Below are 144,179 nucleotides of genomic sequence, written 5' to 3'. Positions count from 1 at the left end.
CGCATTATCGGTTCTCCTGCAATTCATCCTCAAAAAGTGCAAAAAAGCGTTATTAGCACAGAACCTCATTAAGGTAGTTGTAAGATCGAGGTATACATTCAACAGGGCATAACTTTTTTACCATTGGGTAAAAATCAATCAAATTTTGCACACTTTCTCCTTGATGTGTATTGTTTACATGCTGTCAAACTCGAAGTCGTGTTTTTCGATTCATCGAAAATGGAGGTGAACCAACGCGAGTCGAGAGAACAAATTCTTTCTAAACACCTGGAATTTCCTGACCTGTCGCACCGGCAGTTGGGAAAAATGTTGAACATTCACCATTCAACCGTCTCCAGAGTGTTGAAGCGGTTCCAGGAGCGGTTGACGTTGGACCACGGCAAAGGAGCTGGAAGATAACCGGGACCGGAGAACAAAAAGACGGAGGGAAAGATGAAGCGGATGATTAAAGCAAATCCCAACGTTTCAAGCCGTGATTTGGCTAAAAAGATCGGCATGTCGCAGAGCTACGTCCAGAATGCAAAGAAGAGAGCTGGATTACATACATACAAGGTACAGAACTTCCCAAACCACGATGAGCGGCCAATTCTGTCCATTTTGTTCCAAAGGACATGAATCCGCAAAACTGTCCGGAGCTGCGCCCGGTGGAGCAGTACTGGGCAATGATGAAGCGGGAACTTCGGAAGAGCAAGAAGACAGTCAAAGACGAGAAGGACATGTTAAGAAAATGGAAAAAAACTGAGATACTGGTACCAGATGACACTGTAAAGACTTTGATGGAGGGCATCAAGCGAAAATGCGTTCAATTTTACACTCAAGGCTCCATCGATTAACTTTTCTTTTGATTTTTGAACTAAATATATGTATAAAACTACCCTAAAATTTTGGTTTGATTTTAAACATTATAAGAAAATTGGCATGACATTTTCGGTGTCGCAATAATTTCGTGTTCGCCCTTTACCAAACCGGGTTTCGAGTCGACAGATCAACGATGGACCAAATGTTTCTCCTGCGACAAATTCTGGATAAATTCTAGAAATGCAACCTACGAACTCACTTAGATTGTGGATTTCAAGGTGGCGTACGATTCAGTAAAACGAAACAAACTGTGGCAGATAATGTTTGATCATGGCTTTCCGATAAAGCTGATTAAGCTGATTCGTATGACGCTGGATGGGTCATAATCAAGTGTCAAAATAGCTGGAGAGACATCCGACTCGTTTCTGATGCTAGATGAATTGAAGCAGTTGTTCAACATAGTACTCGAAGGTGTGATACCAAGATCTTATGTATAAAGGAATGATACCATTATCACAAGATCGCATATGATTCATAGCTTCGTGGATGACATCGACATCATTGGCATTGATCGCAGAATAGTGGAAGAGGCATTTGTGCTTTTTAAAGAAAAGTCTGCGAGAAACGAACGTGACTATAAACTCTAACATGACAAACGACATGGTAGCTGGTAGAGAGTGACATAGTCCGAACGTTTCTGAGGTGGATTCATAAAATTGTTCCATAACGATCAGATGCAGTTTTCTGATGAACTTCCAAGAATATCGACAACCAAATTACTGGGATTCCAATGAAATTAGTGAACGGTATGCCAGTATTAAAACATTCACCGAGCCTAAAAGAATACAAAACATTCAGTGTTAAAATATTATTCTTATGTGCATTTAAACCTTGCGGGTGACTAGGTAGCCTTGTCGGCCTGTTAAAGGGGATAAATGCAGAAGCCCTTTCCTCAGTATCCTGCTCACTGTATTCTCAAATTTATCCCTAAAAACCTGTTTTAATCCACCTAGCGGTGCAATTGTGCCTTTCTCATTTCTCTAAACTATGGCACGGAGGCTTTTTATGTTCAACATAATTGTGGAAATGTCCATTACATTCTTAGTACACTTTGCACTTATACACAATGGCATGCCAGCCACGAACTTGATGAGCTACGTGTCGACGGTGAAACATTTGAAACAAAAAAATATCATACTCCATTAGCCTAATCAGCATTAGATCAATGTTATATGCTTGCTAACTCATTTTGTCATGTCATGGGGGTGGGTATGTGAGGAGGGCGAAAGTCCCATGAACGAACGACTCCCCAGCTTAAATTGGTATGCTTTGTGATATAGTGGTGGTTTAAAGATGATGGGGTTGAAAGGGAGGGGTATGAGGGCTGGATGGGGAGGTGGTCTGAGGGGTGATTTAAGGAGATTTTTAAGGGAGGGGAGTGAACAGTAGAGGGGGGTGTAACCCCTCTCCGTAAACCATCAACTGCGCCCCTGTTAAAATCCAAAAACCTTATGCGAGTCGAAAAAAAAATTTGGCCGGGATTAGGTTGACGTTTTTCAGAGTGATTGCATAACCTTTCTATATGAGAAAGGCAAAAATGTGCCAAAATCCAAAAAAGTGAATGGTCGTCAAATTTTTTTTCGAGTTTGCATCAAATCTCGACGTTTCATGCACCTTGAACACATTTAGCATCAAAAATAAAAATTCTATTTTTAATTTTTCCTATAGTTTATATGAGAAATTTCTGTGTGGCCGCACTCTGAAACCCGTAATTCCGGAACCAGAATTCTGATCGACCCAAAATTCAATAGCAGCCGATGGGAAGGTTGCACCTTTCATTTGAGACTAAGTTTGGGTAAATCGGTCCAGCCATCTCTGAGAAAAATGAGTGACATTATTTTACACATACGCACATACATACACACACACATACACACACATACATACACACACACATACAGACTTTTTCCGATCTCGACGAACTAAGTCGAATGGGATATGACACTCGGCCCTCTGGGCCGGGATTAGGTTAACATTTTTCAGACTGATTGCATAACCTTTCTATATCATTTCTGGAGATCTTTTATAATATTTTATGGCAAATAATACAGGAGGAAGTTCCACTCACGAAAAAACGACGAAATCATGCATCCAAAAATCCAGTTTGGTTCAACAAGGAAATTATTAATTTGAAAAATCGGAAGCAAAAAGCTCACAAAATTTACAGAAAACACAATAATCAGGATAATTTGGAAAAATACCTTAACATTCGTGACCAACTAACTTTGGCTATTTCTTCGGCACTAACTGTATATAATGCAAAAACTGAAAATGAGATCAAGTCATGCCCAAAAAACTTTTTTAATTACATCAAAACTAAGTTGAATTCATGCAACTTCCCATCAAAAATGTCTTTAGATGGGAAAGAGGGTGAAACTTCAAAAGATATTTGTAATCTCTTCGCAACATTTTTTCAAGAAACTTATTCTAACCATTCAGACAATGATCGTGACTTTGAATATTTTTCTTATTTTCCTGATTATTCAAGGGATGTTGGTGTCAGTCACATTAATGTTCAAGATATCTTGTCTGGTCTCAATGATCTAGATGCCACTAAAGGCTCAGGACCTGATGGAATTCCACCTGCTTTTATAAAGAATTTAGCAATTGAGCTTACGTCACCTTTATTCTGACTGTTCAATAAGTCACTAGAATCTGGTATTTTCCCAAAAGATTGGAAAAAATCTTTCTTAATAATTTATAAATCGGGTAAAAAATCTGATATTCGCAATTATCGTGGAATTGCCATTCTGTCTTGCTTTCCCAAACTTTTCGAATCCATCATAAATAAAACCATTTTCAACCAAGTCAAACATAAAATAACAAATTCACAACATGGGTTTTTTAAAGGCCGTTCAACTAGTACAAACCTTTTAGAATTTGTTGATTACTCGTTAAATGCCATGGATAAAGGAAATCATATAGAAGCTCTTTACACTGACTTCAGCAAAGCTTTCGATAAGCTGGACATTCCCATGTTAATATTCAAACTTGAAAAATTGGGAATCGAGATGAGACTCCTCAATTGGATTAAGTCGTATTTAACAGATCGTCAGCAAATAGTAAAATTCTATGAGATGAAATCTGATATAATTAAAGTTACTTCGGGGGTTCCTCAAGGTTCACACTTAGGACCTCTTCTTTTTATTTTATATGTCAACGACATCTCTCTTATTTTAAAAAACATTAAGATTCTCATATATGCGGATGATATGAAGCTATTTTTAGAAATCAGAAATAATAATGACTATAATGTTTTTCACAATGAAACACAAATCTTTTATACATGGTGTTGTAAATGTTTACTGGAGTTAAATGTTAAAAAATGTAATCTCATGACTTTTAGCAGAAAACAAATCACGGCTTCCGTGTCAATAACATTAGGTAATCAAACCCTACAGAAATGCGATAAAATAAGAGATTTAGGAGTTATCTTAGATAAAAAATTAAAATTTGTGGAACATTACAACACAATTGTTCATAAATCTAGTAATATGCTTAATTTTATAAAACGCTTCGGATATCACTTTCAAGATCCTTACACAATTAAAACTCTTTACGTAGCATATGTTCGGTCTATTTTAGAATATTGTAGTATTGTTTGGTCACCATTCATAAAAAAACATGAACTGAGAATTGAGTCAATCCAAAAACAGTTTCTATTATATGCACTACGCAAGTTAAGATGGACAGTATTCCCTCTTCCATCTTATGAAGCACGTTGTATGTTGATAGATATTCAAACATTGAAAGAACGTCGGGACTATGCAATGATCTCGTTTCTGAACGATATCGTCATGCAGTGTATTGACTCATCTTACATATTGTCAAAATTAAATTTATATGCTCCCACTCGTCAATTACGCAATAGAAATTTGTTCGCGATAGGTCATCACCGTACAGACTATGCTAAATTCGGACCACTAAACCAGATGATGGCTGTGTATAACGAGCATTGTGAAAGTATTGACCTTACCATGCCCCGAACAAGTTTAAAACAGTTCTTCAACTCTTTACGGCATCATAGTACATAGAAATAGTTTACAGGATAGTATATAAGCAATTAATATTTGTATAATGTAGTCTACACTTGATTGACGAAATAAATAAATAAATATGAGAAAGGCAAAAATGTTAAAAAGTATATTTTACAAGGTAATTGAAAATGCAAACACGCTGCAACAATAAAAAGGAACATCAAATTTGAAAAAGTCGATCAGCTTTTTTTCGAGAGTTGTCCTACTGGAGCTGTAGAGCTACGATCTCGAAAGGATTCCCTGTCAGAATCATTCACTACACTTGCAAACGAGACGAGAAATGTCACCCGCCAAAACACTGGTTAAGGTCAGCGGACCGTGATTCTGAATGTGATATTCATTGTACGGAACATATATGTGCGGGCGTAGAAACTTCAAGATCGCGTGTATCATCGCGCAGGACTCGAGCATTTGTACGTTAACATGTTCGATCGCGTGTGTGTTTTTATATCCCGTGCGCTAACGTCTATATAACTTCGCGTGTATAAATTTGATTTTATAACCGTGTGTCCACTGTCATATTCGCGTGTGTTCTTGGATCGCGCACGGACCGTGGATCTACTGCTTAATTTTCGGTGTACGGTTCAGGGCTAAAAGAAAGTGGTTTCTTCCATATCACTAGATTTCTCGGTCGTGTCGCCATGGAACGTGTTGTCTAGTGGATATGAGAGCTTATTTTTTTAATTGGTCCATTTGAGAGCATGGACATAGACTGCTGATACCGAGGATAGAGACTTTCGGAAGTGACCGATTCAGGATCGCGCGAGCGCGGGAATTTGTAAGTTCACGCTGGAGATCGCTTTTGAAAATTTATAAGTACTGAGCACTGGTGGCTCCAGGGGGTGGCACGAGGAGGTACGTGCTTCCCCTATTCAACCAAAAAGTTTTCCATCCTTAGAAGATTCCTTAAGAAATATAGAAAATAATGTTGCTTTTTACAAATTTGTCGCCGCACTCTAGGCCTGAAATGCGTTTACAAGATCTGAAATTTAATTTTACAAATCGTGCATCAGACACAATTTTCCAAGAACGCGTGCCCCTTTACCATCCGCCAGGAGCCGCGTATGGTACTGAGACGTTTACCTTATCACCGGGGTTTTATCATGTTTGTGAGATCGCGGGTGTAGGTCACGTGGATGATCGCGAAGAACTCAAGCATTTGTATGTTAACGTGTTTGTTGGATGTATGTGACTTCGTGTGTATAAATTTGATTTTATAACCTATGTCCATTCGCATATTTGCGTGTTTCTAGATGATCGCGCGGACCGTGAATCTGATACTATATTTTCACTGTTCGTTTCATATGCTGGAAGAGAGTGAGTTCTCACTACAGTTCCCAGTCATGTCGCCATGGAACGTGTTGATTAGTGGATATGAGCGTCATTTTTTGTCTGATCCACCTGAATGCATTGAACCTACACACAAAAAAAATAATGAAATTTAAACAACATGTAAATCAATTTGAATGTAAACATACAAAGATTGAATCAAAACTTTGATTGAAAATTACGTTAAAATCAATGCACTCAATTGGAGCATCAAAAAGCATACAACTTTACACTTTCATTCGTGTAATATTACATGTCATTCATTTGACAGCAAAAAGCGTGTAAAAATAAATTGAAGTGCATTGGTTTTCCGTTTGAAGAAACTGTAATTTTCAATCCACATGTAGAATTATAATAAAATTGAAGTTGAAGAAAGCACGACAAATCGTGTGGATTTTTGATGGAACTTAATTTTACATTTAGGGGAACTGGTGGTAAAATGAACACGTTAAGCTAAGTCATTATTTTCTAACTAATAAGTGATTGAGATACTACAATCACCTTATACGTTTCTTGTTAGACATGTTTTGTACATATTTGGTGAAAATATTTCGACATAAACACAAATTTTCAAACATTATTCTTGATTTCAAAACATGTCCAAAAAAGAGACATGTTTATAGCGTGTGGGTAAAATGAACATGTGCTGGTGGTAAAATGAACACCTTCTAGTGATCTGCAAAATGTTCTGTATGTATGCAATGCTTAGCGTTGAAAAGCAATTTCCGAGCAATGCTGATGTCCCAGCGGCGCATGAGCATTGCATACACACAGGGCATTTTGTAGGCAAAAAAAACTTGTCACGCAAAAATTAAATTTTCATGTAATACTAACCAATTTACAATTCTGTGACATGGAAACACATCTACAAACTTGGGGTTATCCATAGGTGTTTAAACTTTAAGGATCTGTTGGAGAACAGTGAAGATATAGCAACTTGAACTTAGCGATTAATTTTGAGGCTTGGTACTTGGAGCAGCAAGATGGTTCATATTACCCCCACTACAACCTGTTCATTTTACCCCCTAAGACATTTTATTTTCAAACAGTCGTTCCGATTGAGCCGATTTGTCCTGATCCCTACTTATTGCTGTGAAATATCTGCAAGAGGTTCAACTACTGTCATGTAACACCATTTTCACATTAAAATTAAAATTTCACCACAAAAGACCTTATATTCTACATGCCGAATTTAACATCAGCGACAAACATGAATGTCGATTTTGGTTTTCATCATATTTATTTCACATTCGACAGCTTTTTATCAAAAGAAATTATTTCAATATCCTTTGAATACTTGGCAGGTCACGTTTCTGTGAAGTTTGTTCTAAATTTAACTAACGTTGACTTGATTTGGCTACCTGTTCATTTTACCCCCCCCCCCCTGTTCATTTTACCCACAAGTCCCCTATATTCATGCACCAAATATGTGCATGAAAATAAACTTAAAATTTCAAAATATTTTTTTCTGTGTATGCTACTAAAGCCGAGGGTAGGCATTTACGGACGTAACCGATTCATATTCGCGCGAGTTCGGACGTTTGTAGGTTCACTGTTGATACCGCGTTCGTGAATTTATAAATGCTAAAACGTTCGCATATTCGCGTGTGTTCTTAAAGATCGCACAGACCGTAAATTTGATGCTTCATTTTCAGTGTGCGGTTCAGGTACTAGAAGAGAGCTCCTCCATATCACAAGAGTTCTCGGTCATGTCGCCATGGTACGTTGCGTCTAGTGAATATCGCCCTTTTTTAGTTCAACTGAAGGCATGAGTTTAGGCCGCTAGGACCAAGGGCAGAGACTTCCAGACGCGACCGATTCGCGACTGGTGGATTAAGGACATTATACATGCGAGCCACAACATAGCTCCTACGCCACACACACCCCTCTCCCCTGCCTAGCCATGTATCTGACATGAGCAAATATAAAAATACGTTTTTCAACACACTAACCTTGCTGGTGTGCCACGAAACTACTACTTAAGGAAGCTAGAATATTTTCCTATGCAATCAACCCGAGTTTTTGACGGAATGGCATCTGTAGCTCCTGTTTTGTGCGAAAATATAACCCCTCTTCACTTGGGGTTCCTTTCGAAACACTCTTTTTCTCGTTTTCATTGCACTTTTTCAAATGCACTTTTTTCACACACCACTGCAAAAACACTCGCGAAAATTTAATCGTTTACTAACAAAACTTCAAATTTTCTGCCAATGTACAGATGACCAAAGGAAAATGTTCGGAAACTCTCATTTGTGCGTTTGAATTTTCACTTCAGATTTAAGTTTTTCCTAATGTAAACAAGCCAGTCGGTGCCTAGCAACGTGGCTTCCACATATCTTCACCTTAATGCTTGAGACCGCGTTTGTATATTTATAGATGCTGTTTACTTAATTACCGTGGTGCCAAAATGTTGGCGAGAACGCGAGATGTACAGATGATTGCAATTGCATGTTCGCGTTTGTGTTATCGCGAAGGCCACGAGCGTTTGTATGTTTGGAATGGGAGAGATTGTGAGTATATTTGAGAGAATATGCAAATAATTGTGTTAGTGAGTGTTAGTATGAATCTAATACAAGAAATAATAATTAAAGGAAACACAACATACCGAATAATGAAAACAATATACAAAGAGATTAATTAGAAGTGTATAAATTGACCGATAGTATTTTTGGTAAACATGAGGAGTGGTAAAGCAAACTCATAGAAGCACAACAAAGACAGACTAATGAAATAGAGAAGAAAAACGCAAGTAAAATGCAATCAAACTACTTGAACTCGTCTAAACGCCAGCAAATCATGTTTATTTAATACTAACGAATTCAGTTAGAATGTTATCATGCTATGCTGACCGGCAATGGAATCGAATTGACCCCCTATTCTATCATATACGCCAGTTCTGCATCCATTATCTGACCCAGCTGTCACAAATACTTAGACGAACGCATACACACACACTCATACGATTAGCACATAAAAATTGTACACTAGTACTAAAAACTATGATTATTAAAAAACGACTCTTTATAGCCTTCTACTTTTAAACTGTGGAACAATGTTTGCAAACACGGCCCACAGCAAAAGTCAATCCACGTCGACCCGCCAGTCGGCCACGCCAGCACGCACAGGCTAACGGTTGATCGTTAGTAAGGGGGCTGGTGCAGAGTATGTGAAAACACAAAACATGAAAAAGGCCCATAAGCCTCCTCGGTCTCCACGATGCACCAGTATCTAGGCGTAATGCAATAACCATCTTAAAGCAATTGACTGTCAGAGTTTCTTTAGCACTGATGCACTAAATATGCTTGATGATGTTTGCAATACCTACCATCAAACTCATAAACCTAGGGGAAGGGATTCTGAAAAACTCGATCACCTTGTGTCAAAAAAGGCAAAATATGATATTTGGTTCTGCGGTTCATTGCAATGGTCGCTGTCATTAGAACGCAGTTCCATATCATGTAGCTTTATTTCAATAGTGTTGTAGTCATTCAAGTTATTTTGTGAAGTCTTATTGTAGAATTGATATGTAAGAATCTGCCCTGGTTGCATGGTTGGCATTGTCTTAATGAATATCCTGTTTTCAGTTGATCTGCATACAATGGTTACGTACGAAGGGATGGGACTGATCAGACGCATTCTCACAACACGAACACCGTTAGGAGCACCCGGTAAAAAGTTCCTTCAAGTGTCGGCTGTGACGGAATTCACTTCTGTGTATCTTGACATGAATGTTTTAATCATGATGTCAGGGGTAGACTTTTGTCAACTTATTCAATTTTGTTTCTAACGTGACATACTTTCTGAAGTTGCTAGGCGTTCCGTCCTTCAGAAAACATTTATAAAAGGAGACTTCTGAGCGTTCACAACTGACTTGTATTAATGTAAATCCTAGTACAATGTAAGGGATAATAACGATTGAATAAATATTATATCGACATACGAAAGCATCTTCTTTGTAATTTACAACACCGGATCCTAAAAACTGAATCTATACCGATTTTGTCTACATTCCGATATTGTCACTCACCGTTTCTGCATTTTGTTGCAGATCTTTGTTGTATCTCGCATAGACATTGAGTGGAATAAGTACTTTTTTGGAACTCTTGAACTTTCGTCAATGTTTGCTCCTACATTGTGACATTTACAAGTCAAGTTCAGCAATAGGACTAGAGGCAGACTTTGTTATGCAAATGGCGACCCAAACAAAGATGACCAACGCACACCCTCCCCCTAGATTAGTTCATTCTCTCGGGGACCCAGACGGTCCAACGGCAATAATAAAAAGGAAGTCCGGGGAGAAATGATCGCTATCAATCGCTGCCGCATTTCGTGTTTCTCGCATAAGACGGCAGCTTGTGAAGCGCTTGTGTACAGTTTACGTATATTTACCACCCAGCAGCTAAGAAAGACAATAACCGACAAAAAGACAAATAAACTCTCCTTCGAGTTGTTTTTGTGCTGGTACATTAGGGTGATACAATTATTAAACTATATAATCAATCGTATATGTCCTCATTATTTTTGTAAAACCAATCAATATTTTTTTGGCTGTTCACCAATTATTCTTCTTTGGGGTACATTTATTATCACTGATCCGACTACAAGATATAACTTGTGGATCACACTATTGTGCATATGTTGTGCTTACACAGTTGCCAAGGAAGTTCTACCATATAACGAGATTGATGTGTGTCCGGTCGTCGTCCACATCTTCCAGACCGCGGTAGTAAGAGAAGTGCACCTACATAGCGAACAGTTTGGAGTGGAAAGTCACCTAAAATATTGGAACCCTTTAATACCTAGCGTTGCAACAATAAAAAATTATCCGTGTACATAGAAGCATTCCGCATACAATTCCCAAATCTATTTGGGATCCTAGAAATACACTGTCACGTTTCACACCACTGTAATACATTTGGTAGCTATTGTGCACCGTAATAAAATTAGGTCTGGTGATGCTGGTGAATAATCTAAATTAAAATATTAAATTATTTGGGCATGAAGAGGTTAAAAGGATTCCCGGAATACATGGAATCGACCGCTCGGTTTGGAAACATCGAAAAGAAAAAAAGCACACTAGTATGCTTTCGCCATGCAGGCGAACATCGTGTGGGATCAGTCATGCTGTCTTGTGGGAAAATTTATTTCGGTGGACAAATTGCAAGCGTATAGTCGATTAGATATAGGGACGACATTATTGAAGAGAGCGTTGAACTTCTCCACCGTAGCACGATAACAGGAAAACTGGGGTGCAGTTTGAATCAGTCGCAGCAATGCAGAACCAAAACAGAACCATATCCATCTTCTTCAGTAGGAAGCAAACCGCAACCGACCATGATTGGGCCCAGTCCGTTGAATGCGAAGCCGCGCATGGTCTGAAAAAATCTGCTACAGAATCTGATCAATGTGTGCAGTACGTGTCAGAATGCAAGAAATGCTCCCGATGATGGTGAGCAATGAAATGAAAATTGTTCATCAACACTAATTTATTGGCTGCTGATCCGAGGCTGCACAAGTACTGGAAATGGGGAAGAAAGCAATATGAATCCAGAATATGTTGTCCGCAAAAATTCTGTCCGGAACGCTAATGTTGGAAATGATAATCAACCGGTAGATGAACGTGAGAGGAGCCGTTTGCCGACGAAGAAATATATTGAAGGAGGAAAAAATATTCGGGACCACTTGTTATTAGGTAGTTCCTTAATTTATGTCATTATTTGTGGATTCTGGGCGGCTGATTATGTCAAAAGTGCAGATTTCATTATTGACAAACCGGAGTTCTACGGTGTGTGACATGTTTTTCGGCTCCACTTCAAGGCGTATACCATCTATGGAGATCTGAGTACCGGCAGGGTTTGTTTGCTGTTTCTCTGATATGCCATTTTCCCTTGTGAGTACGATCGATTTAGCTATGTTATGAGGAGACTGCCAATTATTACGGCACTTCAGGAACGATACCATTGTCGAGTGTTGTAGGAATTTTTCGGTCTGATTAATTGCTTTATTTCGGCTGCTGGTGTCTTCTGGGGAGGCTGTATCTTTGGAGATGCCGTTCACAATTCGAGCAGGACCTTCTAGTATCTGCTTCGTTTTTCTATTTACTCTTGTAGTTGAAAATAAATTTATTTTGCGATTTCTTTTTTTATTCAATTTGTTTATTTGATAAAACATATTTTCGTTAGTAGTAGTACAGTAGACAAACTGGCAGGGGGAGAAAAATAAAAACTTTCAGTTTCAGATATCGGGTCATCAACAGCATGGTTTACAGACTCGGGCTGCCTTCATCAGCAAGCATCATATACTGGGACGCCGAGTGGTCCTCCTCGAGCCGGCAGGAGTTCCTCCAAACGATTTCGTTGTACAACTTTGATGTGGATCGGTAGCACACCGAGTTGCGCGTGTGATGTTTGTGCTGTAGGTCTCGTGTTTGTTGGCTTCCGTCGACAAAGATGTTTCGTGTCAACTTGAAGTCGCATTAAATCATCGTTGGCTAACGGTACAGTTGAATCTGTATATTGTTGGTTTTTAGGAAACTATATACGAGGGGCATATAGAGGAGGTCGCGGCTTACCACTACATCTCTAACCGGGACATTGGGTGATCTTTCTCGGCCACGAATAGTAGAGATCTGGCAGAAAAATACTCGGTGCATGCCCCGACAATATGTTCGATATTGCGAGAACCATTGCCACTAGAGTAGATACCGCTATTTGCGAGCACAATACGTCGGAGATGAGCGTCTAGCGTATAGTGATTGGACATGAGCCGAGACATAACACGAACAAAATCTCGACCCGCATCCATTCCTCTGAACCAAAATTTCGTTGATACCTTCGGGATGATAGAATGTAGCCACCGTCCTAACTCTACATTGCTCCAGTTCGTCTGCCAAATTTCTAACGTCATCTGACGAGGGATATTAAAAAAATCATTGAAGCAGAGTGGTCTTTCCTAGATGTCACCTTCTAAACCGCCCAACTTAGCTAAAGAGTCCGCTAAGTCATTACCTGGAATGGAGCAATGCGAAGGGAACCAAAACCAAAAGGTAATCTTGTGCGATCATGCAGACAAAGCACGCAGAAGCCCCCATATTTTCTCCAGAAAATACGGAATGTGCTTTCTAGGTTTCACCAAACAGAGAGCCTCTATTGAGCTAAGGCTGATGATCATTGAATTTGAATGAGCTTTTGATTGAATATACTGTAACCAGTGGAGTTGTCGAGACTTGGCCCGTAAAACATCTTGTGCAGTCGACTTCTTGAAATTTACTGTGAAGGATGCTTAGGATCCCTTGCGGACGTATGTGATCCGAGATTTCACGAATCTCGTCCTGCATGGATGTGTCGAAGAATACAGTTGAATCAGAAGCATTGGGGAGATTGACACGGTTGGGTTAATATGAAGAAGGATTGATATTTTGTGCCATATAATCGAAGTACAAGGACATACATCGGGTTTGAGAATTGTGCTCAACAAGCCTCTCGAAATTTAATTGGAAATAACGGGTTCAAGATATCGCATCGGATGAGCAATCGATATGAGAGGTCCCAAAATCGATCGTTGGTGCAAGGACACCCGCCAGCACTTCTTGACTGAGCGGAAACAGAAACTCCCGTAGTCCATCACCGACGATATCGTTGTTTGTTACTGCCTGATCAGGTCTACTGAGTGTGCACCCCATCATGTTCCGGTTATTGTACGGAGAAAGTTGAACCTTTGTTGGCACTTCTGTTTCAAATCCCTAATGTAACAACCCCAAGTACCTTGAGAGTCTAACCATACCCCGAAATATTTGAAAGTCGATATCTGAGCAATAATTTCACCCATTAATTCAAGCAGTAGTTGCGCTGGTTCACGCTTCCTTTAAAATGCGACCATCTCAGTTTTCTCGTGGAGAATTCGATACTCAGCTGGAGGGCCCAACCAGACAAATTGTCCAAGGTACCTTGCAATGGTCCATGCAAATCGATAGGACATTCGTCTATGTCATTCAACTCAAAACGGGCTAACTAAAAATGAGCCCTGGGGAAGATCCTTGTAACTAATTCGTGATGTCGATGGATCACCATGCAAAAAATGTATGTATTTTTCAGACAGCATGTTTAGTAAAAAGTTGTTTAGAGTCGGTGAAAGACCATGCTGATGCAGCTTCTCAGAAAGAATATAAATAGAAATCAAATCAATTCAAACTGACGCCATCTGCTTTTCTAGTATTGGCCATTTCAATTTCTGTTGAGAGCGACGCAAGACAATCGTTCGCCCTTTACCTTTGCGAAAGCCAAATTGTGTATCTGACAGTAAGTCATTTTCTTCGACCCAATTGTTGAGGCGAAACAAGATCATTTTCTCGAACAACCTTCAAATACAGGACAGCATTGCAATCGGCCGAGACGAGTTGTGGTCAGAGCGTCAATTGGCAGAGCCTGGCAGATTCTTTAACAAGTTGATTCTGTCTGGCCCTGAGGCTTTATTGTAACATGATAAGGGAGCACGTGACAACTCCGCCATCGAAAATCCAATCGAAATCGGTGTTTCGTTCGCGTTATCGTGACGTGGACGTGATGCTGTAGATCTTCTGTGCCGGGGCAGAATCCGGATAAACCTTCTTGGCAAAATCGAATATCCAACGGTTTAAATATTCCACGCTTTCGTTAGTACTGTTTCGGTTTCGTAAGCGCCGGGCCGTGCACCAAAGAGTGCTCATTGATGTTTCTCTCTTGTTAGCCCGTCGACGAACCGGCGCCAGTAGCTACGTTTTTTGGCTTTCATCAAATTCTTCTTGCGCGTTTCCGCCTTCGCGTACTGTCGGTAGCTAGCTGACAGCCCGTTGTCCCGGAAGGTGTTATACGCTGCGGCCTTCACCGCGTACACGTCTGAGCACTCTTTGTCCCACCATGGATTGGGAGGACGCCCGCGAGAGTTCACGTCTGGTATACGTTTAGTTTGAGCTTGTCGATTCTACTTTTCCGGATATCGCGGACGCGTACCTCTTCCAATCAATATTTCGTGTGAGGTCATACGAAACATTGATTGTATTTGGTGGTCCTAAACCGTTAGCAATATTAATTACGATTGGCAAATGGTCGCTGCCGTGGGGATCAGAGACTATCTTCCACATACAATCTAACCGTAGCGATGTCGAGTAGAGGGACAGGTCTAAGGCGCTCGGACACGCTGGAGGGGCAGGAATCCGTTTTATATCACCCGTGTTCAAAATGGTCATATTGAAGTTGTCGCAAAGCTCATGAATTGAGGTAGATCGATTATCATCATGAAGGCAACCCCATGCCGTACTGTGGGAGTCACCTAAAACTAGCCTCGGTGCGGGGAGGAGTTCTACAATATCGCAATCGTCGGTAGCTAACTGAGGCTTTAGGGGGGAGGTAGGTGGAAGCAATGCAAAGGTCTTTTCCTTTTATTCTAGTTTGGCAAGCGACAACTTCAATGCCTGGTGTTGAGGGGAGGTCGATTCGATTGAAAGAATAGCACTTTTTGATCCCCAAAAGTACTACTCCGTACGAGTCTTCTCGATCCACGCGAATAATGTTAAAATCGTAAAAATGTTGGCATATTTCTGAAGTAAGCCATGTCTCGCATAATGCAAATGCATCGCATTTCAAGTTATTTAGTAATATTTTAAAGGAATCGATTTTCGGAATAATGCTTCTGCAATTCCAGTACAGTGATTAAATCCGATACCTCTTTCGATGAATTAACCATCGAAGGGCACAATCGCTGAAAGGAGGGGCCATTTCACAGTGAACTACATCGAAAATGTGTTTACTGCGGGGAGAAAGCTTATCAAGATGCTTTTAAGAGGGTCAGAAATATTTAGTGCTGTAAAAATACGATCCATAATGTCAGAGAAATTTATCAAGCCAGCGCTGGTTTCTTTCTCTGGCTGAGATATGGGAACACTTGGGGTTTTTGATATTCCTGGAGGTGCTGGGAACTCCATTTCTGAGCTCAGGTGTCTGAGACCGGGAGCGACTTACTGCGCTTTTGCACCAGTACTTCCTTGAGTAATAGTTAATTTAGGGGGGGGGGGGGGGGTGGTTCATGAAGACACACCTTCTGGCCTTTACGACGAAGCTTGGGAGAGAAAATGTTCCTCATTTTTCTATTACTTCTAGGCACAGCAGACGATGTTCCCTCCTGGGGTTCATCACAATCGCCTTCGTCAGTAGACAAGTTGGTATAGATGTTCGTAGAGGTAGGTGGCGTAGCTATCGTAAGCATTTCTGCAAAAGATCGCTTAGAGCGTCCCTGAAGGGAACGCTTTAGATTCTCCTCGCGCTGTTTGTACTCGGGACATGAAGGGAGATCATGTGGATTTCCCCCACAGTAGAGACATTTTTCGGCAACCCTTCCACAGGAATCATCCGCATGATTTCCACCACATTTTCCACAACAGGCCTTATTGCTACGATAGGAGGCTGTGTGTCCCAAGTGTTTGCAATTAGTACAGTTCATGAGCCGCGGCACAAAGAGGCGAACAGGTAGACGAACATTGTCAAAGAGGAGGTAGTCGGGTAGAGCAGAACCGGCGAAGGTCAACCGATAAGAGTCTGAGTTGACGTATGTTTTCTTCCCGTCAGCTGCGACTGATGCTGAATGCAAACGTTTGCACTCCAGTATCTTCACTGGCTTAAGCATGGGGTCTATGAAACAGCCAGTCCCATATTTCAGCAGGTCCTCGCAACTCAGACTCGAATCGGAAACGACCCCACTGACTTCAACCCTGTTAGCTGGAATATACACTTTGTGCTTCCTTCGTAAAAGGCCCGTAACCAGCAAGATCATTTGCCTGTTTTAAACTTTTTACAACCACCCGAAGCTTATCAGGGCGAATTTTCGATATTTCGGTCACGGCCGAATACTGATCCGTCAGAACTCGAGAAATCTGCAACAGATTCAAACACTTTTTATCTTTGGTCCGGAAGAAGATCACGAAGGGCCCGGTGGTCGAGCTTGGATATACTTTGAGCTGGGGAGCCGATTTTGTTTCGACGTCCATCTTACCTTGAGATGATCCGCCGTCAAGGAAAGTCATTTTTGCACGGGCCTATTGCCCAGTGCACGTTAGTCAAGGAACCAAGAATAATATACTACCCAAGCAACACATGCAACATGTAATGGCCGCGGTTTGTTGCATAACCATAAACTTTTGCTGGTGCGCTTTTTCAGTTGCTAAATCAGTTGAATAATGGTTTATGTACGCTTCTCTTCAACAAGTTTTGTTGTAGAAACTGCTAATCAACAAGCGGTGCTGCTCGGGTAATACTTAACTTGTGTATGTAACGGTATCCAGACGGCTTACTTGAAGAACACTGCTTAACTGGTCACTGACCGGCTAATGGTACTCAGAAACAGAAACACAAAAGAAGTAAAAAAATACTGAAAGCTCAACGAGACGGATAGTGTGCAAGATAAACTTGAACGCGGATTAGCACTATTCTTTGTCGCTATATACTACTCGGACTGGCAATAAACACTTCTATCTCGACCGAGTGTTCGAAAACAAATGATCAAAGTAATCCTTGTTGTTAACTATTTTGCAACAAATTTCATCTATTTAACTTAAGTTAACTATTTTGCAACAAATTTCGGAAAACTGCATTGATGAGATAGTTTGGTTAGTCAAAAATATGTAAGAGAGTGGCAAATATAACTTTTTGTCCCGAGCGGCAGAAGGCATAGCGCCGACACTTCTTGGCATCACAGCTCTAGCGGAAAACAACCAGACTAATTGCAAAATTTCAATTCTACGGATAATACTCATGATTGTCAAACTTAATAAATGATATGTACGCATTCTAATCAAGTATTTTCTTGCAGTGCTAAAAGCAATTTTTACCTACCGATACTCAATACAATTCTCCTCGAATTTTTACAGTAGTTCAATTGATTGGGAAAGTTAGTCAAAAACAATCAAAATTTAAAGGTATTACCAGTTTTCAATAATAGTTCAAGGCAATGAAGATACAACAAAATTCCATTTTTCACCGTTAACCTAAACTGTCCCTGGCAGCACTGCTCCATAGGAATCCAACCACAATATAATTACAACAACTTCAGTTCTACAGATAATACGTTGCTGCTCAAAAGAAAGATAATAGTCACAGTTATTAGTTTTTGTGAGCAGAATCTTGCCTATATCAAAAATTATAGATATTTAAAAACGTTGCTGTTTATAAACAACATGAACATGAAGTGTTTAAGAAGAGATATAACAAAATGAAAAGCTCTGCTTTGAATTGATTTTTCAATGATATTTTCACAAGTTACATTTGTACGGTTGTGATTTTCTTGATGTCAAGGCTCTTCGCAGCCAGCTGGTCAAACGGCACAGCGTATGACGTCAATAACTACTGTGTTGTTTCGCAGCAGCTGGTTATGAAATTCGCAAATTTAGTCAAAATCATATTCATTAGTAGTTGTCAGCCACTTCCTGAAAACAGCACAGGGGCCTTCCAGAGTGGGATGTAATTACTTTGACGTTTTCTCACGCCTACGTCAACCAGATGTTACCAAAAACTTTAAGCTCTAATTTACTGTATCTGTAAACCAAGTTTGGTGATCCAACCAACCGGATAGCGTATTGGTATGGACATAAAATAAATAAAACTAAAACTGTTCTGTAACATAGATAATAAATCAGACAGTAATTTCAGAGATTTTACACGAACGGAATAGCAACCGCGTTCATATTGTCACATCTTTAATCCTGTTCCACCACGATAAATTCGAAAAATTCCCATCAACAAGATTGATTCCATAAAATATTGATAATAAACATTGACCTGATTTTGATCACTTCCACGAACGCGGCCTCCCGGCATCATAACTCATTTTCATTGCCCCCTATATTATTCACCGACTTTCAATCAAAAGCCGTCGATGCGATGGTGGCACGGACATCTCTTCCAGTTCGATCGATTCCGTAGCAAAGATCAGATTACTCGATAGGGAAAGTGAAAATGTTTCGCCGAAGGGCTGTATCAACACTTCCTATGCAAATCAGTCACCGGTTTTCTTTTTTTTATCAGCGGTTCATTGCCAAAAGCTTCGAAAGATTGCCCATTCCTGTGCGAGAGTCTGGGGCATAGCAGTTGAGTGCGATCGATTGGTGGTCATTTTTTAGCGAACTCCGTCAAGCCGACAGGTACAAGGCGATAGGTTTAATAAATTTCCTACATGCGAGCATGACCGTATGAAAATTAATATGCACCTAGTCAATGATAATGTTGATAGTAGCTATCATTAAGATGCCTTTATATTTATGACGACATCCTTCTGCAGAAAACGGAACGGCCAAGAGATGCTCGCTGAAGGTTGGGGCTAACCTGGATTTGCATATTTGCGTCGTGTGGGTAGGTATATGAACGTGGCAGCTGAAGCGGTGGTGAAATCTGAATTCTAGCCCCCGGGGATTTCATCGTGCAGGCAGCATAATGTATGCAAGGAATTCAAAAATGTGGCAAAAGTCGTAAAATTATCGAAAGAATTTAAACGATTAATTATTATGATATGTTGAATTATAAAACAGACGAACGGGAATCTCAAACAAACGGTCTGATAAGAGCAGAGTCGGATCGTAGCGGAATATGGTGCATTATAGTTCAAGATCGCCGAATTCGTCCCTGGCCATGCTCACAGTTCCGGCTGAGGACACCGAAGGAGCATGCTCGTCCTCGCTGTTCGATGTGGAAGGTATGCGGCTGAGTGAGCAACAAGATATTATATAATTAAGAAAATTGCAGGGACCTCAGCAGATGCTACGCAACGTGCCACGAACTGAGCGCTACTAGCATCGGCGGCGGCGGTGGCCACGACGCATGGCCGTCCTGATGATTACCCACCGTCGCAAAAAAGCTTCTGAAGTAGGTACCTGCCTGCACAGTGCTAAATGAAAAATTTGCGACAATCTTTTTGATATTATTTTTCCTATGATTTGTAGTGAGTTTGAAGAAGTTTTTCCGATACTAATGCCGTTAACTTCTGTATGTCACTAGAATGCTCATGGTTTAGAAATGTTCTCATACTTTTCGCCGTTAGTGTAGATGTCTGCGGTTGCATAGCCCGGAACCTTCGTTATGATTGTTTTTCCATACACTGTACGTTTCTGGCAGCACAGGTCGAGATTCGTTTATCAGCACATAAAAGTGCGTAATAATATGCGCTAAATGCCTAATTGATTTGTGATTGAGAGTGGTGGGTCGCGAAAATGACTGCCCGTTGGAAGCAGTGACACAAAAAGCCTCCAGGCGAGAACATTTAGTAAATAATGAAAAAAAAATCAACCAAGGGGAAGTGAGAGTGCATGTTCGAGTAGCTACCAAGTTGCTTCACCCCGATAGCTGTGAGGCAGCCGGCGCTTAAAAACAAGTTTGCATTTGTGCTAATAATGCAACCTCTAGCAGGTATGTGGCAAAGCGGATCAGCTGGAGTACGAAGCGACGAGAAATTCAGCTGAAAATGAGTGCCTACCGCGCGTCTCCATTGAATGAGATTACTTTTGAGTTAGAGATGGGCTGGTACGGGTATTTTTACCCGATACCCGATCTGAACCCGTACCCGTAGGAATCGGGGCGTGTTCGGGTAGGATCGGGTATTTCAAAAAAAAAATTGATACCGGGTAAGATCGGGCTATTTCGAAACATTTCACACTTACCCATTTAAATGTTTTTAAATATAAGGATGTCCCCTTTCCATAAATATCAGAATGAGATAGGGTATCCTCGTAGAAAAATATTGTACCGTGTTGACCGTAAATTTTGAGCTGCGGAAGTCAATCTTTTGGAAAATCGAATTGTCGAAATTTTTTCTGTATTGTGTAATAGGTAAACATTTATTAAGTCGCGTGAAGTTACTCGATTTTTTGAAGATTTTTTAGAATTTATTTAGAAATTAATAATTTTTTAGAAATTAATAACACTTATTATTATTTAGATTATTTAGAAACTAATAATACAAAAAATCCATTAACGTCATTCAATTTCGGAAATAAGGAAGCGGCAAATGATGTCAAAAATCATTAAACCGCGGAAATGTTGAAACAACGTTTTTCAGCAGCTGCGTCTGGTTTTATACCTGCGAATGACTTCTTCGGTGTCCTCGTCGTCGCCAGAGTATGGAATGGATGTTGTGTATCCCGACTCACGTGGTTGTCTAGCTACGGGACAAACCACTTTTGTGCTTCGGAGCATTTTTTGGATTCCTTTTCCTTTCTTTTTCACACATGTTTTTTTTTCGATTGTCAACAACAACACCATGAATTATTATATAGTTACCTCATGCGAAATATCTAACGCGTTTTCATTGGTGACGAACTCTTTCCTTTCATACGAGCAAGCAAAGTTTAGAACGGAACCTTGAATTGTTTAGAGGTTGATCGCATGCTGGCGTCATCTTGTAGAGATGCAATTGCGTTCTTTATGTCCTCTTCACTTCGTACAAAATTATGCACCATTTTCCTGTCAAAATAATTCAAATTTATATTATAGTCAAGCCCTATAATGCCCTTAAAACGGCTGACCTATCGAATCTCCAAGGGTATGTTTCTTTTTGATGTCCGTATTTTTTCAAACCCAAAAATTTCGAAAAACCAACACACAACTTGTTTTCAGCATTAATTTTTACGTCAGAAAAAATCACTTGACGTATTAATTAAATGTACTGTACTGAGAACGGAAGGCAATGTGTTTTCGCAGAGTAAAACGCGAAAACATAAATGACGCCGTAACTAATACAGATGATCCAAGGTAACAGTCGTCAACAATGTTCTCTAATCTCATTATCTAATCTAATGCATGCAACACGAGCGACCTCTGCAATATCGTAGCAAAGATAATGCCACAGTGGCCTAGCCGGGGGATTTGTGAGCTTTAATCGTGAAAAAAGTAATATTACAGCTCGAAAAAAAAATGTTTACGGTCACGATCACATTATTTCGGAACTATCAACTTTGGATGTTTAGTATCTTTGAAGTAAAGCAGCACATTCTGTAATAAAAAAAATGTAAGTTAATCCTCCTAGAAGTAATTATGAAGTATATTTTCTTCAAACAAATTTAGTTGGAGAGTTAATGCCTTCAGCAAAATTTTCGAAAACAACTTTGTTGAATGGGGCGGGCAAAGCGTAGTTGGTAATTCGATTGCCTTGTACGCATCTCACCTAGATTCAATTCCCAATACATAAGGTTAGAAATTTTTACAACATGAAAAAGAGCCGAAAGACCCTATGGCCCCTACAATCAAAATGAAAAGAAAAACTTTGTTGAAGACATTCCATAAATAAGTTTGATGAAGACATAAATACTCCGTGTGTTCAGGATTTCGAAATACATTAGACTATTTGGTCGGCGTTAAGTCAGACCGGACTAAGTGACATTGTATTAATTTCGAGAAAAACGAGTTTAAAGTTTGAATCGCAGCATCTTTTACATTATAATTTGAAATTAATTTTTGCTATAATTCATGCTCAATGAAACATACTTCAAATCAGCTAAAAGTCGAATGTAGCTGAAGAATTCTTTATCCAGCGCTATTTTTATCTCATTTTAAAATGACATCATCAACAACTTTGCTGAAGACACTAAATTTCATACTATTTTTGAAGAGTTACTTCTCCACAATCGCTTCTAGGAGTTATCAAAATTATTATATCAAAATATGAGCTTTTTTGGAAAGCTTCTTCGAAGTTGTTAAACCTTCAAAGTTGATGATTCCGAAATTGTGTGATCTTTACCGTTAGAAAATATTTTGAGCATTTAAAATTGCACTTTATATTTGAATTCTTTGACTTTATTGACATATTACAAAAAATATAAAAGGCATCTTGACTAATTTTGTTTCTGAACTACCACTAATTTATCCAACTTACATTAAGTTTTAGCGTTTTCAAAAAAATAAACAACGACTTCATATGAAAAAGAATATACTGAGGAGACAATTTTTACGAGCTGTCACCTGATTGGTGAATTCTTGTATACGGTACATAATATTAGAGTTTAATTGCCAGTCCAAATGCCCTGACGACATTTTTTTGCATAAGCGAGGAAAGCAAAGATGCTTTTATGATCTGCTGCTTCTAAAAGTGTCTACACATTCGTTTCGCCTGCTGTTATCGGTTTTGCCCTTTGATATCGGTAGCATCCAGTCATACATCAAGAAAAGACAGGTTTTTTGTACTACGAAAAGACAGGTTTGTTGTACTATCGCCTCATTCGTCTTCCAATTTCTTACATCTTCCGTAATTTTCGTCACCTCAAGTTGTCACTTTGTGTCGAACGCTAGAACAATGAAAGAATGACATTATTCACGACAAATATTTTAAGAAGGACTATCGTGTATACATCCCCGCCCACAAAGTAGAGATTGATGGAGTGATCACCGACTTTTTAAATGCCATTTAAATGCAGCTTTTTAATGCTGATGTGCATTTAAAGTACTGTCCATTAACAAGAAGTTTTCAAATAGATTTTCGAATGCAGATTAACAACAATTAAGCATACAAAATGCTAAGATACTGCAAGAAGCATCTGAAGTGCAAATACTTTACAGCATATATAAATACTTGTTGGTAACGCGGGGTAAAAATTCTGAAAAGCGTGCCTGTCGTGAGGAAAGTACACATGATGTATTACCATGCTTCGCGTGCAAACAGTACCCGGAAACGTTCCCTTGAACGATACTGAAATGAGCTACATTATTCACTATGATAAAATATTATGATCTATTGACTCAGCAAAAGTGCAACTCTGATATTCCCTTGTTACGGCACCTAAAATCTTTAGGCAGGTGAGATTCCCTGAAAAGGCTAAACATTTTTTCTTCTTGGGAGCAACCAAATATAACAGCTGGAGAAAGCACTGATACAAAGCCTAACCAAACCGCTTCTGATCTTAGTAATTCGCGATCAAACAAGGAGTAACACTTCCAGGAATACCAAAAAACCTCAAGTAGCTCAAAACGTCAACCAGAAATTCAACTTAGCACAGAACAGGGTAGTCTTAGGTTAGTCACCGGTTTGTGTTATTGCGGAACTTCGACTTGCGAACAATAATTTAGTGAGTACCTGGAAATAGCACACTGATTTTGATTTTATCCGATTATTTTAACAAGTAGTTCAAGAATTCAGCGCCCCCTAGGGTTGGCACCCTTGGTGGGCGCGAACCCGGCCAACCACACGCTATGGGCTTGAAAATAGTCTAAATTAACCATCAATCTACAAATGGCCTGTGTTAAGCCAAAGAGGACCAAGCGCCATTTTGAGGTACTTTATCTAAAACCGCCTTTTCCAATGTAACACCAGGATCTCTAATATCTATTATGTTTTGAGCAAACGAAAGCAAGCGAGTGTTCTTTAACTTTCTACGTAAATGGTAAGCTATCGAAAAATGAATTTTAGTACGAAAAACACACGAAAAAAATTATGACGCTTAGCTCGGTTTGGCTTAACGCAGGCCAAATAATGTAGAGTTTTGTAGTTTTATAGACACACACCTTCGCCTTTACTAAAAAATTTTAGTTTAACTAAAGAGGAAACTTTTTTTGTTTATAAGTACACGGGATTATTCCAATTGTTCAAAAATATGCAGAAAATTTTTACCATAACTACAGAAATTGAGCGCGTTTAGAGTAATCAAACATTAACTGATACTGTGGTATAAGTTAGTTTTCTAAATTTGAAAGATTTTGTGTTATTTACAGTGAGTAGTTGTCTATTAAATGAATGATTATATTAGTCGACGCTCTATAGAAGTCAAAGAAATAATAAATGAGCCCCCGGATTCCCCTACTGCTTGAAATCAAATACGGTTGAATTTATTAAATGGAAATCGGGTTTGAGTCCAGAACGGGTTTTATTTTTTTAAACGCGGATACAGTTCTGGTTCAGAGTTTCGGGTGCGGGTAGGGTCGGGTTTTATATTTTTTACGAATCCGGGTACGGGTCGGGTTCGGGTAAACTCCCAAAAAAAATTCGGGTTGGGGTCGGGTCCAGGCACGAAAAAAACCCGTACCCGCCCATCTCTAGTTTGAGTGAATAAAGAATTTGCGGTGGTCTTTTATGTCCTGCTAGACCTTAGGGCATGTTCAGGAGCGTTTTATTTTGTATAGGAGTTTCAAAGTAGAACTGGAACTGAAACATTCACATCCCCAGCAGAGCGTTTTGTTTTATAATTTCGAACAGTTTTGTTTTAAAATTTGAAACTGTTATACGACGCCGTTCTATTTGTTGCTGATTTTAAAACACGTTTAGAAGTGTGTTTTAAATACTTGCAAAGTTTTCAGCACAGACACTTAGACCCGATAGACTGGGGAAAAATAAATTTGAATGCAGTAACGCTGAGGGCATGGCGAGACATGAATTTTAAATTGAATGGAACATCCGCTAAAACTGCTGCTGGGGAGAGCAAGTTCTAGTTTTAAAATTTTCAGTTTTATATTATAGAATTGTCAAAATTATGAATCTAGAACTGAAACACTCCTGAACATGCTCTTATGTTTTGAAACAAAAAAAACTTCAAAAAATACTAGTATTCTCTTCTTTTCTAAAGAATACATATGACAGAACCACTCTTTCAAAATTTCAAACATATGGCTCAGTTTTTTCATTTATCCAACTACCATCAACCACTGGGATAGCGTGACTGCTAGATGGATTTTAATAAATGAAACCAGTCGATTTTTCCACCAAACACTACTCATTTTATTAAGCTTACCACCAACACACACACAAACACCGATTACCACCACACCACGTTCTGTGCCAGCAGAGCCTGTTGTTCCTCCAGCAATTTGCGCTGCTGCTCCAGGAATGCTTTCTGGCGTGCCATTTGCGCCTTCTCCTTCTCGGCCATATCACGCATCACCTCGAGACGAGCTTTTTCCGACTCTAGACGTTCCTCCTGGATCTTCAGCACATCCCTCAACTGACCCACGAAGGTTGCCTGGGCCTTAACTTCTCGCTGTTGAAGCTCCACTTGGCTCTTGGATCCGGACTGAACCGTCGTCGTTGTGGTCTGATTTGTAGTTGAAGATGGTGTTTGACCTTGACCTTGATCTGTGGTCTTTTCCCCGGCTGGCAAAGCGGCCACCAAGGTAGATCCCAAGAGTACTATTAACACGATACGTCTCATTCTGAACGGGACCTGCTTTTGATATTGGTGACCGGTTATCGATATGTGCTTCTAGTATAAATCGCGAACGTTTTATTCGCTGCCAATATTTATAGGAAAGCAGAGATGGTTCGAAAATAACCCTGATCGTATGAACACTTGGATAAACAAATGACACAAAAACGGATGGCTCAGATGACGACTTAGCAAAAAATGCATTCGCCGGGATGGAGATACGTCTGAAGATATCAATCTCATATATTGCGCAAATGTTTAGGATTGTTCCATATTTCAGCAAGGTACAAGAGTTCCGAAACAATACCCAACGGTAGTCTTAGGAGGAAGAGGAGACGGCGATACACGAGGTTGAAGTTTAGTCGGTAGGCTTCCTAGAGAAAGAACTGCCGAAAGAATCCGACAGTACCACGGTCACGTCGGTAGTGGTCTCTTTTGAAGATTCCCCCTCGATAAAAAATAGAAAAACCCACGTCGATAAATGAAAAATTTCTTTGTACTTTCTCGATAATTAGAAAAGAAACACGTTTACATTTTTTACTTTTTTACATTTCATACATTGTTTTACATTGTAATAAATGTAAAAAATGTGAAAAATGTAAAAAATGTAAAAAATGTAAAAAATGTAAAAAATGTAAAAAACGTAAAAAATGTAAAAAATGTAAAAAATGTAAAAAATGTAAAAAATGTAAAAAATGTAAAAAATGCAAAAAATGTAAAAAATGTAAAAATGTAAAATAATGTAATAACTGTATAAAATTCAAAAATTGTAAAAAAATGTAAAAAATGTAAAAGGTGTAAAATATGCAAAACATGTAAAAATTACATTTTTTACATGTTTTACATTTTTTGCATCTTTTACATTTTTCCCATTTTTTCATTTTTTTACATTTTTTACATTTTTTGCATTTTTTACATGTTTTACATGTTTTACATTTTTTACATTTTTTACATTTTTTACATTTTTTACATTTTTTTCATTTTTAAATTTTTTACATTTTTTACATTTTTTACATTTTTTACATTTTTTACATTTTTTACATTTTTTACATTTTTTGCATTTTTTACATTTTTTACATTTTTTCCATTTTTTACATTTTTACATTTTTTACATTTTCTCCATTCTTTATATTTGTTGTTTTTTCCGTATTTAACATTTTTTATATTTTTTAGCCTTTTTAACCTCTGTTTTTGCATTTTTTTATATTTTTTCACACATTTTTTTTCTTTTTTAAAAATTGAACTAGAGACAAAGAGAAAACGAAATTCCCGGTCTACAGTGCGCGTTTTATCTGTATTATCTCATTAGTGAGATCACATCAGTGCTCCCCGCCACGCAACATGCTACATCTATTTTAAAACATTTAAGATTTAAACTGGACGCTACAGACACGAGTGAAATACGGTGAAAACGGGCTCAACTCCCATCATATCAAAATATGAACATCCTCCTCGTCATACAATATGCCGAATATTTACGTAGCTGGTTTTGTATTTGGTAGCCTCTCACCAAATCATTGTGACAAAATCTGAATATCAAGAAAACGACAACCAACTGCCGGTTGATACTGAAAAAACTGTTTCAGTTTCTAAATGAACAGACCAACAGTTTCTAAACCAACAATGCCACCTTCGTTTCTGCTTCTGAGTATCGTGGGTATCCTGTTCGCTATTGCCGCGACGGAAGGACAAGCGGTAAATAAATCGATCACCGTTTCTAGCCCAGAAGAAACACCAACGTTCAAAAAACAGACCACCTCTAACACTGGAGGACAAATCGAACAGCAGGTGCGAAATATCGAATATTTGGGAAAGTTCGTACAGAAATTGAAGGAATTCATAGTCAGTCAGGAAGCTCGGTTGGAGGCCGAAAACGCGCGGCTAGCTACACTGAAAGAAATGGCCGAGAAGGAACGCGCTGCCATTGCCCGTCAGAAGGCATACTTGGAACAGCAACGTAAATTACTTGAGGAAGAGCAGGCAGCGCTGGCTCAGAATGCCGTCTGGTACTGATAATTAGGTTTTTTACTGGCGCATTTGTGACGTCAGTATAAAGTATTCAATGGGTTTGTTATTCAAAAACATGTAATAAAGTAAGGTTTTGTTTAAAAAATTAACCGATTATTTTGATTCCGTTTCCCTTTGGTTAGAATATTCCACTATTTTTCTTCAAAGGTCATACCAATCATAACTTATTTAACACTTTTAGGGGGGTGGGACGCCACATAGAGTCGGGAAGGTTTCGTATAAAAGCACAAATCAATTGAAATTAGAATTGTTTATCCAGTCATGGTACATTTCTAAGAGGAGAAAACCCCCAATTTCTATAAAGTTCGAAAAGCTAGATAATAACTAGTCAATAAAATAATAAATGAAAAACTGGATAATTATTGTCAAATCTCCAAGCAATTTCTGAAAATCTTCGATTCTGTGCATGCCACTGCAGTTTTAGCTGGATTAGTCAATAATTATTTTTTAGTTTATTTTGAGTATTTGCTAAATCAGTAATACTGAGGGACCTTTCCAGACATTACCTTTGCAGGTGATTGTTGAAGCCTTTTACGAAACATAATTTCAGTTTTCAATTTTATAGCAAATTGCTTTCTGGTTCCCATCACTAGAGGTCCCTGAACACGTTTTACCGTTCATAGTCTTTTTCAGTGTCATTCATGACATAATGTCAAAACACCGTACAATTACGAGAGAAACCGCTATCTGCTTTACGTTCTCTTAGCATGTTTCGGGTTTGTTTTTTTGCTCTCTCGCTTTGAATCACTACTTTTATTCCTGGCAAAACAGTACTGTTTAGGAAGTTCGTTCAGCGGGAGCTTATAGAAACGGAACAAAAACTGACGTTTCCCCTCGGTCGGAAACGGAACAATGTGATCCATCTTCGCCGGAACTGCAAAAATGTCCGAAAGTCGTAAAGTGTAGCAAAGAGTGTTGTAACGGTTTGAGGTTTTACTTTGCTTAGGACACTTCTGTCGCTTTTTTAAACTGCTCTGCACTGCAACACGGGATCGGACATCTTGGATCAGCTTTTTGCATCTTCTGCGTAGTACAATGGCATCATACGGAACCGGTTCGCCAGCAGCTGCGATGTTCAAAAACCCACCAACCGCGCTTCAGTTGCTGCTGGAGGAAATCAACTTTCAGCGTACCAAGGAAATGCGCCAGCTGCTGAAGGATGGTAAGATTTTATCGATCTCGGGTTGTGGTCCATTTTTCATGAAATCATAATGGCTGGCGATTATCGATTTTTACACGGATGACAACTCCAGGGGGAAAGGCAGCCGGAAATTGTTCAACATCAAACCCCCTGCTAGTGTTCAGCTAGGAAGAGAGCAACATACGGAGAATAGTGAGCGCAAACTATTCTCCCAAATTTCCAACAGCTGATCTATGTTTACATGTTATGTTTTGTATACACACCCTTCCGGATTAGTAATATTGTCGGTCATGGTTAAACTGGTTAAATTTTCATTAGCAGTGTGGGTAGTGTTGGTGAGCGACATATAACTGGCGCGATTATAAACTTCGGAAATCCACTCACCGGTTCAGCGATGCGAAACCGGCGGCTTTATTTGCTATTGCATTATTCATCACCTTAGCCAATGGATTGTTTTCAGTCAATCGTCATGGTGTTATGAAATGTTACCTGTGGGAGTCCCCTGCGACACACAATGTAAATCTTGCACACGACGAGCTTCAATGTGTTGCCGATGTATGGAATGATGTTTCAATCTTTAGGTGAAATATTCACTATTGTCTTATCAATTTGTCTTTATTGCTTCTACTCGTTCTACTATGAAGTTTGTGTGTCATCGAGCAATAAAGCGTGTCTACAGCGGATAAAAGAGCTTACTGCAATAAAAATTGTTACTAGTAGTTTGGTAATGATGGTTAAATTAAACAAAAAGTCTGAGTTTTTAGGTGTCCTCTCTTGCGTTGATTTGGTATGGAACATAAAAGTGAACTTATTTCTAAATATAAAATATACTGTCTACTTACCAATCCAGCATCTTTCCCGAATCTTATGTGCCTGAGGTTATCAAAAATGAACTGACTTTATAGCCTTCATCCTTCGTAACCATGATTACAATTTCCGCATCACATAGTCAGAAATATTACACATACAACAAGGTTTTACGCCCGAACAATTAGTGAGCACAAATCTTCACGACAATCTGCGTTGCGTGGATAGAGAAAAATACATCGATTTCAGCACAAAATTTGACCAAGTATATCACTAAAAATGCAGATGTGCGGTGGTGCAACTAGAAACTTTCATTTCCTCTTGATGCGCGAACGAACCCGAAAGTCTACAAGGTAGCATTATGGGACCTCTTTAGATTCAGTAGTTCTTTGTTTACTGTTGGATGCAAACTGGTTTACGCTAATGATTTGAAGCTGTAATTTGTAGATGGCTCTCGGCGAATGTGTCCGTCTTCAGTAGTTTAGTTAAACTAGTGCATTATCAGCTTTGTGAAATGACAAATTAAAATTTTACACCGTGAATGGACACATTTGGATTACTAAAATGAAGAACAAAAGCTGATCAGAGTTAATATCGTTAGCGACCTCGGCGTCTTTTTGCATGCCTTCTATCGTGACACTATTTTCAAATTAGACAAGAGATATCCGAATACGAATATACACGCTAGTTACTTGAAGGGAGATATTGCTTTTTGCCTGGCTAAATGAAACAGTTATTCCCATCTGGACCTAAGGCTACATGTAATTGCTAGACACGCATAATAATTGCAAGCTCACACGGTAGGACTCGATGGAACTCTATTGCGCAGTCGGTGCCGTGTGTGATTTTTGATGAGATGGCATGAAGACATGGAGTCCTAGAATATTAATCGACGCTAAGTCCCGGGAATCTGAAAATTGCGTTATGTTCGAACACAATTTTAAGTTCATCAAATACAAGTTTACCGGATGGAAGCGTGGAATCTAATCGGTTAGGTTCATTCATTTGGCCGAAATTGGTGATGCGGTCGATACCGTACGTGATTTTTAGCGAATGAACCACATCAACGAATCACCACTCCGTGACTTCGAAACATGCATGAGTCGACGCAGTTCGTGGTTCTTTTTCTGGACTCTAAAACAAATTTTAGATTCGTAACCCAACTTTGTACCGGGAAACAAGTGCTTTTTGTTCTCTCCGGTGTGGTTTAGTTTTTTCGGTGGTACGAAGGTGCTTGCTGTGGCAGAGGCTGCAGTAAAGCATTACTAATAAACAGTCCCGCGAGTGATAATTGTTACCTGCGATATCAGTTAAAGTAGTGCAGTGAAGTGCGTTACTAAACATTTTTCTTGCCTGAAAGACGGCTTTGTTTAGACGAGCTATATCAGCTCTAATGTGTGAAGGTCACGCGGGTGACGAATAAAACAAACGAAGGATCAATTCACCTACCAGCTCGTCAGGAACCAACTGGTGAAGTGTTTCGTTTTTTACTTTTCTTATCGATTTTTTTTCTTTTTATTGCTTTTGATTTTTTATTTTGATTTAAGTTAAACAGTGCGGTCGAGCGTGTTGCTCCCGCAACAAAATGGAACAAACAGAAGGATCACCCTCCGAAGAGGAATATTATGAAGAAGAAGAACGTATATCTGATACTGAGACAGATAATGTTATGGTCGATCCACTTCCCCCACTTTCCCCCAATGTCTCACAGCCCCCCCGAGTCAAGGTTTACCAGGATGGATCCGCTGGTCCTTGGGTGGTATACTTTCGGCCCAAAAATAAACCGTTAAACAGCATAACTGTTGCACGGGAGCTGACAAAACGTTACTCGGCCGTAACCGAGATTAAAAAGGTTCAGTCAGACAAACTGCGCGTAGTCGTTACTGACTTGAAACAGGCCAATGATATCGTTAGAAATAGCCTCTTTACGCTGGAGTATCGCGTCTACATCCCTTCTCGTGATGTGGAGATCGACGGTGTGGTAAGTGATGCGGGTCTAACTGTCGATGATCTGATGAATGATGGGGCTGGCCGCTTTAAGGACCCTAACCTTCAATCAGTTAAGATTTTGGAGTGCAAGCAATTGCACTCAAAGTCCATCGAAGATGGTAATTACTATCCATCAGACTCGTTTCGCGTAACCTTCGCCGGATCTGCACTTCCGAGCTACGTTGAAGTGGGAGGAGCTCGTCTACCTGTACGCCTGTTTGTACCGCGGGTCATGAATTGTTCCAATTGCAAGCAGCTAGGTCACACGGCCACCTACTGTAGCAACAAGCAACGGTGCGGTAAATGTGGGGAACGCCATGCGGATGATACTTGCAGTAGCCCTGCTGAGAAGTGTGTTTACTGTGGGGAGAATCCGCATGCACTTTTGACATGCCCAACGTACAAACTTCGCGCGGATAAACTGAAGCGATCCGCCAAAGATCGCTCCAGACGCTCTTACGCAGAAATGCTTAAAAGAGCTGTTCCACTTATCTCCGAAAACCCATTCGCTCTCTTGCCAACTGACGATAACGCCTCTAACGACCCTTGCGAGGGGCATTCTTTGGCTCCGCTTGGAAACTCTAGGAAAAGACCTAATCAAAACTCACCTGAACTTCCTCGTAAGGGTCCTAGGTTGTCCCAAACAAGGGTACAAAATAAAAATAATTCATCAACTGGAAGGGCTGGTACAAATCCGAAGATAATACCTCCTGGTTTTGGGAAATTGAGATACAACCAGGAGTTCCCAGCACTCCCCGGGGCACCAAAAATCCCAAGTGCTCCAATTTTACAGTCAGAAACTCAACCTAAAACGGGATTCCTTAAATTTTCTGACATTGTGGACTGGATATTCACAGCTTTCAACATTACCGATCCTATGAAAAGCTTGCTGGTTGCTATTCTACCAACAGTAAGAACATTTTTAAAACAGTTGACTGAACAATGGCCCCTCCTTACAGCGATCGTATCCTTCGATGGCTAACTTATTAGACGGAATCAGGGATCTGATCACTGTTTTACAGTGGAACTGCAGAAGTATTATCCCCAAAATTGATTCATTAAAACACTTGCTAAATTACAATCATTGTGATGCATTTTCCCTATGTGAAACATGGCTAACTTCTAATATAAACCTCAACTTCCACGATTTTAACATTATCCGCTTGGATCGAGAAGACTCATATGGGGGGGTACTTTTAGGGATCAAAAAGTGCTACTCCTTCAATCGAATCAACCTCCCTTCGACGCCAGGCATTGAAGTTGTCGCTTGTCAAACAACAATCAAAGGCAAAGATCTTTGCATTGCTTCTATTTACATTCCTCCTAGGGCCATGATGGGATATCGAAGATTCTCCAACGTGATTGAACACCTTCCCTCGCCCCGCCTGCTTCTTGGAGACTTTAACTCTCACGGTACGGGGTGGGGCTGTCTATACGACGATAATCGATCTTCGACAATTCAAGACCTTTGTGACAACTTCAATATGACAATTCTGAACACAGGAGAAATGACACGAATTCCTAGACCACCTGCGCAAGCAAGTGCACTGGACATATCTTTATGCTCGACATCACTACGGTTAGATTGCAAGTGGAAGGTAATATCTGATCCCCACGGTAGTGACCACTTACCAATTGTAATTGCAATCACCACTGGTTCAAGACCATCGACACCAATCAATGTTCCCTATGACCTCACACGAAACATTGATTGGAAGAGCTACGCTGCTGAGATATCCAAAACTATCGATTCAACACAGATACTTCCCCCGGAGGAAGAATATAAGTTTTTGTCCAACTCGATTCTCGATAGCGCGATTCAAACTCAGACGAAACGAGTACCCGACGTGAACACCCAAAAACGTTCTCCCAACCCGTGGTGGGACAAAGAGTGCTCAGACGTGTACGCGGAGAAAGCTGCCGCGTATAAAACTTTCCGGAACGACGGGTTAGTTGCTAGTTATCGAGTGTACGCGATATTAGAAAAGCGAATGAAAAATTTAATGAAAGCTAAGAAACGCAGTTACTGGCGCCGGTTTGTCGACGGGTTAACAAGAGAAACATCGATGAGCACTCTTTGGGGCACGGCCCGACGTATGCGAAACCGAAACAGTACTAACGAGAGCGTGGAATATTCAAACCGTTGGATATTCGATTTCGCCAAGAAGGTTTGTCCGGATTCCGCCCCGGCACAGAAAATCTACCGCGCCGCGTCGCCTTACAATACCGCGAACGAAACACCGTTTACGATGGTGGAGTTCTCACTTGCTCTCTTATCATGTAACAATAAAGCCCCGGGGCCAGATAGAATTAAATTCAACTTATTGAAGAATCTGCCAGACTCTGCCAAAAGACGCTTGTTGAATTTATTTAATAGGTTTCTTGAGGGTAACATTGTCCCACATGACTGGAGACAGGTGAGGGTCATCGCCATCCAAAAACCAGGAAAACCAGCCTCCGACCACAATTCGTATCGTCCGATCGCAATGCTGTCCTGTATCCGGAAGTTGTTCGAGAAAATGATCCTGTTTCGGCTCGACAATTGGGTCGAAACAAATGGCTTACTGTCAGATACACAATTTGGCTTCCGCAAAGGCAAAGGGACGAACGATTGCCTTGCGTTGCTCTCAACAGAAATTCAAATGGCATATGCTAACAAAGAGCAGATGGCATCAGTATTCTTGGATATTAAGGGGGCTTTCGATTCAGTTTCGATCAACATTCTTTATGAGAAGTTGCACCAGCATGGTCTTTCGCCAATTTTAAATAACTTTTTGCTAAACCTATTGTCTGAAAAACAAATGCATTTCTCGCATGGCGATTTATCGACATCACGATTTAGCTACATGGGCCTTCCCCAGGGCTCATGTCTAAGCCCTCTCCTCTACAATTTTTACGTGAATGACATTGACGAATGTCTTGTCAATTCCTGCACGCTAAGGCAGCTTGCAGATGACGGTGTGGTCTCTATTACAGGTCCTAAAGCCGTCGACTTGCAAGGACCACTGCAAGATACCTTGGACAATTTGTCTGCATGGGCTCTCCAACTGGGTATCGAGTTCTCCACGGAGAAAACTGAGCTAGTCGTATTTTCTAGAAAGCGTGAACCAGCGCAACTACAGCTTCAATTAATGGATCAAACTATTGCTCAGGCTTCAACATTCAAATATCTCGGGGTATGGTTCGACTCTAAAGGTACCTGGGGATGTCACATTAGGTATCTGAAACAGAAGTGCCAACAAAGGATCAACTTTTTCCGTACAATAACTGGAACATGGTGGGGTGCCCATCCAGGAGACCTAATCAGGTTGTACCAAACAACGATATTATCAGTGTTGGAGTACGGATGTTTCTGCTTTCGCTCCGCTGCGAACATACACTTCATCAAACTGGAGCGAATCCAGTATCGTTGCTTGCGTATTGCCTTGGGTTGCATGCACTCGACCCATACGATGAGTCTCGAAGTGCTGGCGGGCGTTCTTCCGCTGAAAAATCGATTCTGGGACCTCTCATATCGATTGCTCATTCGATGTGATATTCTGAACCCATTGGTGATTGCAAATTGCGAAAGGCTTGTCGAGCTTAATTCTCAGACCCGATTCATGTCCTTGTACTTCGATTACATGGCACAGAACATCAATTCATCTACATATAACGTCAACCGTGCTCATCTCTTAGATACTTCTGATCCAACTGTATTTTTCGATACATCCATGAAGGAAGAGATTTGTGGAATTCCGGATCATATTCGCCCACAAGTGGTCCCAAATATTTTCTATAACAAATACCATCAAGTCGACTGCGCCAAAATGTTCTACACTGACGGATCAATTCTCGACGGGTCCACAGGCTTCGGTATCTTCAACGAAAATCTTGCTGCCTCATTCAGACTCAATGATCCTGCTTCAATTTACGTCGCAGAATTAGCTGCCATTCAGTATACTCTCGGGATCATTGACACCCTGCCCTCAGACCATTACTTCATCGTTTCGGATAGTCTCAGCTCCATTGAGGCCATCCGTGCGGCGAAGCCTGGAAAGCACTCACCGTATTTCCTGGGGAAAATACGGGAATATCTGAGTGCTTTATCTGAAAAATCTTACCAGATTACCTTGGTTTGGGTCCCGTCACATTGTTCTATTGCGGGCAATGAGAAGGCGGACTCTTTAGCCAAGGTGGGCGCATTAGAAGGCGACACTTACGAAAGACCAATTTGCTTCAACGAATTTTTCAGTATCTCTCGTCAGAGGACGCTCGATAGTTGGCAAACCTCATGGAGCAATGGGCATCTGGGACGGTGGCTACATTCCATTATCCCGAAGGTATCAACGAATGCTTGGTTTAAGGGGTTGGATGTGAACCGGGACTTTATTCGTACGATGTCAAGGATCATGTCCAACCATTACTCGTTTGACGCGCATCTCCGTCGTATAGGGCTTGCTGAAAATAATCATTGTGTTTGTGAGAACGGCTATCACGACATCGAGCATGTTGTTTGGCTGTGCGCAGAGTACTGTGTTGCCAGGTCCCAACTAATAGATTCCCTTCGGGCCCGAGGTAGATCACCCTATGTGCCAGTCCGGGACGTCCTGGCAAGCCGTGACCACCCCTATATTTTTCTTATCTATATCTTTTTGAAAACCATTGATGTCCAAGTTTAATACATTTTACCCTCTCTCATTCACAGTAGAATCTCACCAACCTATCCCTGTATCTACAATATGGCATTGCTTCACGAGTCTTCGGTGCACACTCTTCTTGATAACCGTCTATCCAGAACATCATGACATACCGCACATGCAGATGATATAGAGTGCCAATAATTATCCGAAATATCGACCCTCCCCTCGCCCCTGCGATTACAGGCTGGAAACTACAACACTACAACAAAGTGTGCATATCCGCCACAATGATCAATCAGCAAACGACGATGTCAATTACACAATATGTATCCCACTTCCTACCTTTGTCCTTTACTTACATAAGAGGGGAGCAAGCCGCCCCTAAATACGGCTTTCCCTTCCCCCACTAACATGTGACATGTAATATAAAAAAAATGAATTATCGGCCTCGTTAAGCTACAGCATTTGGGCCTAAATAAACGTATTTTAAGATAAAAAAAAAAAAATAACAAATTTTAAGACTGAGGGTATTTTAAAATCAAATTCAACTTTGCCACCTTTAATAGATGAATGCTTGGAGTCGCATTGGTCAGAATCTATTCAATTCCGTTAAATCAAACGATGAAATTCATGCTTCCGGCATAGGAATTCAATAGATGCTTCTTTGTTTCACACGCGAAAAACGTCCTATAAATCGATAACCTTTACTCCTACAAGCTCAAGTTCTTCAACAAAATTCTTCACTATGAGCATTCCTAAAACTTTGTCGAAGACACCAACTTTCTATCTCGTCAGTATAAAAAGTTAACTTTTTTTAGTTAGATCATAGTAAGCCATGCCTAATTTCAATTGTTATCAGATTGTGGGGAATATTCATACGAAAAATTCCTACAAAGACACCCTGTGAATATATTCGATGGTTTGGCCTCTAGTGAATTAATTTCACTTTTTTTGGCGTTTCCGACCACTGTGCGACGGAGAGTTCCCCGATGAAAAAAGTTCTCCCGATCCGATTCTTCTTGGTTTTCGCTATATTTCTTTCGGATCAACCCGTAGGGTGCCATGGCTGGTCCGACGATTCCAGGTGGAGCGTGGCGTCCGTTTCGCTGGCGCCTCGGCGACCCATACCCGGTGCTTTATCGCGGTTTACTCGACTAGTCTCCGGCGGTTAATCTATCCTACTCTAGCGGAGAGCTTTCAGGCGGTGATTGCTCTCCCGAAACCATTACTCACTGTTCATCGCGCCATTTCAGCAGTCATGATCTGTTTACTGCGTACCACGTGTTTAAGTCGCTTGTCATTCCGTGGACGATATTAACGGGTATCCCATATCAAATTACAACACGGAAAAAAACACTGTAGAAAATTACCTAGTGGACCGATCCTTTTTAAACTTTCATACTATAAAATATAACCCATTAGTAAGCTTTTGGCATATTTATTTCATTCCACTTCAATATCATAACCGTACGCTCACACCTTATGCTTCACTCCACCTATTAGGTTCTGTACAATATCTGGCTGCAGCTTTTTCTATATGGAAACCCACTTTTTCTTCATGTTTTCCTCCTATTTGACCTCCTTGGGATGCTTCTGTAGTGCCTGCTTCATTATTGCCCATTATTTTTCGATGACCCTTAGATCCGGTGCGTTGGGGTGATTCTTGTCCTTGGGTACGAAAGGGAGCCAGTTGGCTTCGTGCCACTCCAGGACAACATTTGAATAGTGGCACGAAGATAGGTCCGACCAGCAGATCGTAAGGCTCTCGTGTTGCTTCAACGGAGTAAGCAGACGCTTCTGTAGACACTCCTTGAGGTAGATATTCCCTTTATAGTCCCGGTAGTCATGAACGGCGTACTCCGTTTGCCGCATGAGCAGATCGCTTGTTAAATCATGTGTTTATTGGCAAACTTTGAAAGTCTCTGCTTCCTTACTTACTCCGGAACATTAAACTTGTGCTGGGCGGCGAAGAACAGTAGCCCTTAACATATGTCTTATCATTTATGTTGAGACAATGAGGCTTCGTTAGCATATGGGTGTATAGTTTCCGGGCCCGTGACTTTCCCACCACATTTTGCCGTCACGATTTGGAGCTTTCTGGACTTTACGTATGCAGTCTCTCCCGGTCCTTGGTCCTGCACGAAAGACTTGGACAGATTCAACTTTTTGACAACGTCCCTGACTGAACCATTGGAATTCAGCTTAAACGCTTCCACTACACGATTGTAACCCTGATTACTAATAAAACATCCATTCTGACCGTCTTTCTCCTTCCGTTCGCTGCTCAGAGTTTTGTAGTAATATTTAATCACACAACTCACCGTTAACTGCACGATTTGTTTTCTGATGTCCCGATGAGAGAGTTGAAAATTTTCCACCATTCTTTCCAATTTTCGAAAAACTGACTGCGATAAAAATACAGTGTAAACAATACACTCTAAACTACTGATACCCAAATTTTCAAAAAAAAATGCTCAATGAGTTCTACAGCGTTTATTTCGTGATGCAATTTGATTTGACACACTTTATACGGCTCTCTAACCATCAGAAATGAAAATAATGGTCTCTGCTAGCAGTAGGAAACGACACAAACTGATTCATCCACCCGACGTGCACAGCTTACAAATATTTCCTTCTCAGTATTGTATAGCCCTTTGAGAAGACGGTCTGTACGCTCAACATGAATCATAATGAAACAAATCTGTAGCGGTTTCTGGTTACTGCCCGAACTTGAAGCCCTTGTATCCAACCTTTCTCAGTCTAGCATTTGTTTGATTTTGCTAAACCAGGAAGCTTTAAAAAAATGTGTTTGTTGTAGATTCATGAAGATTGTTGTGAGATAGATTGAACTACTATATAAATTACTCTTCCAGATGGCGGTTTCGTGGTGCTGCAAGGCACTACCTACTGGACGGATCTCTTCGTACGGCACTTCCTGTTCCAAACGGAAAAAGTACACAGCATAGACTGCGATGATTTGCTATTCTTCGTGCGCAAAAAGCACGTCAAAGGATCTTCCCGAGTGATGCCAAAGTACGACACGGAGATAGAGGTATTTCGCAAGGATTCCCGCAAGCTTCCGATCGGTGATCCGGACGTAGACTGGGAAGAGACCGTGTATCTCAATTTGGTGATTCATCAGTTCGATTACACGCTAACGCTAGCCATCTGTACCAGAACGTCTCCGAAGGAACTGCAGGTGCTGAGAAGACACTCGCAGAAGGTCTACGCGTCGCCCAGCCGGAGAAAGATGGATACCAAGGGGGAGAGTGAGGAGATCACGTACCCGCACATTTGCTTCATGGTGGATAATTTCGATGAGGTGTTCCACGATATCTTGGTGCGTGACGGGGAGATGGTTTGCGTGGAATTGGTGGCTTCCGATCGGGATGGAAGCGTGCAGGGGGTGATTTTTCTCGGATCGATACGTTACGATGCACTGAAACGGGTTTATGACGCTCGGGTAAGCTGGTTTTTAAATACCTATCGTAATACAAATAATATATCGTTCGTGATCCTTTGCAGCAATCTAGTCTTAGTTCGAAGGTAGCACAACGTATGTCCTTCGGTTTGTTTAGTTCCGGAGGACCGCAGACCCGTTGCGAGTTCGTGCGAATGAAAGGACCGCAAGGGAAAGGTCATGCAGAGATGGCTGTTACCAAACCGAAGGGATCCGGTGTGGAAACTCCAACAAGTGAACCTGGGTAAGATTTATTATTTTTTTCTCAGAATTGAAGATTGAATGATAACCCTACTTTTTAGGTTCTGTGCTACAGATATGTGGGACTCGATGTGGGAGGAAGACTGCGATGAATACTACAACTATCGGCATCAAAGACGCCTGAGTGATCCTAGTGCGAATCTCAACAATTTCAATCGATATGGTTGGCGTACAAAAACTACAAATGATTCTTCGTACGGTGGCAGTAAAGCTCGTTCGGAAAACGAAGGGCTTGACTGTTTGGCCAACGAAGTTTCCGAGATCGAAGCGGGTGATTTGAGAGATGGTAAGTGGGGAAATTGACTATTTTGCATGTTTGTGAACTGTTCTGTGTTTGTTCTCGTGATACATTTCCCACATTTTGTGTAAATTGTATATCTTCACTAAATGGCTAGAATGCGCATGTTTTATTGTTTGCCAATCTATCACTACAGTGCCTTTATTGTTTCAAAGATTCTACCCAATTATCAAGCTCGAGATGCTTATAACTAGCAATATTGTTTTGCGTTTTGGAGACCTTGCAGTTTCTTCTAGGCAACAGCAGGATGGAAATTTAAATGGTTCAAATTTAAAAAAAAATCAAATGCTAGTCATGGAAACGGAAAAATACAAGGAAACGATGTGCATGTGATTATTTCGTACGTGAGTGACGGAGAGTTTCGATGCACTACATTTTTCAAAATGGTTTATATGCAACCCATAAGAACAATGTTAGTGATTTTCTTTTTAACATATATTTTGCTACAATCTATCGGTGTGCTTTTTTACAATTCAGTTCAAAACTCGAATGTATAGATTTTAATTGGTATTCACTTTGGACATATACCAGGGAGGCAGGACGATCGCTCAGATGTATATTTTGATTTCGTTCCTTTTTTGTATGTTAGATGAAACCCGAATTCCAATGTAGCTAATCCTATCCTCATATAAAATCGTTTAGAACACTTCGCGGGTAGAAAGTATAGCAGTTTTTTAGCAAAGAGCGTTGCTTGATGATCACTTTTACGTTCCCAATCCCAACATTAATTTTATTTTTCTTTATTTCTATTCTCCCGTAGATCGTCCTGCTTCCTCGGTGTCCGATTCGAAGCTCGCTGCGTCTGCCGCCACCCACGGATCGTTGGGTATGGTTGCCCATCGTTCCACCGTGGAAACACGGAAAACCAGTCGTAGCAGCTGCTGTAATTGTTTTGGGCCACGCAAACGTTGGAGTGACTCCGCTTCAGCTCAGATGTCTGACGTGTACTACGTGCAGTGTCCCAAATGTGAAGCTGAGGCTCTGGAGACGCACGATTCACCCGCTTGTCTGAGTACGGTTTCCAAGGGACGGGTAGCCACCAAGCACCGCAGTTTACTGATAGTGGAGAGTGAGATTGAGTTCGGGAATGAAAATGGTAAGAAGAAAACTGTTGTCCGAAGTGGAAGTTGTGGTTCGGAGAGGAAGAATCCCAGTAATGAGAAGCCGGTGTTATCGCCCTGTCTGAAAAAGAAAAACGAGAACAATAATAGACGTCGAAAATCTCAGGAGGAAGCGGTCGAGTTTGAGATAGCGGATGATGCTGTCTCGTTAAATGGTGACTTGAGTGATGATGTCGTAAAATTTGGAGTGATGAACGAGTACGATGCACAGAAGATGATTCGTGTGAACGGCCGGGAAGAGTTTCCTGCCGAAGAAACCATAGGTACTAAAAACAAAGCAATAGCACAGAAAAAAGTAACTGATAAAAATGGAAAGCCAACCAAGGAATGTATTAAAGAACGTAATGGAAAGAACTCTAGCAAATCGCCAGTTCTTTCAGTAAACACAGGCAAAAGTAGCAATTCTACTAGTAGATTTTCCCTCATCTATCGCAAAAGTAGCAATAAATTAGCGATAAAGAACAAATGTGCTTCCGTGGACAGCAGTACTGAAAACGCCAACAACAAGTCAATAAACAAAACTAGTCACAGTAAGGAGGATGTGAATGGGAATACGGGCTGCAAAAGTGACCCGGAACGTTCGGAAGACCAAGAATCGTCGCCTGAGCAAGACCAACTGGACAGTGCACATATTATTGCGGCACTTCGCGAGCTACGGACGAAGAAAGCATGCTCCACGCTACCGAAGGTCAAAAAATTAAGCTACAACAGTTTCTATTTAAGACCCCACCACCTTGGCAGTCGAACGACCGAACAGGTGCCGAAGCGACGTACGCCGGACGGAACCGATATCTACTATTGGTGCGATTATCATCCAAAGAAGGGAAAAGGTGAAATGTGTTCCAAAATCCAAAATTTTATACTTAAGCGAAGACAATCGATTTCAAACTCTTTATTCCTCTTTTTCTGTATTTCTCGCGTAAAAATCAGATGAATTTTAGCTGTTGCATAAATTTTGTACTGACCAGATAATATCTTCTTTCCAGAACTGGACGACGGAGCCTACAATCCGCTGTGGACAACGAAGGGTTTCACGCAGACATTCCACTTTTGGAAGGAGAACCGTCGTCAGCAATCTACTCCACTAAACGCATTCCTAACATACGTAACGCTGCCTTGGTGGAGCATAGCTAAAGGTAATCAAAAGTCAGCATAGTAAATGTTCTCCCAAATACAATTGTCATTTTTTTAGATCTTCTAGATCATCGGGAACAACCCATCCTGACATTCTAAAAGGGAAGCTCTCGTTATAGATTGTTAGCAGCCACTGTTGTACTACACTAGTAATACTACTTAATTCTACCTTTCATATTTTACTGCGAGCAGAACAACTAGTAACCAGGCTTATACCGTGCTAGCAGAACAAAAGTCAACACTACTTAGTATTACACAGCTCTGGAACATAATTCCGTTGTTATCGAGGACAACATTTCACTGTGCTCGATCAAGATTATTCTATAGCTAGGATTATTACATCTGATCTACTTTTCCATCAACAAGTCATATTTTTGCAATCATTCTTCATGTTTTTTGTTGTTTGAAAATTTGCCTGCAAAGTGTTGTCACGATTGAGGGATCGCTTTAAACATGCGTGTCATAGACTTGTTCGGATACTTAGAAATAACGTGCGACAAATATTGTGATTTTCTTTTATATTTTGTGATCCCCACTTATACATGCAACTACATATTATAATCTCATGAACTTTTTTTAAACACGTACACCAAAAAGACGCACTAGGGGGGATCTCCAAGAACGAGTCGAAAGCCAGGAACAAAATATATTATTCCAGCATCGTAAAAAAGCGAGTTTCCTTTCCCTATCACTAATCGTTCCCCCATTAGACGAGATTCACTTGTTCGGCAGCATCTTTCGTTCACCGACGAGGCAGTCAGTCAGTAGTTAATCAGCCGCGGCGCTTTGTGGACGGACGTTTCTTTCTCCAGTGATAATCTTGTCCCGTAGACAATAGTAGAAAGTGGAGTTCAGTGAAATTGATAACCGCCTCTGTGGCAAGTGATAAGGGTCTGTGCGTGTCTTAAAGTGAAACGACGAAAACAGGAATATGACTTCCATCAAGTTTCCATTTGGAATTATAGTTCTACTAACAGCACTAGCTGTGGTGCATCAAAGTTCGGCTTGCAGTAAGATACCGGCGTTCAACGGTCGTCCAGTAACGAAAGAAAAGAAACCAGGCGATAATGGATACCGGCTGGCGGTTCGAAACGAACCGAGCGGTTATGAACCGGGGAAGATCTACAACTGTAAATTGAAGTTCATTGATTTTGTATTTATTTGAAAAAGATTTACCATCATAATTGCACAAGGCGTTTCACCGAGGTCAAGCATTATCTCTGACCAGCGCTGCCGTCTTGCGATGATAGAACAAGCATGTCTGCTATAACTAGTCTAATCATGCGAGATGATAGTTTAATTATTGATGAGTACGTGAAACGCTATGCAACTAGTTCATCGTTGATAATGAATGACACGAAAGCGAGCTTGGTGGTGTACGAGCGCTGAAAGCAAAAGTTTATGTTGCAGTTGTTTGTTGTTGTATCGACCGGAAACAGAAACTGTTTGGTATTTCTAAGTCAATATTCTGAGACGAATTTTAACGCAAAGTTTTGATGCGAGTTTTGAGAAGTGATAAGGTATTGAAAATGGGAGTTCGGTTGGCGCACGAGTATGTTATATTGTGTCAACTCAAAAATTTAAATTAAATTTCAGTTTTGATTTTTATTTATTTGAAAGAAATATATTTTTTAAAGTCATAAACTATGTTGGTAATCGATTGAGTTTCCATTTGCCACAATTACAGCCTCAATACGCTTCAGGAACGCAAGACAAGTCCTAATAATGTAGCCCATATCTCTTCAGGTACGTGTCAATGTTTTGAGGCTTGCTATACTTGAGTGGAGTTTTGAATAAGTCTTGGTCGTCATGACGCGCCATACTGAAAAATCCAATGGATTAAGAACGTGCTGGATTGTGGTCGCATATTTTCCAGAACGACAAATGTTGCCACAATCATTTCTGAAGTGTAGCACGTAGCTCCATCTTTTTGAAATACCACATTCGGTTTCGATTCGCATTTATCTTTACTAGATCTTTACACCCTTATTCTTGTTTACAACGAACGCGAGATTCGTTCGAAATTGGTTTGTATTCCCGTTTACGACAGCAAAATCAAATAGTAAGCCCGAATCGCTTTCGAACGAATGTAGCATTCGTCGTATACAATAATAAGGGTGTTAATCCACAAGAAGGACGACATACTTACCGAAAATGCCGACCTCCGTGATTACTTTTGGGGTTTTCGATTGATTGACACCGGTGTAGTGGATTGCACTGGTTTTGCACTAGCAGAAGTGTCAATGGAACATACCCAGTTTTCTGCACTTCTGCTAGAAAGTGCAAAAACGGTGCAGTTTCAGTGCACTCCACTACACCGGGGTGTCAATCAATCGAAAACCCCATTTGTCGCCTGCGGGAATGAACGAGTCCACCTTTTTACCTTCCGAAGCAACACTAGCGGAATGCTTTGTACAATACTTTTTTTACTCGTCGATTTACCGAAAGAGAATTTGCCTAACGGTTGGTTCTGGAATTCGACACGGGGTCGACGGTAAACATGCTTTCGTCTGTGACCAGATTTTTTCGCCTGAGGAAGTTCAAAATCTTCTTTCAGTATTCAACTCGTAGCTCCCGAATGCGGTTATAGTTCGTGCCCTCAAACTGCGCCCCGCAATCTTACTTTACAATCTTCCATGATGTAGAGTCACTGATTCTATATTCCTTCGTTGTTTTCCTCATGAAACGCACAAGATAAACCCGAATCTTCCATTTGATGGCCGCGAGAGCTCTCGGAATCCGAGCTGAACTCGGACGATCTGACGCCACCTTCACGGACAGTTGTCCTTTCTTGGTCTAAAGCCCACTTACGATCCACTGGTACACTTCTAGTGATTGAAATGTCTTTTTGCGGCATTCGCTCGCAGGACTTCTTCATGTCTAGTTATTTTCCGTCGGTTTATTTTCCATACGAAGCCGCCAAACACCGACGCCAGAGGGATGACTTCCCCCAAACTATCTGGACCGATATCGACCCATCAACTTCATGGACTGGGCTTACTTCCCTTCCGAAGGAAGGTGTTACCACAGATTTTTTTCACCTCAGAAAAATCTCAACGATCTTGGCTGGGATTGAACCCAGACCAACTGGGGTGAGTGGCGGTCGCGCCTACCACTCAACCACCGGCGCTCACGGGACAAATCCCGAAGACGCTATCACTTCCTCATGATGCAACTGTCACAGCTTTCCTAAATTCTATGTAACGTGACAGTACGAACTGGATCGTGAAAGCGGTCGATCTTATGATTTGAAGATCTCATTCACCTACCCGATTTGTGAATTAGAAAGTTTTTTTGGAACGCAGTCTTTGTTTTCTTCCCGGACATCACACTGAACCTCATTAGGCGAATAACGATGATTAAGGTCCCAACTCCTACCCAGTAAAGTTCAGCCGGAAATGAACTGGAATTCTGGCTGGTTCCAAGTCGTATTCCGGCTCCAGTGACAAAACCGACTCTAACTAGAATCGGCTGTGTCACTGGAGTCGGAATACGAACTGGAAGCAGCGAGAATTTCGGTTCATTTCCGGCTGAGCTTACCTGGGTAATAGCTTTCTTGTATCTATAAATAGTGTTCGTACATACGAAGACGGTCTTCTTTTTCCCTCCCGATATTGATGTTATTTTACAGGGAAAAATCAGCTTATAAAATAATTTCAAGCAAATGCGGCATAGCTTTCCGCCGATGAGGTACAGATTTGTGCCAAAAATAATAGAGCTCAAACCTGTCATGAATTATGTTATCGTTTGTCTGAGCTAAATCCCACACTACTTTTACAGTAAACGGCTAGTTACGGCGGATAGCCTAGAACAAAGTTTCAATAGCCCATCGATCGCCAGCACCTAGTTTAACCCGCCTTTTTGTTTACTGGGATGTAAAACAACATTCACCATAACTGTTGAGCAGAATAATAAAATTGTACGTGCTGCCGTTGCATTTTGCATATTTGTATCTGTGCATGTACATGCATCTAAGCAACATGTAAAATATACACGGTGCGCCACCTGGATGTATCCTATTTGATGTACATTGATCAACTCCGCCATTTTCCAGCCCATTTTGACAGATAAACACAATTCTGAAACGTCATTTAGTGCCGTTTTAGCTATGAGTCAATTTTCACCAAAAAACGCGCTGAAATCGTAGCGCTTTACATTGAAAACGGTCGCTAAATAGTGAAAACTGTGCGTGCTTATCGTAAAAATAATTTTAATGACAGACAAAGCTTGGTGGTGTACGAACACCCTTTTCGGCGGAGTAAATATACAAAATTGTCGAATTTAGGGGACGCAGAACCCACATATTATACACCACTGCACGGCCAGAAAGTAACTGTTTGGGCCGGAGTGTGCTCCAAACAATCATCGGTCTTTATTTTTACAGAGAGAGATCATCGACGGTGCACGTCACCGTTGGATTTTGGAGCACTCTGTCTGTTCACAAATACAGAATAAAGGTCTGAAATACTTCTATTTTCAACAAGACCTTGCCACATCGCAGCCGCTACAATCAAATCCTTGCAGAGCAAATTCCCAGGACGCGTTGTCTCAGAAAATGGTGATTTGGAATGGACTCCTTGTTCTCCGGATTTAACGGTACTAGACTTTTTTTCTGTGGGGTTACTTGGAAAGTAAAGTTTATTCTAGTAAACCTAAGAACCTTGGCGAACTCAAAGAAAATATACGAGCTAAAAATGGTGCAATTAAGCCCGAAATGCTGTCCAATGTTATGCAAAATGCCCGCAAAAGAGCTGCTTTTTTCCACCTTCTGAATTGTTTGTGTAACAAACTATATACACAGAGAACAGACATCCATGATCGAACAAAAATATTTATAAAACGTGTGTAAACATTTGAATTATACGATAAACACTAGTGCCGCCAAACCAACTTATCCCAACTATCCGTCAAATCCATTCCGGAACCGGTTCGAAGTCCTGAATGGATTCAGTATGGAATCTTGCTCAAAGAAAACAACCGATTCCGACTCTATCGGCTCATGCATTTGTGCTGGATTTCATACTGGAAGTCCGAACCGGTTCCGGACTAGTTTAACTACCCTCTAAGAACGGTTGGTTTCAAAATCGCCCAATGAAGGACGTTCGTTGGACCAATTTGGACGACGTCCAAATAACCGTTCAACAAACGTCCATCGTTGGACCCGTGTTGAACATTTTTTTGGTCGTCTCAGTGGGTAGGTAGAGGAATAACCGCTGTCAATTCAGTCGAACTCAGCTACAAAAAAAACATGACAGTAGCGCACCTGGTTTGGATATTCCAACTACCTTCGAAACCGTTAGAGATTTTTACACAAGTTGAATGCTGAAGATGGACGTCTGTGCTATGTATTTGACACGGCGTTAGCACAACTGAACCGTGGATCTTTTATGTTTTTGCAATTGGTAAAGATAAAAATACTAAGAATGTGTGTATGCCAGATCTTGTTGACACAGTTTACTGCAGCGTGTTGAGATAATTTTCCTTGGCGGTGAAGCATTAGTTGCCTTATCCGTCGCAGTTTGGTAGCTTGGGGGGCCATTCAGACTGCCTTCTCTCGCGTTATCGTTCACGTCAATGTCATCATCGGTAGGCGAGACAGGAGTTAGTTGGCGGTGTTTTCAGTTTTCATCTTTTACTGCTTTGATTTAGGTGGATCTTGCAACATAGAACACGTTACATGAAAGGGCAGACTCTTGGCAACATCTCTGAATTTTAGGAAAATGATTGATACGTTGTTTTCATTTCTAGAGACAAAAATATATGACGCGGAAAAGCCGCCAACTAACTCCAGCCCCGGGGTAAGTTGGCGGTATGTATGGGGTAAGTTGGCGGAACGCCTGAAAATAAGCAATCAAATAGAAATTCAATTACATCAGAGGTCCTTATGAAATGTGGCGATTTCAATAGAACTACATATTATTCGACACTTTTTATTATATTTCAGTCTCAAATGATTAATTATTAATACCCCGTCATTTTGACTTCGACGCGTACTCCATATTCAAAAGCAAGCAAAAGAACTTATTCAGGCGATAGTCCGAAATAACTGTCCACTGCATTGAGGAGAGACACAAGAAAAGTTTCTCTTACTTTGGAGTGAATTCCAGAAATGAAATTTGATGACTATTTTTGCACTGTAAATACTACCGCCAACTCGCCCCGTGTGCGTCACCGCCAACAGCATATTTCATGAAAAGGGATTTAAAAAATTACTTTTGTGTATAGATAGGTGTAATATTTATACATATACTGAAAGCTCTTTTCACGCACCATCGAAAAATATAATCATTCGAGGAATAGATTGAAAAACACCTTAAATAACACAAAATGTTTAAAATTAAGAAAATTTAAAAAGTATGCTCAAAAACACAAGATCGCTCACAGCTTCTACTAAACAAAATATTTGACAACAAAAACACATTGGATGATGCGTTTCAAATTAGTTGAGGTTCACAACGAGAGGCAGCGCTTTATGTCTATTAGAAACGGTGAAAAGGGGATTCCGCCAAATTACCCCAACCGCCAACTACCCCACTGCTTTCTTGCTATTCACGGCAGGAGGTTCTTATTTGTTTCTTGTTCTTACGGGTTGCTGTTGTAAATCCGTCTTCATCGATATTTGCTTCTGTATTAGTATTACTAGTTGCTGGTTTGTCATGGTCGTATTGGTTAATTGGGTCGTTGTTTTTGGTTTATCTATAAGTGTCGGTGGTTGCTTGTTAGTTTGCTGTTGTAGATGAGGTTTGACTAGTTGCTTCGGCGCATGTTTTTCCGTAGTGGTCAGGTCATTTTCCTTGTACACAGGGATTGTTATTAAATTTAGCTCCATTTTAACTTTGACTAGTTGCTCCAGTTTCTGAACAGTTGGTCTAACATGAGCTTTATAAAAGTCGATCGCAATCGTGTTATCCCGTTTTGTTTCCTTTGGCAGACTCATTTAACTGCAAGGGTATAACTCATCCCAAGTAACAATTTAGGACTACAATCTTGTGCAACTAGTTTCACGATCTTTTGGATTATTGTTCCAGAGCCCATTAACCTTGCATACCGTCACAAAAAAAATGCTTCCTGTCTCTGGAACACATATAGTGGTTTTATGTTCAAGAGTGCCTCTAAGGCAGAAGTAGGACTTGGTCGTTATTAGAACCACCCTCTGAAGATGGTTTAACTTTGACTGGATTATCGTGACTTCAACCTTTTGCCACCATAAAAGTCACCTGTATTCCAGTATTGGTCTAGCAATTGTTGTAAAGATCCACTGTCTCACTGTTCCTAATGTCCAATCATAAACCATTAAGAAAAATTCATTCAAAAACGTTTTTTCATATCTTTTCTAAACACCCCTACTTACGAACGATTTGTTTTGATCCATATTCACAGTATTTCTGGTCGGTTCCCGCACCCACGTGAAACTCCAGCAGTTCACCCACTTCATGTTAACGGCACAGGCTAGCAGTGGTACGGCCAAAAATGCCCGCACTTTCATTGCCGGTCCGAAACGAGTCGGCCGCTTTCAACTGTTTAGCGATTCACTGACCAAGTTTTACGACCATTGCGTGAATACCGTAACCCAGGCGGATGATTTCCCGAAAACCGAAATCCAAGTGATGTGGGTTGCTCCAGCTAGCGGTTCCGGATGCGTGAGCCTTTCGGCAATGGTATTCGAAGGTGAGGATTCCTGGTACTCGGATGATGGTGCATTGACGAAGGTCTTGTGTGAAATGAAACCAGATCCTTCGGTGGTGAAGGGTGAATGCTGCGCTTGTGATGAAGCTAAGTATAGCGTATGTATTTTCTCACTACCTCCCATGATTCGATTTAATTCAGGTGGTACTCTTTACAGTTCGTATTTGAAGGCATCTGGTCCAACGAAACCCACCCCAAAGACTTTCCATTTGCGGTTTGGCTTACTCACTTCTCCGACATCATTGGGGCCTCCCACGACACAAACTTTTCATTTTGGGGAGTAAATCACATTGCCACCGACGGATTCCGTTCACTCGCTGAATGGGGTTCGATACGTCAACTTGAGCAGGAACTACGTGCCAAAGGTCCACGATTAAGAACGCTGATTAAAGCAGCTGGTCTTTGGTACCCCCGTGTTAACTCCAACACCACATCGAACTTCCGGGTGGATCGAAAGCATCACAAAGTATCACTGGCTTCCATGTTTGGTCCGTCTCCTGACTGGGTTGTAGGTGTTAGTGGACTGGATCTGTGCAGTGAGGACTGCACCTGGGTTGAATCCGTGGATGTCGATCTGCACCCTTGGGATGCTGGAACTGATAACGGCATAAGTTACATGTCGGCAAACTCCGAGACGCAACCAAGAGAAAGAATGCATCGCATCACAACGTTGTATCCCGAGGACCCTAGAGCCCCCTTCTACAATCCTAAATCTAAAGAGATGACTCCATTGGCAAAGGTCTACTTCCGGCGGGAAAAAGTCATTCATGGGAACTGTGACGATGAGTTTCTCCAAGCTCAGGTGTTGGAGTTGGCGGAGAACACCGAAGAAGTTACCAGACCGGAGTGTGAAACAACCAGTTACAGTGAATGGACGCCGTGCTCTGTTAGTTGTGGCAAAGGGATTCGCATGAGAACACGCGAGTACTTGCTACCGGAAAAAGCAGCACGGTTCCAGTGTAATAGGCAGTTGATATCCAAGGAAATGTGCGTAGCAGATATCGCTGAATGCACTGATGAGGGACAGGATCAAGATGACAGTTCAGAGGATATCCGTAAGACCGTTGCAAATGTGAATGACGAAGGAGAAGGCATTGGAGTTTGCAAAACTACCAAGTGGAGTGAATGGTCCGAGTGTTCCGCTAACTGTGGAATCGGGATTAGCATGCGTACAAGAACCTTCATTGACCATATGGGTCGGAAGAAGTGTCCTCATATAACTGTCGGTAAGTTAATATATGTTCTTCCAATATGAGTTTCGTTACATCTAATCACTTTTTATAGTTGAGAAAGAAAAATGCATGAAGCCGGAGTGTTCCCTCTATGATCTGGAAGTTCCCGACTCAATGTGCCCCGTAACCTCATGGAGCGATTGGAGTCCTTGCAGTGCCACTTGCGGTAAAGGTGTTAAAATTCGAACTCGCCTTCTGCTGGTTGGGCCAGAACTGCAACAGAAATGTTCACAGCGAGTGGAATTAAACCAGCAGCGCGCCTGTACTGAGAAGGCAGACTGTTTGTTCGACGTGTTTACGGCCCGGGAAATTTGCTCGCAAACTCCGGAAACCGGTCCCTGCAGAGGAAAGTACCAGCGTTACGCATATGACGGCGCTAAGGGAACATGTGCGCCGTTTATCTACGGAGGCTGTCGGGGTAATCGGAACAACTTTCTGACAAACGAAGATTGTATGCAAACTTGTCAGTTGGCTAGAGGTAACAGATTTAGTACTGTTTAGTTGTATTTATTTTAATTAAGTCAATTTTGTTTTGTTTTAGAGCAATCTACCAACCATGATGTACATCGTCATCCAACTGCTGGACCATCCAGGCGGCTGCAAGAGCAGGATGACGATTTGCCAGTGGATTGTGTCTTATCCGATTGGACTGAGTGGAGTTCGTGTAGTGTAACCTGTGGAACGGGGAGGTCCGAGAGGTACCGAAATGTAATAGTGCAGGCTCAAAATGGAGGACAACCTTGTCCTAGCAGAGTGGTCAAGCGGCGAAAGTGTACCGGACCTCCATGCATCTGAGTAATATGAATACCGCGAACAGAGAAGAGAAGGGCCACTCGAAATAAAAACTTCTCACAATTCTTTTTAAAATCACTAGCGGCACGTGGTGTCGAAGCCCTGCAAAATACACTGTTAATCAATACATTAGTTCAAAATTATACGACGTTACTGGTATAAAATATCTAGCAAATTCATCCCCGATAATCCGACAAGTGGTTAGAATATGTTCTTCCAAATAAAAATTGTCATGCAATAATTAACCCATCTTTCAAACATTGAGTGCATTTTTGGGTTGCAAGCGGATATTTAACTTTAAATATTAACCTATCCTTTTCCATCGAAAAACGAAAGATTTAATGATGAAGTATGTAAGCATACAATTACGTTTAAATATCGAAACTTTTGACTGCACAGTTGACTGCACAGTGATAGCGCACTGACCAAGAAAGATTTTCAATCGATATCTTCCCAATGGTTATTGTGCATCCTTTCTTTTGAGAACTACCACGCAAGGATATTAAATTCAAACACAAACAGCATTTTGTTAGCCAGCCATTTTCCTTTTTCAGGATTCGATATGTTTTTTGGTCCTTATGAAAGTGGAGAAAATTAGTTTATAATTCTTTTCAATCTTTAATATTAAAGGCTGCTTTGTATAAATTCTCATGAGTACCTTTTCAAGGATTTAACGTCGCATTTAAATTTTTACGAAATGTCACCAAGGTCTGTAAACCATGATGGGCTCGAAAACTTTAGCGGATTGATACGTATGAAAAATGCAAACGACAATCGTTCTGACTACTCACCAGTGTTGCCACAAATAAATCTGTACTGGAAGTTGAAAATTCTTCGTATTCTGTACCAACACAATGACAAACAGAATCATTTTATATAATTCTTTTTCATTCGAGATAGTGATATATTGAGTTGGTGCTGATGCTGATATTTGGCTACGAAAAACCAAAAATTCCGACTCGGAATCAGTTGTTTCATTTGCGATAAACTTTCGCCAGAAATCAGTTCAAATTCCGGAGTATTTGACTGGGTAATGTCAAAATCAGCTCCCGTTCAAATTCTCGTTGTCATTTTGTTTTCAGCCTAAGCTGAGCTGCGGCCAGGGCCAAATTGGAAGCTGTGTTTCATTAGGCAATCTAGGAGAGGTTTGTTTGACAACCTAGTGGTGGGTTTTGTTAATAAGTTTGTTTTGCTTTACTCCTGCGAACAGAAAAACCCGTCCGACAAACATCTTTCATTAGTACCGATTCGTTTGATGTTAGATCGAATCAACGGTTTTGTCGGACGTTGTGCCTAGCAGTGCGGAGTAACGTCAGAAGAAACAATCAAGAAATAATCAGCTAATCCAACACGTCTAATGGATTGCCTAATTGTTATATAAATCTGTGACATTAAAGAAAAATTTGTGAATGTGGCAACCCTGGCTGTGGCTTGTACTGACATTTGCATGCGAGATGTGACAAACCTGGATTCAGCAAATCAAATGAAGCCTATGGGTGCTTACAGAGTGGCAGTTAGAAGCTAAGCTGGGGCTAGAGCTGACATTAGAATGCGAGAAACCTGCTTGCTGCTAACCAAAGGGATGATGTCAGAGTGAAAGCCGAGCGGATCTGCACCGGCTACCTGCTTTTACTCTGACAGGTTCCATTTGATATGCTGTAAGAAGGTTTCTCACATCTCGCATCCTACTGTCAGTACCAGCCCCTACACAGTTTCTCACCGCCACTATGTAAGCGGCCTATCAAAGTAAACGCAATCAATCCGCGCAAATCCGCTCGGCTTTCATAGACTTTTCTACAGTTCATGTACGTACACATTACATGACACAAATACTACATCACTAGCTGGTGGAAAATAATAAACAAAACGGAAAAAATAAATGGGATTGTTTTCAACCAAGAAACTGCATTAGTGTTCGTGAGATCGGCCGACAAGAACTCAATTAGGTTTGTTTCAATACACGCTTCTTGCTCCTAGTTGCTCCGTAGCAAACAGGAACAAAAAAAACTTGCTAATTTTTGATTCGGTTTGCTACTAGAAGTAGAAAAGGAGAAGAAGTACTTCCAGTTTCTTCTGGTACGGCAACAAACCTATTTTGACATCAATCCTTTGATTTGCTGTAAACAAGTTTCTCGAATTCCGCATCCTAATGTCAGTGTTAGCTCCAGCTCGCCATCACGCTGTCAGCGGTCTATCTCAACATTTACAACCTGTTTATTGGTATGCATCGCGGTGTTAAATTATTTTACATGTCACGTTAAAAAAAATATGTACCAAACTGCACTTTTTTACAAAAATATGGTATATCCGTATCGTACAGAATCTGTAATACTCGAAAAATCTGTACCTTTCTAGATAAATCTGTACTTGTGGCATCGCTGCTACACACTTTTCAGATCTGCGTACCGAGAAGCAAATACTAATCAGTTACTCAGCAGCCAATTTAAAAAAAATTCTAAAATAAATTTAAAAATTAGTAGACTGTTAGAGAAAACAACTCAAATGCTGTTAAGACCAACGATGGCGAGATTGTATACGTATACGTCATTAACCCAAGTAACAATTGAAGTTTCATAGCACGCTACAAGTGCAATCTAAGTTTTACCAGGGGCTATAAAACTATCATAAATCCACAATTGTTACTAGAGTAAGCCATATACTGTTTAAATTTTTTTCCGACGCAGCTGACGTTTTATCGAATTTTTTTTTATTTTTTTGTTCGCAGAATTACAAATATTTGTTTTACAAATTAGAATTATCGCGACAAAATCTTCCATTGGATGCCCTAATATGTGCTAAGTGCTCTTGTGACCTTAAGTACTCACATTAGCTTTCACTGCATTGGATTGGAGTTCAGAAAAAAAAAGTTTATTTCGTCAGCTTAATTATCACAAGTAATATTTATGACACCACCCATGCGGAAGATCACGTTCCACTACTTAGAAAGGGGGCTCTGCAATCATGTGCTGCTTAGTAAAGGTTCCTTACGAGTTACTCTTCAATATGCAAAATTGATAAAAGGCATTTGCGTCGGACCAGGTAATCAGAGAACATTTTGTTGAAACTGTATTATTTTCCGGACGCCCCCCAAAAATAACAGATAATGTCGTTTTAGAAAACGAGCGTTCACTAATTACATACAGCAATAAGCATAATATCAATCAGAAAAGTACAATCTATGATACGAAATACAATAATACATTTTCTGTTATTTTTTGTACGCTTTAGCGAAGCTAGACCTTACCGCTTGCAACGATTTATACGAGCCAGTTTCAAAAGTTATACTAGTTGAAACGTCATATGGATGCACTCTGAAATCAAACCAAGGAAAACCAGCAACAAATCCGATTCGCTTTTGTGAGAACTTTCGTGATTTTTTTTTGTTCGAGGTGGTACTTCTCTTCTCTGCCGCGAACGAATCGTTCCTACATTGTAGATTAAATAAATAAAGGTGTAGCGTAACGAGATTTTTAGATGATCCGGTGACAGTAGAGTTGGTTGCAAGATGGTGGAAAAAATAAATTAAATTATTTTTGATTATTTTTCCTAATTTGTTCAACGATCCTTCGATTTTGATTTGTACACCGAATAAATGAATGAAAATAGATTGATTGAAATACTGATTTTCCAATGGCCAATATGAAGCTGGTTTTATTGTAGTGCACATTACTATGGACCAAATATTCACGATTCGGTAAGCCTGCACCAAAACACCACCAATCATATGGTCGGTGTTAGGTCAGACCGGACTAAGTGACAGTGCATTGATTTCGAGAAAAACGCGTTTAAAGTTTGAATCGCAGCATCCTTTACATTGTAATTGGAAAATAATTTTTACCATAATTCTTGTTTATTGTTTCATATTTCAAATGTGGTAAAAGTGAAATGTAGATGAATAAATTCATTATCCAGTGCTATCATTAACTCATTTTTTGATGTTTTGCGACTTGGTCCGGTCTGACTTAACACCGACCATATATTCACTATATAACAGCTTTTCGATGTTTATAAGCTTTATACAAGCATAGCAAATATTTATTAGTTTTATACAAACGCTTGCAAATGTCTGTAAGCTTTAAACAAGCTCTGCAAATACTTATAGGTACTACGAATTTTAAGCATTGAAACAGGTCGCATCCAGTTTTTCACGTGCCATAATGGCGGTCTAAATTGTAGTTGTAATACGTTTAATTGCCCTCTTTTGACAGTAATCGTTTACGCCAGCTTAACAGCGACGCCCAGTTGAGGATGTCAGGCGTGTATTGAATTGACCATTGTATGAAATGCCTTAGGACCGATCTCTTGAACCTCACTTAGCGTTTAAGCCAGGTTTAAACGTATTGGTGGTGAACCTGGTTTAAAAGTTAAGCGAGGGTGAAGAAATCGGCCCTAAACCTCACAAATTCGACAAGTGCTGGTCCTTTTGTTTACAGTTTGGACAAATTTGGATTCCATTGAAATAAGCTTAGTACTAACAATTGATTCCCAAGAAATTTTACCGCAAAACTACTTACCGATTCAGAGAATACTAGAAGTAAGTGATAAACAAAATAAAAATTTCGTTCTCATTTACGCTGATTTTAATTTTTTTTATTATTTTTGTGCACAGTAGCTGCTGTAACAGTAGCGTTGCGTGTAACCAATGTACTGCTGGTCACAAAAATATTTTTTTCATTTAAATTTGCGCCTTATTCCATGGTATTTTTCAAAACCCGATTTTTCAACTTTCACTCTTCCAAATAATTATACTTTTTCAAAAATGTTGAAATCCATTTTTATACCGTTTCAAGACCATTTTTTAACTTTTAGAAGCATTTGATTTTTTTCAAATCGGTTGATAATTCTCAGCTATGGTAATTTTTGTGAAAAGTCAAAGTTATTTTTTCACTTATTTTTTTGCTCAAGCAAATTTATGTATCATTGATTCAGTAAATTCCGTATTTTCACCTGAACAGCTGTTTTCGCAATCAAAAAACGAAGAAAATTATATATTATTCATTTCTTTTGTTTGCATGTTTACCTGCGAAAATTGCGATCAAACGCATGGGGTTTGTTTGTACCCCAGGTTAGAACGTTGCAGTAACCGTTAAATACGCAATGTTATTTTAAAACAGCATTGCGGAAATCATCGCAAAATGATCACAGTAATGTATTGAAGCTATGAGACAATTTTCATAAAATTTGAAAAAATGATTTGCGCCTTTAAGGGCTAAGGTAAAAAAGTCAGTGAAACGTTACGGGGGCGAAGAAATCTTCCCTAAGAGCCAGTTTTTCAAAATCGTGTCGGTGCTCGTATTATTATTCTCAGAATTTGATGAAACTTTGAGCGTTTGTTTATGGGTTGGACTTTGGACAAATATCAGCATCTTACAAGTGCGACACAACGGGCCTTACAAAGATGTTCAGAGAAATAGGTCGGAATTTAAAAATCTTTCTAACTCTGGTCTAGCTTGATGTATTCTCTATAAGGTATTTTTAGTATCTCAATTATCAATTAGAATATAATGTCTTTGCAAAATGTGTTCATTTTACCGCCAGTTCCCCCGCATTATTTTTCATATTCTAATGGGCTTTTCGATTGATAGTGCACTGGGGTAGTGGAGTGCACTGGTTTTGCACTTTCTAGCAGAAGTGCAGAAAACTGGGTATGTTCCATTGCCACTTCTGCTAGAAAGTGCAAAACCAGTGCAATCCACTACACCGGTGTACTGCCATCGAAAACAGCAAAAAATATCTGAGCTGCCATAAAAAGTGTGCTATAATTTCTACCACTGCAGAAACATCATTCACAACCCTGCATCGGGTGACAACTGAAAAAGAGTATCACTGTATACGATCACACAGCAAAAAGAACTGTCAATGAACGGTTTAAATTCATTCAAAATAATCAATCTTTTCGGTGCGAGTGTGTGAATATGTCGTCGGGCTAGCAGCAGACTCGTAGGCGTTCATGAAATTGTGCATTGTTAAACTGTACTCATCGCGTACAGTGCGGAATTTTCTAAAACCGGAAATGCAGGATGCATAAGTTCCATCGTAAGAAAATTATCTAGCGACGACAAAAAGTGAAAAGAACGGCACCATATGTAAATGTGCGGGCGTATACTTGGGCGGAGATAACGTTGTGTAATATATACCTAGCTATTTACTTAGCTAGTGAATTGATCGAGCCAGGGGTTGATTGTTTTAAGTAGACCAAACAAAGGATGGATTCATCGATGGAGGCGGCATCGAATCTGCAGCCGTTGGGAACAGGTATAATATATCATATTTATATTTAAAAAAATTAAATCGAGTTTGAACATTAGTTTTACATTGTTTTTCTTTTTTAGAAGTCTTCAGTAAAGTGGCAGATGATAAGTGTAAGACGGAGGAGCTTCTTAGTACCGAAAAGCTGTACAAATCAATGTGAGTACTCAATGCATGTCACATATATTATAGGAGAAGATAACGGGGATAACATGTATTTAGTCGTGGAACCATTCTTTGACTTGATACAGAGCAATCGTCAGTTAGTGCATGAGGTGACAAGGTCCATTTTTTTGACTCAATGAAATAGAACTTTTTTTACTAAGAAAACATTAACAAAAATCAACAGAAAATGCATACGGTTTCTCTTTTTTTTCATAAGGTGGCTGTTACAATCGCGAACGAACAGACTGTTATCACTCGACGCTGATTCAGCTGTAGAAAGCAATCTTTTTATTGCTCTATTATACTTTAATTAAGGTTACACTATCTATATAAACGCTTCGTATGTCCATTATTTCGGGGTGACTATTGGTTGTTGCGTGTACTGTCTAGAACTATTTAGGTACCACCGATGGTACACTAGTCGACTTGTAAGATTTTCTGAATTTTTAGCTATCTGTTATCCTAGTCTCATGCTCCAGAGTGTAGGGCGTAGGTCTAAAAAGCCGCTCATCTTAGGAACTCAAATTCCAGCCAGGAACGATTGTTAGTGATCAATTAAATTTTATTCTGGAGACTGTCCACAAATAAATAAATAAACACTGGAAAGTTTATTCTGGTTGACATAGTAGCCGCGCCGAATGGAATTTTTCGTTTGTGTACCGCGTCATCAATTTTTTCGCGTGGGACGTAGTCATTCAGATAGCAAACCAAATTTTGTTTCTGTGTTGGCTCTAGGAGGGTTTATCGAGCCAAAATGCAGCAAACATAGATTAGGCAGTTCATGTATGCTTCAAAATGTAAAATAAGCATTCCTCTGCCTTCAATTTGTCCACATTTAGCAAATGATTGTTTGGTTATGGTTGGCGAATGAGCTTATATTTTTCTCCGCACTCGAGCGTTCGATCCGCGTGAAATTTCAATCAGTTTACAAGTGAATGAATAAGGGAGGCGTAGAAACTGAATGTTGTTTTTGTTAAATTCAAGCAACTGAATCTGAGATTTCGGGGCTATAATCGCACTTTAGACCTCTTAACAGATTTTATAACCATTTACAATTTTAAATTTTGACGCAATTATATCTCTGGATAAACGCACAACTTAATATCGATCATGATATGACCAACGGCATAGGAAATTCAGTATACGTCGTATGTTCCATGCAGATTTTATGGTAATTATTTGAATGGCTTTTCATTCTAGTAAAATATGAATAAATCCACGGAAAAGTCTTGGGTCACTTACGACTCCTCCTCCAACCTTTTCCGTAAAGACGTAAAACTCTACAAAAGTGGAGATCATACACGATTAGTTGCGTATGATAAGAAAAATTCAAGTTCAAATTTGAGGCTTGCAGTGTAAACTTCTTTTTTACAGTTCACTATCGCCTATATCACTACCATATAATATAAACTTGTATTCATCCCCTCATATGTACCTTTGGTATCGCAATCTCTGATTTTCCTAGAACTTGTCGCATGTAGGAAAATGTTTGTTTTAGGATAGTTTGATAACGTTTATTTGCTTCGATATTAAGATCCTCGACAGATACGGACAAGAATGTGTTGATCGTTTCAGTGGTTCCGTAGACCGTAATACCAGCAATCAATCAAAATACCCTATTTCTCTTGGTTTTGTCATGAACAATAGTTTTGAATTTGAAATAATTTTGTAGTATCCTAGTTAGTAGAGTAACCTTAGTTTTAAGATTTTCAAAATATAGCGTAAAGAAAATGTTACCGTTAGATTAACATACTGTGTTGTATCAAATAAGCAAATTTAAAAAAAAATGTGGCTATGAGTCTGTTTTGGCCATTTTAGGAATGGTGCCTAATTTGAACTTTCCACTTGAGCGTCGGTGTTGAACAAAATTTGCAGACTCAACGGATTCAAATGGGTAGGATGATAATAGTAATAAGATGAAAATCGGCTCCTTATCCTATGTACCAATCCGGCGCTTTCAAACTTTGCTAAAATTTCAAAATTCATGGTCAACTTTACGAGTTGCACCAATAATGAAAGAATTTTATTTAAGTTTTTCGACTCGCTGAATATAACCCTTAATTTGATCTATTCCACAAAGATTAGTGGATTCACAACAGAGAGCGCAAACATGTTTGAAGTGCCTTTACCTACACACTTCTCGTTTAGCAGCGGTCAAGTCTGAACACGGTGTTCAGTATTCGGTTGATCGCGCTAGCGTGTCGATTGTACCTTCTTATCGGCCAGGTCGTTATTTGGAGGATTTTATTCTTGTGTTTCAATCGCAGTAATTATTAGTGTTTAGTAATGTAAATAAAGTGTCCGGAATGCCATTGGGGGTTAGCGCTGCTATCTCCTGTTTGGGAAAACTGTGAAGAAAGTAATGAGTGAAGTGTAGTCAACCATTCGTTTTGTGTTTTGTGTCCTGCAACCAGGTTTTGTGAGATGAATTTTCTACGGGGCAAAGCCGGTAGCCAGATCGGGGCTGCTGGCAGTAACAGGAGTAACAACAGCAGTAATGGGTATCAATATGCACTGCTTCTGGACAGTACAGATAACAGGTAAAGATCTTCAAATATTCCAGCAGTTTAGAAACCATGCAGCGTAAATCCATACCATATGTTCACTCAATCCAGTTTTGGAATGTTAGATTTTGCGTGACCTTGTGTTTTTCTAGTGGTTAGAATTGCGTTCGCTGTCAATCGCACGATCTAACGGAGTCTCACTTGGCTAGGTCTTTCAATGGTAGGCTGGACATGCAGCACCTTTACGATTGAAAGCTAAGATGAAGTCAAAAAATGGAGTCGTTGACATTATTTCTGCTTGATCTGATTTCTTGCAGAGCTACCTAACCGGTTGACCTTCTGATCGGTGTGGTTTCTTTGCATGGTTACAAGAATCTTTTCTTATAAGGAAAAAATAGTTCGCTAATTGAAATGTGCAACGTATCGATAGAGCTCGGCCGAATGTACTGTTTACCCAACGACGATTTGAAGATTCAGCAGCACGGAGCAGGATTAAACTTACGTGCTTATGACCGAATCTTATCACTTGGTGTAAGTATTCAGTTTTATTGATGGCGAAAGCGAGAAACGTCGAGTGTGCGTCGTCAGTTCGTAACACTGATTATAACGTTTTACTATTGTAATTCACAGCAAACCGGTGAATAGGGATTAGAATTCTTCTGAAATGGATTAAAGTCGCAATGAGTAAGGAATACGCTGGAACAAAGGAATGTATCAGAGTGTATTTTTTTATCTGTCGAGTTTAGTCAAGTCGAAAAAATCAAAGGGGCTGTGGTTAAGATAAGCCATCAAATTGTAGCAAAGTTCTGTAAACAACAACTTCAGCGAGTGTTATTGCTTACCGTATGCGCGAAAAAGTTTATTTTTTTTATTTTTCATTTTTTATTCATCTAATATACGACTTGATGCGTTAGTTTAAACGGAACTGGTTGGCTTTCATATATCTACGTCAAATAAATAATAAGCACATCACTGCCATCACCGGAAGCCTATTACATAGTACTACCAAATATTATATATGAACAATATAGTCCACTTCTGTACATTCCATACGAATCATAAAGGGCATAAATGTAACGATATCTGTAGATGAAAAAGGATTTTAATCTCGAAAAACTATCATTCTGCGATTAGCATGTGCCGTAGAATGCAATCTCTTTTTGAAAAGGACCAATAAACATACTGTAGAAATTCACTTTGAGAGGAAATTCTGGACAAACCATTAATCGCAGATTGTAAATCGCAGCAGTAGACGAAAGAGAAAACTTTTCTTTTTCGTAAAATGTTAACATCCATACTCGACGAGTTGCGGTTTGTCCGGAATTTTCTCTCAAAGTGAACTTTGACCGTATGCTTATTGGCCGTTTACAAAAAAAAACGCGGAAATGTCAAATGCGTCCACGAAGTAGAAGTGAAAGGTGGGCAAAATTGTTCATGTGTTAGTATTTTGTCTGAAACATTAAGTATACTGCTGGGCCCGAGCAATGTAAGAATCAATATACCTGGAAAATCCAACCAGCGACTATCGTTTTTCCTCTTGTTTAGTGCTAATCCATAATGTCGGAAGTAGTGCGCTGTATAGCGCATCATTGTACGATTACAGCACACTTCTTCCGACGTGATTCCATTGTTTAGAACCAGAGAAAATACGATTGTCGCTGGTTGGATTTGCCAGTTTTCAACTACAACCAGAATAGGTAGATAAAATAACAATTTGAGGTTAGTGTTTACCGTGCTGTATGTAGAGAGTTTATCAGCGTAATTTGCTTTTGCGTCATCTGCATGTTAGGGTTACTGCTTTAAACTAGCACAATTTTCTCCAGCTGTGTTAAAAAAATATTACAAGTACACGTAAGCAGATGGAGATGATCGGATTTCCAGCATTTTCGTAAACATTTTTTTCCCTAATTGAGAATGCTGCCACCTCTACTATAATGTATTATAATGTACTGAGAACTGTCATTACGTACGGTAAAATTTACAGTGTAGTAGTTACCATTTATGCCATAGCGGCGCTAGTGTGGTGTCTTTTAGAAAATGCAGAAATGAACTATATTGTTATTTTAGAATATTTGGTACTACGGAAGCCCTGAGCGCTCCGACGCAGTCGTGCTCCCAGCCGGCGACCAGATCAGTCGTCCAGGCCCTACGTTTGGAAGTCGTGAGGGGGCTTCCGAACTCTCCTCAGGCGAATATGTTGCTTAAAATGACAATTCGCTCCCTGAAAACCTATTGGTTCATAGCACACCGTCGCAAACAGCACTTGATTTCCTGTCCGTCTACTAGTAGAACGTTCGCAGAATGAGAACTAAAACGCAGGCCTTCTTGCTTGCCCTCACCTCCTGCGAGTACGATATTATTGCTCTCACCGAAACCTGGCTACGTGATGACATATTAAACACTGAGCTACCGACGAACTACGCAATCTACCGATGCGATCGCAACTCTTCTACCAGTCTTCTAAGCCGTGGAGGTGGTGTTCTTATAGCGATAAAGAAAAATCTACCTGGAACTGTACTAAAGTTACCTGGATGTGAACATTTTGAACAAGTTATCGTACGCGTTTCTTTGCCATGTTGATCTTCATATTTCTGCTGGATTTATCTGAAACCGAACAGCGATCTTGACATGTACAACTTTCACTTTTCTGCAGTCCAGAATATTCTTGAGAAAACCAACCGACAAGACAATGTACTGGTTGTACAATCTCTCTCCCTAAGTGGATTTTCAATGACGATCTCAAGTGGTAGCATTCCTAAAAATGCAATATCAGGACAAGAGATGGCTATCACACAAACGCTGGTTGCTGGTGGTTTGTATCAAATCTGCTCTTTTAGCAACGTGAATGGACGGACCCTTGATTTAGCCTTAGTCAACGACACGTACGTGTTTGAACTGATTGAACCTCCGACATCTATACGGACATAAACCCTTCGTTTAAAGATTTATTACGCGATATTTATTGATGGTAGTCACGCTTCTGACACAATCAACGACGATCTCAATTTTGACTTTACTCGATACACCCTTTACTCGATGCACCCCCTGCAGTTGCAGCTTTCTACGAAGCAATATATGAGATTCTTCGCCGCAGTTCCTAAAAAAACGTGTGAGCAAAAAAGCAGATTATAAATTTCCCTGGTGGAATCCAGAGCTTCGCCTACGCAACGGACACCGGAAACAACAAAACGAACAAAGTCCAACGCAGTATTCGAAGTAATCCTTCGACATTCTGGACGTTTATAAATACCAGAAAACGTTTCGGGGTGTACCAGAAAATTGCTATCTTCGAAACAAAATGTCACAGTCGGCAGCTGAGTTGGCGGACCTTTTTGCAGAGCACTTCAGAGATGTATTTGCCAGCCCTCCAGTCTATCCATCACAGAAACATAACCGACGCACACTATCAACCTACCTCGTCCTGACGTAAATGATGCTGATGTAGATAGCGCTTTGACCAGCGTTGATCCGTTGAAAGGGCCTGGTCCGGATTGCTTGCGTCCTGCTCTTATAAAGCATTGTGCCCGAGCTCTCTTTCTGCCTCAGTAAGCATAATTTTCCAGTTCTCAATCTCGAAAAATGTTCCAATTGTATGGAAAAAAGCTGCTGTAGTTCCCATCCAGAAGGCTGGAAACATCTATATTTGAGCTTCTTTTGGACCAAAGATAATCAGCTAAGTATTGTAAAGATTTTTAAAGAACTAACGTAGACATATTCAACAGTGACAGATATCCCGAAAGGTCGTCCAGATAAGTTCAGATGTGTGATATTCTGCTTAAAGCAAGCAAATGACGTTAGTGGCAACAAAGCTTGCATGAAAGACTATCGCGTCTAAATATCCACTTAAAAAGTTGAGATCGACGGTGGGGTCACCGATTCGAGATTGTGCGTGGATCTATTGAAGCACGGGGTTGGCTATTTTAAGGTCCCTTTGCTTCATTGAGCAAAGATTTTTGAATGGAAATCGCACTGGATGGGACAAAATTGTGTGTCCCTTCAATCTCGTATCGGGCGAACTTTGGTATTCAATTACGTCTTCTTCGACAAGAATCATCTGCCTGTTCGACTGTTGTACCGAGAATCGTGTGGATGACTCTTGCATTGAGAATGCTGAGAAATAGTTATGCCTATTATGAGAGAGTCCATATGATCAAGGGTCCTAGGAATCTAAAGCGTTCCAAAGCACTCTTGCAGAAAAAATAAAACACTCACTACGACAAATAATTATGCTCTTTTGGAAGAGTATCACTCTCACATGGGGGAGTCAGTTAAGGTTCAAATTACCTTTTTTAAGCATGTGTTAGAATTGAACGCTTGGTAGTGTGCGTAGGAAAATTTGTGTTCAGCTTTGCCACCGGATTATCCATTTAAACCTTTTTAAAACTCTAAAAGAAGAATATCAGTCGATTTATTAGATCATCACGATTCAATTCATGCAAAATACCTGCTGGAAAAACCATCGACTTAGCTAAATGGTGCTTTTGAAAAAGTGGCTGTGGTTTTTTCATTGCGCAGTTGTGTTGCGTACCCCAGTACGGTGTGGTAGTGCGACAAAAAATCACAGCCACTTTTTCAAAAGCACCATTTAGCTAAGCCGATGGTTTTTCCAGCAGGTATTTTGCATAAATTGAATCGTGATGATCTAATAAATCGACTGATATTCTTCTTTTAGAGTTTTGAAAAGGTTTAAATGGATAATCTGGTGGCAAAGCTGAACACAATTTTTCTTACGCATACTACCAAGCCTTGAGGTAACTTGAGCCTTAAAACAGCAGTTGGAGTTAGAACCTGACTCAGTTTCTCTTCGAGCAAAAATTGCATTAGTTTTGCAACCCTTTGGTGTTTACATTTTCTTCTTTTTCAGCGTTCAATGCACTTGTTTTTTTTTTACTAATTTCATGTTTTTGACTAATTTCACGTTTTATCCTCACAAAAATTAAAAATTCGGTCATGATTTCAGTGCCCCTCTGAGGCTGGCGCCCTTGGCGGGGGCCAACCTGTCCAACTGCACGCTAAGGCTCTGGAGACAAACCAATAATTCTCGGCCGCTCCTTGACTTTATATTCCGTTGTGGAATTTGATCTTCCTTTTCGACAGACTTCGCAAGCGATTCCTTGGAGTACATGACAATTGTAGGGCTAGTGCTACGATCCTGCTGACCACGAATAAGCCTTCCTATCTGGGACTCGAATGTAGAACAAATGGTTTATGAGACCAGGGCCTTACCCTCTAAGTTGCCAGACAAGGGCCTTTTGAATATTACGGATGTGCAAAGGGCACAAATTCTAAAATGTAGCAATCTTTTGCACGCATACGGTATATATTCATTTCAGATAACTGACTTTTCAAGATTTTTTTCTGGATTAGTTGCAAAGTACCAAAGTGTGAGAAGATAAATTTTTATGTATGGAAGTAATTTTCTCAAGTATCCGAAGATACTTCCAAAAATCGGTGCGGCACACAGAAAGGACGCACTTTGGCCTCTTGTTTGACTATCACCAGCTCTTGGGATCGGTTGCGCAACCGGTGTGCATTATAGTTGCGCCTACATAAATAGTAGGAAAAGCATTTTGGTGCTAATGCGTGTTTCGATTTTTAACTGTTTCCAAAATATCACGCAAAATATTCAAAATAGAAAAAGTTCAAACTATCAGGAACTATTCTCAAAAAAAGACATAGCAAAATCTTCAATAATTTTAGAAGTATGTGTTTTCACAGAATCCCCTAATAACTTAGAGTTAGAGTTTTACATGATTCACATCTGAGACCGGAAGTAGCCGAGTAGCGGGTTGATCACGTGTTAGACATCGTTGCTCAAAGGGTTGATGAATCTACGAGAATACAATGCAACATCAACTTGTTAATAGTAATCCCAACACCAAACTATTTTTTCTAATAGCACATGTCAAACAACTTGAACCAGTCCGCCAGACGGACAAAAAAGTTCAAAACTGTCGAAATTAAAATCAAAACAACCACCCCCACACACAGCTACTCTCCAACAGTGAAATTCATTTGTTTCAGCGGTATTTGTAAGGCGTCGAATTGACAGCTTCGTATCGTAACCATGACTATGGCACTTTCCATTGCAAATTCGTATCACTGCTGCTATCTGTACTACAACACACAACCCCCATTCATCGTTTGCTTATGCTGTTTGGAGCCACCCAATGCCGCTGCCAATAGGCACGCAATCGTCAGTAACAGCGTGACTCACAAACACGTTTTTTCCGTTCGCGCCTTGCTTCAGTTTGTGTTAAATCGCCAAACCAGTTCCGAGCGAACAGCGCAAGCGAAGGCTCTTCGGCAGTTAGTTTCGATCCGTGGCTCCGTGCGCACGATCAGGCATTTTACCCCGCGAAGATAACTGTTTTCGAGAACTACGCGTGACGGTTGTATTGGTGACCAAGTAGCCAACCCGATTGCACTCGCATTTTGCGTACTCGATCGAATTCCGAACGGTGCATGACCTCGCAAACATTAACATTTGCGTGTGACCTCCCAACCTTTGGGGATAGCAAGAATTACCGGTCACCTGGTGCTTAGTTGATCTACGCTTAAAATAGTGAACCAGTTTTACCACCGTATGTGGGAAAGTTTCGAAATTGATCTGAGCTTTGCCGCATTGTTGTGTGAATGCGATGCGTAGGCACTGAGCGTAGTGACGGGGTAGTGTTGCACAAAGTGATCGGCAAAAACATAAAGGTTGGCGCAAAATGAAAGCTACCGACTGCTGTTTTGTGAATGCCACTAGGGGCAGTTTATGAAGGAGGCTGCAGGAGGGTACTGCTGCCAACCATAGCGAAATAAGCTCAGTTCCGCGAGTGATCACCGACAGTGCTGTGAACTGCATGGAATAATTCAGATCTGTTAGTGGCAAAGCTGAGGTGTGGAGAAAAAAAGCTTACGAAATGTGGTCTAATTTCAGGTAGGAAACGGTTTGAGTGGCAGATTTTGCTTTATTATTAGCAATATTATTTTGGTTTGATGTGTTCGGCAGTATTTAGTACTTGTAGGCAGAAAATATTTACCGTGACGATGTCGTTTTCGGTTGTTTAGTAAAAATTTCATCAACATTTGAAAGTGGAATATTTGAAAATTTTGGAAATGAATAATTACGATCTTTGCAAAGCCTGTCTACAACCGAGGCAGGCAAATGGTGAAAGACGAAGCCATGTTTACGATTGGCGTGGTCCAAAAATATCATTAATAAAAAAATAATGAAAAATTTAAAAGTGAAACAAAATTTTATGTATGTTATGGAATTTGCGTTTCGACTTCGTCTCATCAGAATCTGGCACTAATTTAGTGACAAGTCTAAGCGCAATCCGGTGCTAGCTTAGTACTGTTACTAAGTTAGTGTCGGTTTCTGATGAAACGAAGTCGAAACGCCAATTCCATAACTAATTTAGCTGTAGGTTTCGTGCTCTTCACGCGCAAAGATGGTTTTAAACAATTGCTCCTTAATGGAGAAAATATTGTTTTCATTTAAAATTTTCTCCACTAAGGAGAAATATAACATAGTGAAAATTGTATCAACCTTATTCTAGTTTACGACGAATGCGAGATTCGAACAGAAGTGAAGCCGTGTGGTGTCCGGCGGGCTGAAATCTTTTTGCACTATTTCAACCAAGAATAGAACCTCTGGGAACTGCTCCCATGTCGTAAGAGGCGACTAACAACATGCTAGGAGTTCCTAGGCCGACGTTTTGCTCCGTACCGAAGACTTAATCTGGACGGACCTTAAGGTTTTCCATATTACCCTCTTTCCAGTCTGTATTTAGTGAATCACTGACATATACTCACCTTTTCTGATTCGCCTTTCTTGATTGTGTACCAACGTTTTAAGTTTCTTCTGGCGGTTGTATATTAGCCGTAAATGACGAAATCTAATTCTACACTAAGTAACAGAATATATTAATATACCGGCACTTCCACGCCAAGGTTTAACTTCCAAAGCTTTGGTTTAAAAACCGTTTTTAAAAAATGGAAACTTTCATGTAGGAAATTTATTGAATTGGCCTAAGATGGAGCTGTCGAATTTCACAAAAAGCTTTTTATGTTGCAAGTGATCTGTAGTTGTGTTAAATTAGGTATTTTTCTATTATATTTGGAACCGTCTACTGACAAATCTACATTTACGAATACCTCCAAAAGTGACTCCTTGAGGTCTCATGAAGGCCTGACACTAGCTTTATGATACTTTTGCTTTTCTAAACAGTAATAAAAATCTCAACATTCAAGAACTTCACTTTGTCAGAAAATGTAGGGCCATCGGAAGCTAAAACTTCGTAAAATCGCACTCCTGGTCCTTTTTTCAGTGCAGTACTCTACGTCACTCGTTCAAATTTGCACCGCTCTTATGGTAGTCGGTATTTGCTAGTATTACTGTTCTCCCATCCATTCTGGTAGTCAAACGGTGGGATAGCAAAATTCTTACAAGTTTCCTATCTCATGCCTCCACGCGAGTCTAAGTCTATTGATGATATTTGGTCCTTAGACCGCAGAATGAGAGGGTGCGAACAGAATGAGAGGGTGCGAACAGATCTAGTCGAGAAAACATTGCCGTAAAAATGAATAGTTGATCGGAAATTAGCCCCAATACGACTAATCTGACTAGTATCTATGAAGACGGGTCAATACGTATTGAAAATTCGCCGCGTCTGTTTTTATGAACCTAATTTAAAGCTCCGTTATTGCTAACAAGCCCGTGCATCAGGTTAACAATCCTTTATATTTCCCTTCAGTGTTCGGTATTATCGCTCGTATACTTGTATTCCACAAACAATCCGATATGGAAAATAAGAAATACTTTCCTTGATTTATAACATCTCTCGCTATTTTTGCCTGTATAATGTGTTATCACTCGGTAGTTTTCAAGCCAATAAATATATCGTAGAGAAGAAGTAGCGAATTCTGTCCAAATACTGTTGCAATAAATAGTGATCCGGCCCATTACGCGGATAAGATTAGCTTTTCTAGGCAATACTCCCACGGTCGGCCGTGTGGAGTTCAAATTGCTTTTGTTTAGGGAACATAGTATACTCTCGGTAGCCGGCTGCCCAGAGTTTAAAAATAACCAAAAACTAAACAAGATCATCTCTTTTTCGAGTGATCGTGCACTCGAAGACTAACTAAACAACTACCTAATAAAACATGCTTTACAGGTCGCATCGTTTGCTTGGAGCGAATCCTAGACCTGATACCCTTCCAAACCACCAACTCCGCGACACCTATGGAAGAGTCTGATGAATCGTCGTCCTTCCGTTAAGTAGGTGGAGCATCAACACTTCCCGTCTACCTTATCCTTTATCCTTCCCCGTGAACGATGGAGATGGGGGCGGCCGGCAATGATGGCTATCATGCTGTTGAGGTTTTAATATGGGTCAGATTGGTATGAATTCCTACTTACCACTTCCTAAGCAACTCTTATTAGATAATCAGCAGTCAAACATGATGAAGTCAGTGTGCAATCCGCCAAAATCATCGTCACAACGCAACGCAACGCAATGCGAGATTCGAACAGAAGTGGTTCGTATTCTCACTTACGACAAGCAAAATCAAATGGGCTTACTATTCATTCGAACCGCTTTCGAACGAATTTCGCATTCGTCGTAAACAAGAATAAGGGTGTATATCTCATTTATTTATTTGATACTTCATTGAATTGAATAAAATTTTCTGTATCAGCTCTGTGTTTAGACGGTGAAAACAAATTTTGCTATGCACGTGATAATGGCGATCAATCCAACTGATAATTCGCAAAACTATTTGTCTCCTGCGAATAATTATTATCTGCAATGCCTTTATAAAAGTCATCGCGTACTAGGAAGGAAGGAAGGAATGAAACTAACCCTTCGATTAGAAGGCATTCATACTTCATCCACGCCTATCAGTAATAGAACCATGTATTATTACCAGCTTGCAGTTTTGATTCGCAGTTCGATAAGATAAGCGGCTGTCTTTTACACCGCTGTCTAGTTATCGCTCCGAAAACTTACTTTGTCGAGGTGTTTGTTTGCATTTGGTTCAAGTTCCACCCTTATGTGATTATCACATTGTGAGCGTGTTCTATACAGGCATATGCTGATGCTCGGATTTGTACGTGTAATGTCCGAAATATTGAAGAAAACCCATTTTTGAGATATTTAGGAGAAGCACACTACAGGGCCCCAAAAATGAGCGTTTGCATGATTTTTTAGGCAAAAGACCAACATAATACGTACTTCTCTTTAAGTATACTTTAAATATACGTTCGATCCTTGGGAAAAAATCAATATGGTGATTGTATAGACGATTTAGCAAAATTCCTCTCCGCCTAAGTGGTTTAAGTACTAATGTAAATAATATTTTACGAAATATATGCGTACATGAGTTATTACATTTATTACTTACAGGGCTATGAACCGATATTAGATTCGTGGTTTTGAGTGCGTGCTTCAAAGTTCTACTAAACCTATCTCCAAAAATATTCGGAGTGCAACTTTAAAAGTTTTAGATTATACAATACTAGCTAATACCCGTCGAGCGTTGCTGCGACTTTCAATGAAATAGGAGAAAAAACACAATTTGTTCTAAAGCGTCATCTGGCGGGCAGATAATCTCCAACCAATAGCATACAAACACGCTCCATAGCAAATGCCTACTATGTATAAATTTTTACGGCAATCAGTTAAGGCTCAAGTTACCTCAAGGCTTGGTAGTATGCGTAAGAAAAATTGTGTTCAGCTTTGCCACCAGATTATCCATTTAAACCTTTTCAAAACTCTAAAAGAAGAATATCAGTCGATTTATTAGATCATCACGATTCAATTCATGCAAAATATCTGCTGGAAAAACCATCGGCTTAGCTGGATGGTGCTTTTGAAAAAGTGGCTTTGATTTTTTATCACACTACCACACCGAGCTGGGGTACGCAACACAACTGCGCAATGAAAAAACCACAGCCACTTTTTCAAAAGCACCATTTAACTGAGCCGATGGTTTTTCCAGCAGGTATTTTGCATGAATTGAATCGTTATGATCTAATAAATCGACTGATATTCTTCTTTTTGAGTTTTAAAAAGGTTTAAATGGATAATCCGGTGGCAAAGCTGAACACAAATTTTCCTACGCACACTACCAAGCGTTCAATTCTAATACATGCTTAAAAAAGGTAACTTGAACCTTAAGCCGTTTGCGAGTCCATCAATCATATATATATACAAACATTGACTTTTATATATACAGAATAATCCCCAAAAGGAAACATTGATTAAACCAATTTACGCATTAAAGGCACAAGACCTAACCTTAATTAGGTTTGATTTTTGTGTTTCGAATTCATCTCGTCAGTAACTTGTACCAACTGGGTGTCTAGTTAGATGATGTATCTAAGCTATCTATTCGACAGATTAGTCCCATAAAACATCGATGATGTGTTGAACACAACCAGCGAGTGTGGGATCTGTCCAGGTTATCTGTCGAGCAAGTCTCTCTTTTGGCATTCGAGCTAAATATCCAGCTCATTCCAGTCTGCCGTGGCTTATCAATATATTTGTATACTTGGTACAGCTCGTGGTTCTTGCATCTACGACATTATCCATTTTCTACTTTTACTGACAACTTCGTACTGTACCCCGTCGATTTCCACCTCGAAGCTTACTCCGTTCGGACTGCCTCACTACTAGCCACCATATATTTTGTCTTGTCAAAATTTTTAGTCTGTCCGATTTTCGCAACATTCCTTTTAGAAGGTACAATAGCCTCTTTTAGTGCTATGCGTTCGGCGCCAAAGATGTCGATGTCGTGCGTGTATCCAAGAAGCTTGTGAGATCTAATGATAATGGTTCGTTACCTTGCATATCAGATCTTCGTATCGCATCTTCGAGCGCCATGCTGAGTAATAGATTAGAGAGTACATGGGTCAGTTTCAATCCATCTTACCTCACAAACCAGTCGGATGTCTCTCCGGCTATTTTAACGATTAATTTTGACCCCTCCAGTGTCAAAGCTTAATCAATTTTTTCAGAACTCCATGTTCAAGCATTATTGCTCACGTTCGTTTTGTTGTACTAAATCGTACGCTGCCTTGAAATCCACGAAGAGCTGGTAAGTTATATTCCTGGAATTCATCCAAGATTTATCGCAGGGTCACTATCTGATCCATCGTTGATCGTAACCCGCTTTGATATTCACCGACAAAAGATTCAGCATACGAGGGATTCCATGAGAAACCGGCCGACCACAAAATATGACCATCGTCGATTCGTACTTTGAAGTTGAGTTCGGTTTATGAATCTCTTTGATTTTCTCTGACAATTGTTTTTATACGAGATCAATTTTTTAAAGGGAGTAGACATTTCTACATGCATTAATTTCAAAATTTTCTTGTTCGATTACTATATTTTATACAGCAAAACTTTCTGAGAAAAACATAAAAACAAAAAATTGTGTTAAAAATTTAAATTGCAAAAAAAACCCATTTTCTAATATTTTATATTTTGTCAACAAAAACCTAAAGAAAAAAGACACATTTTGAATATGATTGTATGATGGAGAACTTATCGGTTAAAAAGTTTTTTCTAACAATAACTTTATACATGATTTTAAATTCCATACTGATTGACATACAAAACTGTAATTTTATTGGAGAATATAATTTTAAGTATCGTTTTGAATCAAAATGCATTTAACAAAAATCTTCCAAAATGCGATAGTTTTCGAGACATTTGGAATTTTGCTCCATAAACAGTTAATTCGTGTGATTATCCCCTTTTTAAAAGTTATTCTCGTTACCCCATCATAAAATGTCAAAAATTTAATGTTTATCGTTTTAAAGACGTAAAAGAAACTTTGTCAGTGTATTTGGATCATGGAGAAGCTTTCAAGAAAAAAGTTTTCCTAACAACAACTTTTGAAATATTTTTATAATTCATACTATTTGCAGTCAAAAATACAATTTTATTTTTGAATATGATTCTAAACGCCATCTTAAATCAAAATGCTAATAAAAAAAATCTAAAATGTGGTATTTCACGAGATATTTCAAATTTTGTTTTAACAACACAATTATTTTGTTTTATTACGACTATTTCAGAAGTTTTTCGCATTTCTCTATCAACAACGATAGGTGTTTCAAAAGATTTATAACATTTCCTATAACTTTCTCTTTGACATCAAGGCGATATTGTAAACCATTTAAAAGCTATACGAAATTTAAATTTAAAAGCATGTATAAAGTTATTGCTAGAAAAACTTTTTTACCGATAAGTTCTCCATCATGCAATCATATTCAAAATGTTTCTTTTTTCTTTAAGTTTTTGTTGACAAAATATAAAAAAATTAGAAAAAAATGGGGTTTTTTTTCACTTTAAATTTTTAACACAAATTTTTGCTTTTATGAAATTTTTCAGTGTATATTTTTTTCGTGCAGAAATATTCATTCCCTGTAACTCGTTCTCAGAAAGTTTTACTGTACAAAAACAGCAATCGAACAAAAAACTTTGAAATTAATGTTCGTAGTCGTAGAAATGTCTACGCCCTTCTAAAAAATCGCTCTTGAGTCGAAATAATCATACTGATTGTGGAAAATGTTTAGACTTCCATGCCGGTGAAATGTGTAAAGTTTCATTATAATCTAAGATGGTCGGTCACGATTTTAAAGATTTTCGGACGGATCTTCGTGGAATTCCTCATACATGTTTTATCTGCTGAACGGAACACGGGAGAGTACCTTATAAGCGGAATTGAGGATCGTTTTTCCTCGATAGTTATTACATCCTTTCCAGTAGATAGGGCAGATGAGGCATTTTTTTTATTTCGTTTATTTGACACAGCTTATTACGGTAGCTTAACGGAGCCGTGGATGTGTTGTGTTTACAATATGTAAAAAAATAAATAAAAACAAATATTATTGATTGCGCGCAACTTTTTATTGCGAGCGGAGACCTTCTTACGCGGCTCGCCTACTGCGTCATGGGGATCATTTCATTTTCTCCTGTCCTTTACATTAAGATCATAATCGTTAAAAGTGTCTTGGTGCTCGCGATTAGATGTTCTTTCTTGCTTTTGCACTTACGGGTGACCAATGTAAATCCGTCGTCATTGTTATTACTCCTTCACCGATGTTGCTTAAAGTGGTTTTTGGGGTGCTGGATGCTGCTTTTGCAGTTGTCAATATGGACTGAACAGCTGCCACAAATTTGCCAACCGTTTGTGGTTCAGGTGTTGGTATTGAAAACTTTTTTTGGGGTTGGTTTGCCGTGGATGCGTTGGCAATCAGTAGAGATGCATTCTTCTCTGTATCATCCGCGCAAGGTTGTCAGTGGTGCGCTGTCTGATTACAATACTTGCACGTAGGAGTTTCCCCTCCATGTGTGCATAACGTAGTTTGGTTAATAGTAGCTTCGTGGGTTTTGAGTTTTATAGTCAAGTGGGATGGGATACGTCCTTCGATCCGCATCTTCACCACAAGAACACCGTTAGGTGTACCTAGGGTTCGCAGTACCGACCCTTTTTGGTGAGAACCGGTACTACGGTACTGAAGCCCTCAGTACCGGTAAAGTACCGGTACTCGAACATTTTAAAAAAAATCGAAAACAGCTTCAAAGTGAAATCGAATGCTAAAACTGATGACCTTATTCTCAGATGATTGATTTGTGCTGATCAAAAAACATGTTTATTGTTTTTAATTGCTTCGGAATGATATGACTCATTTCACAGAAGATATTTTTCGTATGCGGCACTTTCTTTTATTTTAAAATCTAGGCCACTTTGATATCACTAACTGCTAAGCGGTGCGACTTTCGTCGACTTCAACAGATGGTAACTGTAAGAAACCCTATTAATAACAGTAAATCAAAGCGAAAATGGCAGTAAATCCGAGCAGGTTGCTCGCATTTCCTCTCTTGCTTTTCTGTAAATTGGTTTTGATCTTTATGTCATTTGCCTACTATTCTCTAATGCATACCAAGGCTCCTTGCATTTCCGTAAAGTATTGAGTTTTCCAGAATTTTTCGATCACCAATTATTACAAATCGCCCCATTTCAAGCAGTTCACCAACTCTAAAATTATTAGCTCGCTGTTCGTTCTTTTATAGATAATGGTTTAAAATCAAACCAAATACAGACATGACTTAGACCATAGTCTTATTACGCGCCACCCAGTGAATAATGAAAACCAGAATGTCGCTAATAAACACAATAATAGCAAATTTTTACGTCTCTTACGCTAGATGTGAATATTTTGAAATTTAGTACAAGATCGTTAAATTTTAATTTCGACAAAATAAAGCAAGAATTTAAACATACCGTTCAGTACAACGGGAGCTAGTAATGTTTTACTTCTAGAATTATTATGATGATGGCCCCACCTCATTCCCCTACAAAGGTGTTAGCTCAACGATTTATCTAGAAGACAATTAATATATTTAAAAGTCATCTTGTAGACCGATATTTTGAAACAGGTCCCCCTAGAGAGTCCACATATTATTCATAAAAAATTGTATGGTACCGAAAATACCGATACTGGCTTTTGTTCAGTACCGATATTACGGTACCAAAAATGGGTCGGTATTCCCGGGATTTTCTGTACCGGTATTACCGGTACCACAACCCTAGGTGTACCCGGGAAGAAATTTCTCAACGTATCAGGTGTAACGGAATCTACTTCTCTGTATTGCGATATGTATTCTGTAATTAGATCAAGAGTGGTAGGTGTTGAGTAGCCTTTTGCTATTTGCGTTAGCCGATATTTTTATGCATAGTTACAAGTTTCTAAAACTAATTTTAGAGGCTAACGCGTTGCGGATTATTGTGATATCTGTTCTAATGCATTCATGTTGATGGTATTGAACTCAAGCTGGTTGGTTTGTATGACGACACTAACTAAACTACCTTTTTGTGGTAACTCTAGGTCATCGATGGTTCTTGTTGTAGCACCTGAGTTGTACGGGTTTCGTGTAGTAACCAGCAGGGTTCGAATGAAAATAAACATTGATGTTTATGATTCTGGGAAGAAGAAGAATAGAAAAAAGATAACTGAGAAATATTAGAAGTCATATGAGGATCAGTGTTCTTAAAAGTTGTTTATATCCAGATGTTGAATCTCTGGCTGAAATGTGGGGTCACTTGAGGTTTTTAGTATCCAAGGAACTGCTGGTAATTCCTGCTCGTTTCTTAGATTTCAGAGACCTGAAGCATCTTGCTTCGGTCCTTAACGATGTATCTTAAGCAGAATTAAAAATAATCGAAGCTCTTTTATGACGGCTGAAAATGAACCTGATGCGACTCGTGATGAATAGATATATTCATTCAGTTGAATATCGTACAATAATATTCATTTCACTAATTTTCCAAGTAAATGTTTTCAAATGTCGCTAAACATATAAAATACTAATTATTATCGCTTACATTCTGCTAAGGCCTACTTTGATGCGTTTGATTCGTTGTTGCACATTCGCTTCGTGCTGCAATCGGAGATGAATGAATGTCTGCATTGAATGAATGGATAGCTGGTTCGTTTGACGTTCTCAGTTGCGCCGGAATATTGAAAATAAATGCGGCTGAATATGATCAATTTTCATTCAATAAATTTGAACATTTCTAACTCTGATCTTAAGAGAGGAAATGATGTTCCTCTTTCCAAAGATTATAAGCACATGTCCCCTCAAAGCAATCGTCAGATTAGTACTTTAGTCGTGGTCGGTGGCGACGATCTTTGTAGCATTTCTACAAAAGAGCGATTAGACGCTTCAGTTTTTCCTCGCATAATGTGTACACGGTACATGTCGAGAGATCATGCGGAGTCTCCGCACAGTTGGGACACTTTTCAACATCCCTACTGTAAAAATGATCCCCATGATTCTATTCGCATTTTCTAACCAGTGCTTTATTGCTGAAATGGGTTTCGGTAATGTACAATTCTCGACAAACATATGATTACGGCTTAAAAGCCAACTGTCAAAATTCACTTTGAATGGAAATTTCGGACAAACCGTAACTCGCAAATCACAGATGTTGGCAGTAGATTAAAGAGAAAAGTTGTCTTTATCGTTAACTGCTATGTACTGTATTCGGCCAGTAACGGTTTGTCCGGAATTTCCTTCCAAAGAAAATTTTGACAGTTGGCTTTTAGGCCGTAATCCTATGTTTGTCGAGAGGTGTTTGCAACGAAGGCGTTTGGATGATTACTCCATCAATTTCAACTGCCCTTGCAGGTATGTAGACATGATACTTTTTCGTAAAAAGCTCGCAGCTAGCAATCTTGTTTGCCTGGTCAAAGTCACTCAGTTTCTCTCTCTGACCCTAAGTAATATCGATTGCGGTCGAATATCAAGTTCAAGTCAATATCAAGCTTCAATGCAATGATGTGGAATGCTATATTTTTGGTACAGAAAACATCGGCCGGATTTTGTGTATAATCGTTGTAATAGAAGACAGTGGGTTTGTTGATCTTGCTTTCGCCATCAAGCTGAGGGGAAAGGTCTCGATTCGATTTCCTTTGAATCTTTGTGAGAGATCCCTGGCACCAGCAGACATTTTCGTGCGGATTAAATTACGTATGGAATTTGCGTTTCGATTTAATCTCATTAAAATCCGATACTATCCTAGTGACAGGACTAAGCTAGCGCTGGATTGATGCTAGCTCCAAAAACGGAGATCCAAATACAGCATAGGGTCAGGCAACCCGCGAAAAGTAAGGTTAATCAGATGAGTGGTTATACAACTGTAAGTGCCTTGCCTTATCTTTCAGAAGGGTTTGTAAATATATTATCGATAGTTCTTTATCGATGCAAGAATGACAACGGTTCTTTTCTTATCCGTATTGCTGAGTTACGTCCCTGGGCTACCTATACCTACCTATAAACTTTACTTGTCGTTAATAAGACACTGTGTGATATTTGTATACATATAACACGCCAAGAGCGAGTTCCCACACACATTTACGAATTATTCTTATCAATTTCGTGCGTATTGAAACTCGTTCAATTAATGCAGTTTAGGAGTTCCCACCATCAGTGGCAGTTGTTGTTATTAGAGGCTAGCAAAATGTTATTTTGAAGTTCAATCACCTATATGAGTTCTGACCCAGCAACCGTCGGTTGCAAACGTTTTCTCGGACAATTACGCGGCTGGGGAATGGAACCACGAGAAGACGGATTTGTGAATCCCAATGACACAATTAAGTTGTTAAGGTATATGATCGACGGAATAAATGCACGGTTTTTAAATAATATAAATCCACGAAAATGATAACGTCGGATCGAAGTCGTACGATTACGTGATCTCTGGAGTCGCACTTTCGATGCTCGTTATCTCTGCTGCTACCTTATGTGCTTTAATTGCCGGTACAAACCAGGTTTTGCTCCACTTTCCATTCGTTTGTCAATATCTTCTTGCTGCTATCGGTTGTTGAGTTTTTGATTAGGTACATTCAGATTTGACGATTGAATCGTTATATCTTCTTAAAACATATGACACGATTGGTGGAAGAATGACTTATTCGTGTTTTAATGCGAAAAACTCTTTATGTCTAGTGTGATTATTAGTTTTTAATAGCGAATAATGAAGTGTAATTTTGATAATAAATGTGAATTTTTGAAGTCTGAGGAGCACTTCTTTCTTGGTTATAAATAATCGGACGAAAAAATCCGTACACTATGCGACTGTGTACTTGAGCGTGTCGAATAATTACGCTTTGTTGCTGAACTTAATAATAATGAATAAGAGTGACATTGATACCAATACATTTGAAGATAGACGCACACTTTTATTAGCCTTTCCAAACGTTATAATCGCAATTATGATTCGCTGCAATTCACTATCTACGGTTTGTTTGATTTTTTCCCTCTTCTATTTTCCAGAGAAAACATGGACGACTACGGCGAATCGACGGGTTTGCTGGAACAGCAGGTAGCCTCCGTCCGGTTGCCCATCATCGGCATGACCTGCCAGTCGTGCGTGAAGAACATCGAAGGAAACATCGGCAGCAAGCACGGTATTATCAAGATCAGCGTTATTCTAGCCGAAAATGCTGGCTACATAGACTACGATCCAACGCTGACCGATCCGGCCCAGATTGCGTCCGACATCGATGATATGGGTTTTGAATGCACCTACAGTGATGACGAACGGAGAACGATGAAGGATGAAGGCAACGATGTGTTATTAGCTCGAATAAGCATACATGGAATGACGTGCCAATCCTGTGTGAGGAACATCGAGGGCAACATGCAGGGTAAAGCCGGCATTGTGTCGGTTAAAGTAATGCTAGAGCAAAAGTTAGGGTTGATAGAATACGATAGAAATGTGACGAACCCCGAGCGAATAGCAGAACAAATTGACGACATGGGATTTGAGGCGAAAGTAGCTAACGAGGAGAGTGAATATCAAAAGACTGACAATAACCAAAGCGTCGTCAACAACCGGTTGGCCCGTTCGGAGAAGTTAATTTCGATCGATGAGGACCTCACTTTTTCGAACGGGGCCACCAACGGTAAGCAGGTGCAGCTGAAGGAAAATTTCAAACGGTGCTTCCTTCACGTACAGGGCATGACGTGCGCCAGTTGTGTATCGGCAATTGAAAAGCACTGTAAGAAAATCTACGGAGTAGAATCGATTCTCATAGCGCTTTTGGCCGCGAAAGCAGAGGTCAAATACGACGCAGCGTTGACCGGACCCGAAGATATTGCCAAATCGATCACGGATCTAGGCTTTCCGACTGAAATCATAGACGAACCTGGGACAGGGGAAGCCGAGGTTGAGATCGAAATCCTCGGGATGACGTGCAGCTCCTGTGTGAATAAAATTGAGCAGACTGTTTTAAAAATTCCGGGAGTTCTGAAAGCGTCCGTCGCGTTAACCCTTAAGCGAGGACGTTTCTCGTTCAACAACGAAAAGACTGGAGCAAGAACGATATGCGAAGCGATTCAGGATTTAGGCTTTCAAGCTACTGTTCTCTCAAACAAGGACAAAATGGCTCACAGCTATCTTGAGCATAAGGAGGAAATTCGTAAGTGGCGCAATGCGTTCCTCATCTCACTCGCTTTCGGAGGTCCCTGTATGGTGGCCATGATCTATTTTATGGTTCTGATGGAAACGCACAGTCACGAGGAAATGTGCTGTGTCATTCCTGGGCTGTCGTTGGAAAATCTCATCATGTTCGTTCTTTCGACGCCGGTACAATTTTTCGGCGGATGGCACTTTTACATTCAAGCCTACCGGGCGGTGAAACACGGAGCCAGTAATATGGACGTGCTTATAACCATGGCTACCACCGTCAGCTACATCTACTCGGTTGCCGTTCTAATCCCCGCGATGGTGATGGGATCGAAAACTTCCCCATTAACGTTCTTCGATACGCCTCCAATGTTGTTCATTTTTATTTCACTCGGTCGCTGGTTGGAGCATATCGCCAAGGGTAAAACTTCGGAAGCCCTTTCGAAACTATTGTCACTGAAGGCTACCGAAGCGGTACTGGTAACGCTTGGCGAAGACTACGAGGTCCTATCGGAGAAGCTCATCTCGGTGGATTTGGTGCAGCGGGGTGATACGTTGAAGGTGGTTCCCGGCAGCAAGGTGCCCGTTGATGGAAAGGTGAGTGTATTATTTAATGGAGTAGGGGTGCTGGCAGATCACAATTACAAACGATATTATTTCTCGCCACCAGGTTCTCTGCGGTAACTCCACCTGTGACGAAAGTCTCATCACCGGTGAATCCATGCCAGTGCCAAAGAAGAAGAACTCCGCGGTAATCGGTGGCTCCATCAATCAGAACGGGCTGTTGCTTATGATCGCTACGCATACCGGTGAGAACACCACACTTGCGCAGATCGTCAAACTGGTAGAGGAAGCGCAAACCTCTAAGGCACCGATCCAGCAGTTGGCGGATAAAATTGCCGGTTACTTTGTACCCTTCGTGGTGGCCGTTTCTTGCGTCACGCTGCTCGGATGGACTATAAGCGGATTCATCGACATCAACCACATTCCCATGTCGGACGCTGCCAAGGAGGGGCTAAACCGACAGGAAATTATCTTCAGTTATGCCTTCCGATGTGCGCTCAGTGTGCTGGCGATTGCGTGCCCATGTGCACTGGGTTTAGCTACCCCTACGGCGGTTATGGTTTCCACCGGGGTCGGGGCTCTGCACGGTATTTTGGTTAAAGGAGCGGGACCACTTGAAAATGCGCACAAAGTTAAAACAGTCGTTTTCGATAAGACTGGTACCGTTACGTACGGGATGCCGATGACTTCCAGAATCTGCATGTTTGTGAAGCCTAAGGTAGGTTTAAATTTGGAGTTCCTTTTGAATAAAAGCAATTATCTACATTATTTGTTAAAGGTTTGCTCACTTGCACGCGCTTTGTGTATATTAGGTTCAGCGGAGGTAAACAGTGAACATCCGATCGCAGCAGCCGTGGTCAAGTTTGTGAAGGAAGTACTAGAGGTTGATGCTTTCGGAAAGTGTACAAACTTTATGGCTGTACCGGGCTGCGGAATCCGTTGTGTGATTTCTAATGTCGATGGTATCCTGAACCAAGGTCTACGCTCCGAAAAAATCAAAAATTATCTAAACTCCTACAAAAGTGACTCCAATATGCTAAGTTTTGTTAATGGTGCGGTAATAGAAGAACTCATACCACCGTTGAGTCCATCGCAGAAGAACACGATCGAACTGCAGCAGCTGTTACAGGTGGAAACCATTGATACTGAACCCAACGTAGAAGCTTTCTCGCGAGTGCACGAATTCAACGTACTGATCGGCAATCGAGAATGGATGAATCGGAATGCAATCATCGTTCCGCCGGAAATCCACATTAAAATGACCGAAGAGGAACAGATGGGAAACACTGCAATACTCTGTGCGATAAATAGTCAACTGATCTGCATGGTATCCGTTTCGGACATGGTTAAACCGGAGGCACATTTGGCGGTTTACACGTTGAAAAAAATGGGCATCGAGGTTATCCTGCTTACCGGGGATAATAAGAACACGGCGGGAAACATCGCCCGTCAGGTCGGTATCAACCGAGTTTTTGCGGAGGTTCTTCCATCACACAAAGTAGCCAAAATCCAACGACTGCAGGAGAATGGGATGCGCGTGGCAATGGTTGGCGATGGCGTGAACGATAGTCCGGCGTTGGCGCAGGCGGACGTTGGTATATCGATTGCTTCCGGAACGGATGTAGCTGCCGAGGCGGCGGATGTTGTGCTTATGAGGGTATGACAATATATGCTGTGTGATAATGTGTTTATATGCATAATTGTGTATTTGTAGAACGACCTGTTAGATGTGGTGGCCTGTCTGGATTTGTCACGGAAGACTGTTCGAAAGATTCACCTAAACTTCCTGTTTGCCAGTATGTACAATTTGCTTGGAATTCCTCTGGCAGCTGGAGTATTTACGCCATTTGGATTTATCTTGGAGGTAAGTCAAGATTAGTAAAGCTCGTGCTAATTATAAGAAAAGTAATCGATTGGAGATATTTTCAGCCCTGGATGGCTTCTGCAGCAATGGCCCTCAGTTCGGTTTCGGTGGTGTGCTCCTCGCTGATGCTGAAACTGTACAAAAAGCCCACGAAAGCTGCCCTCCAAACGTCCGAATATGTAGCGCTGGTTGAAGCGGGAGCACTTCTCGATCCGGAAACGGTTTCCGTACACCGCGGACTAGACGATATTCCACGACCCAACTTTGGGCGTTCCACCAGCTCCACGCTGGCCAAGTAAGTGCTATTGCGCTGCCCGCTTTTTGGTAGCTGATGGAATATGCATTGTGGTGTTTGCTTGTTCGCTTTCGATATATTTTTGATTTTGTTTCGCTGGATACTAAAAGCTTGATTTGATTTTCAGTTTTTTCAGAGCACCTATTAATACCTAGTAGCATCGACTAACATTTACGATTTCAAAAGTTGAATTCACTTAGATGGTAAGGCAGTTATTAACCACTTTTAAGTTCCTTTAACGGTTAAGTAGAAGATAGATAACGTAGTCGATACTACCAAAAAGAGTATTCGACTTATTTACTGAAAGTGTGTTCTTATGTAGGTTCACTTATAGTTTAGGCTTCTAATGACCGTCACTTCACTACTACAAGCGTATTACTGTATTTGTTTTTGTAACATTTTATAGAATATTTTAACAAATATATTAAACATGTTACTCATATAACTCCAGATCATTTAAACAAAATGTAAGTTGGGGGCGGAGCCAATGATTTTTATGTGGGAATTAGAAACCTAATCATCTTAACAATTGCGTTTATGCTACCTCGAATAGTGGTTGTTTTCAGAACCAATCGATACTTTTTCGAATTTCATGCAACCTCCATTTTTGTTGGAAAGGCACAAAAACGTATATTTAATATAATATTTATTGGATTACTTTTTTAGTAGCTTGTCAGAGAATTTACATACACGATTCTTGCAACCTTGAAATACTCTGTAAAACCACAAAAGAAACTACATATAGATTAACCGAAAAATCACATTACGGCAACTCATTTTTACTATCCAGTTATCGTACTAAAATATTCAACACTGTTAAAGCTGGCTCCTCCCCCTAGGTCATCACATAACACCAGACCTCCCAAACGAACATCGTACACAATGTTCGCTCCGGTTCTGTGGTCATATTAAACTCATATTAAACGAACTCGAACACGTTATTTCGTACCAAAACACGTGCACATGTTCACCTACACAACCGAACCCCATGTACGTACACGGTGTGCACATACATAGGTTCGTGGCACCAGTTTTCTCTTTCTCACTCGCATCATCACTAGCGTTGACTCTTTTCGCCTTGTGCGAATCGTTCTCGTGTACGCACCCGGTGTAGGTACACGGATGTTTGAACTACAGTTTATCCATCGTTCGCTTCGGTTCGATGTTCGAGGTGAACCTGCACATCGCGACGAAGCATGTTGAACGCGTGCACGAAATTTTGCAGACAGGTACAAACTTGTCGATGTTCATGGGAAGTCTGCATAACACATTGAGAAACACTGCCCTGCGAATGCACTCAACTAAATCTATTATAAGTAGTATCTAGCATGTTTGGTTTCCTGTTCTGCACACTGATTGCAACTCTAGCGTAAAAAGGTATCTTCCTCCGCTTATACAGCTTTCCATAAGCAATTATAAACTAATGAGAAAAAACCTCTCCCCTTAGATTATTTGGTCGCGCTAGCAAGGAGGTCAACGAGGATCGGCTGCTCGCTTCGCATGCAATGACGGACGATGATGAGTACAGCGTTGAAATCGTGAAATCCGTCAACGGTGGCATTTACAAAGACTCAACCGAAATGCAACCGCTGTAGTAGCGGTCTCCAGTGAACCAGTAGCAGTCCAACAACGACTAGACGACTTATTGGGGGTTTACTTACTGTCGGAACTGTGACCATCCAAATTAGATGAGTGTTCAGCTCTGCTCTACAAACGTTACTCAGTATGTCTCTGAGGTAAAAATCCGAGTGCAGCCATAATACTGGGTAACGGATTTAGCTATTTACTGGGAATGATATTGTCTCCGGATCTTGTTTCATCCTTCTTTATGTTAATCAGTGAATTTGTGATATGTTCTGCATTAATTAGGTTTTTTTTGTACCGTTTTGACGAGTTTAAAACGATGTTTTCTCCATGTATTCCGCGTACTTATCATAGGCACAAATGTATCCAGTTAAACCATCCTTTAGTTGTAATGTGAATGTGTACATATCGGGATATGCAGGTTTGGATATCCCGCAAGAGATGCTTTTATATAATGTTTGTTAAAAAAAAAAGAAAAACTTTTGCTCATTGAAAGAAACTCCTGCTTTACGCTTGATTTTTTAACTAATTTTCAAGCTACCTTCCATGATTTTGATCGACAGTTAATGAAATGAATAAAACGAGTTGAATATTGCTATTGAATTAGCATATTTTTACAAAAAAATTACGTCATTGCTACCCAATTTTGGCATATCTTTGCTCAGAAGGGATTCTATCATGAATCGACTGGTCTATAACTTTTCACAGAAACCCTCGCTACTCACCTTAAATGCCCTTTTGGGTTTAAAGCGGAAAGGTTGTATAAATCCAATAAATTAAAATCGTTAAGAATGAAAATTCTGTTCTTTTACATTTGTTAATATAAAAAAACACCCAAGTTACCACGAAACATCATTAGCCCTTTCTTGCCCAGGTTGTTTATACACATCAGTTTTGAACATCTATAACTTGCCCAAATTTTCTTAAGATAAGAAAGGCTAATAACTGCGACTATTGATTTTCATTTGAGCACATTCCAGTATTCCCAAAGTTACTCACACGTATTCTTATTTATGACGAATGCGAGATTCTTTCGGAGGCGATTCGAACGAATAGTAAGCCCACAGATAACAGACTAGAACAAAATTTCTTCAAAAACCTATGTAAACATTCGAATTGATATGCGTTGGAAATTAGTGCTTGACAGTTTCAATCCAACTGCATTGCATCGACCACTGCGCCACCTACAAATGTGTATCGGACGTTCGCTTTATTGGAAATGTCAGTGGTGGGTGCTTACACACATTTCGAATCGAGCCTATAAACGCGTTATCTGTGGTAAGCCCATTTGATCAGTTCGGTTTCAACGTTTCGCGTTCCGTCATGGCCCCCATATAGACGTTAAGTCCAAAATAGCAAATCCCCTATTATTATGAATGATCGATATTGCAAGCCTGGGAAAAATCATTTATTAAGCAATGAAAATCGAATTTTGTTGATTTTGCTTGATTCATCGAACCAAAATACTTAAAAGGCGCATTTCCAATGCAACGCGCTATATTCGATTTGAATTATTATAGCACCATTCGCGATTTCTTAGATTTGCAGATCAACTGTGAAAATATAGTTGCTGCTATCCGGCTATGTCAATGTCATTTAAATATTTTAGCAGCAGAAAAGATCGCGCTTTCGTTCCGAATCGACCATAAACATTACTTGTGAAAGTTGTGCGCGCGATTATTAGTTTTCAAAATATTTTATTTTTGCTGTCAAAATACCGTTCTTCAAAGTGTCGCATTCGCGAAAATATGTGCGATACACTGGTTATGAATGCGGTGGGTTGCAATCGTAAACGATTGCGGTCCAACGACGAGGGAGGTCATTTGATTCTTCAACGCAAGAAGTTCATCAACCAGCAGCAGATGGATCAGCAGGATGAGCGAAAGATGAGACAAGTTCAAGGTAGGATTTGGAAAGGAAATCAGTTCTTCAATAGCGCACTCGTTTTTACTCGGCGTATGTCAAAAAACAAAATGTAAGGTACCTCCACTATGACGGATTTCTTTTCCATACGTCTTATACATATTCGCAATAATAAACTTGGATTAAATGCATCGCGAATGATTCGATCAAATCTGGGCGAACTTTTGGACTGTCAATGCTGGCAGCACCAGCTATGATTTTTTTTTTCGTTTGGAAACCAAGGGGTCGATTAGTAAAAAAATGTTCTATATTTTCCGGTAATTGTCTAGAGACTACTGATACAGGTCCAATTTCAATACGTTTTTTGCCAAAAGGGTGTATTTTGACCTAAATAAACCAGCGGGACGCTGTCTAGCAAGTATTTCGTACCCAACATCAGCTGGATCGAACTTGATTATCACTGTTAAACAGCAATAAATAATACCTTTTACAAATATGTCAACGACTAGTACACGAGACATGCGAAACCGCTTACCCTATATTCTTTGTTTGGGGTGAAGTAACCAAAAAAACGGGGTCCAAAGTGCTGGATGTTGGGTACGCGCAAAATATATGTGATTTGACAACCACAGCCTACCCCTGAAATAAACCGAATCCGTGAGCAGAAATGTTAAATTTTTAACCAAATTTTGGTAAACTGAAAAATAAGTTGTGCTTAATAACACTCATAAACAATGACAGTGCTTTAACAAGTGAGCTTATTCTGTGGAGCTGTGTAATGCGGCTTTTTTCGCATATCCGAGGCCTAATATAAGGCAAATACGCTAACAGGCTATCGTCACAAATAAACATACAAATACAAGGATCCGAAGCGGCGCAAAGCCGCTCAGGTTCGGTTGGAAGAGGCGTTGATCAACCCGTCGCCGGGGTTACAAGCAAACCTGTGATGCTATAGCTATACTGCCCATAAACGCATAAGAGTCCCATGTGGATTTTTAGTCGAAAATGAGTTATCCGTTGGATTGTATTCTGTATCACCACTGAATCACACTGCACAAATAAGATTACCGGGTTTGTTCAGAAAATATAAAAAAAAATACCAAAACATGGTTGTCCCATCCATTTGGCTCAATGGATGGGACAATCTTGAACAGCGATTTTTGAACAGCATAAGAGTCCCATGTTTTTCAACATGGGACTTTTATGCTGTTATGGGCAGTATAGCCGACTCATAAAAGAGCTTGATACGCCTTTTCGATATGTTGACTATCATACATTGTCATAATCGTAGTCTTGAAATTTATGTATTGTGATACGTCAAATCAGATTATAATTCCTGAAAGCAGTTACATCGTTTGGTTTCTGCAATTCTTTAAGTGTTATGTGCTCTCGACACTTTTGTGAGCTTGGCCAATGAATGACTAAACAACCAACAAAAAGTTGGTTCAATATTAAGCTTAGGGCTAAATCACAGTGTTTTTGCGTTTGATTATCGGTGGCGCATTATTGAGTTTCTCATTTTATCAAACTCGCCGATTTCTGAACTTATTTGTGAAATTAAATAATTTCAGTTTTTCCCCAAAAAAACTTGCCATTTCTCAAATATTTTAATCAAAAAGCGGGATAAACCCAATCCACCAGCGAAATCCTTCATTGACCTAGCCATTTTCATTCCAGAGAAAACTATCAATATGCTGTTTCAGGGAGCAAAGACCTTCAACCGGCTTCCACCGGGAGTTTGCCAAAGCGAATGTCTGGCGCATGTGCGCCTCGTTGGTGGTGGTGAAATTGATTTCAATATGCGCAATGTAAGTCTTATTTTAACGCAAACCAGTTTCAACAAAGGTACTAATATTGAATCAAAACTTTCTTGCAGTGTCCCAGCTGGCTGGAGAAAAAGGCTGATCGTAAGTGTCGCATTTGTGACCGACTGTCGTTGGTGCATGCCGATTGCGTCAACTGTAACCTGGAGCTATGCGAGCATTGTGGCATCAGTTGCAACTATTGTCCGGAGAAGATTTGTTTGAACTGCGTTAATATTTTGTAAGTGCTTCGTTATTTTTTAAGAGTGCCTATATATGAACGAATTTCCTTTTACGTTTTTTGCAGTAATTGTCAAAACTCAGATGTTCCTTGTTGTGAGCGATGCAAGATTTTCAACTGAATGATTGCGTATCTTAAGATAAAAAATTATTTATAATGAACTCTAGTGTGTTTGCGTATTAAGGACGGCTTGGTATAATAATGTTTGCAATAATATATATTATTTTAACTTTGTAACTGAAGTTGTATGTAGTTCTTTGTGATTTGAAAACAGTTTGAGAAATCAGCACAAAAAACAGATATCGGGCAAAAGTTCCACCCTTCTCAACACTATATTACTTGCAGCGTCGTATACTATCAATTTAATTCACTTGAAGTAAATAAAACTAACACTGCGCACGCATTCAATTTTGTTTTTATTTCCCGTAGCTAGAAAATAATGCTACATTGAGAAACATAGTAAGAGCTAAGAGAAGAAGTTTCTTGCTTCTTAATTTACTCTATTCGTCCGAGTCCGTGTCGAAAATCTAATGAGAGCAAGTGACCATTTTTACCAGATAGCTTTTGCGTGCTTTTCACAACTGCTAAAAATAATTTGAAGTTGGCCACTAAACAAAGAATTTACAAATCTAGCTGCTTTTAAAACTTAAATTGTATTGTTATTGATGCCTCTGTTCACTCTGTAAACATAGCTACATCGTCATATACGAATTTTATTATTATTGTATCAAATGCTGAGGCTCATAAAAAGTATTCAGTTTAGATCTAGCATGGCTCATTTAGCATGCTCGCAACCCTTATGTAAATTTCCTGAACGCCAAAACGACCAGTCGCGATTGTCTTCTCTTAAACGGATCCTACACGAGACATGAGTATAGTCAATAAAAATATTGATAAGACTAAAGGGTCTCAATAAATATAATCAATATGTTAAAGAGGGCTTGCCGTATAAATAAATACCATTCCAGAAAGCTTCGGAACCATTTCCACACTATTCGTGTAATACTCACCATATTGGGAATATTATTGATATATTCAATCATTTAACTATTAAACTAGCATACTCAGGTTGGTTACCATTTCCAATATCTTCCATTAATATTGCTCTGGTGAACTTTGTCATTCGTATATATGTTTACCCTACTCCAAAAACCTGTAGAATAACATCGTCAAAAATCCTCGTCGTACAATATTACGGCAATAGCTCAATTGGCGTCAGTCCACTTAGTGCCATCGAGGATTTCTTCAGGAGATGGCGCGTACTGAAATAAAGCTTCCTTAATTAATAGAATTGAAATGTGAAAGGGAAGACTTTATTTTCTTCACTTAATATTTTATGCATCGTTCGATCTAAAATATGCATGTTACCATACAGTATAAGGTTCTTGAATGGTATGTTGTCAAAACGTATATGGAAAAAGCATATTTTGGTATGGTGACCGTTCTTAACAAGCCGTTATTCTTATGGTACAGATTGGAAAAACCATAATAGTTATGTTCGATATTGTACCAAGCAATGGTCAATCTATTGTTGAACGAACCATATTAAAAATGGTTTTTAAACGTTCGATGCAATGGTTGGCATATGGCACACGGGCTTACTTCAATATGTTGATAAATATTTCGTTTGTTATCAATATTTCTGGCCTAATCGCCACTTCATTTACTGGGATCCAATTAAATTACATTATTCGTGCATTTTCCTCATTCAAACACCCCTAGTTGATCAACTGTGGTGCCGTGGGGTGACATTTCTCTACTGTCAAAAGTCAAATCAGTTTTCGTGATGAACAAGCGAATCCGGACGGATGGATGGAAGAGGTGGTGTATCAGTCATCAGCGTTGATTGAACGACGAAATTTACAGTGATTGTAGAACGTAGTATCGATAAATTCAACAGATTAGCTTATTCAAACGTTTACAGTATATGTAATATATCCGGAAAAGCACGGCGATTGTCGGAAACATTTCGACTAGTAGGTGACAGCGTCTGGAGAACGGAAAAACCGATCGAACATGTAAGTTTTTCTTCTCCCCGATGAATAAGTTGACGTCATATCAAATTTATTCGCTGCGCTCAATGTGCAACAATGCCCGAGCGAGCAGCTTTGGAAATATATAAATGTTATGTTTTTATTGCTCATATGATTCGCTCTTTGGTGTGGTGTAAACCTTTGATTTGTAACATGTTTTCGTCATCGGCATGTAAAACGAATGGCAAATAACAGCGAAAATATCTTTGCCTAGTTCGTATCCAATCTGAGCTGGAACGAGCAATTCGTGACAGGTCTGGTAACAGGGAAACGCCTTGCAGTCACAAGAGAAGGCTGATTATTGTCGTATGTTTGCTAATTTAATAATCCGTTTAATTGAAACTGTCTCGCTTGAATCCATCGGCATCCGAGTGATGCAGTGCAAAGTATAGGGAAAAGGTTGCGTGCTAACCCACAGCAGTTTGTAGTTTCTGGATGGCGATGCAGAAACAGTTGAAAGGTGGTTCAATTGAACAAAGAAATCCCTTATCGTTCGGTCTATTGCTTGACCTTGCTTAATCGTTATTATTATTTGTTGTTTTTCGGCTGCAGTTCCTTGTGCAAATCTGGTGTTATGTTATTATTGCAAACTATTTTCTGTGTAGCTACATGTTATTGCTGTAATTGTACATGGGACAGCTTGTAACATTCTCGGTACATACCTATATGAGTCATTTCTATTAGAGATGACGCATTTTTAAATACCCAAGTTTCCAGTTTATGTGATTATCCGTCTGATGGAAACTGATGACATACTGACATTTAATTATTAGGTAATTATTATCTAAACAGATTCAACATAGGCCATAGAGAAACAATCACTAATCGCAGAAAAACAAAACAATATAAACTAGAGTAGCGTATGTCAAATTTTGCTTGTGTTGGTGAGTCGAGTTAGCCTTTCCCAAACAAACGTGACTTTCACCTGACTTACCAATCGATTGTTTAACTTTCCAGAGACTTGTTTTGGGGATATGCAAGGACTAGCGCAGGGTTTTCACTAGCTATAAAGTTAATGTGCGATTGCATAATATCTAGTTTCAATTAATTTATATACATTTAGGTTCGATACCGTTTTATACCAGTGTATGGTTTAAGGTGTTTAACTGCCAATATTCGATAACCGTGTGAAAACAGAAACAGAATTTTTTTACCAAAAACCCTGAGCTTTGGGTTGGCTGTTGATAAATTTTACTATCAGCGTTTGAATAATGGTAATTATTTATCAGCTCATACCACCGCCGAAACTATCATTGTCCTCAAGATGCTTCGAACTTAGCGGCAAGAATAGTTTGTCCAAATAGGGATATTTCAATTATTGTTGATTAATGAGAATGGCTCATTTATATATTATTGGATACCATCACCGGACGGTTCAGACTATTTCCCTTGGAAACTTGAAAAATTATTAAAAGGAAGAGATTGGTTAATGTAACTAATCGACCAATATTTATTTATATTTTATTCATCATGTCCATTCAATCTCAACATTCGAAAACATTGGGTGGTTTTATACAACCCTATATCAACTATTGTAACCAAAAGCTACTGGCTCCGATCAGCGTCTTGAATCCGCGTTGTGAGTGATGCTGCATCACGTAAATGTGACGACGAGTTAGCATGTTTTCCACTACCACCAGCGCATTCAGAATGCTTCAGCAGAATGTATGTTAATTAAGCAATCACATATTTGCGATAACAAGCGTGTTGTGTGCAGTTACTTTTACTTTGGCTGGTGAACGAGCTATCGTCTGGTACGTTGTAGGCACGTTTTTCATGCGAACTATCATGCACTGCCCATAGAGTAATAGTGAGCAGAACCCGCATTTAATGCAACAAGAAATATTTGTTCTGGAGTGATAGTGCAATAAGTTAAGTTTATTGTGGCTAAGCAGAGTAAACGTTTAATTCTGAAAAGATTTTAATTGAAAATTATTCGAAGGATGTTGGGATTTCTGAGACAATGAATGAACCTAATTAAAACTACAGGGTGCGTGCGATACTTTTGCGCAAATATCATACGTCACAAAAAGAATGTTTCTCACTATTTTTTTATTTATAGGGATTGATTCCTTCTTTCAAACATGAGCAGCTCATTGAATTTATATGCCAAATAACTCTTGGATGTATATTTGCGATCTTTTTGTCTGTCCGGTTTATACAAACATTGGTGTTGATTCCTTCTTCCGAGTTATTAAAAGTATATTAAAATCGCAATGAATGCATATTTTGTCAATTGTTTTGGTGGGTTTCTTTTGCATTGGAAATTTTTCGTACGATCCACTGGATTGCTCGGTTTAATCAAACATGTGGCACAAAACACATTCGAAAGTATTTTCATACCTTATGCCAAATGGTACTTATACCAGAGATACTACAACATATTTCTACGCCAACGTTAGCGGTCAAATATATTTTTAGTTGGGACTGTGATCGCATTTGTTCGGTTATGGCGACACTGATATGTTCGCAAGTACACGGGGGTTAGACCGCTAGTGAAAAATTGTTCGTGATCCTGAGGGTTAACTCATTTGTGAATGAGTGGTTGGGACTGCGTATAAAAGATGGACCTAGTGTTTTGGTCAAACTGGCGGATCGATATTTTTTAAAGGAATTTCATGATAGTGCTGTCTGTTAGTCTGTGCTTATACTACATGACTGTTATGTCAAATGGCCCAATACCATATAATGCCTTATGTCAGACGATATTATGCCAAAAGGCTTTATGCAGAACAGGGTTGACTTGCTCAAAAGTTGGGACAATTTTGCAAGCGTTGTGTTGCACTGTTAGAACTGATTATTTGTAATTTTAATACATTTTATATAACAAATGCCCTTCTTTTAAACATGAGTTGTTCTTGTGAGTTTATTTTTTGTGCATTTGTTTCGATTTGAGTTAAGCAATGTTTATTTACAGATGTTAGAGATAGTGACTCGGATCAAAGCATCTTATTTGATGCATTTTATTCATCGTATTCATATGACGGCGAAATGATTGAAGACGTTCCTGGTTGACGGTCCCGGTTAAAACGAAAATTACGCCTTTCAGCCACAGATACAAAAGCCTGCCAAACCAGATATTTCATACATACACTCCCGGTCTGTTTGTGACATCGGAGCAGTTTAAGTTTTTTATCTTTGCCGCGGCTTCCGGCTTTTGATTCTTTTCAACCCCAACCTTTTGGATATTATCAAAAACCTTTTTTACATTGAGAACAGTTCATGTGGGCACCGGGTCCGTCAACCAGGAACGTCTTCATTGATATGGCCGTCATATGGATACGATCAATGAAACGCCTTAAATAAGACACTTTGATCCTAGTCACTATCTCGAAAGTCTCTAAATGCACATTGCGTAACTTCAAAAATGTATCTAATCAAATGTTCCAAAAAATTAATCTCGAAAGAGGGGAAGGGAAAATATATTCATATGAAACAATCAGTACTAACAGTGCAACACAATATTCACCGAACGAATCGAAGAATAGAAGTCGGATTAATTCACCAATTGGTAATGCACATCGAAGTGATATGGAGTTCTCTTTGTTCCTGTCGAATATAGAACCTCACGTTACCGAAAGCGAAGTTGCACAGTGTCTCGGACTCAATTCAAATGACAGAACTGACATCAAAAAACTTGTTCCTGGGTGGAAGTCTGTCGATGATGTTGACTATGCGCCGTTCAGGATAGGACTTGATGGAAAGTGGAAGCCACTAGTCCAGCAGACGTCGACTTGGCCTCAAAACGTCCGCTATCGTGAATTTGTCAACCGGAACAACACGACGTGGAAACCTGGATGTTGAACAACACATTGCTGACTACTGACGATTTTGATTTTCTTGCTGTTTACAATAATTAGTGTTTATTTCCAAATGCAAGAATGTTCTGTGAGAAGTGTTATATTTTTGTCCCGTCTGAAATGTATTTTTGTTTTTCTGTCCTATATGAAATGTAAACTTTGAAATTGTGACTAGTATAAGGAACCACCACTTGCTTTTAGGCAAATGTTAACTTTAGATTCACTCGATGAGTTTTATGTACGACTTTCACCTATACTGATGGTTGATGGAAAGGCTTTGGTCCAGCTCGTTCTTATTCAATCTCGGTTTACATTGATGTGACGATCCCCCGAATGTGTGACGGGTGCGATTGACCGGGACTGCTTGACGATGTCACTGATCTTCATCGATTGGCGAACAAGGGGTTTGCTGGCTCGACGTGGCGCTATCAACATTCCCCACCGGAGTTTTGTCCAAAACGTATTCCTTTCTACGCCAACGTCGAGCACCGCCAAGTTTACGGCTGGTCTATCGTATATCCAGCCACTAGGAGTTTGTATTGTTGCTGATCGTACTTGTCCATCAGTTGCAGATTTTGTTGCTATGACCCTTCCTTTTGGCCAACAGTTTCTTGGAAGTTTACAGTCAGCCACGATGACTATGTCATTAACTTGAATTGGCTTCGTTTTTGCGAACCACTTGGATCTTCTGGTGATCGTCGGCAGATAATCTCTGAGCCATTGTTTCCAGAAGTTATTGGGCAGAATTTGAGAAAACTCGTACTTGTTCTTCAGGGCGCGGGAACTGTCGTCGAAGGAAACGAAAGGCTTTAGCCCATTGGAGGAGTGTAGAAGAAAATGATTGGGAGTTAATACTGGAGAGAAGTCATAATCTACCGGGATGTTTGTCAACGGTCGGAAGTTGACGGTGTTTTCCACTTCATTTAGTGCATTCTCAAGCACCTCTGCAGACACTACTCTCGTAGCTATCGGGATGCAGGGGGGTTGAATCTCCACTCGGTGTACTTCGAAGTGAACTCAGATACCAGTTCTTGATCAATACATCGTTTCTTCGATCACCTTTTTGGCGCCTTGAAAGTTGGTGCCTCGGTCGCTGTAGATTATCGAATGTTTCTAAGGGCCATGATACATGAATCTGCAGAGAGCACATATGCGACCTGTAGGTGGATTGCGCGTGTAGTGAGGCACATAGCGAGAACTTCCCATCGTTTTTCTGTGCGACGACCGACCGATACCGTAATTAGTCCGAAGTAATCCACACCAGTATGGGTGAAGGGACGAGTACAGGCAGCTAGACGCGCTTCTGGAAGGTTCGCCATCGCTGGTGGACATGGTGTTGCGCGATCGCTCTTGTATTGTTGGCATTCTCTGCGCACTCTCCGATAGACGACCTTCAACCGTAGGATGTAGTATTGCTGACGAATTTCATTTACCACGGTTTCGTGGTTTTGATGATGGAACCGGCGATGAAAGTGTGCCACCACCAGTTTTGTTATGGTGTATTCTCGAGGGAGTACAATCGGGTTCGAGGCGTCCACATCAATGAACTTACATCCTTCTGTCCGACCCTGAACCCGAAGTATGTTCTGCTTATCTAGGGTAGGGCAGACGCAGCGAATTGAGCTGCTTCTAGGTATTTGCTTCTTGTTTTCGGAAGAGATGTTCATATTCAGGATGGCTAGTTCGCCCGCGAACGCATCTCCTTGAGCAATGCGATACAAATCGTTTTCAGCTTGAGCGAGTTCGTCGGAATTTAGCGGCCCGCTGAGTGGTCGTTCCTTTTTCGCCAGTCTTTTCCAGTTGAAAGCATATCGAGTGAACTTTGCCGTTCGGCGCACCAACGTTATCCAGTTTGAAAGCTGTTCCGGCGTAATCAATGTTTCTGGCGCAGCAAAGTCAGCTAGCAGATGTGGACGGAGTTCTTCGTCGGTTGTTCCATACCGCCGCAACGTTATTGGCTACTCTTCCTCGAGCGTCCACAGAAAGAAGGGTCCACGAAACCACGGACTTTGTGGGGTAAGATCCGGAAAACCTTTCCATTTGGTGCCTAAGTCTTCAACGTTCTGTTTTTTCGGTATCCAATGCCATTCAGACACTTCGGTGATCTCCAGAATTTCACTGACCCGAACTATATCTTCTGTGGTCAGAGTTCAGCCAACAGCACACATCTCGGCTTTTCTTCAGCAGATCTAGAACCGTCGGTGAATTTGAAAGCTAATTTCTCATTTCGAACCCGCCTTCGTGGTGAATCCACTTGATCTGTTGCGATATAGAAGCTGCTTCCTCTTCAGTCTCTACGCTAACGAGCATATCGTCGACGTAGTGCTGCTTGATTATGGCTCGAACGGCTGTCGGAAATTCGTTCTCATACAGTTTGGCGTGTTTGTTTTTTACGTACTGGGCAGTACTTGGCGAACAGCACGCGCCAAACGTTAGCACCCGCATGACGTAGATATCGGGTTCCTTTGAGTTCTCCTTGTGCCCCAAAAAAAACGTTGACAATGCGAAGACCAGCATCAATACTTGGTGGTACATTTCACTCAGGTCTCCGCAAATTGCTATCCGGTGTTCTCTGAACTGAATCAACACGCTTAACGGTGACGTCAGGTAATCGGGTCCTTTTAAAAGCATAGAGTTGAGCGAGACTTCGTGAGATTTGGCGGCGGCGTTGCATACCAATCTTGTCTTTGCAGGTCTTTCACAACCGGAAATACCGGCAAATACCATACCCTCGGATGTTGGATCGTAAGCTCGGCATTAGTAAGCTTTCGGATGTACCCTTTGATGAGATAGTCCGCTATCTTTTTGTTCAAAACTTCTCCCAGTGTTGGATCATTCCGCAGTGACGTGAATTCACCATTTCCTAGGTGATGTTAAACTTTTTGGAGGGTGTTGCAATAATTTTCAAAGCGATTCCAAACTTTTGACGGCTAGTGTATATGAGGATCTTAATTATAGCATTGTCAAACACCAACATGTGTTTTAAGTTATTGAAAAACGAATGATTTCGCCTGTCCTAATTTGTTGATCTCTTGGAGCGCTGAATATCCGACATGGTAGAACTCGATAAAGGTTACTTCCGTAATTCTACACTCCATTTTTACCTTCAGAAAATGTTACACATTTCGAATGCTCGGTCTTCAGCAAGGATGCAAAATGCCTACCTTTTCTGCAGCTGTAATTTTTCTGCATACATTCTCATTTCTCTTTTGACGCTGCTGTCGTTCACTATTGCAGGGCGCCTAGCGCTGTACGGCAGTCTGTAAGCAAAGCAGTAACATGACAAAGAAATACTGCCCCCAGTACAGCCACCAGACGCTAGCGGTACAGCTTCTCTTTCCTTATTTTACACTTTTTAATATTTTTAATCTATTCAGTATTTTCAATCAGAAACGACGACAATAAATGCGGTTCGTTTACGCCACGACCGGCATCATCGCTTTCGTGTGCGGGCCTCTCCCTTTGACTGTGCAGAGAAAAGTGTACAAAGCGAGAGAACAAACTTTACTACGCCACACTCTCACCGAGCAGTCGGCAAAACAAAAATTTATTCCACTGCTGTATTGGAAAATGTACTCTGTTTGGCTACCGTTCTGGCAAGAGCTGTAGTGATGTGTCGCTGTAGCGGGCTGTACGGCTTGTGCAAATGTAAATATACCGAAAAAAATGTAGTTTACCAGCAGCGTTGCCATAGTTGCGGATTTTTCCGCAATCTTGCGGATTTTCCGCAATTTGAAATAGAGTGGCGGATTTTTCTGCGGATTTTTCATGAATCATGGTTGGTTGGTCTTAATTTTTCAATTTTAAATTGTATGTTTAATCGCAATACGTACATTATATTATTTTAATAAATTAAATTATGCAATCGTTGGCGTACAGGAATGTAAGCGACTTTGACATATAGGGGAACATGGGGAGACTTGACCAGGTTTTCAGCTAAACCTGCATAACTCTCTAAAAAGTTTTCAATCCTTCAAAACTCATTGAGATATGATGTTGAAAGGTAATGTGCGTGCTCATGATTTTTTTGCAGAATTTTTAAATTATTTTTGCAAAAGATATAGGTTTTCTGTGAACGTTTTCTCTGGTCAACTGCGGGGAGACTTGACCAAGGCCTGGGGAAACTTGACCAAGCAAAAATTGAAAAACCAGGACAAAAAATAAAGACATAAAACATACTGTAATCCTTTTTTCCATATTGTCGAGATCCTCTGGTAACAGTAAAAAATATAAAAGGGTTGCGTTTCATAAATTTCGATTTTTAAATGTATTTCCTTTTAAGGATTATCTGTACTGCTTACATTGCATGTTCACACGTTACGAAATTATCCATATTACTGCTAACTTTGACTACTAATACTAAAATATATAGACTGGTATTTTAGGTGGGATTTTGTGTGACGTGATTAACATTAACAGTAGATACCACAGCGTAGTAAATATCAGAAATTTGGTATCCTTCTTCAGATTATTGTCACTTGGTCAAGTCTTCCCAACATTGGTTCTTACGTTCGACGTCGTGCAAATTTTAGTAATAATAATTCCAATGTTCTGATTAATGTAAAATCGTTTCAGTATAAGGAATAAGATGTGAAATAAGAACTTTGAATGTAATTATTAGTCGAGTGGATATGTCTATACAGAATTTGAAAAAAAAATTACATAATTTAACTTAAATTTATTAATTACGGAATATTTTCTATAAGGAAAGGACTTTTTATTCCAAACTTTTAAAGTTGCCTTTTAAAATTATGAAGCATAGAAAAATTTTTGGAACCTAATAGAATTCGTCATAGCCAATAATAGAATTCTGCGCTTGGTCAAGTCTCCCATGTTCCCCTACTCACTTAACTCAGCTAGGAAATTTCCGGAACGAGTAAACAATTGATTTCGAAACGGCAAAGTAAATTTAGGTTGCTGAATTTCAGCGAAACAGTTTCAGCAACCATTGAGAACTCAATAAAAATACATTCAGTGTTAATTATTTTCGACCGTGTTCCTCATCAGCTTGCTGTGGAAAAGCTAAGGCGGACTAGACTGCCAGACTGGCTGACTAATTGGATCTTCTCGTACCTTGCGAACCGTAGCGCCTCGGCGCAACTTGGAACTATACTCTCGGATCCTTTCCACATTTCATCTGGCGTTCCTCAAGGGAGTCATCTCGGACCTCTTCTATTTGTGCTCATTGTGAACAACCTCTGCAGTGAATTATCGTCTTCTAAAGTCATGTATGCTGATGATCTGAAAATTTACCGTATCATAACAACTATGATAGACTGTTGTGCATTGCAAATGGACGTCGATAGGATCATTGACTGGAGTGACAGAAACGGAATGAGTGTGAATATTCAAAAATGCAGCACAATCACTTTTACACGAGTTGGACTCATCAAACGCAACACTATGCATTACACTGGTACGCAGTATTCTAGAATATGGTGTTACTGTTTGGGCTCCTTATCACACCATACATATTAATCGTATCGAACGGGTACAGAAGAACTTTATCAGGTTTGCACGTCGTCGGTTACTCTGGAAAAATCGTTTCCAGCTTCCTCCATATGAAGATTGCTGTACCCTCATCAATCTCCTTACGTTGCGAAACAGAAGGATCTTTCTGCAACGACTTTTCATTTTCGACCTTCTGACAGACAACGTAGACTCTCCTGCGCTTCTAGTAAAACTTGACCTCAACGTTCCTGGAAGATCTTTCCGAAGAATTGATTTTTTCCTACGCTCCACACATTGCACGCAGTACGGCCAGAATAATCCTTTGGATGTTTGCTGTCAACTCTTCAACAGTGTCTATCATTTGTTTGATTTTTTTTTATTTTTTTTTATTTCAATTATAGAGGTTTTAACCTTAAGGTCATTCGCCTCTTCGGGTTAGAAAAATCTCTTAGGAAAAATTTCTAACCCTATGTGCGGGGTCGGGACTCGAACCCAGGTGCGCTGCGTACAAGGCAATCGATTTACCAATACGCTACGCCCACTCCCCATTGTTTGATTTTAATATTAGTTAAGAATCGTTCAAATTAAAAATAGGTTTAAGTTAGTGTGCGATGTAACTTTTTTTTAATCGTCGAAAATACAATACAAGTGCTGAAGTTCGACAAAAAATACTATAAACTGAGATTGTTTCTTCGACTCCGCTTTTCTCGTTGTTTCAACTATTCGCTAAGTATTACTTTAAATTTTTAAGCATTAAAATTCAAAAACGCTAAAGTTTTAAAACTTTACAGATTTAAAAGTCTATATTTCCAATTCATGATTTTTTTAAATGTTCCTTTTTGAAAATTTCTGGTACGCAGAACTAAATATACGTCTGGTCGAATTTCCGCAGCTCCTTTAGTTCATTGAGAAAGTGGATTTTCTCCCACATTCAGCGGCGAGTGTGGAAAAAGTTTTCAGTCAAACATTTGAAAATTGAAAAAGTTATTCATACAAAACGATAATGGATTGTAAAAAAGCTTAAAAAGCCCTTAATAGTGGAAAAAATTGGGCTTTTATTGCTTGCGGATTTTTACGTCAGCCAGTGATATCAAATTTGCGGATTTTCCAAAATAAATAATGGCAACGCTGTTACCAGTACCTTTTGCATCCCTGGTCTTCAGTAATCAACGTATTCGGCCGGTGCACCACCTCTTTGGTGGTTACAAATAGCAAACGTCTTCAATTTTTTCTTAATTAAATTTATTAAAAGTTGTAGAAAAACATGCTCAAAATAATTTTTGAGAATTTTCGGGGAGGGGGACGTTTAATCTTCTTGAATCTCAACCCCTCCCCCACTTCACAAGCTATGTGCTCGCAATAGTTTTATAGCCACTCATAAAACTTGGATTGCACTTGTAGCGTGCACTTGGATTGTTGCTTGGGTATAGCTATGCAATTGAATAAAACAAGCATGGAACAAGTTTAACAATATGTTTTATTTTAGTTCCATAAAGTTTGAAAATGATCGATTGTATGGATGAATTCTGACGATTTTTTTGTGATGAAATTTGATACAGTACACCCTTTATGTGGGTTACTCCCATTTAGACTCCAACCATTCAATTGAATTTAAGATTTCGTGCCACTTAAATGGAATAAATTAAAGATTTCAACCTACAAAACATACCTGTTATTTGAGAAACCACATTAATTTTCGAGTTCTAAACGGATTTCTGAATTTAACTGAGTGGGTTCCTTTAAATCTAAAGTATCTCACGGGCACATGTATCAAAACCTGCCAGCAGTACCTGTTTTTGAGAGTGAATGCGATTAAATACCTACCAAATCCAGTTTATGTGTTTCATCCCCATACAATCCAAATAATTTGTTTAGTGATTTTTAAGCAAACAACAATTCATCAAAACCGACCAGTCGAATGTCATTTATTGTTAACTGGAAACAATCGTCTCTTACTTGACCATTAGTATGATTGACGATAAAGTCTCGTTGGGGTTGAATATCACGTGGAGTGAATTGGTGATTAAATTTAACAGGTTCACCCCGCCTGGTCGCAATTGGATGAAATTGTTGGGGTTAAATCAGTCGAAGCAATTTTCTGTAGATCAGATAACTAGAATAACCGAATGACCAAAATTCGTAAAGCCACCAGTTCGTGGTCGGTAGTCGCCCGTTGAGAGTTGTGTGTGACATTTTAGTTGAGTCTCTAGATGGGATGGAATAAAAAACAGTCGTTGCGTTTGCTTATCACACATGTGGTAACATTTCCACATATGCATGGATGATTTTTTTTTCATCCCAACCCACTCCCTCTATTTATGTCATCAGCGGTGATTTGACACTCTTTTCTAGTTCCGCAGTCGGTACTGTCGATTCGAATGTGTGTGAAGCCAGACAGAACAGCTGTCTGTCGATGGTGTTTTTTCTCCAATCGCTATTGTTTCCGGTGATGTACGGCGGGAATCTGCTAAATCGACGGGTTGATATGTTTTGTCACTAGGAGTTTCTTATCTGTTGTTTGCACCCCCACATTATTTACAACGCGGAGAGCGTATGTATTTTACTGCTTTCTTTCGTTTGTAAATTTATGATTTTTTTTACCACCTTAAAAGGCAAAAAATGAAATAATAATTTTGAATGTGGCAACGTATACATTGAAATGCATGCGATGCGAACCCTTGGTATTTTGTATTGGCATCGCTTATAAATGTTATCTTATTTTTATTTCTCTTTCAGAATGTCCCGAGTTCAGGTCCTGTACGACTTTGCGGGGGAGCCTAATTCAGCTGAGATTTCCATCACCGTCGGGGAGATTCTGACTGTGACCAGCACCGAGGTAGGTGAGGGTTGGTGGGAGGGAACAAATTCTCGCGGTCAGCGAGGACTATTTCCGGCGGCATACGTCGAAGCGTTACCAAACAATGTAGGACCACCGAAGATGCCACCGCCGCCACTAGTTACAACGGCCGCAAGACAACAGCAGCAGTCACAGCAGCAGCAGCAGCAGCCACAACAACCACCGCAAGGTGCCCGGTATGATCAAACAGCGGATGATTGGGGGGAACATCAGGACGATTGGGATGATGATTGGGACGATGACAACGATACATACTCAGAAATTGGACCAGCCAGCGGAGGAGGTACCGGTGGTGGGGCAAATATTAACCATAATCAAAATGGAAACTTTCAAAGTAGTAATTATTACGCGAATGCCAACTTACCCGCGCTGCCTGCTGGGGGGAACGATGGAGATTCGGTATCGTTAGCCTCAACCGTTGTAGGTGGAGCAAGAAGAACGACTTCGTCTACGAAGATATTCAAGAGCGGGGATGCGTATTTAATGGGCCTGAGCGTGCCAGCAGTGTCTGAAAGCGACCGAGTTCAGATTCTACAATCGGACAGTGGCATTATTTGGAAACCAATAAGAGATGGATACACCGTTACGGTCGATTCGCCAAAGAAAGAGAAAAAGTTTAACGGCCTTAAAAGTTTTATCGCTTATCAGTTGACGCCTTCGTTTAACAACATTGCAGTATCGCGTCGTTACAAACATTTCGATTGGCTGCACGAGCGACTGGTGGATAAGTTTTGTCTCATTCCGATACCACCGCTGCCAGATAAGCAGATTTCCGGTAGGTATGATGAAGAGTTTGTGGAGCATCGTCGACTTCAACTGCAGGAGTTCGTTGATTGGATGTGTCGCCATCCAGTTCTTTCCACATGTGGAGTTTGGATGCACTTTTTAACCTGCACGGACGAGAAGAAGTGGAAAACCGGAAAGCGAACCGCTGAGAAAGACCCACTGGTGGGAACAACTTTTTGTGCAGCTATTTTCCCACCAGACAAAACTCTTCTGCACTCTCAAGTCGAACCACAGGTTGATTCGTGTGTACTTTTCGTGCCGCAAATGAACACAGCCGTTAAAACGTTAGCCCAAATCTGTACCGATGAAACGAAAAAGTTTCAGCTCCAGTGGAAGCAAGATTATCAACGGATTGGCGAAGGGCTTTCGGAGCTAGCTCGCGCTTTAGACATCGACGAACGACGCCAGACCACTCAAGTTAGCCTATCCAACTCGGTCGGCCAAGCGGCTGGCATTTTCATCAACATCGGTCAGATGTTCGCAGACCAACCGAAGCACGATTTCATGCCGTTCGCAGACCGGCTGCACATCTACCGTGGACTGTTAAACAGCTTTCCGGACTCGTTGAACGAGTACAAGAACGCGGTGCAGAAGCGGAAAGATTGCGAAAAGCTAACAGCCGAACAGAAGATGGAGAACAGCCAGCTTGCGGAGGTGACCCGACGGGTGGATGTGATGTCCTATGCGCTGCTGGCGGAAATGGCACACTTTCGGCAGGAGCGCGATACGCATCTGAAGGACACGCTTCGAAATTTCATCGGTGGGCAGATAGATTTCTACAAGAACATTGTGCGCCGGTTGGAACAGGCACAATCGCATTTTTGAGCTTGACAAACGGTTGCGTCGTTTTTTTTGCTAGCTAGTAGGGTTAAGTTACGGTCTGCCACTATCTGCGCTTGGATTCAGATGATTTATTTTTTTATCCGTATTTAGGCATTTTATAAGCAAATTCTGTTGGAAAGCTTATTTTATTTGCTTCACTTTTTCCAATTCATTGTGAAATAAAATTATACAACCAAGAAAGGATGCCTTGAAGCGATATATTGTAGTGTTTCAGTTCATTTGGATTCTTTGAACGAGGTAGAATGCTGTTTTGATAGATGGTTTTAAGTAGTTGACGCATCGGAAATTGTTTTTGAGATTTGATCTAGATTAAATTAATAAAGTTTGCTATCGGTTTATTTGACCGATCCTTCTATGCGTCTAATGCAAAATGGCACTTCGAAATGTCTGCTTCATAGTGCCTCTTTGGCTCAAGTTACCTTTTTTGAGCATGTGTTAGAGTTGAACGATTGTTAGTAGGAATAAGAAAAATTGTGTTCGGTTTAAATGGATAAACCGAACACAATTTTTCTTACGCGTACCTTTTCAAAACTCTAAAAGAAGAATATCAGTCGATTTATTAGATTATCACGATTCAAATCATACAAAATAGCTGCTGGGAAAACCAATTGTTCCAAAAGATTGCTTATTATAGTCATGACCACACCGTGCTGGGGTACGCAACACAACTGCGCAATGAAAAAACCACAGCCACTTTTTCAAAAGCATCATTCAGCCATGCCGATGGTTTTTCCAGTAGTTATTTTGCATGATTTGAATCGTGATAATCTAATAAATCGACTTATATTCTTCTTTTAGAGTTTTGAAAAGGTTTAAATGGATAATGCGGTGGCAAAGCTGAACACAAGTTGTTTTTTCGCGTACTAGCGTTCAATTCACCCATACTAGCGTTCAATTCTAACACATGCTCAAAAAAGGTAACTTGAGCCTTAATCATTTCAGATGGCCCACAAATGTTGACGAAGAAAATCTGTCTAAAAGAATGCTTTAGATGTGTGTTACAAAACGACTGGTGTTTTGAACTTTTCCTTGACTGATTTTGGCAATACCACTGGTTAGTTTGTACACTTTTAAGTTGCCCGTGTTGTTCAAAACAGTTTATTTCATGGCATTACTCGTGTCTTCGGATGAATTTAGGCCGTTCTCCTTATTATCCAATTAATTTATGTTTAGGCAAACATACGACCTACAATCGATGGTCAAAAGTATCTGATCCGTAATCAAATTATCGGAAGATCATGACTATAATAAGCAATCTTTTGGAACAATTTCAAGAATGTAGACACCTGGAATTCTTCTGGAGTTCATCAATTAAACAAACTTTGGTGCAAATTGTAAGTCGTTAGAGAATCAATGCTAAACCATTTCAATTGGTAGTGAGGCATGGCAAGCTGATTCAAGTGCAAAAGTTTTTGGATTAGACGTGGTAATTTTTTACCGTGCATCTTTCTCATGCATGAAAGGCTACACTGAAAAAAATTGAACACGTTAACATCATGTGGAAAATTAATTCATTCCTCAAAAACATGAAATGCACACGGCTTCCATTTCAATATCTAATCGAGTGTGGAAAATATGATTTTCAAATGGAATTCACGCGAACATTGTGTTAAAAGCACATCGGCATCGTAAGAAATAAGGATTATTTTCAGTGTATGGTATAGAGTACACACGCCACCGAAAAACTGCCTAAAATTGAGTACTTTTGACTCAATCTCGTGGTATCGTGGTAGATTCCATTTAACTGCGGCAAAAATTATAACTCAACCTTGAGTTTAATTTATTTAAATTTAAGTTGAATTTACCTAATTTTGAGTATACCCCAAACAACCCAAGTGTAACTTACAGCACGGAAGACCGTGACTGAGTCGAATCTCTCGTTTTATTTTAGACAACACTACTAAGTGCGAAAGTGACGCACAACTTAAAAGTACCTAAATTTAAGTTAAAAGAACTTATTCTGTCGGTTGTTTTGCGTTCAGACACTTTATATAGCGTTCTATGCAAATGATTTCACTCACACTACTCGGGGGCTCGTTTTCATCCACCTGTCATATGTTAAACTGTCAGTCAATTTAAACGTTTGAAATCGCTTTCATGAAGTATTTATAATGGTGTTTAAATGCTCTGTGTCACTGTGAAACTTATTCTGGAGACTACAATACCGGTTGTGTTGGATCCTTCATGCAAATATCAAAAATTATGACAGGTGGAGGAAAACAAATCGTTGAATACACTAATACTGTTACAGATTGTCAAGTACTCTATAACAGTCTAGCGAAGTGTCGAAAATTGCAGCCTAACGGACTGTCAAAAAGTGCAGCCAAACGATCATGAGGGTCTGAGTGCATATAAGGAGAGTGACAACACTGTCAAAATTGGAACAATGATTACTTGTCAGTGTCATTCCAAACGAGTCAAATCCATGTATTTTGAGAGGTCGTTTGTTCGTTTGGAATATTACTGACAGATAATCATGACAGGTGTCTTCACTCTCCTTACATACACTCTGATGAGGGTCAAGAGAAAGCCAATTGAGTTCTTGTCGGCCAGTCTCACGAACACAAATGCAGCTTACTGGTTGAAAGCAATCCCGTTTGCTTTTGCTGTCTTTGTTTATTATTTTCCACCAGCTATTGAAGTAGTATTTGTATCATGTGACGTGTACGCACATGAGCCGCAGAAAAGTCTATGCAAAGCTTATGGGAGCTTCCGTGATGCCAGTTTACATTCATGGTTGCTAGTTTTACTGTTTTTCTCTCCGCAAGTCTGTTATATAATTCCACATCTTTCCCAACGTAGATTGATTTTTTTTTAAAATTCATTGTTTGAAGTGTACAGCTAACCAGACCATCTATTGTATCATATGCCAATTTGATTTTTTTGTTTGGAGTTCTTTTTCAAACTGTATCATCTCACTGAGACGTCCAAAAATTTGATTCAAAATCGTTCAACACGGGTCCAACGATGGACGTTTGTTGAACGGTTATTTGGACGTCGTCCAAATTGGTCCAACGAACGTCCTTCATTCGACGATTTTGAAACCAACCGTTCTTAGAGGGATAGGATGACTTTTTCAAAACTCTTATTCTGCTGCACACTAAAAAAACCTCCAATCAATGGCTCATTTTTTTCTTGACCAAAGCAGTTAGATTTCAGCTGTATGAAGCAATCAAACGATTATGCAAATGAATCCACTGATCTACTAACCTACAATACCGCCAGCTATCATCCCAAATAGGTTAACACATCACAGAGGTGAAAAAATATGTATAATGGATGCACATCTTTCAAAAATCGTCATGCTTAACATAATTAAATTTATTGACACACAAATGGAACAAGCTTGCAAATACTGTTAAAACAATATTGTAAAAACACATCTAAAATTTTCAAAAAATGAAAAAAAGAAATCCGTTTACTGTACCCAAGGTATAGTGTTTTTTCATTCAAAAGCAGAAACAAAGAACTGCGCTTATGGCTATTGGCTTGCGCCAGTAACTGATGATACTTTTGAAAAAACACGGTGGCTGCAGTGATTCTGACCGTTTTCAGTCACCTATTGTAGGTTGTAAGCTTGGTCGAGCAGAGCACAAAAACATGTTGGAAAAACTTATTACACCTTCAGAATCTCGATGTATTGTTGAAAAATATCATTTCCTGGAAATAATTCAATCGTTTTGGAAAGAAGAAACATAGTTCCTAACATTCATTTTTTGTATTGATTAGTGAAAAATATTGGGAGTTTGCAACCACAACTTTCATATGTAAACAAAATGTATATTTTAACTAGTCAATCATGAAATCGCTTAAATATAGGCAAAACTATGGAAAAAATAAGTAGTTCCGTCATTTTTAAGTTGATTTTGGTTATTATCGATGAGATTCTACACTTTTTAATTGTATTTTCTTAGCATATACATCTTTCGGCAAAAATGTGGAAAATGTTTTCTAATATAAAGAGAAAAAAGCACAAATGTTATAATGTTGCACAGAAAATTTCATTTTCAGCTATATATTTTTTCTTTCCAAAGCAGTTGATACATTCGGTTGAAACTGTGCTACGGATTTTATAGGGCTCAAGGTATCGAAAACTGGTTTTCAAATATAAACCAAGCTATTAAGGGTGTGCTGAATTTTCCAAACACAATTTTGTACTCTACTACCTACCTGTCCTACAACCAGCACTAGGTCAAATGAAAAGTTCATTATTATTTTTTAAATTTTGCAGCACAGTGTAATGAATTAAAGGAATGAATCCTTGTTGGGATCTGGAAACCGATTGTAGAGGAAGGCCTATTATACATAAATATGTCATAATATAACTATCATATATTTTTATACAAACAACATAGCAGCCGTAAAACATGTAACAATCATTCTAGTAGCAGCACGCTGTAAAAGTGTACATAATTTCAGGAACATTTACAACACACGCATTCAAAATGAGAAACACATGGTTTATGGACAGGCAATTTAGATAGTAGCTTGTAAGCAAACAGCAGTAGGATATAGGGAAACAAACTCGGATCTGCATTTGTCCGCAACAAGCGCCACTTCACTAACAGTTATTGGAACAAATATTGGATGATACATTTACAACCAAATGAAGGACGCCTCAAATTGTAGCTGTTTATATATTTTCTAAGAGAACGTTTTAAAGTATATTATAGATATTTGTTATAAGCGTATCAAACGATGAAATGATGGATGCTGGTAGACCATTTTATGGTCCGTACCGGAAGAGAAAAGATAATAAATAAGCATTCGACTCATTGAAACTAAATTTTAGGTGGTTAGAAGTGGTTTATTCCGAAAGTTCCCTGACTGTATTCTAGCTCTGTCTTATACAGTACAGGCTGGGTGATTCCAATGACACTACTTGACACTCAATGAAATATTCCGAAAAAGTCAGTTAGTTGAATAATTGCTTGAACGGCTCTTGTTCAGCTTATTCTCTTGTGTCAAACGCTTGTTATTTGTTGAGTGACTGTTAGAATTCAATAATCAATCGAAGCTGTCTGTCGATTTTTAGCAGAAATACATACGTTGTGACCATCAAGAATATGTCAGACAAATACAGAATACGAATTTGATTTTTTAACGGAGACTTAAGCTTGGTCAAGATATTCAGAGGGGGACTTATTTCCAACATCGATGTAGCAGCACTTGTATCAAGGACAGGACAGAGAAGGCGTATATGGTGACAGGGTAAGAAGAGTAAAACTTGCAACTTTCGGGCAAACGGGAGATCAGCGACACAAGTTAGCGCCTCAGTCTAGTAGGTCGTCGAGTACCGGGTTGGCGGATGCTACTCTTCGGACCCGCGGGGAATCTTTCAACAGTCATCGGACCTCGAGTCGCTCTCGCTTCAGTTTTCTTCTATACAGGCGTAGTGATCACATAGTGGCATTCTGAAGCTGATCGGTTCCACAAGGCAGGCGGAAACTTCTAAAAACGAGAAATAAAAGAGAGCGGCTAAATTGGGATATTTATCGTTTTTATGAAAATATAAATAAGGGACATATAGGGGAGATCGCGATTCGCCAACATATTCCGAACTGGGACATTGGGTGGTCTATCTCGGGCCCGAATGGAATCCTTTAACTGAGACCTGGCGTCAAAATATCCTGTGCATACCCAGACGTGCTCGATGTCGTGATAGCCATCGGCACAAGCGCACAGACTACTATCCGCAAGCCCAATACGCCGCAAAGGCGCATCCAGCGTGTATTGGTGTACATAAGTCGGGACATTACACGAATAAAATCCCGACCCACATCCATCCACCTGAACCAAGGCTTCGTTGATACCTTTGGGATAATGGAATGTAGCCATCGTCCAAGTTCTCCATTGCTCCACGAGGTTTGTCAACTGTTGAGTGTCCTCTGATGACAAATACTAAAAAAATCGTTGAAGCAGATTGGTCTTTCGAATATGACACCATCTAATGCGCCCACCTATGCTAAAGAGTCGGCCTTTTCCGGGATAGAGCAATGAGAGGGAACCCAAACAAATGTAATCTGGTAAGATTTTTCAGATAACGTACACAAGGACTCTTCCCCAGAAAATACGGGAATTGCTTTTTGGGCTTCATCGAATGAAGAGCCTCGATAGAGCTGAGGCTGTCCGAAATGATGAAGTAGTGATCTGTGGGCAGAGTTTCGATGATCCAAAGGGTGTACTGAATTGTAGCTAACTCTGCGACGTAAACTGAAGCGGGATCATTGAGCTTGAATGAAGCGGCGATAGTATTATTGACGATACCGAAGCCAGCGGACCCTTCGAGATTTGATCCGTCAGTGTAGAACATTTTGTCACAGTCGACTTCTCAGAATTTATTATTAAATATATTGGGGATCACTTGCGGGCGTATGTGACCCGGGATTCTACGAATCTCTTCCTTCATGGATGTGTCGAAGAATACAGAAGTATCTAGGAGACGGACGCGGTTGGGATTATACGAAGAAGGATTGATGCTCTGTGCCATGTAGTCGAAATACAAGGATATAAATCGGGTTTGAGAATTAAGCTCGCGTAGCTTCTCGAAGTTTTCAATCACCAACGGATTCAGAATGCCGCAACGAATGAGCAATCGATATGAGAGTTCCCAAAATCGATTTTTTAGCGGGAGAACGCCCGCCAGCACTTCGAGACTCATCGTATAGGTTGAGTGCATGCAACCGAAGGCAATGAGCAAGCAACGATACTCGATTCTCTCTAGTTTGATGAAGTGTATGTTCGCAGCGGAGCGGAAACAGAAACACCCGTACTCCATCACCGACAATATCGTTGTTTGGTATAACTTGATCAGGTCTCCTGGGTGGGCACCTCACCATGTTCCAGTTATTGTCCGGAGAAAATTGATCATATGTTGGCATTTCTGTGTTCTGTGAACCAGACCCCGAGATATTTGAATGTTGAAACCTGATCAATAGTTTTATCCATTAACTGAATCTGTAGTTTCGCTGGTTCAAGCTTCCTAGAAAATACGACTAGCTCAGTTTTCTCCGTAGAGAACTCGATACCCAGCTGGAGAGCCCAAGCAGACAAATTGTCCAAGGTATCTTGGAGAGGTCCTTGAAAGTCGACGACTTTGGGACCTGTAATAGAGACCATCTGCAAGCTGCCTTAGGGCATGTTCAGGAGTGTTTCATTTATAGATGCATAATTTTGACAGTTCTATAATATAAAACTGAAAATTTTAAAACTAGAACTTGCTGTCCCCAGCAGCAGTTTTAGCGGGTGTTCTATTCAGCCATGCCTTCAGCGTTACTGCATTCAAATTTATTTTTCCCCGGGCTATCGGGCCTAAGTGTCTGTGCTGAGTACTCTTCATGTATTTAAAACACAGTTCTAAACGTGTTTTGAAAGCAGTAACAAATAGAACGGCATCGTATAACAGTTTTAAATTTTAAAACAAAACTGTTCGAAATTATAAAACAAAATGCTCTGCTGGGGATGTGAATGTTTCTGTTCCAGTTCTACTTTGAAACTCCTATACAAAATAAAACGCTCCTGAACATGCCTTTAGCATGCAGGATCCGACAAGAGATTCATCAATGTCATTCACGTAAAAATTGTAGAGAAGAGGGCTTAGACATGAGTCCTGGGGAAGGCCTATGGGCTATGCTATATTTCTCCTTAGTGGAGAACAATTTTGGTTAAAACTATTTTTTCTCCATTAACCTTCCGGCAGTCGCGCTAGTGCACTGAGTGCACGCTGCTTCGAAAATCTAGCGAAATCGTCTTACGGCACCAGCGGGTCCTCGTTCAGTGAGCCATTTGCGCGACCTCCGGGCGGTAAGGAAGAAATTGTTTAGAACTGTCTTTGCGCGTGAAGAGCACAAAACCTATAACTAAATTAGTTATGGAATTTACGTTTCGACTTCGTCTCTGCAGGTTTTCGTTAACACTAATATAATTGCAAATTAACGTGAGAGTTCACGTAAAATTAAACTGAATTATTTATAGAGTGCTTTTGGATTTGAATGACACTGCCGCATTCTCTTTCAATACTTTTGTCAATACTCTTTAGTACTACACTGAGCAAAAAGCATCTGAGAATTTCATAAGTCTCGGCATATGAACCAACCTTCTGACGATGTCATTGAACGCTTTAGAATGTCATAGGCAGGCTTATGAATTCATTGATCTTTATTCATGCACTCCATAGACGTACAAATAATGTTTTTCATAAAACAGTCTTATGACTTCGCTCCAATATATGCCTTTAAGAATTTCATAAGTTTTTCTCATGAAACCCATATGAGATCTGTTATTGATTCTATAAAATTGTGTTTTGTTTTTCATAAACGTCACTTTTGTGAAAAGTTCATAATTGTTTCTTATGAATTCAGTACTGGCCTGGACGGCCGACCAGGAGTTAATAGTTTCAGCACTTTTTGATTACCGCTGTTTGAAACAAAAGAAGTGAGATTTTCAGTCAAATTGCAACAATTTTTAAATTGTTTTTATGTTATTGAATAAATTACTGTGAGCATTAAATCTGTTTACATGGTTATGATTTTTACAGAAGATATCCGATTATTTGAAATGAAATGTTGTGCATATAATTAGTGTCTGACGCGTATTTTATAATAATCAAAATCATTTGAGAAGTAACAATTATTATCATTCAGTTGTCAAGTCCAGTTTCCCAGTTGTCTAAGCCCAGTTTCCCAAGAAATATTGACGAAGCGTTGCTCATTATGTACAAATTTTAATATTTAAGGAGAGTTTTCTCTTCAATCTTCTGAAGGGATCTATACTTGGCGGTTAATTTGTCCCGAATTGAGTTCTACAAGATGACCACACGAATGAACTCATGAGGAATGACGTTCATGTTTGACAATTCTCAGTGATTTGTTTACTTTGTCAGTTGCGTGAGTTGGAGTGCAACGGGTGGCCATCTGTTACATTCAAACTCACGTAACTCCCATGTAAACAAACCACCGAGAATTGTTAAACGAAGTTCATTCGGCTCATTTTGTGGGGTTATGTCGGTTGGTGTAAAACCTAATAAAGGTTGATTTTTACTGTTGATTTTTTGTCTACTACAAATGCTCGAGAAATGTCAGCCATGTTCTTTTTTTTATATAAATGCACAATAATATCCATAAATAAAAAACTTATGGCATTCATTCGAACATTGTAATGAATTTCATTCATATTGCTACTATGTTTTCTACTTATAAATGTCAGCAATTTTCGTAAATGGGCACCTATGGCGTTCATTCGGATATTTTCATAAATTTCATAAGACTGTCTTATGAAAATAATAAGAGATGGATTTGGAAAATTTCCCCTCCAAATCATACACTGAAACGAACACCGTGGTGAAAACTACTATATTAGGGGGTTAAATTAAAAAGACTGTACTAGTGAATTTTGGTAGACAATATATCAGGTTGACTTGAGTATGTTTCCTGTCATCTGTACCATTTCCAATCCGACCTAGAGATATGGTATTTCTTACCATTTCATGGTGGCACAATAGTAATTTTTGCAATGTCTCCATTTTTATTCAATGGTCAGAATTACCATAAACATGGTGCTTTTGAAAATTGGTAGCTGGTTTAAATTACTATTGTTGTTTACCACTTTATAGTAATGCTATAGTATATGCGGTATACCAGTATTTTGTAATTAAATTAAAAACGTATATCGTTGGTATTAATTTCTATTATTTATTATTGATTAACACATCAGAAATTCGCATGGAAATCGTAAAGTTTTAATAATGGTAGCACTCGCTGATAGCATGCATCGCGTCACGATTTGCATAGAGAAATATTTGGGCCACCAATAACATATCGCTGAGCGCCTTTTAAGTATAGCTTTTCAGGTCCGGAACTGTACAGCATTATGACCTAAAAATAAAATCCATACTACCTATACGCAGTTCATCATATATAAATAATAAAGACTTACCGGTACAAATAGCATATGTCGATTGACTCTGCAGAGTCGAGGGCTCAACAGGTTTATAATGCTTCAGAACCAATTAAAAATTAAATAATTTTAACACTCGGAATTCATTTTTGTTATTCTTAGACTTACCGATGATAAATTACGAATCAGAAACGTGTCCGTTTACTAATGCGTTTACTTCACCCGCTTTCGTTTCCAAAAACCGCAATTTGCGAAACAAACTAATTTATTAAAAAATATGGCGGACAGTCTGACCAAATACATATTTGTATTTGGTCTGACCATGTTCATAGTAATTTTAAAAATGAGTTGTGTTCAGTTGAAAAACACTGGTAAATCCTTTCATTATTACCATACTCGTGGTACAAATGGTACAAGATGGCAGAGCTATAGCAAATCGAAACTAGAAGCACAGTTAAATTGAAAATTTAAGTAGTTGTTTTAACCATGGAATAAAGATTAAGCTTAATATACAAAATAGTAAAAGCTACCATGAGTGTTTCTTCGAACCGCATGGTAGTTTTAAGCACTTTCTGGTAGCGTAAAAATCATTCATGGTAGATTTAACTTTTTGCTGTAAATGTTTTTTTCAACCATGACTAAATAGTTACAAATACCACGTCGTTCTTTTCAGTGTAAGACAGATTTATAAAATCCATTTAAAATCCTTATGTCTGAAAGTCATAAGACGTTTTTATGGAAATTCAATGTAAATTTTGCTCGGTGTATCTCAAATATTGTATGTGGGCCGCTGTAAATGGTAAACAAAAGTTTTAAATGCCGTCTTGGCTTTGTTTGTAATTTGTAATTTATTAATCGAACGAGGTGGATAAACCTTTTGTCAGGACAAGGAGAAATGTTATGGAAAGTTTTACATTAGAAAAATTACATTAGAAAATTAATATGAAGAAACTTTGAAAATTTCTATTATTTTTTAAATGGCGACATGGAGTTATCTTTGGATATAAAGATAGACAATGAAGATTTCGATCTTCCAAGAACTCAGCATTCTAATAATAAGGTAATAGATGATGACGTTCAAAAAATAGAAAGCGTGAGGCAAGGAGGAATTACTACAGCGAAAGCAACGGAAAATGAAGTACAAAATTGCGCTAACTCAACTACGGATTATGGCCCAGAAAATATAAACATCAACGGCCCTAACTCAGAGCAACCAACATTCGTTACCAGAAGATTCAATGGGTCATATAAAAGGTAAGTTGTAACGTTAGCTGCATTAGCTCTAGTTTGCTAAAAAAAGACCCGCTACATTTGAAGTGAGAGCATGCTGTTTTCCTACCATGCCTGTGACGCGTTGTGCAACAGAAATATAATAAACTACTTACAGATATCGACATAGATCTTTCATTAGGGCTTAAATCGCAAATGTAAACAAACTGCGTTTTCGCTATTATGACATTATGCAACAAAAATACTACAAGATTGAGGTGAAAATTAGTTAAAATGGTTTTTAGTTAGATTTATAATTAAAGAAAACAAAACGGCGAAACATGCATTTTCTTCGAGGTTTCGACTTAGGCCCTTCCTCTCATATGGAATATAAAGGCTAAACTTACATTTTTAGACAGAACCGGGCGTACGGTTATTATTCACAAAATTATTCTTTAAACGGCGGTTCTATTATATAAACGATAAGCAATATCTACTATGATCATGTCTACTCGATAGTTGTTGCCCATAAACATTTGAATATTTCGATATTTTCATGAAATTTGAAGAAAAGATGTACGCGCCCTTTCATTTACATTGGGTTTCTATGCGCCCATTTGCTGAGCCCTATTAAAAAGTATACTGTCAAGCTCGCCCATTTACCCAGCCCTACCCAGCAAGACAGAGTCAGTTTAGCCCATTTACCGCGCCCTTCTGAAAATTATGTAAACGGTTTAGCCCTTTCGCAAATGGTGGTTGCTGAAGGGCGAAATCACGACTGGGATGCAAATTGGGCGTAAGCATTTTTTTTAGTTTCTACCCACTCAAAGCACATAGGAATTAAATTCTTTGTTATATTGTCATAAGGTTTAACCAAAGATGCTTCCGGAAAAACATGGCCATAAAGTAATTTATACCTACAATAAAAAACTACATTTAGAAAAGCATCGCCGAATATTGAAACTGATTTTTCTCCATTTGAGTACATTGCGACTTAGGCCCTAATGAAAGATCTGTGTCGATATCATCTATTTGAACATGCGATTCTATACGGTCGCCCGAATCCGAGCTTTATGATAAACGATTTAGGTCTAAGAATCTACTTGCCAAACATACACATCGCACCAGATGGCCCTTCAGCTGCAATGTCGGCGGCAGGGCATTTTCTTCGAAATCCGTAACTTTTCATCAGTATTCGCTCCTAATGTTAATTGTTAACTCTAACCGAGACCTGACGCACAGTGTAAACTAACAGATTTTCGTACTCTTTACTAGAGAGCTACTAAACTGCAAAATTTTTTGAGCGTAACAGTTTCTAATGCTTACAGCGAGAAAATACTCGATTATCAAACGAAGGATGGCGTACAGAACAACGGGGATTCACCGAAAACCTTACAGGCAGCACCTATTTCTTCAATCTCCACACGGCAACACGAATGCGAATTTTGTGGGAGAAGATACCGCTACAAAGGGCCCCTTGTCGAGCACATACTGCGGGTACATTGTAACGAAAAGCCCTTCTATTGCGATATCTGCGGTAAAACGTTCGGTACCAATTCCGGCGTTTCTGTCCATCGAAATATACACTCTAATGAGCGGCCATACAAGTGCACCGTGTGTCCCAAAGGTTTCAACTCTAAAGGTGAGTTAAACGAACACATGTGCGTTCATACGGGTAATTGGCCTTATACGTGTACCGTGTGCGGCAAGAATTTTCCCAAGAAAACTAAAATAAATGCACACATGGCCACTCATACTGGTGCCTACCGGTTCAAGTGTGATGTATGTGGCAAAGGATTTAATAACCGTCCTCGTTTGTTAGGACACAAACATAAGCAGACTAATGACCCATCTAACAGGTAAGGCCGTTATGTTTTAATTATGTAGCTTCAGACCGAATGTTAGTCTGATTTTTACTTGCTGTCATTAACCAGTATACTAACGGCTGTGAATTCTTTTAGCGAGAAACAACTGGCAACTAACTCGCAGAACGATGTCAACAATCTGGAGACAGCATCTTCTATACGGCCATATGAGTGCCAGTTTTGTGGAAAACAATTTGTATATAAGAAAAACCTTAACGAACACGCACGGATACATAGCGGCGAACGGCCCTTCAGTTGCGATATCTGCGGTATGACATTCGCCAGATACGATAGCCGAATGAATCATCTGTCCAAACACAGCGGTGAGTGGCATACAGTTTCACCGTTACTCAGCGGAAAATGTATTAATTTAACATATATTCTTTCGCACAGGTGATTATCGCTACACGTGCGATGTGTGTGGCAAAGGATTCAATACTGGGTCTTCTATGACGCAGCACAGGCGATATCATACCGGTGAGCGACCGTTCAAATGTGATATCTGCGGGAAACGATTTACCAGGAAATACGAATTATCCAAACACCGGGACAGAGGCGACGCGTCGGTACGTTCAACCTGTTCACTGAACAGGTAGGAACAATCAGACGACCCAAACCACTTTTGAGTAAACATTACAGCAGTAGCACGCAAACTATTTTTAATGAAAGTAATAATTTCAAAACTATGAAGTGCGATAATTTGATCTGAGCGATAAATCAACCCAGCGTCTCCAGCGAGTAGAATTCAACAATTTTCTGCTTTCCTATGACCGGTTCAACCAGAAACATGCACGCATCTCGTACTCTCACCGCATGCTCTAGAGGGAGCAGCTGCATGAGCGACGGCTGAAATAGCAGCGCGAGTGTCATGGGCGAGGCTCTTTCTATTCTCTTTTGCACCGGTTCAAATCAAATATTGAACCAGCGTACATTGCTGCGATGTATATTTGGGCGTTGGAACTGTGTGCAAAACGAGAAAGCTTTAAAATTTTCGAACACCTTGCGCCGTACGTTCATAGCTGTTGGTTGAACGCTTTTTTTGGGAAGCCTAACAAAATGTTTCTGCCCCTGGGACATACTAGTTACAAGCGCGTATGTATTTGGTTGGTTCAACCATAATAAAGAACCGTCTACTTTTGCGTCAAAGAAATCGTTTGATCTTTGCATTTACAGACAGACAAACTCAAATCAGGGGTTGTTCTAATCATGGACGCGTGGATGTTAACTGTTTCCTACGATAATTTGCAAAGAAAATAAGTTTTCTGGATTTAATGAACATTCAAATTTCTATCATATTTGAAAGAATTAAGGTATTTTCTCAAACCGGTTGACAAATGTTTCAATCCATCTTAAACAGAAGGACGAATTATTCTCGGTGTAGAGAAAATAAGATTTTACATTGCAAGTTAATTCAAATCATACAACGATATATAAGTTTTAATCTCTTTATACATGCTTGTATTGCTTATTTTTTATTAAGAAATCTTTTTCTATTCTAATTAAGTGGCAACCTTCTCGGATATGTTATATATTTTTTGTTCATTTTCTATGGTAAATTAAGCATTCTACAAGAAGTTTGTCGGACAATTCACTGGTGGGATTTGACAACAAATTTGTCCAGCGAAATTTTCTGTCAACGAATATTTTTTATTGGTCCTATTCGTTAGATGTTGCATGAAATCGACGACAAAAGAATCAGCAGAAGAGATACGTCTCATAGAGGCGATTGTGACTTTTAAGGGTCTCGGTGGTATATTGAACAGGTTGACGGTGGAACCACGCGTCGCCTCTGCACCGGGAGAAGCACGGCTCGGGAGAATGAGGGACTATGTGGTTCGATCCAATCCAGTCAAACAAACCGAAATTCTCTCTGGTGTCTGTCAGGGTTGTGACTCAAAACAATTGATTCCGACTTGAAATCAGTTGTTTCATGTGAGCCCGAAAACGACTCATACTCCGGATGGATTCGAATGGACGTGTTTGGAAAACCCAAACAAAATGACGCGTAATTTAATGTGGGACATTATTGCAATACATGTATTTTGTCAAACTTATTCAACATGGTTCAACATGGCTAATACCTCGGTTGCTTCTATGTTTGCTGCTTATTTTTTGGCCAATATGCTCGTCGAAAGAATACCTAATAAACTGGCACAAATATTTTTTGGTACTTTCTCGCACATGTTTAGAAAAGGATATTTTCGAAAAAAAATCTCGACCTTTTGTTTGGTAATCTCACATCAATATGCAACTTGTTGAAAGTTGCTCGTAATTAAAAAGTTACATAGTCTTAAATTTTGAGGTAGTTAGAGTTACTGTGAGTTTTTATTGAATTTTGTACTTTCTATTACCGATTCTCCATTTATTTTACCATAGAAATTTATAAAATCTTGTGAGCGAACTAGAGCTATCGGAAAAGCCCAGATTTGGCATATTGTTTGTGGAGCTAATAACCATTTGATCTGGCCATTTGAGTGTTCCGAAAATTGGAATAATTGTACCCCATTAAGTCGTTCGGCATAAGACCATTTGACATAATGAACGTTTGGCATAATACTCATTTAGTGTAGTTGCTGAAAGAGAATGCGAACAGAGGTTCTCATTTGCTTATTGGACCATTTCAATAACTGCGAGATCGTTAGTGAAAATCTGTCGCTTGCAATTGGGATTATCTCCGGAAAGTTTTTTTTTGTTGAAATTTCAACAGAGAAACCCTAATAAAAAATTATACACGAACTTTAACCCATATAATCCAAGGCTAAGACAAGACGTGACAATAAAGGGGGCCGATTTTACGTCAGAACGGTCCAGCTTCTGATTGGTTGATTCTGACTTTTTTCACCGTACGCAATGTTACTACAGGGATAGCGAAATGATGTTTGGCAGAGTTGCTATATTTATAGGAAAGATTGTCATTACTTTTGACAAATAAAATTATTACCGTTAAAAAAGTAAAAATGATTAAATTGGACAGAAATTGCGCGGCAAAGTGAAACAAGTATTTATCATGCATTTACCGTATACGTGGTTGATTAACTTTTACAAAAATAAGACAGAAACCACATCATAATCTAAATTTTTTTCAGATAATGGCTTCATCAAACCTTACTAAATACATGGAAAGACGGTGCCCTTCATCATATGTAGTGGATTATAGATACAAAATATTTCCAGCATAAAATAAATTAACAAGACTCCATTTTCATTGATAAAAATAGCAACACTGTTCAGAAGATTTCAGCCGGGTGAAAATGAGCGAAAAGAATAATGCCGAAGTAAGTAAGCCGATTGTCACGTCTTGTCTTAGATTCAACCTAAGAGAAGAGACGACAACAGGCTTCTTGTTCTTCTTAATTTTCTCGTCTTGGCCCTGCCATAAATCTGAAGACAACAAGCGTTCATCGTTGCCAGATTCCCTTTGAATGCTTTTTACAATTGCCGAAAGTAATTGTACCTAAAAGATCGCACGTCTACCAAGAATTTACAATGCTAGCTGCATTTAAAAATTAAATTAAATATTTATTCATGTCTCTTAACAATACACGTAACTATATCGTCATTCAGGTCTTTTATTCAATTTGCACGAAATGTTGATGTGTATGACAAATAACCAGAATAGATTCAGCAGCACTGTTTTCCATCCCGATTGTAAATATAATGAACGCTTATGACTGGCAAAATGACCAATCAGAAGCTGGTTCAATATTGAGGTTAGGACTGGATCAAATTAGCTACGCGATTGTCTTCTCTTCTCTTAGGATCCAACGATTCCACATATTCTTTGGATGATTCTCTGAACAGGTCCTTAGGCTCTTGGATCATAATAAGACGTTTATTACACGGTTAAATAAAACAACCTGCAGAATAAGTTCTTTTAACTTACTTTTGAGTTGTGCGTCGCTTTCGCACTTATTAATGTTTTCAAAAACAAAACGAGAGATTCGACTCAGTCGAGGTCTTCCGTGGAGGAAGGTACTTTTGAGTTGTTTGGGGTATACTCAAAATTAGGTAAATTCAACTTAAATTTGAGTATAAAAAACCTATCAATGAGTTGTAATTTTTGCCGTGGTTAAATGGAAACTACCTTCAACACGGTTTACCTAATTTTAACTTCCCCCACGAGATTGAGTCAAAGGAACTCAATTTTAGGTAGTTTTTCGTTTCCGTGTAGGGAATTCCGAGACGTCGTAAGTCCCCGCTGGCAACCCTATACCAGCATCAACCTTTCTATTCCCGGTAAAAAAGGAACGGTGCCGAATTATTTCGCGAGGAAAACAAAACATTTTGCACTGCAAAAACCGGTTGAGGTTAGGTATTTGGTGAGGCAAACAAACCAAAATCCTTTGGCAATACATTACATCTATGGCTGTAAATCATCAGAAATGGTTTTTGAGTTGGAATCCATACTGACTCCATTCAGGATTCCGAATCAAATTCCAATTGGTTTGACCGACATAGATTTTTGCAATTGACGGAGGCATGACACTATTTGCTGGTACATAAACCTTGTGTGTATTTACAAGAAATATTAATCTTGCATTCACATTTCATAACTATTAGGCACATAAAACCCCATTCTATAACAATATGCACATATAACTTATGTGTGTGCATACACAGGTTATACGGTTGACACATAGAAGGTATATGTGCGCATGATAACAATAGCATTTCTTCTTCATATGAATTTTAAGCGGTTTGAAGCAAATAGAATTAACGTTTGGATTTTTTTCAGTGTAGGTAAACCGTGTTGAAGGTAGTTTCCATTTAACTACGGCAAAAACCATAACTCAACCTTGAGTTTAATTTAAGTGCGAAAGCGACGTGCAACTCAAAAGTGCCTAAATTTAAGTAAAAAGAAATACACAGACTAGCGAAGTGTCAAAAATTGCAGCCAAACGGACTGTCAACAAGTGCAGCCAAATGATCATGAGGGGAAGTGCAAGAGGAAGCCCATGCAATGCTTAGTGGGTTTCGTGTACCGAAATAAATTCAATCTGGACACCCTAATTACAATTAGGTGTTACACCAACCGACATAACCCCACAAATTGAGCCGGATGAACTTCGTTTGACAATTCTCGGTGGTTTGTTTACATAGGAGTTACGTGAGATCGAGTGTGACAGATGAGCACCCGTTGCACTCGAACTCACGCAACTGACAAAGTAAACAAACCACCGAGAATTGTCAAACGTGAACTTCATTCATCATAAGTTCATTCGTGTCGTCATCTTGTAGAACTCAATACAACATTGACAGCAGGGATACCAGGTATAATTTTCAAATGTCTTCTCATTTCATAAAAAATGCATAATAGGTTTGTTCCAGTACACGGAAGTCACTTCGGAGTAAACAGGAGCAAAAAATCTTTGCTCTTTTTTACTCCGGTATGCTACCAGAAGAAGAAAAAAGAGAAGAAGAGAGTACAGGAACGATTTTCTCCGGAGTACTTCCAGTTTCTCCTGGTACTGGAACAGACCTAATGCATCTGATTTCAAATGTCTTCCAAATGAAGACATATCTTCAAATCTGGCATCCCTGATTGACAGATAAATGGTAAACAAGAGTTTGTGGGTACCAATTCAGAGGAGTTAATTGAACTCGTTCTTATTGTGTTCATTTTAAAAATATTGATTCTAAAAAAAAATTATTGCAATGGAAGAGTCCTTGCAAATTAAGACAGAGGAAAGAGCTGATGTGACTGATGCAACAATAGAAAACCTACAAGACGGTATCGCTACAAATGAATCTATAAAAATCGAAGGGCACAATATATACTCCACTGAGGATTGTGGCCCAGAAAATCGTAGTCGACTCTCCCAAGATCTCAACATAGAACAACCAACAATCGGTTCTAGAACTAGTAATGAATCTGATGAAAGGTAAGTATGTTCTGTTCTTCATCGCAATATCCTGCATAAGGTTTGGTTTATCGTATTGTCAATGTCATGTTTCCGTGTGATATATATTTACTATATTATCTTCAGTTTGTTAACGGTTCTCATATTTTCAGTGAGAATAAATTAGTTGCCCTGGAAGATGGTCAGAAACCTGACACGCAGGCAGCGCCTCTCATTCCAAACATCGATGCCACACTGCGACACGAGTGTGTGGTTTGTGGCAAACGATTCTTTCATAAGGGGCGCCTTGTCGAACACGTCAGGGGACATAGTGGTGAGCGGCCCTTCAGTTGCGATATCTGCGATAAGACGTTTATCAGTAGGTCCAACCTATGGGCACATCGGGGTTCACACACCAGGCCGTTTAAGTGCACAATATGCGGCAAAGATTTTTCCCAAAACGTGTCCCTAGTCGATCATCTATCCCTTCATACGGGTAAATATCGACACAGCTGCGATGTGTGTGGCAAAGGATATAATGTCGCATCTCGCTTTAAAGAGCACAAGCGTACGCATAGTGCGGAGCCCAGGTGAGTCGGTTCCCTTAATCCAAATGCTTGAAAGATATTTCAATGATAAATTGTTTCGTAAATATTTAGCGAAATTAAATTGGTTGCCGATCTCATACGGAAAAATGTGCAGAACGACGAAACTCCGCTCAACGACTTGCTCGAAAAATCTTCCACTTCAACCAACGATTCCGAACAGTTACACAAATGCAAAATTTGTGGTAAGCAATTTCTTCAGAAGGATCGCCTTACCGCACATGTCCAGACACATCGTGATGAACGGCCCTTCAGTTGTGATGTCTGTGGTAAGGCATTCTCCAGAAACTATACTCTAGTAAACCATCGTTATTTACACACTGGTGAGCGACCGTTTAAGTGCACCGTTTGTGGCAAAGATTTTAAACAAAAAACTAGCCTAACCGTCCACATGTCTGCGCATACGGATGACTTTGCGCACAAGTGCACCATTTGCGGCAAAGATTTTACCCTGAAAAATGGCCTTACCTTGCATATGTCTCTTCATACGGGTGACTATCGGCACAAGTGTGATGTGTGTGGTAAAGGATTCCATTTCAAATCGCGTTTGAACTTGCACAAACGCATGCATACTGATAAGTCCAGGTGAGTTTTTTGTGCTGCTCCTGGTCGCATGTTTAGTTGATGTTACTTTCATTATCTCCAGAGAGCTAACAGTTCCCATATTTTCAGCACATTAAATCCAATGGCCATCGACTCTAGACCGCAACACAAATGCGAGACATGTGGTAAACAATTTCGACAGAAGACAGACCTTGGCGAACATGTACGGATACATCATAACGAACGTGCCTTCAGATGCGATATCTGTGGTAAGACATTCTCCAGAAACTGTGTCCTATGGAAACATCGACATTTGCACAAAAGTGAGCGACCGTACAAGTGCACCATGTGTGACAAAGAATTCACTCTCAAATTTGATCTAACCGCACATATGCCCATTCATACGGGTGATTGGCCATACAAGTGTGACCTTTGTGGCAAACATTTTGCTCAAAAATATCACCTCACCTTGCACATGTCCGTTCATACGGGTGTCTATCGGCACAAATGTGAGGGATGTGGCAAAGGATTCAATTCCATTACTCGTTTGCTTGCGCATAAGCGCTTGTATATTTGTGAACCACCGCACAGGTTAGTCAGTTTATTTCCTTTCATGTGCTTACAGGTCGAATGGTAGAATGATACTTTTATGTAATTTGAATTGCCTAACTATTTACAATGTTTTCAGTGAGAACATTCCTGTGAACGACGGTGCAAAGGATGACGAACAGAATAAGGGGAATCAAACAAACAGTCCGGAACAAGCATCTACCGTCTCAAGCATCGAGTCCAGTCGACCATACGGATGCAAGCTTTGTGACAAACGATTTACTCGCAAAGGGGGTCTTGTCGATCACGCCTGGGTACATCGCAAAGATAAACGCTTCAGATGCGATATCTGCGGTAAGACATTTATCAGGAACGACAGTCTACAGAGTCATCAGCACTTACACAGCGATGTGCGTCCGCACTGTTGCACCGTGTGCGGCAAAGAATTTATTTTCAAAAATGCCCTGACCTTGCATATGTCTATTCATACGGGTGTCTATCGGTACAACTGTGATGTGTGTGGCAAAGGATTAAATTACCGTGCTCGCTTGAAGGAGCACATGCGTACTACGCATGGGCACAGGTGAGTTCTTTTCATCTGATATAATTTCAGACGGAATGTTTGGTTGATGTATGTCAATGTTTCCCTCAGTTTGCTCACAGTCTGTTTTCAGCAAAAAGAAACTTACTAACTTCAATGCAAAAAAATATGTGCAGAGCAACGATAATTCACCCAGCAACATAAAAGTAAAATCTGAAAGCTCAACCATCGATCCTACACGGCCACACCAATGTAAGCATTGTGGTAAACGTTTTCGCTATAAGAGACGGCTTATCGAACACGTACGGTCCCATGAGGGCGAACGACCATTCAGTTGCAATGTTTGCAATAAGACATTCGCTACGAATTCAAGTCTCTATGCACACCGTCATTCACACAGCAGACCGTACAAGTGCACTGTATGTGGCAAAGATTTTACCCAGAAGATGGCTTTAACCGAACATACGTCCACTCATACTGGTGACTATCGGTACAGCTGTGATGTGTGTGGCAAAGGATTCAATTTTGATTCTCGTTTGAAGGAGCATAAGCGCAAGCATACGGATGACAGGTGAGTACGTTTTTTTTTATCGAGTAGTTCCTAGCCGAATGTCGCATAATATTTAGTTTGAAAGGGGTTTCCACATTTTCAGTGAGCATAAATCGGTAAACTGGTCCGTACGAGAAGAGAACGAAAATACACTCAACAACCGGAATGAGGAATCTCCCATCGCATCCATCGATTCCACACAGCCACCGCAAAGGTAAGGTAACCATTCTGCCGGTTTCTGATCTGATGATAGTTGTATCGGTGGTCGGTCATTTTGCATGGAGTTTGTTGGCGTGATTGTTTCTTTTTTAAGTTTGATCATAAATTTTCGTTAAGCGAACTAGTACAGGGTTTTAGTCTTTGTTTGATGACTACTAGTTAACCTAGCAGTATTAAAATAAGTGTGTTAACATAAATATGCTTCACTAGCGTTGGGGAGAATTGCTTATCGACTCTTCCGACTTATCTAATATGTATTCTAAAGGCTATCATGGGCGTCTGAAAGGGCAATTTTGAAATTTGCTCGAGAATGTAGTGAAAGTTTGTCCTAGCAACCATTAGCCAGAAACATCAAAATGATTAGATTATTTAATAGTTAATTTATCCTCTTCAGACGTTGGAGACTCAGGATCAAAATAGGAATAGATTAAATGATAAATTAGTTTAGTTGCAACGACGATGTCTGAAACCAAAGGACATTTTTCATAGGATTAGACAAAGTAAATGACACATCATACTAAGCTCTTCTATAAAATGACCAGACGTCCCGGATCATGTCCCGCATGACCAGACGTCCCGAAAAATGTTCCGTATTTTTCAACATTCATTTTGTCTTTAGTATATTTATCGACTAATCCTAACTATCTGAACCCTAGATACAGTCACTCAAAAAAGTCTTCATACAGCTATCAATTCAATCCTTTCATACGATCTAACTGGGGCAAACCAACTTAAACTATCGAATGGTGTTACATTTCGAAAAAAAAAACAAAAAAAACATGAGACATTTTTTTTGAAAGTTGTAGATCTTTTAATAAAAAAAAATACATAAACCATACTCAAAAAAGTCTTCATACCCTTACCTGTATACGAAATTAATTTGTTTTTGTAGTCAAATAATTCTACTGAAACATGTAACTTCTTTTGGCAACACTGTGTGGGATCCGTCAACACATGCTTCTATGTTTACAATTTGGTTATAGTGCTCAGGTGAAAAAACTGTAATACCAATGGATAATAAAAAGAAACGCAAGGAAACTTCGGTGAAAGTACGCCAAATAATTTTAAAACTTCGTCGAGAAAATAAAAGTTACGCAGAAATAGCAGCTATCACAGGAAACCCGAGAGCTACGGTGCAATACATCGTAAAATATTGTTCGGAGTGTGACTCCACCGAAAAATGCGCATAGTGGACGTCCGAGGAAGCTGTCAAGCAGAGACAGACGGCAAATACAGCGAGAAGTCGAGAAGAATCCGAGAACAACTGCTGTGGAACTTGCTAAAATGGTCCATGATACTTCCGGTACACAAGTGTATCCACAAACCGTTCGAAATGTTCTGCATAAAATGAATTTATTTAACCGTACTCCCCGAAAAAACCGTTCATAAGTAAAATAAATATGGAGAAACGCCTGACTTTCTCGAAGTTGCATCTTAATGATGACTTGTCGTACTGGGAACGCGTCATTTTCACGGACGAAAGTAAGTTTAATTTGTTTGGGTCCGATGGAAAAGTGAAAGTTTGGAGGAAAAACGGTACAGCCATGGAACCCAAGAATTTGTTGCCAACTGTAAAACATGGTGGTGGGTCCGTAATGGTGTGGGGCTGTATGTCGACGGCAGGAGTAGGAAATTTGGTGCTCATTGATGGCATCATGGATAGATTCAAATATTTGGACATATTGCGCGCTAATCTGAAGCAATCTGCTGAAAAATTGGGCTTTGCGAGTGATTGGATTTTCCAACAAGACAACGATCCCAAGCATACAGCTAATGTTGTCAAGAAGTGGTTGTTGTATAACACCCCAAAACAGAATGCCCAGTCACCGTGGCAAGCAGAAAGTTAGCAAAAGTTGAGCAAAGCAAAATTGATACTGGTAGAGTTTCTGCGAGCATTTTGCGCGATTTCTGCGAGAATTCTGGCAAAGAATTCGCTCAAATGCAACAACCGTTTCTGACAGAAGCGATTAAACCAACCGATGCTGCTCACTTTTATCCAGAATCCAGCCAGGAATGTACGGCCAAGATCTCTGTACGCTTCCTGTCACATCTTTGTCGGATGTTTTGCTCGATTCGTGCATATTCTACCAGGTAGGAATTGCCTGGATCTTTGCACGGTTTATTTCCGAGTTATGCCAGGGTTTTGCTCGGTTCCTGTCAAAATTCGCCAGAAAACTCGAGCGAAACCGAGTTCGCACTAGCTCAACTAACCCGACAGGATGCGCGCAGAAATCTAATAGGGCTGCCAAACCAAGCCTTACAGAAATCTAGCAGAGCGTTACAGAAATCTAGCAGAGCGGTCTCTGCCAGAAAATTTGGTGACTGGGAGGTTGCATGTCGCAGAGTTGGAACGGCTTCTTCTCTCAGGCCAAAACGGTTCTCCACCCTGGGATAATATGATTCTGCCTGTCTGAAAGGGATTTATCTTTCCTTCATCGAATTGCGGATTTTTGTGCCCTCGCCCACATGAAGCACAGCCTATTTTGGATGTGTAGTATTTGGTTGGTATTTGGCTCCATTGAGATATCTGACGTTTAAAATACACACACTGAGATCTCGCATTTTTATACTACCACCCTCTTCTTAAGCCTTGAAGCGGTTTGTTTTCCTCTCAATTTGCAGTGCAAATGATTTGTTTTCCTCCCAATTTAAACGTCAAAACGGCACAATACCAACGCAGCTGGATAAGTCTATGGCCGTAGCGCCAGCAGTTCTTACACTGTCTGATGGGGAATATATACAATTCTGCCTTGAAATTTCAGCTGTAGTTTTACTCTGTGGCGTGTTTTTTGTGCTTCCACCGTAACTTTTATGTTGTATGTATCCACCAGTTTCTTGTCATTGCCTCGTCTCTTTACTCGTTGGACCATGGGCACGGGGAAATCCGCTTCGATGTTGTCCATCATATTTTCCTTAACGGTTCAGTTTAAGCATTCTAAGCCGTTTTTCATCATCAGAGTCGATCTTGAGCTTAAACTTTTCCAACTTCACAATCGCTATGAAGTTACTGAATTATTCTTTGTCATTGAGAATTTTACCTACGTGGAATGGATGGTTTGGAGGGTTCTTGTTGATTTTGATCAGTTCTAGGACAATCGATGTGGACTTGGGCGTAGGGGTGCGGGTACTAGGGTGCGCTGGGATGGTTTCTTCTGTTTTCTTGTTCTGTCTGGTTGTTCTTCCGTGTGCACTGCTGTTTACGATCCGATTGATCCTATTGGTGGCGCTGGGTTCTCCCGTTGCTATAGTGGATTTTCGGCCGCTGAGTTAGCCTGACTCGTTCGCGACGTTCAAGCTTATCTATTACACACACTCTGGTAGCAACGCATGTTAAACTGCACCGCCGTCCAAGGACCGACCCGGAGACAAATTTCTGCACGTGTGAATTAAAAAGGAAACGTAATCCACTATTTTCGGAGCGTTTATTTTTCTCTATATATCACGTATATAATTGGCACTAATTTTTCTTCATGGCTTACAGAGATGCCAGGTACTTTTTTCAAATGTCTGCAGTAATAATTTTAAAAGTCTGGGAAGAACAAAAAATGACAGGAAAGCTAGTGTAACTAAAAGCCTTTATATTCAAAAATCTGCAAATATCTGCAACAAAACTAAAAAATCTGCAAATATCTGCAACCAAACTATAAAATCTGCAAATATCTGCGTCATCGAAAAATCTGCAGCTTAAATTAAAAGTCTGCGAATTTGCAGACTTGTCTGCAAATCTGGCATCTCTGATGGCTTATATTGTCATTTTGCTTGACGCGAGATTGTTGTAGAAAATCTTCGAGTTTATGACACATGGGAGGATTTGTCCGCTCACTTTCATCGCTATCCGGTGACCGGGTCGTACACAATTTCGTACACGAGTGATGTTACGGAGAGACTATCCGGAATTCGTAAAAAATTAAATCCGCAAAAAGAAACATGTTTCGACCGTTCACGACCTTCGCTATAAAATTTTTGCCAAAAAAGTGTCTTAGCCAAACTTGTTGTTAAACATGCTGACAATAAAGTTGACACTAATTATACAGCGAACAGACATCCATGATCGAACAATTATATTTAAAAAACGTTTAAACATTTGAATTAATATACGATAAACACTAGCGCCGCCAAACCAACTTATCCCAACTATCCGTCAAATCCATTCCGGAACCAGTTCGAAATCCTGAATGGATTCAGTATGGAATCTTGCTCAAAGAAAAACGATTCCGACTCTATCGGTTGATACATTTGAGTTGGAATTCATATTGAATCCACTCAGAAGTCCGAAACGGTTCCGTCCTAGTTTGACTGGGTAGAGGAATAACCGCTGTCTATTCAGTCGAACTCAGCCCCATGACGACAGTAGCGCACCTGTATTAGATATCATAAAACTAACTTCGAAACCGATTTTTACACAAGTTGAATGCTGAAGATGGACGTCTGTTCTCTGTGCTGATTATTTTATGGTAAGGATTAGGTTTGTTCCAGTACCAGGAGAAACTGGAAGTACTCCGGAACAAACAGGGAGAAAATCGTTCCTGTATTATCTTCTTCTGGTGGCAAACCGGAGTGAAAAGGAGCAAGAATTTTTTGCTCCCAAGAAACAGGGAGTAGCTTCCATGTACTGGGACAAACCTATTTATAGCAAGATTTACTTCCTGTCAAACTCATTCGAAATTACAGGTGAAGTTTTGATTGATTTCCACTAGAATGCCAGCATAAACAAAACAATTCTGCTTGAGGCCGAAAGCGGTGATGAAATCTCGACAAACGTAAGATTAGGGCTCAAAAGTCAACTGTCAAAATGCACATTGAGGGGAAATTTCGGACGAACCTAAAGTGTTTATTGTCCAGCACAGCCGTTGATAGCAAACAAAGGAGAAAGGTGTTCTCATTCGTTGACGTCTATGCACCGTGTTTGGGTAATAACGGTTTCTCCAGAATATCTCCTAAAAGTGAATTTTGACATTTGACTTTTGAGCCGTAATCATATGTCTGGCGAGAAATCTTACTTGCCAAGATGTAGTATAGTATATAGATATCCACATATCTCTATACAGGGGTAGACTAGAGGCGGGCGCCGCGCCGCCGATTTCAGATAAAAATCGGCGGCGCGCCGGCTCCACGCCGACCCGGTCAGCGTGGCAAGCAGAAAGTTAGCAAGTTGAGCAAAGCGAAATTGATGCTGGCAGAGTTTCTGCGAGCATTTTGCGCGATTTGTGCGAGAATTTTGGCAACGAATTCGCTCAAATGCAACAACCGTTTCTGACAGAAGCGGTTAAACCAAACGATGCTGCTCACTTTTATCCAGAATCCATCCAGAAATGTACGGCCAAGGTCTCTGTACGCTTCCTGCCACATCTTTGTCAGATGTTTTGCTCGATTCGTGCTAAATTCTACCAGGTAGTAATTGCCAGGATCTTTGCAAGTTATGTCAGGGCTTTACTCGGTTCAAAATTTTCCAGAAAACGCGGGCGAAACCGAGTTTGGCATAGCTCAACTAACCCGACAGGATACGCGCAGAAATCGGACAGGGCTGCCAAACCAAGACTAACAGAAATCTAGCAGAGCGGTTTGCACACCTCTAGGGTAGGCTGCGGTTGTCAAATTACATATATTTTGCGCGCACCCAACATCTCGCCTCGGTCCAGCGCTTTGGACCCCGTTTTTGGTTACTTCACCCCAAAAAGAGAATATAGGGTAAGCGGTTTCGCATGTCTCGTATACTAGTCGTTGACATATATGCAAATAATTTTATTGCTGTTTAACCGTGATAATCAGGTCCGGTCCAGCTGATATTGGGTACGCAATACTTGCTAGACAGCGTCCCCTGTCTCTATAGTCTTACCAGCTGTTTCGACATTTTAATTTAGAGGTAAAAACATCGATTGCACAGGAAAGTTGGAGAAAAAAAATTAAAGGGTTGTGTACAGGACACGACCACGGTGACATTAAAAATATAGCTTTTTTATCTATCACACATATCGACACACGTTCTTGTTCACTCGCCTGTTTTCATATGTTACAATTTGCTATATACCCTCCCCATTAAAACATAATTTATTGAAGGTCTTTTAACGGTAATCTATTAATTAATCAAGTATCTCACTAGGTGATTGGCATTATTTGGCTGATCCATCTAGTAAAAACAGGCTGGTCTGTCCAGAAAATATATTCAAAAGAAAAGTTCCATATTGAGAGCTGTGATGAGGAAACCCACGCCCGCCAACGGAAATATACAGATTCTCCATAAAATATGAAATTTCATTTTCCATTTAAATTTTCAATAATGTACTAATGAACTTAAGTAAACAATCTTAAGTGTAAGTATTTCTTGATCGATTAGTGGTGGAAAAATGAAATTATTTGATAAATTACATTGTTATGCAACGTTCGCACTACCAGTTAAAACGGGTTTTTATGCTATCTTGGTGACATTTTTCTTGTTGCTAATTATTAAAACGTGTTATAACTCTGTAGTGTAAACATTGTATTATTAAACCAATTCTGCAGCGTTTTATGTTATATAGGGGTTTTATGTGGTAATAGAACTGACATAATTATATCTTCAGTACGGCGGTTTGTTTCATAATTTAAAACAGATTTATTTTAAAATTTAAATTAGTATACCCAACCGTATTTGTTGTATACCTTAAAACGCAATTAGAACTGTGTTTTAAATACATAGGGTAGGACAGATATTCTGACTGGTTAAACTGGGAAAACAATTTTAAGTCCAGTAACGCTTAAGACATGGCTTGAATTTGAATCGAAAAAGAACACCCGCTTCAACTGCTGCTGGGACGGTAAGTTCTGTTTTAAAATTTTCCGTTGTGTGCAGTACGAAACAAAAGTGTTTGAAATTAGAAAACAAAAAGTTCTGCTGGGAATGTGATTGTTTCCGATGCAATTACACTCAGATTTTTCACGCAGGGGATACAGGCCGTGTAAATGAAAACCGCGTAAATTAAAAAAAAAACGCGTTAATGAAAACCGCGTAAATTTCAAAATCCGCGTAAAACACCTGAGTGTGCTCTCCTATATAAAATACTACGCTGCTGAACAGTGCAATAACTACAGAAGCACGTTGTCAGATGCCTTACTGATAAAAAACATATAACCGAAATATGAAACATGAAAACCAATTGGCTCTTTACCCTACGCAGCTACAAAGCGCCGTAAACATGGATTAACAAGTTACAACGCACACGCATGCATAAAAATAAATATATTTTTTTCAAACGCAACACTCTTAAGCAGCACACACCGTATTGAATTAAATCCAAACCACCCCGCCCACCCACTTTGCAAATCATTCTGTGACACCATGCTGGTACCCGACAAATCCGCACACGGCCACCGCTGCCGAAAATGCATAGCGTCTACCGCTTATTGTAGTGCCCAGACGCTGCAGCCATGATCTTACCCGTTCGACATAAGAACAAAAACTGATTCAAACGGGTACGCGTCACCTCTATTTATAAACTAATCGTATATGGTTTAGTCACTTAGGTGCGAGTGTGTGCAAATGCCAACGTTACCGAAAATCGATAGCGCTTATTGCATCGCCCGGAGACGACGTTGCTCGTGTGGGATAAGAGCAACAACTGATTTAAACGGACATGCGTTGCTTCTATTTATGACTTTTCGTGTTTCATTGAGCAACTAAGCTGCCCTCTTTTGACGGCTGTGTCTGAGAAATCTGCCTCACGAATGGTATTTTTCCCGTTTTTTGTGAACTTTTTAATTTTACCAATTTCCAAAAGTCTACTTTTATTGGGGAGATATTAAATTATTACCAATATTTAAGTTAGGTGTTTCTGAATCGGTTGGTGTATGAATGATTAAAATCCATCTAGTAATATCGGAGTTATAAGCGTGCAAACCTTACATAGTTTCGTTACATGGGAGATAGTTTAGATTTTAGAATGACACCTAGCCCCAGATAGTGGAGTAAGACATTTTTAATGTCAAAAACAGATTCTGAGTTTGAGGGGTATAGTGTAAAAAGGTCAGATATCTCAATAGGTGCGTTAGGAAATGACGTCTTGTTCCGTTTTGCGATAGAATTATGGAGATGATGAAGAGATAGAGGAATTGAACAGTGCTGTATCAGTGAGAGATTTAATTATTGACAAGAATAGTAAAAATCATGTTAAATCCCACTGGTGTTTAAGCAGCATGAGTTGTGGTTGTAATTTACAATTAGCGTTACATACAGCAAATAGAACGAGTCAAAAATCTTTATTGTAGTTATATAACTAGGTTCCATGAAGCGGCAAATTTTTACATTTTGCGTGTTTACCGCTCATAATCCCGAGACAAAGTAGTACTTGATACATTAAGAAACATTTATTCCATTACGATTTTATTTCACATTTGAGCGGTAGGATTCCGCAAATACGTTTGCGATAAGATCTCCCAAAATGTCTCGATTGACATTACATGCTGTGGAAAAATTTAACTAGAAATTGGCAGCAAGTTTATGAAAATCCAGCTTTATAGATTCATTATAGTATATTTTTGGTGTAGAGTGGCTTTGATCAGTATTTCTACCCTGTCCTAAAATGCGTCCCTTTTCACATAAGTGTGTACTAGGTTAGATTAGTGTATTGGCGCCTTATAAGTACCTTTCTCAGTATGACTATGCTTACTTCTTTATCAATGCAATAGGCCGAAACTATGTTGCATCAATTTATCCTACTAACGGTTTCCATATTTTCAGCGAGGACCACCTCTCAGCATACGATGCACGGGACGATGTGCAGAACGACCAGAAACCACCGAATCTGCTGCTGCCCACATCTCCCATTCCAGCTGTCGATGCCGAATGGCGACACGAATGCAAATATTGCGATAAACGATTTCTCCAGAAGTGTGACCTTGCCGACCACGTCCAGACACATAGCGGCGAACGGCCCTTCAGCTGCGATATCTGCGGGAAAACATTCGCCCGAAGAACCACACTATCGGTTCATCGGAATGTACACACTGGTGAACGATCGTACAATTGCAGCGTGTGTGGCAAAGATTTTAACCACAAAAATAGTCTAACCTCACACATGCTAATTCACACGGGTGAGTCACCGTACAAGTGTAGGGTGTGCGGCAGAACTTTTGCCTACAAAACTGGCTTAACTGCACACACACCCATTCATACCGGTGAGTGGCCTTACCGATGTACCGTGTGTGACAAAGGTTTTGCCCTAAAAAATGCCCTAGCCGGGCACATGTCTCTTCATACGGGTGTCTATCGGCACAATTGTGATGTGTGTGGTAAAGGATTTAATACCGATTCTCGTTTGAAGGAGCACAAACGCAAGCATACCGATGATCTTCCGACCAGGTTAGTGCGTTCTCGTGTAGTTCCTAGCCAAAGCTTAGATTGATATTCGGATGTTGACTTCATTTTTTCTTACTAACGATTGTCACGTTTACAGCGCAAAACAGTTGGACCCCACATTGGGAATTTCTTTGCGGAACGGTGAAATTGAAGAGAAGCTAATCTAAAGAGTTGAAAAGTTCTACAATTTTCAACGTTGCTAATTCTAATACCATTTGAATATAATTTATTGTGCTATGAATAAGTTAACTCAGTATCCTAACCCAATCTATTACAGTAATAAACAAACATTTTGAAATATGGTCTTGATCATTTATAGTTATATTTTATGATTTATTTCTTAAACCACAGAGAACAGACGTCCATCTTCAGCATTCAACTTGTGTAAAAATCGAACGGTTTCGAAGGTAGTTGGGATATCCAAACCAGGTGCACTACTGTCGTCATTTTTTTTTAGTGGCTGAGTTCGATTGAATTGACAGCGGTTATTCCTCTACCTGCCCATTGAGACGTCCAAAAAATTGTTTCAAAATCGTTCAACACGGGTCCAACGATGGACGTTCGTTGAACGGTTATTTGGACGTTGTCCAAATTGGTCCTACAAATGTCCTTCGTTGGACGATTTTGAAACCAACCGTTCTTAGAGGGTAGTCAAACTAGTCCGGAACCGGTTCGGACTTCTGAGTGGATCCAGTATGAATTCCAGCTCAAATGCATGAACCGATAGAGTCGGAATCGGTTGTTTTCTTTGAGCAAGATTCCATACTGAATCCATTCAGGATTTCGAACCAGTTCCGGAATGGATTTGATGGATAGTTGGGATAAGTTGGTTTGGCGGCGCTAGTGTTTATCGTATATTAATTCAAATGTTTACACACGTTTTTAAATATTTTTGTTCGATCATGGATGTCTGTTCTTAAACTGAGGGTTTGTGAAAAACATATAGTTTGTGGTGATACGTGTCGTATTCCATAAAATTATTCGATTATTTAGAGTGAAGCGTTTTTTTTTCTTTGTCCTGCGGCAGACCGTGCGCCGCAAACTTATTTCACAGAATGATGCAATTTCCCGCTCTCTCGCTAGCGTAGTTTTTTTGTTCAGTTTCCGGTTCGTTCCTCAAAGGCTCGGTTTGCGTTTCCATCTCTGAGTGTCGATAAAAAGTATCCAAGACTATCATCTAGCATCTCTTTTTCGGAATATGTATTGTGAGACGATTCAAAACGAATATTATGGTTTCTTTCCTAAGGATCCACTATAATACCTAAAACAAGTTCTTCTTTTTTAAAGCGTTTCTCCTTCACGCAACAAATTTGCTTCAGCTTTATTGCTTGTGGCACTAAAAACTGGATTCTAACCGCACTGCGCACTTACCATTCTTCCATTAAATTCTTCTCATAGACCGGTTAGTTCGACTGGTCTGTCTATGAAAGTACCATCTCTATCACTTGAAATACATGTTGTTTGACAGCTCGCAGTTTTGAGATCACTCGCACTTTAAAAGTGCGGAGTCCAGGTTGGTGGGAAGTGCGCAATATTGATGAAGCTATGAATACGTGATAATAGAACTCTGTCAATCCATAATGATTTCGAATTTTGTGAATCATTATTGGTAGCTGACCTCAGTCAAGAAGTACAGTCGTGATTCGCTGGTTGGGCCACACCTCTGTCCAACTAACGAATTTGATTCGTTAGTTGGACCGACTGAGAGATGTCAAAAGCTCTCCAAAGGAGACGTTAGTAGTGTAATTGCGTCTATTCACATCTCTAAGAAAATTTTCAGATTGATTGTCAAAGTAAATTTGACATAAGATTTTGTTAGTCAGATGCTTTTTAGTTGGACAATGGTCCAACTAGTGGAGGTCCAACTAAAAAGCGGTCCAGTTAAAAAATGTCCAACCAGCGAATCACGACTGTAGAATAATTTATTGTCCATTTTTTATTTTATTTTTACTATTCTACCCTATTTACTACCAAATACTGATTTGGACAGGAAAAACGCAATTTCAATAGATTTAGCAAGAGCATAGCACGATTGCCTTCTTCGCATTTTTAATCGCATCGTAGTCTGCTTTTACATACTGGTCTTATTCGTCTTGTAGATTGTTGAGCTCCGTTTTTAATTCACGTATTTTCTTTCATTTGTTATTCAACAGTTTTATTTCGGCTTTCGATTCATTGGATTTTTCTCCTTTTCAATATCGTCAATGTAACCAACACTATTAAGCCGTATGAATAAAAAGTAGCATTTGCTCCGAACAAGTTTACTCTACTCGATTTTGAGCAAAGTAAACTCTTGTAGCATTTGCTCAACTTGATATGAATAAAAGCTTACTTTACTCAGTTTGGACTGTAGCAAGTTCGAAATTCGAACAAAGCTTTTACTCCGTCATTAATCTGTCAAACTGGTGGCTCAAATACAGAAATACAGTCGCAGTGCAATTGAAATGGTGAGATGTACATATTTTTATTAAAAATTATATAAACTATACTCATACAATCATTTTTCTTAGGCTTCTGATTTCTGTTGAGTTCTACGATGGACACGAATCAAATGAGGGTAACAAGGTTAAACTTTAGCTGCCGTATGATGGACCCGTTCATACATCCGTATTTACAACACGTTAATGCGGATTTCGTTTGCGGTGCTTCGTGGAATATAACTGTCTCGAATAGGAAAATACCCTTATGAAAGATGTTGAGGTTCAACTCAACTCGTCAAGGACGATAAACATTTATATTCAAAACAGTTTTGAGGAAAAAGATCTATTAGCAAGAGGAGAAAGGTAAGTGGAAGCAGCTCACGAGTCAGGAAAACGCCATCCAGAAAATTTTGAAGAAGAATAATATATACAGACTAAAGTGACAATTTGTTCCAATTCCAATGCAGTTGTAAACATTTGTTGCGGAATTTGATCTCTACATGAACATGTCACGTCTTTATTATTTCATGCTGATTTCTTTTTTTGGATCCAGGTCACAGTAGGTTCACTCCACTGTTTACAAATTCCTTACGAAAATGACAGTTTCGAGCGAACATATCCTGACCCGGATTCAAAAAAGAAACCCGTCATTAGTTTCATTAGTATTACTACAAACAAAGATAATTGAAAAACATTATTTTGTTCTCCTGTTCTGATTAGCTCCAGCCAATGATGATACGGCTGCAAAAGCTACACCAAATATTCAAACAGCAAAACGGAATGCACAGCGTCGAGTTCACAGCAATGTAACTAAATCACCAAATTTTGAAAATATCGTGGAGGAACTATTTTTTCTGCAGGAAGTAACGCAAATTAGTTTTTTCTAAGAATCCAGATTTTATACAAGAAGTGCTTCATTGGATGTAACCGTTATTTAGCAGGCGGGTTCGTATATCGTGTTGCTGATGTTCCCATATATACAGCACTGTCCTTCAAACGAACGCTGTCGTCGGGAAATGAGTTTTTGCCAGTTCCGAAAATGATGCAAAGAATCTCTGAACAATGAATGGAAGGCAAACCTAGGCAGCTTACAGAACCGCAAAAAGTGAACCAATGGAAAGAGGTATGAAAACTTAAGTAACTAGAGCAATAAAGAGCTACCATGTTCCATTTTTAGTTGTAAACGTTTATAGCTTAGAATTATACCAATTTATTTACAGCCAATAGCCATTCAGTATTGGAAATGGACATAGTACTTTGTTATTCTAGTTTTTACTAAACACAAACAAATAATGAAAACAAAATTATGTTTGCTTAGGATTACAATTCATTCCTATATAAGATATTAAACAATAAATTTAATTTGCGCTTATCTGAGGCTTAAAAAAAGAGATAATAACTACTAGAGGGAGCAAAGCGCTACTGTCTCCATGCATTCACGCACTGAAGCATGGGGTCTCGCTCTAGCATATTTCATCCCATTACTTTGCCATGTGTGTACCCGGGGCAATATGTGTCAAACTAATGGGCCTAGAATATGTAAGATCAAGATAATAAACCACCAGTGTTAATAGCGGCATGCGACCTGTAGTAGGTCCAAACTCCTTTCATAAAAATCAAAATACTGTACTAAATTCGCTTTCTTACCCTATTCAGGTTAATTCCAGCCACTGTCAATTTCCAGAAAAATGCACTGAAGTTAATCACTTACGGCCAATTTCTTCACTGGATGAAAACCGGTTTTCGCTGAAAACCAGTTTTCAGGTTTCTGGTGACCACTTAGCCGAAAACCGGTTTTCAACGAAAACCGGTTTTCATCCAAGTGAAGAAATTTGACGTTAACGTAGTCGTCTCTGGATTCGATTCCTTTGTGCGTTATCGTTTGACTATCCCATACGATGAAAAGTGCCTGGGTGTTGTCATTTGAGTTTGGCCTGCGCGATTTTCATTGAATGTGCTTCGAGAAACAACGACAGATCAATGAAAGGCATTTTCAGTGTCGAGTTGACGAGCATGTACCTAAGCAGGTGTACGATACCAACCAACTACAATGGTACATGGCTGGAATAACTGGTAACATTTGTCGAAATATTTATTTTTAAATAATATATCGCAAAAATACTAATTTTAGGATCAACCTGTTAAGGTATTGCTATACGAAAATATACAGAAGGTTGAGAAGCTGTCATTGACATTTTCGTAAATAGTTACGTCTTCTATACCTAAATATAATGGAAGCTTCGGCCAGCAAAGAAAAACGTTTGCCATCGTCGCGTAACGACATCTGTGAAACCGTCAGTTCCAATATAGTGGAAATCAGGAGCCATAACTACAACGACGGCAAACCTAACAGCTACCAAGTGACAGTAGTAATCGATAATTGGCGAGAAAGCCCGAATAAGCATCACAACAAAAAGAATTATAACTAGTAGAGGGAGCAAATCGCTGATGTCTCCATATATTTACAGACTAAAACTTGTGATGTCGCTCCATCACGTTGCATCTCATTACTTTGACAGGTCTAGCCGGCGCAATAAATGTAAAACTAATAGGCTTATTATATGAAGGAGCGATGTGATAAACCATTAGTGCAACCAGCGGCATGCGCCCTCTAGTAATTATAATCTCTTATCACAATGCTGGCTATGTTTGGAGCTAGGAATTGTATTTTGGTTCCATCGAATAATAATGGGCCGTTCTTTGTTTGCTTGCTCTTTCGCTTTTTACGGCGTTACTAGTAAACTTTGAAAACTTTATTCAGTATATATCGAAAAATGATGGTTTCAACTAGCTAATTATGCAATGTATGGAAACGCAAATGTAAAATTGACCCAGTAATTCCCAGCAGAGAAAGTAAAAAAAGAGAGGCTCTCTTTTGATCAGACCTATTGAATACACTGAAGTCTTTTTTATGCGTTTTTTATGTGACTTTTTTTATGCGGATTTTCAAAGTTATGCGGTTTTTTTTATGCGGATTTTCAAAGTTATGCGGTTTTTTTTATGCGGATTTTTTTATGCGGTGCGTATCCCCCGCATAAAAAAAACTTCAGTGTAGTCTTCATTCCACAATTTTGCAGTATACCAAGCCGTATAGTTTGTGCCATGTAAGGGTTTTGTGCCTGGTATTTATCATGCAATAAAATTTTCTCGTATAGTATAGTATAATACGTATAAACATAGTGAACTATTCAATGTAATCCCCAGGCATTTCCCACATTCAATAATACCAATGGTTTTCAACCGGTGGTGAATTAGACTATCAAGCAAAATACGGTGTTAAATGGCAGTACTTTTCGAGCCCCAGCTTGATCGGAATGATATTTGATGCGCTCTTTGTTTGCTTGGCTGATCAGCTGTTCTTTAGAAAACTTGTGAATAGCTGATCAGCCAAGTAAACAAAAAGCGCAGCAAATGTCATTCTGGTTAAGCTGGGGCTCGGAAAGTACCACTATGTAACGTATGTATGTATCAATAAAATAATAGTAACAAATAGTTTTTTGTTCATAATAAACACGTGACTATTGAAAGTACTGGGCACTTTTTGGACCTCAACAAATGCAAACTAACAATTTGAGTTTATGGGGCCCAAAATGGGAATTTTTCAAAGGTGAGAGAAAATAAGCTGAGTTTTGATGAAAATTTACAGTATTTCAAATATATTAAGATTATTGCGTTTGTTAGGATCAGATTGTGCACTTTAAAACATGAAGTTGTCTGTAATATTTAAAAAATACATGTTTTATTTGTGGTCGCTAATACGCCAAACTTTTTTCGTGCCTGTAAGGCAGTTGCAAATAAGTTACCACCAATGGTTAGTGCCTCTAAGGTAGTGGCAATTATATTGCTACCAACGTTTTGGACCTCTTTAACATTATTGCCACCAAGATTAATTAATATAAGGGGCCATCCATATACCACGTGGCCAATTTAGGGGAGGGTAGGGGTCACGCGAAAGTCCACGCTTGTCCATGGGGAGCTGGGTGGAGGTATTGGCAATGTCTACACGCAAAAGAATTGTGCATGTTTGATTCTATAAATTATTTCTTCATTTTTAATCAATAAAAATTCTTTATTGTGAACCAGGAAATTTATTGAACCAAACTTATTTTTTTGGTTGGATCAACCAAAATATCTTTTGAATCAATCTTACAAGTTTTGTTATCTGTGCTTTTCGAAAATCTACAAAATTATTGTTTGTTCCAAACAAATCAGTGATTCTAACAAAAGCATGCAGCTAATTGATTCAAAAGGACTGAATGCATTACATCAACAGTCCTTGTTGAATTGAAACAAATAAAAAATAAAAGTTGCTAGGAAGAAGAAAACTTTTTCCACGTGCGTCAATGCTGGAGAAATTCGCTATTTTTAAATCAGGGAATTCAGATTTCGGTAAATTCTTATAATGCTCAGATTTTCCGGACTCGAAGGGCGCAAGGTTAGTGAATAAATTAAGTCGAATGCACACGGTGCGTTTTATGGTGCCTTCCTCTATTCCAGGACTCAAACAAAACACCCTGTGTGGCTTAAAAACGACAATCGCAGAACTGAAAACACGTCACCGCACCAGAAATAAATAATACCCGTTCGAGAGGGCAGTTTCCTGTACTTCACCATCTCTGGTCCAACAGGATGACACAGCGTATTCGTGCGCCTTCTGCAATCTTTTTGGAAAAGCCGAGACTCTGAAGCACTACATTATAGCGCATATCTGGAACAAATCACGCGCACGGCCAAAGGTACCACATAAAGGGACGGTGATTAGAATCGTATGCGCTGCATGTAATAAAATTTCTTTTCATT

At 39.7% G+C, this 144,179-nt stretch overlaps 7 protein-coding genes and 1 long non-coding RNA gene across 15 annotated transcripts; all 8 read left to right on the top strand.

Moving 5' to 3' along the window:
- Positions 1 to 29,160: 29,160 nt before the first annotated feature.
- On the top strand, positions 29,161 to 43,873 carry LOC131688820 (uncharacterized protein KIAA0930 homolog). 2 transcript variants are annotated; one of them, XM_058973358.1, is made up of 7 exons: positions 29,161 to 29,551; positions 39,822 to 40,411; positions 40,474 to 40,652; positions 40,711 to 40,955; positions 41,728 to 42,918; positions 43,075 to 43,224; positions 43,281 to 43,873. In XM_058973358.1, the coding sequence occupies exons 1-7, from the start codon at positions 29,425 to 29,427 to the stop codon at positions 43,319 to 43,321; spliced, it is 2,523 nt and encodes an 840-aa protein (XP_058829341.1). In that variant the 5' UTR covers positions 29,161 to 29,424; the 3' UTR covers positions 43,322 to 43,873. The 2 variants fall into 2 exon arrangements, with proteins under 2 accessions (XP_058829341.1, XP_058829342.1); XM_058973359.1 differs by lacking the exon at positions 41,728 to 42,918 and having other exon boundaries at positions 43,281 to 43,869.
- Positions 43,874 to 43,991: 118 nt separating this feature from the next.
- Positions 43,992 to 53,177, top strand: LOC131688821 (spondin-1). Its single transcript, XM_058973360.1, has 5 exons — positions 43,992 to 44,352; positions 50,603 to 51,006; positions 51,066 to 52,134; positions 52,193 to 52,618; positions 52,682 to 53,177. The coding sequence occupies exons 1-5, from the start codon at positions 44,154 to 44,156 to the stop codon at positions 52,933 to 52,935; spliced, it is 2,352 nt and encodes a 783-aa protein (XP_058829343.1). The 5' UTR covers positions 43,992 to 44,153; the 3' UTR covers positions 52,936 to 53,177.
- Positions 53,178 to 58,821: 5,644 nt separating this feature from the next.
- On the top strand, positions 58,822 to 86,609 carry LOC131688817 (copper-transporting ATPase 2). Of its 5 annotated transcripts, none has more exons than XM_058973352.1 (8): positions 58,822 to 59,187; positions 59,265 to 59,340; positions 80,696 to 82,427; positions 82,501 to 83,112; positions 83,173 to 84,051; positions 84,109 to 84,258; positions 84,324 to 84,553; positions 86,001 to 86,609. In XM_058973352.1, the coding sequence occupies exons 1-8, from the start codon at positions 59,139 to 59,141 to the stop codon at positions 86,146 to 86,148; spliced, it is 3,876 nt and encodes a 1,291-aa protein (XP_058829335.1). In that variant the 5' UTR covers positions 58,822 to 59,138; the 3' UTR covers positions 86,149 to 86,609. The 5 variants fall into 5 exon arrangements, with proteins under 5 accessions (XP_058829335.1, XP_058829339.1, XP_058829337.1 ...); XM_058973356.1 differs by lacking the exon at positions 86,001 to 86,609 and adding an exon at positions 84,681 to 85,964; XM_058973354.1 differs by lacking the exons at positions 58,822 to 59,187; positions 59,265 to 59,340 and adding an exon at positions 61,490 to 61,886.
- A 1,147-nt stretch (positions 86,610 to 87,756) lies between these two features.
- LOC131688830 (uncharacterized) lies at positions 87,757 to 90,446 on the top strand. Its single transcript, XM_058973380.1, has 4 exons — positions 87,757 to 88,039; positions 89,678 to 89,808; positions 89,877 to 90,043; positions 90,110 to 90,446. The coding sequence occupies exons 1-4, from the start codon at positions 87,886 to 87,888 to the stop codon at positions 90,162 to 90,164; spliced, it is 507 nt and encodes a 168-aa protein (XP_058829363.1). The 5' UTR covers positions 87,757 to 87,885; the 3' UTR covers positions 90,165 to 90,446.
- A 1,375-nt stretch (positions 90,447 to 91,821) lies between these two features.
- Positions 91,822 to 110,599, top strand: LOC131688611 (sorting nexin lst-4). Of its 2 annotated transcripts, none has more exons than XM_058972976.1 (2): positions 91,822 to 92,061; positions 104,064 to 110,599. In XM_058972976.1, the coding sequence occupies exon 2, from the start codon at positions 104,065 to 104,067 to the stop codon at positions 105,793 to 105,795; it is 1,731 nt and encodes a 576-aa protein (XP_058828959.1). In that variant the 5' UTR covers positions 91,822 to 92,061; position 104,064; the 3' UTR covers positions 105,796 to 110,599. The 2 variants fall into 2 exon arrangements, with proteins under 2 accessions (XP_058828959.1, XP_058828961.1); XM_058972978.1 differs by lacking the exon at positions 91,822 to 92,061 and adding an exon at positions 103,530 to 103,878.
- Positions 110,600 to 116,478: 5,879 nt separating this feature from the next.
- Positions 116,479 to 123,848, top strand: LOC131689366 (gastrula zinc finger protein XlCGF8.2DB-like). Of its 2 annotated transcripts, XM_058974414.1 has the most exons (5): positions 116,479 to 116,961; positions 118,245 to 118,775; positions 118,878 to 119,104; positions 119,175 to 119,258; positions 121,868 to 123,848. In XM_058974414.1, exons 1-5 carry the CDS (start codon positions 116,693 to 116,695, stop codon positions 121,891 to 121,893), a joined length of 1,137 nt encoding a protein of 378 aa, XP_058830397.1. In that variant the 5' UTR covers positions 116,479 to 116,692; the 3' UTR covers positions 121,894 to 123,848. The 2 variants fall into 2 exon arrangements, with proteins under 2 accessions (XP_058830397.1, XP_058830396.1); XM_058974413.1 differs by lacking the exon at positions 121,868 to 123,848 and having other exon boundaries at positions 119,175 to 121,857.
- Positions 123,849 to 124,284: 436 nt separating this feature from the next.
- Positions 124,285 to 137,242, top strand: LOC131689365 (zinc finger protein 62-like). Its single transcript, XM_058974411.1, has 9 exons — positions 124,285 to 124,663; positions 124,795 to 125,211; positions 125,281 to 125,811; positions 125,899 to 126,360; positions 126,458 to 126,901; positions 126,993 to 127,430; positions 127,513 to 127,623; positions 136,342 to 136,962; positions 137,057 to 137,242. Exons 1-9 carry the CDS (start codon positions 124,437 to 124,439, stop codon positions 137,124 to 137,126), a joined length of 3,321 nt encoding a protein of 1,106 aa, XP_058830394.1. The 5' UTR covers positions 124,285 to 124,436; the 3' UTR covers positions 137,127 to 137,242.
- Positions 137,243 to 139,191: 1,949 nt separating this feature from the next.
- LOC131692516 (uncharacterized) lies at positions 139,192 to 140,268 on the top strand. The gene is made up of 3 exons (XR_009305991.1): positions 139,192 to 139,406; positions 139,470 to 139,742; positions 140,100 to 140,268. It is a non-coding gene; the product is annotated as an uncharacterized LOC131692516 (long non-coding RNA).
- Positions 140,269 to 144,179: the final 3,911 nt, after the last annotated feature.

The sequence above is a fragment of the Topomyia yanbarensis genome, chromosome 3 (genome assembly GCF_030247195.1).
Source record: "Topomyia yanbarensis strain Yona2022 chromosome 3, ASM3024719v1, whole genome shotgun sequence".
Classification (NCBI taxonomy): Eukaryota; Metazoa; Arthropoda; class Insecta; order Diptera; family Culicidae; genus Topomyia; species Topomyia yanbarensis.
The sequence above is the reverse complement of the archived record's forward strand: the minus strand, read 5'-3'. Positions and strand labels throughout refer to the sequence as shown.

Bases quoted from the DNA above. Each gene is read 5' to 3' on its own strand.
- LOC131688817 (XM_058973352.1), top strand. From the start codon at position 59,139: ATGGATTCATCGATGGAGGCGGCATCGAATCTGCAGCCGTTGGGAACA. The intron at 59,188-59,264 runs GTATAATATATC...TTTCTTTTTTAG, and splicing joins TCTGCAGCCGTTGGGAACAG to AAGTCTTCAGTAAAGTGGCA. The intron at 84,554-86,000 runs GTAAGTGCTATT...CTCTCCCCTTAG, and splicing joins ACCAGCTCCACGCTGGCCAA to ATTATTTGGTCGCGCTAGCA.
- LOC131688821 (XM_058973360.1), top strand. From the start codon at position 44,154: ATGACTTCCATCAAGTTTCCATTTGGAATTATAGTTCTACTAACAGCA. The intron at 51,007-51,065 runs GTATGTATTTTC...TACTCTTTACAG, and splicing joins GTGATGAAGCTAAGTATAGC to TTCGTATTTGAAGGCATCTG. The intron at 52,135-52,192 runs GTAAGTTAATAT...CACTTTTTATAG, and splicing joins GTGTCCTCATATAACTGTCG to TTGAGAAAGAAAAATGCATG.
- LOC131689365 (XM_058974411.1), top strand. From the start codon at position 124,437: ATGGAAGAGTCCTTGCAAATTAAGACAGAGGAAAGAGCTGATGTGACT. The intron at 124,664-124,794 runs GTAAGTATGTTC...TCATATTTTCAG, and splicing joins AGTAATGAATCTGATGAAAG to TGAGAATAAATTAGTTGCCC. The intron at 126,361-126,457 runs GTTAGTCAGTTT...CAATGTTTTCAG, and splicing joins ATTTGTGAACCACCGCACAG to TGAGAACATTCCTGTGAACG.
- LOC131689366 (XM_058974413.1), top strand. From the start codon at position 116,693: ATGGAGTTATCTTTGGATATAAAGATAGACAATGAAGATTTCGATCTT. The intron at 116,962-118,244 runs GTAAGTTGTAAC...TAATGCTTACAG, and splicing joins TTCAATGGGTCATATAAAAG to CGAGAAAATACTCGATTATC. The intron at 118,776-118,877 runs GTAAGGCCGTTA...GAATTCTTTTAG, and splicing joins ACTAATGACCCATCTAACAG to CGAGAAACAACTGGCAACTA.
- LOC131688830 (XM_058973380.1), top strand. From the start codon at position 87,886: ATGTGCGATACACTGGTTATGAATGCGGTGGGTTGCAATCGTAAACGA. The intron at 88,040-89,677 runs GTAGGATTTGGA...TTTTCATTCCAG, and splicing joins AAAGATGAGACAAGTTCAAG to AGAAAACTATCAATATGCTG. The intron at 89,809-89,876 runs GTAAGTCTTATT...ACTTTCTTGCAG, and splicing joins TTGATTTCAATATGCGCAAT to TGTCCCAGCTGGCTGGAGAA.
- LOC131688611 (XM_058972976.1), top strand. From the start codon at position 104,065: ATGTCCCGAGTTCAGGTCCTGTACGACTTTGCGGGGGAGCCTAATTCA.
- LOC131688820 (XM_058973358.1), top strand. From the start codon at position 29,425: ATGGCATCATACGGAACCGGTTCGCCAGCAGCTGCGATGTTCAAAAAC. The intron at 40,956-41,727 runs GTAAGTGGGGAA...ATTCTCCCGTAG, and splicing joins AGCGGGTGATTTGAGAGATG to ATCGTCCTGCTTCCTCGGTG. The intron at 42,919-43,074 runs GTGAAATGTGTT...TCTTCTTTCCAG, and splicing joins TCATCCAAAGAAGGGAAAAG to AACTGGACGACGGAGCCTAC.